This window comes from Setaria viridis, chromosome 1 (genome assembly GCF_005286985.2).
Source record: "Setaria viridis chromosome 1, Setaria_viridis_v4.0, whole genome shotgun sequence".
Classification (NCBI taxonomy): Eukaryota; Viridiplantae; Streptophyta; class Magnoliopsida; order Poales; family Poaceae; genus Setaria; species Setaria viridis.
The window spans coordinates 977582-1120208 of NC_048263.2; the positions used below are offsets into that span (position 1 = coordinate 977582).

The following is a 142627-nucleotide window of genomic DNA, read 5'->3' on the forward strand; positions in this document are numbered from 1 at the left end:
GTTGCCAATGGAATGATTGTAATCCTATTAGTGATATGGACATGGGTGGTATTTATATACTTAAGAACCAAATAATCTTTATTGTAATAGACATAATGTTTTAATGTGTTCATATGCTGAAGGTTACTATGCATGGTTAATATTACATTACAATGGAAATTTTGGTAAATTTGAGGGATCTCACCTAAAATGGGAGACTATATCATTGCGTAACTTGTACAAATGAGGATACTTATTCACCTTGAACCCTCTACTTATCATGACATGCACAAAAAGTTCACGTGTTAGAGTTTATAGTCTACAAGCAAAAAGTATAGGTTATAGGTAGTTCAGGTGTTCATCTGTGGGTGGGTTTATAATCAACAAGCAAGAATGATAGGTTATAGGTAGTTAGAGTTCATAATCTACAAGCCAGTGGGGGGAGATGCGCAAGAAAGACATCCATTTGCAAGCCATTGTGAACTTTTGGGAGATATCCTGTTCACAAGTGTATAGGATATAGGTAGATTTCCCGCTAGATGAGATGCACAAGAAGTACAAAAAAGTAGGACGTGATGTTTGCTAATAGGGTTTATCAAATTCTTTCTGATAACAAATGAAGATTTGTGCTTGGTTCATTAGAAATACATAATCATGGAACATGCAACACCTTACTCGGTAATAATGATGAAACACCAAATGATGGAACAAGAGGGGGTTGGTTTTACCTTAACACCCAACACCTAGACATTTGGGAAAGCATAAGGAAACTCGGAATCACCACGTTAAATTCATTGCAGACTTCAAAGTGTCGGCGCAATTCCAGTATCTGCACCCTTGAGACAATGGTGTTTGAACTAACAAAAAGAATAGGTCCACTAAATCACATCATTACCACATTCTTTGGTAACCAATTCTCACATTCATACCTACAAGTGACAATAGTGAAAGAAAATGATTTATTCCTTTATTATGGGTCTATTTATAGGATTCCTCCGCTCCCAAACTTAGCTCCGCTAGCTCCAGTTCCAAGAAATATGTAGATCTAAGGGCCAACTACAAGAGTTTTGTGAAGCTCCTCAAGAGATGCTCCCATAAACAAAGTTTTATACCTCCTAGCATACCATTGGTTACCCGCATCCACATTTTCACGAGAGAAAAGAAAAAGGAATGACTCATTGGTCCCCTTCCTTCCTCTTGCTTCTCCCACAGTGGACGACAAAGCCACCCCTTGGTCTTCCTCGTCGAGTTGAGCCACAGCTGATCGCGTAAACCAGCAGAACGGACAGGTCTAGTAGCCTGCCACCGATTCCGACTGACCAAGCTGGGGGAGTCTCGCTGCCATTACGAAGGTTTGCCAGAGCATTGAGGAAAAGATGCGCATCAGCCATCAGCCCCTCCGGTTCACCTGCAACCTCCTCAAGTTCACAAATCATAAAAGCATCAAATGGATCCGCACCAGGTCCCAAATATCACCCCCAAGAAACAAAAGTGAAGATTAGAACATGGAGTAATCCAAGCATCAAATGGATCCGCATCAGGTCCCAAATATCACCCCCAAGAAACAAAAGTGAAGATTAGAACATGGAGTAATCCAGAGAAGAAATGGAAAAAATATCCTAAAAATTCAAATCTAGAAGACCACAATGCAGCTGTCTTATCTTCACCAGAAAGTGGGCTGGAACGGCATATGGGGCAGGCAGCTAGGGCCTAAGCGCGCCCAATGCCCTTCGGGGACAACGTGCCCAGGGCCATGGCCTCAGCAGCAAAAAGTCGGTGAACAGGGCCGTGGTCTCAACAGCAAAAAGTCGGTGATAGGCGGATCCTTCAACATAAGGGAACAATAGACATTTTTTATGAAAACATCTCGATCGAGCTAGAGCCACCTCTAAAGTCAGAGAGAATTCTCTACGTGCTATCGGAAGTTAGCAAAATTCGCAAAAATTTGCATTGCCTCTCAAGCCACTAGAAAACACATTTTCTTGTTCCAATTTTTATGGTGATGCTACTTCACATTGTAGTTAGTGGAATGGAGCTAGTTTTGTGAGGTAGAAAATCCTGAACATTCGCTTGTATGTTCTCATTTTCTTTTCTAAAAATCTTTGTTTTCCTTATTTCCCGCACATGTTATAAACGGTTCGAAATATTGTTTTGCTTTAGTTTTGAAATTAGTTCTAAGTGATTTACTTGAAGTTGATAATTTCTCTCCACGACCAACTTGACTGATCTGAACCGTTGGCTCTCAATCGGATGACCCGCTATCCCCTCCTATCCACAATATTATCTCTTCCCTCGTCTTCCTCCCAAAACCCCCCACTCCACTCGGACATCGTCATCCATGCCTCCCCTCCCCGCCGCGGCCATGGCGACCGCGACCGCGACCGCAACGCTGCCCCTGCGCCTCCTCGCCTCCAAGACCCTGACCCTCTCCTCGCTCCCATCCGCACGCCGCTCCCTCTCCGTCTCCGCCGTTGCGCACCGCCGCTGGCAGCTCCGAGCCGCCGCCGACCCCGATGCAGTGGAGGTCGAGTTCGTGGAGCCCGAGGCGGAGGCTGAGGAGGAGGAACCCGCGGTGCCGGAGCCCGTCGAGGCGCAGCTCGCCGCCGCGGGGGCCGGGAAGGACGCCGACATCTTCGCTGTTGTCATGGTGGGTTGGCCCCCTCTCGCGCCTCCAGTGATGCGATTTTTTGACTGAGCTATTGCAAATTGAGTGCCTCCTTGATGCTGCATTATCTGTAATGTTATGAATGGCACTCTACCAAACCCGCCTGCCTACCCTGTTGCTAGGCAAGCATTTTAGGCCGGTATTACACTGCATGGGAAAGTGGTAGGATGTTGGTGTCAGATTGTCAGTACTAAAAACAATGTGCCCTCGCTACTGATCTATTTGAACAGGCCATAGTGTTATCAATTATCATGAAGGTTCTGTCAATCGCAGAGCTTCAGATGATTTACTAGTAGCCTTACATTGACTTTTTAAAAGAAAATTTTAAAATGCTGACATATGCAAGAATATATCTTTCTGTGTTCAAGTGAGCATTTTGGAATTTTTTTTTTGAAGAATCTGTTTTGGCCTACTCTCTTTCTTTGCAGATTGGTTCAAGGCAATACATTGTGATGCCAGGCCGGTATATATACACACAGAGATTGAAAGGTGCCAATGTCAATGATCAGGTTTGGTTATTCTCCTTATCTGCATACTCCAAACTGACAATGTAGGTTAGGAGATGTTGCATCATTTCACTCCTGCAATTTTTGGATAAGGTAGTCATTGGAGAATCGTGTACTTATCTTTAATGCATTTATTGTGGCAGCAATTGCTTGCTAAATATTTCCTTGAGAGCTAGCAAAAACCAGAACCTATACATCCTTCTCGTATGATGTATTGTTGTTCTGGTGAATAGGGTAATTTTTCATGGCATATTTTTACATGTTGGGAGCACAGAAAAACCAGCATTGTTCTTTAGTCTGCAGCCTTCTTTGGCTCATAGATTCTAATAATACAATGCATCTGGGGTACATCCATAGAGAATTCTACCATGATGGTGTCATCAGCTCAGGTTTTATGCTTGTTGCTGATTTGGTTACCTTAGTCAATATGGTGGCAAGAATGAAAAATATAAAGGGTGGATAAGATTATAGGAGGATAATTTAAAATTCATTTTCTCCTTTTTTAAAAAGAAACTAAGGTTATGTAGAAAAGTGGTATGTTCTTAGACCACTAGCAGATTCTGTGTCATATTATTTATTTGATACTGATGCATTGTTTTTTCTTGGATGTGCTAGAACAAACTATGAAATGCTGGAATGGTTGTGCATATTATCAATAGTACATTTTGCAACCAGGCAATGTGGTATTGATGTATTACTAGAAGCAAAAGAATCAATAATCTGTAAAAGTGGAAACGTTTTTATTTTCAGCTGTTGTGTAAAAGTGTAGTTTTCTCTTAGAATGATTTGTATTTGTTGGTGAGATGCTCTTGTCTGTTATAGCAAATACACTACCTATCTTCATATAAATGAACTAATATGTCCTGGCAGCCTGCTCAGTGCTTTGGTACTGGTGTATGTATTAGGCTAATCCCAGTGGGAGTTTCATAGAGGTTTCATGCACATTAAATACGGTGACACATCAGCATATGTGATGACATGGTATGGTAGTTATGAAGTGAGAGAGGGAAGGGGTTTCATCAGGATGAAACTGTGTATACACTGTTTCCAAGACTATGAAACCTATTGAAACTTGCATTGGGGGCTATAGAGTTTCATTTCATCTAACCATATCCAATCACATGCCTCACAATTAAATGTCATGGGCATCCTATGAAATCGTGAAATGAAACTGTGCACTGGGACTCCTTGTTTCATTCATGAGAATACACCTCATGGGATGATGTGGCATCCTTGGAAACAGTGCAATGAAATCTTGCAATGGGACTAGCCTTAGCTTCACCTGATTTACCCCATTAATGACTCTCCAATTCAGTGCCTTCCCCATTTCATCAGAAATTGCACTCCCTAATAGTGCTTGATTTGCAGATCATATTAAACAAGGTGCTACTAGTGTCAACTAGAGACAAAGCTTACATTGGCATGCCAGTGGTGACCAATGCTGCTGTTCATGCAGTGGTCGAAGAACAGGTATGTCTTCTGCATGCTGTTGCATAAATGACGGATACACATTTAGTTAACACTGGTTCCTCCCCATAACTTGATCCACAGGGACGGGATGATAAAGTTATAGTTTACAAGTACAAGAAGAAGAAGAAGTACCAGAGGAAACTTGGTCACAGACAGGTATGCTTCCAGTAACATCCAATTCCTAAGGGGAGGTGGAAATATAATGATAAATACTGGACTGCATTTTGCATTCCAAACTCGAATGAACTGAAGAATTTTGTATTTACAATTTCCTTTTTATTTTGTAGCCAAACACAAGGTTAAGAATCACAGGCATAAGTGGATACGAAGAGTACCCTGCCGACCCGATACTCGACCCAGCTGCAGCTTAAGCTAAATTGTAAGTTATGTAGCTACAAACGGCTGGTAGTACAGTAGCATGCAAATTTTCCTTTTTGTGTCTGCAAGGAACATTTTTCAGCAAAAATTTACTTTGTTTGTGTGTTCCAAATTCTGCCAGTCAGCCAGTGGTTCGATCCCCTGTTTATTCCATCAGATCCCCTGTTCAATTTGAAATCATGTATGCTAGCCAGTTGTATTACACGATCGCTCCGAAAGAAGAGAATGTATGTTTCTTACCATAAGATGGGTATGTTAACTTTTGGTTTGGGCGCCTTGCATGGTTGTTGATTTGCACACAGCACACTGCGCAAAATTGTTACTTTTGTGATATTGTATACATTTCTGCATTCGCTGTCATAATACTTACTGACCGATTGTGACAATACAAGTGCAATTTCAAAGCACTGGGCACAGCTTGTGCAATAATCTTGTCGTTTACAAAGGTAGGCACAGCTTGTTCAATAATCCTGTCCTTAACAAAGGTATCTCTGGCATACAAGCTCAGATTGTTTAGGTGGCTTCTCCAAAAGCCAAAAGCCAACCAAAATAAGGCTTCCAACTTTTCATAAAAATTACCCAGCCAATGGTTATGTTGCGTTCCGGTTCGTTTTCTCTGTTCTTTCCCGTCCCCTCTGTCTTCCCGTCGCGCTAAGACCTCGCGAACTCTTCCCATGGCTGGCGGAGTCCTCCCCTCCTTCAGCTCCAACGCCGGCGAACCCCCTCCCCTGACCGCGGACGCGGCGGTTCGGTCTCTTTTTTTCCCTTCCTGTCACCTCTCGCCTTCCCCAGGCGGAGCCGCCGATGGCGGCGCCTCGCGCGACACGGGTTGGCCCCTCACGGCCACGGGGGCCCCGGCTCCCGGCGCGAATCGGATGCGGGAGCCGCCTGCGCAAGAGCACGGCGCGGCACGGGTCCTTCGCTACGGGGTGAGGTCGGGGGCTGCCGGATCTGGGCGCGGCCGCCCTGGAATCGGCACGGCCGCGACGCGCAGCGAGGTGACGCACAGCGCGCGGCGGCGCGCAGGCTCGGGCGCGGCCTCAGAGCGGAGCCGCGATCGCCGGTCCCGACGCTCGTACGCGGCACCGGCGCAGCGCGGGGGCGGCGAGGCCCGGTCCGGCTCCGGCAGTCGCGCAGGGTGCAGGCCGCTGCGCTGCTGCTGCAGCCTGCAGCTGCTTCGTTGCAGCTGCTGCGTTTGGTCAACGCCAAGACTAGGAGGGTCCGATAGAGGAGTCAAGTGATTGGACGGAACGTAGATGCAGTTAGGATGATGAGCAAAAAAGATTTGGTTAATTTTTTCGTTAGTTCCCATTCGGTGGCCTATAAATCTCTTCTTTGATTCATTTTTCTCTTGTATTTTCTCCTTGTACAGGTGGTGTGCTTTGGTAAAAGGTTTGATGTATACATATGTGAATCTCTAAACAGCACACCTTACGATCATTTTCCATATAACTCTCATGACTTAATGAGCATCACAGGTACTTCTTAGCAAACCTACAGAATCACAACTGATTTAACCAAACGGTTTTTAGCTTTTTCACACCTCACAACGTACAGCTCATAGCTTACAGTGATTTTTTCACAGCTCACAGCTTAACCAAACACACCTTCAGTCTGTTTGCTTCAGCTTATCAGCCAGCTTATCAGTCACCGAACAGTATTTTTCTCGCACAACAAATCAGCCGTTTCAGTTTTTCAGCCGGCTTATAAGTCGAGCCGAACGGACCCCTTGCTTTTGCTGCGTTGGATTGTTTTTATACTTAACTAGGCAGCTCTCAAAACCTTCTGAGTTCTGATAGCATGTTACCTGCCAGCAAGGTATATACTCGTCTAATTTTCAAATGAGGGAACCTCATGGAAACGGTGGATAGAGTGCTTTCTGGTTGTGAAAGAATTAGCAGATCTGGGTGCAAAGCAAAGAAAATTTTTTTGCACACTTGTTATATCCTCCATAAACTTCAGAAACGCCAAACTCTGCAATCCGCTTTTTTTTTTGTTAGTTCGTTAATTACAGTAACGAAGTCTTGGGGAATCCGCACTCTGAAAGAAAACGTTCAATTGAATTATTAAAGAAAAAATCTATTTTACTCTCCTCACCTATTTACTTTGTTCATAAAAGCAACTTCAACGGACTATCTATTTTTGATTCTCCATTTGACTCTCTAACCAAGTTGGCAAAAAGATTCCTCTAAATATTAAGTTGCTCATTTCAATAGACTATCCATTTCTCACCCTCCAAATTCCAATAGCCAGGTTTCTCTTAAAAATATACACTCTCCATCCACTCCAACAGCCTCTCCATTTCACACTACAACAGAATCTCCATTTTGCACTCTTCATTTTTAGTGTGGGACCCACATTTGGCAAGCTTACCCACTTGCCAAGTTTGGAGAGTCTGGATAAGTATTTGGCAAGTCGAATGAGATAGCCATCCGGATAGCAACTCTGTTGGAGCACACTTTTTCAGCAGACTTGTCAAATTTTAGTTTAGAGAGTGGGATAGCCATTCCCTTGGAGATGCATAGGAGGTGTTTGGATCCTTAGGCTAAAGTTTAGCTCGGATCACATCGAATGTTTGGATGCTAATTAGGAGTACTGAACATATGTTAATGACGAAAATAATTGCATAAATGAGGGCTAATTCATGACACGAATCTATTAAGTTTAATTAATCCATGATTAGCACATGTTTACTGTTGCATCACATGTCCTACTCATGGACTAATTAGGCTTAATGGATTAATCTCGCGAATTAGTCCTCATTTATGCAATTATTTTTGTCATTAGCCTATATTTAGTACTCCTAATTAGCATCCAAACACTCGATGTGACCTGAGCTAAGCTTTAGCCAAGGATCCAAACACCCCCTTAATCCCCTAAGCAAAATTTATACTTCCCCTAACTATTTCATTTGGTCCAAATCTACCCCTAATTATATTTCTCTTTTTTTTCTTGAGTTTTACTTTCAAATTTTTCCAGTTGACTTATAGCATGATGCTCTATGTTAGAAAAATACATTAGCAATTTTGCATGATTATTTTTCATACAATTTTGTATATCTAACCTCAATTTCGTATTAAATATTCCTAATCTATGAATATAATCATGAAAAAAAATTAGTATAATTTTTTAACATAAGCCATCATGTTTTGTATCTGCTCACAAAATTTGAACTCAAAATTCAACTCATACACGGAGAAAAAAAATAGAGAAATCTAATTAGGGGGTAGATTGGATCAAATGAAATAGTTCAAGAAGTGAAGTGAGTCTAAATTTTATTCAGAGGTTAAGCAGACAAAGTGGATAGGTGAGTTTCAATTATCAATAAGCAAATGGTGCCCCAAACAGATACGGGAAACTACTAGACGAAATATCTTGATTGCACTCACTAGTAGAGAACTAACTTTCGATCCTCCCCCTTTAGTCCCGGTTTAATTTAGACTCGGGAGAAAGGGGAGTGTGCCACTCTTTACTCCCGGTTGGTATTTGCAACCGCCCTTTTAGTCCCGGTTCAAAAATCAGCCACCCGTGGGGACCTTTTAGTCCCGGTTGAAAAATTCAAGCACCCGTGGGGACCCTTTAGTCCCGGGTGGTAAGACCAACCGGGACTAAAAGGTCACCCTTTAATCCCGGTTGGTGTTAACACCCGAGACTAAAGCAACCGGGATAAAAGGGGGTCTTTTATCCCGGTTGGAAACTCAAACCGGGATAAAAGGGTCCCCATGGGTGGCTAAAAAAAGAATAAAGCCCTCGGACCTAGGATCCCCACGTGTGGCTCGAAAAGGATTTTTTCCCTCGGATCCTTTAATCTCGGTTGGTATTACCAACTGGGATAAAAGGAGGTCTTTTATCCCGGTTGATGTTACCAACCCGGATTAAAGGGTCCTCCACGAGTTAATACAAAAGGATAGCATCTCCTGTATAGATAGATGTGGTCTGTAGGTGGGATGGCAAAGAAGCTACGCGCAAGGCTTGAGGTCGTGGGGTCAAATCCCACGGACCGCGCATATTGACTTGTGGCGTGCGCGTGTGGGGGACCCCTCGAGGTTTTTATTTTTGCAATTTTTTTGGCAAAACCATTAGTCCCGGTTGGTATTACCAACCGGAATAAAAGGGGGCTGCCTCCCGCACCCAGCGTGGCGACCGTTTTATCCCAATTGGTATTACCAACCAGGACTAAAAAGGGGTCTTATATCCCGGTTGAGGGACCTGGGACAAAATACCCCCCCTTTTATCTCGATTGATTAATTCCGAATGATTTTTCGGGAGATATGCACCCTACCAACCGGGACTAATACCGAGTTCTCTACCTGGTTGTGCATCCTATGTTTAAACAAGGTATCCACATCCAGTGGTTGCTTCTATAATCTGTGTTCTATACAATATAATCCGTTGTCCATCTTCAGACAAGTTGGTGCTTGAGAATGCTTTTCCCGGAGACCAAAACGCGGTTAACCACTTCATGCTAGTCAATTTAGGTCTTGTAGGGTATCAGCGAAATTGCTGTGACTGAATCTACCTGCTCTGGTCTGGTCTCGTACTTGACGTGTCATGTGCCGTCAGGCTTGAGTAAATCAAAAGGCTCTGCATAGGTAATTCGCCAACTACCGTCACGGTAGTTTCTTTTTTCCACTAGGACAAAGCTCTGGGTTGAAAGCATGTAGGTCAGCAACACGAACCATTCTTTTAACAAAAAAAAAAAGAAAACTTTTATAGCTAGCTCTACGGAAGTGCAGGGGTGTTTCCTAGCTACAGGTCGTCTTCTCTGAAAATCCTGTGTGATCTCGACAGGGCCTGTTTAGTTGCCCGATTTTGGACAACCAAAATCATTGTACCAGCACTGTAGCATACTGTAGCGTTTCGTTTGTATTTATGAATTATTATTCAAATATTGACTTATTAGGCTTAAAAGATTCGTCTCGCAAAGTACAACCAAATTGTGCAATTAGTTTTTGATTTCGTCTACATTCAGTACTCTATGAATGTATCGTAAGTTTGATGTGATGGGGAATCTTCTTTTTGTATAGTGCTAAAGTTGGGATTTTGAGGTAACTAAACAGGACCAGAGATACAGAAGTCCCATGAGCACTGCTTGTCTCTGATAAATAAGGCCTCTGTCCCTGCAATTTTCACCGGTCATTTATCGTCAGGTCATCGGGGATCCAAATTTCCAAACCCACGCGTGGAAGAAAAAAAGGTTACCCACCTCGGCCAATCTTTTGCGCACGTGCTCGCTCCCAGCTGGTTTACTCGTCGCTACCGCACACATGCCCGAAGGCTGATGCTGCGGCGTGAGTAGATTCCACGTCAGGGCACGAAAACGATGGGCCCCGGCTGGGGGATCACCGGGGCGAGCGGCGTGCATATTCCTCCGCCCCGGAGCCCACCAGGCCACGACCACGACCCGCCCACGGGATCTCCGCTAACTTTCGTCTTCTTTTCGTTTCCTTGCGTGCGTGGGTTTGTTTTTGAAATAACGTGGGTTTGTTGTACTAGGATTATTATGTTACCATCCATTTGTCTATTCTATATATGGTACAAAATTATACCGTTACATATATGTCTATACCATTATTATACCATTAACTTAAAAAGTAGTAAATATTATTTTTAAAAAGGTTTCCTTGTTGTTTCTTTTCGTCTCGTCTAGTACAAAAGCAGAATGATTGAATAAATGGATATGCTAAGGTATATACACACGCGAAAGGACCTCTAGCCTAGTGGTTAGAGCACCTGAGTAGCATCCAGCAGGCACGGATTCGACTCATGTAGGAACGAATTAAACGGATCTGGAACAAAAGGAATTATAAAAAAATATGTACATGCTTTCTCTGCTTACTTTGGTAAAAAAAAAAATGTATACACACGAATGCGTAAAGAAATGGAAAAGGAAGAGGGTAAATCACGTGTAATAAAGATAAAATTTTTATCGTGAATATACCCCTTGAGTTTTTTTATTAGCCATCCAAGAGGTTCACAGCCTCGCATGTTCATTGAATCTAGAGTTAGATAACTCTTCTACTCCGATAATATGCACATATTCTTCTTCCCTAACATCTTATGTCATAATTCAGACGTGCATTCTGAAGTCGGAACTCGGATCCGATCCTCTAACTTCCACCCTATATGACGCTATCATCTGTACACCACCTCACATCGTGACAGTCACCTTAATGCGCACACCCCAACCGGTAAGCACCAAACTTTTTATGGCATATGGACCCCTTGGGTTATTTTTATATCCAAGAGTTTTGCAGCCTCGCAGGTTCATTGAACTTAGACGACCCTTCTATCTACTCCTACGCACTTATTGGTCCTCCCTAACATCTTCTTTCATAATTCAAACATGCATTGTGAGGTCGGAATTCGGATCCTCTAGTTTCCACTCTATATGACACTACCATCTATACACTGCATTGCCGCCTCGCATCGCGATAATCGCCTTAATACGCACATCTCAACCGGTCAGCATCCAACTACCTTAGTCCAACCGGTGAACATCCAACCGCGTTAGTAAGTTCGGATCTGTGCGTTAGAATGCGCACAACACTACACCCGCTACTCCTACTCAAGGTTCGTTTGTTTTTCTTAAGTAAATTTCTAGGTTAATGTTTGCAAGTATTTCAGTTGAGATTTGACTCATTTGTGTTTGATAACTTCTGCATTACTAATAACCAAAAATATTTGGGGAGCTGGTGGGAATTGAGCACAATAAACTCCTCGAATGATCACTACAACCAATTTGTTTTTTCTTGGACTATCTTCCCTGTCCATCCAGAGTTATTAGGCGCATGCAATCGTTGCTTGTTGAAGTAAATCCAAGCTTTGTACTATGTTGTGTTGGATGGATGGCAGTAAGCCACCACAAGGCCACACAAACCACCGTCTAAAGCCTACTTCCTCCATCCTAAATTGTAGGTCGTTTTAATATTTTTAAATTTATATTTTTAACTATACATCTAAATATACCAAAACGATTTACAATTTGAGATTTTGGAAGATGGAGGGAGTACGGTAGAAGAAGCTTGTGGCAGGAGGTTGGAATATGTTTCCAAGACAAGCAAAAAGGCACACATGGCATACGAAGCAGGATCCGCTTGGTATCATTCCCTCCACTACACGTCGGTGAGAACACAGTGATAGCAATGTCCAGGACCAGGTTCATTGAACCTACCGCGGCGCACCACCAAAAGGCAAAAAGTTCGTCTTGGTCCAAGAAGAAAACATCCTCTGTGCTTGCTCCGACGACTCAGGCGGCCTCACCGAAAAGCTCCAAAACCATCGCACATCACATTCACAGAACTAAACAATGCTAATGCGATGTGACATGGATCGGGAGATCCGCAACTAAGACCTATTTGGTTGCTTGAGTCCATGAACTAAAATGGACTAAAGTGGTTATTTGCTTCCATGATCTAAAATGGACTAAAGTCCATAAATGTTGTTGAACAAAAATCCTCTTACCCCTGAGGAGGTACCCCTGTTCTCGTGTGAACAAACAACCACACCTACTCCCCGCGCTCTCCATCCTTCCTACCTTCTTCTCTCCCCGAAGCACCAGAGCACGGGCTCGCCCGCCCCGAGCTTGCCGGCGCCGCCCACCTCCTCGCGTGCTAGATCAATTTCGGCCGCCCAGATCCACTCGAGGCTCTAGTTGCGGGACGGGATGGGGCTCCAGGAGGTGGCGGGGGAGCCTGCTCGCGGCGGGCACGGGCGGCGGGCGGGACAACAGCGGGGTCAGGTGGGAGGGCGGCGGTGGCGACGGAGGGAGCTAGGTAGGAGGGTGGCGGCGGACACGGGTGGCGGGCGTGACGGCGGCGGGGGCCGGACTGGAGGGTGGCGGCGACGGCGGGGGCCGGGCGAGAGGGAGGCCGACGGCGGGTGGAAGGGCGGGGGGGAGGGGGGGAGGAGAGCCGAGTGTGGGAGAGAGGGCAATAAAGGAGCAGCAAGGGAGTCCCCGACACCTTTTAGTCCATTTTAGGTGGGTTTTGTGGACTAGAGAACTAAAGTGTTTTTAGTCCACTTTTAGTCCATGTGTTTGGAACTCTAGTTCATCTAAAATGCTGATTTTAATCCAGATTTTAATTCAAGGCGGGAACCAAACACCCCTAAGCTGAAGTGCTGATTTTAATCCAGATTTTAATTCAAGGTGGGAACAAACACGCCTAAGCTGGATTGGAGCTTAACCTGGAGCCAAAAATTAAACGGGGGGTCGTCCCCGCCGCTAATTTACAACGATAACCTGCGCATCGTAGCCTTGTCATCATCATCATCATCTCTCATGGGAAAAGCTCGGTGCGTGAGCGAACGGTTCGACCGAACCTGGATAGAAAAGACGCAGCGAGAGTGGGCGTCGAAACCTGCAAGGACAGCATCATTTGTCCTTTGATGGCAAAAATAGTACACGTGGCCATGACATGGGTTTAAATAATTTGGAAAAAAATTTGTAAAGTATAAGGACAAATTGTGGGCAAAAACGATGATGATAGGTGCGATGCTGATCTCATCACTTTCCGTTAATTGGGTGATTTCTTTACTTGGTTTTGCCGAGTCGAGACCAAGGGAAACTTCGCTTCTCCGCGATTATTTTAGGATTCCTAGCACACACCATAATGTTCATCTTCGGAATTTCACTGTCGATGTTTAAAAATAAGCAAAAATTCGTGAGGCGCCTCCTCCGGAAAAGAGAGAGAGAGAGAGAGACCCTAGCGATCCTACCGGAAGCGTGATGCGACGCATAGCGTGCCGCAGGAGGCCACGGAGCAAGAGATCAGCGTGGGGTGGAGGCGGACACGTCATCCGGGCCCCACCCCTCCCCTGGCGGGACGAAACAAAACCGGGAAAGCGACCCGGGCGCGGCCGCCGCGACCATCCATCGCTCGCCTCGGCGGGCGGGGCCTACCTTCCACACTCCCAGGGGCGCGCGGGTGCGGGTCGCGTCACCCGTGACAGAGCCGCGCTTCCCCGTCGTCTCGTCCGCGTGGGGTGGACGCCCCCTGACGCGCGGGGCACGGCGGTTGGGGACCCACGCGTCGGTGGATGGGTGCGAGGAGGTGGCGGTGCGGGAGAGAGGCGGGCGAGGACGTGAGGTGCGCCGCCGAGCGCAGGTAGCAGCATGCGCACGGCACAGGCGGCCAGGGATTTGTTTCCTTTAAAATAGGTGGAACGGGCACGGTTTCTTCCGGGCGGCTTCGTTTGTTTTATGATTCGATTTTGCAGCAAGACCCCTACCTGATGAGCGATTTACAGATTGACCATAACATATTTTCTTGTCTTTTATTTTCCAAAAAGCAAGGGTTATAGTTCACGTTTCATTGTATTTTAAATTTCAGCCTCATTTCTTGTTTATATCAGCATTGCCCAATCAAAAGATGTCGTATGGACACTTCCCAACGCTAAGTTATTGCATTCATAGTTAACAAAGTAGCGTACATTAACTTCCGTTGAGGTCGTGGTAGCCAGTCCATGGAAATTGTCTACGTTCTTTTTATTACTTGTGTCTTTTTTGGCACCCAGAAAAATTATTGTTACTTTTATTACTATCAACACTACATGGTTTATGGATAAGAGGATCCGTACATGTGTCGTGGCTCTGCAGAACCTAAAGAAGAGCGAGACACTGAAGGGAAGGGAAGTGGCTAGTTCCATATGAGCGTGCACTGGGAATTTTGGGCCGATGAGCCAAGTTGTCGGGCTAAAAGCCCATGGGGTAGGGATGCTATATAAATCCCTATTGTACTCCTGAATGGACATCGATGAGGATAACAGAAATCTGTTCATGTCCCTTCCCCCTGTTCGTCTGTTTCCCGTCCATGTTCTTCTTCTTCCTCCTCGAATTGCCCCCTGCATTGCGGTCGAGATCCTAGGGAGACGGTAACAACATACCCTTAAAAAAAAGAGGATCCGTACATGCATTGTTTTTCTCAAAGGTCGACCTCAAATGGAAGCACAATCTGTTGCTACGACACCCTTCTCTTGATGTGTTGACACTATCGTGATTTCCTTTTGGTTGCACGGAGCAAGATTGTAAGGTTTGAAAAATGGTCCAAATAACTTGGTAGAAGTGTGACTTGAAGGACATAATCAATTGTGGATTTTGCTATGACGCATGCATGTTGAATTCGCCCAAGAGAGGACTCGGAAAAAAGAGGATATACACAGAGTTTGACTTTAGCATGATTCATAGCAACAGTTCTTTTTTACAATTAGATTACCTTCCCTTTTATTTTCTTATCCTTCGATGTTTGATGTCTAGAAACAGATTATTCACAAGAGAGTGCCATCGAAATTCAAAACTACAACGAGACCATGTGCAATCGAAATTCAAAACTCCAACGAGGCCATGTGCAATCGAAATTAAAAACTACCACGAGGTGTTTTCTGCTAAACCCCGAAGTAACTTGGCATCACGCGCCCCAACCAAGGGTGACGAAACGAAAAGTGACTTTTCCTTTGCAGCCCCCGCACGAATCCCGTAATTGCCCCTCCCCTCCCCTCCCCCGACCGCCAGGACCTCAGCATCTCTCGCCGCTCTGCTCCATTTCTCCCCGTCCCCTGCTGCATCGCATCGCATCACTGCCTCTCGCTTTCCTCTCTCTCGCCCTCCCTCCCTCCTGCGTCCCCGAGGCGCGCGGGCGACGGCGACGACGCGAACCCCGCCGCCGCCTAGGTATCTCCTTCCCGTCCCTCCCCTCCCCTCTCCCTCCCTCGGGGCGCGCGCCGCCTCTCGGCCGGCGTCGTCGTATTTTACCAACGATTTCGTTTTCGTTTTCGTTTTCGTTCCTCCCTGCGAAATTTGCGTCGAAATCTCTCGTTGTTGTCCCGGCGATTTCTTCCGTGCTTGCTTTATGATATTTAATCGCAATCCCTTGTCGCGGGGTGTCCGATGCTCCGTATTTAAGTCCCTGGTGGGCAGCAAGTTAATCCTTCCCAGCTCCGGCGCAGTGTTCCGGAGAGGTGCGTGGTGGAAGGTGGGTATGGCGTTCTAGCCTTGTTGTCTTCGTAGGAGCGCGCCCTTCGTTTGTCGTTCGGTGATTGCAGTTGCTGAATTCGTATGCCTCCGGAGAACTTTGCGAGATGCGTTCAGTTTGTAGCCGCCCAACCCGTGCCTGATGAGGTGCGCTCTTGAAATTGGACGGGTTTTAGTGGAGATGCGTGGAGCTCCGCGTCGCCTCGACGCTATTCTTATATCTGGGGACCGTTCTAGGTTAGATCGTCGGTGGTGTCTGGGCCTACTTGAGACCATGAGAGGAGAGCTGTGGAGCCTGAATCGAGCTGGAGCTTGTGTCCGATTTTGTGGCTTCATATAAGCACTGAAGAGATATGATCATTTGATCAATCTGTTATCTTAGTGAAATCATATTCTGTCATTACCTTGAAGTGGAGTCTGCCTCTGAATTGTGATATCATCTATTGTTTAAAAATTTGTATGGAGAAGGTATAGAATAGATATCTTTTACAATGTTTGTCTTGATAAAAATGATATTAATGAGTAACAGCTGTGAATAATATCTTGCAAGAAGAAGGTATGGTTGGTTTCATTTTGGGCCCTAGTTGGATCACTCATAGTCTAGGTATACGGTATCGCTTATACATTTTCTACAATCGCAATCGTAAATAAAATTTCACGGATTGGTCTAGTTCTTTTTCTTGTTTTTTTTCTTTGGCTTTTCCAAGGGCTGTTTTTTCAGTTTTTTTTACTAGTTTAATGGCGTAAAAGGCTGATTCCTTTGGGTGTTCCTTTCCCGTGAACCTTCTGACTCCTCCCTCGTAGTTTACAATTTTTAGAATATTCTTTCATTTGCTTTTGCTCCTGAAAGGTGTAACGATGGTATCATTTTGACACTATTTAAGATTTATCTTGATACTTTTATCTGGTTAATTGGAACCAAGTTCCATTTTGCTAGTTGGGATTGAGAGAAATCTAGAATATTCTTGCCCTACATTTGTATGGTCCCTGTCTAGCAAAAAATAACACAGTCATATAGACCTGTTGCAGATGTATGCTGGTTCTTTCTTTTTGTGGTGATCAAGACATTCTAATATTCTTGTTCCTGATATAAAGTTGCACACTGTGGCATGTATGATGAGATTTTGGATTCTGCATTCGTTTTTGCAGGCATAGTTGCTGAGCATTTGGGTAGTCAGCTACAACTATATCTGGCCTACTGCTGTTTGATTCTTGTTGGTAAGGCTCATAAGCTTCAAATTCTGCCACCGAATATTTTTATAGCAGAAACTTGGTCCAGTCCTGAGTATATGCTGTGCAATTGGTGTACAGTACCTGAAGGTTCTGTTTCGTTCTGTAATCCTTTGAAAGTAAACTAGCATTGACTCAGCTCCTAGCAATATGGCGTCATATGGAACAATTTAGGATACAGTTAGAATTTGGTTATTTAACTTTGTGGCTTTCTTTATCGTTATATTGCATCTTGAGTTTTTTATTTTCAATTGTTAAACTGTTTCAGCCACACTGGGTTGACACTTACTAAATGCTCCCAACTACTTAGGACATTTGGGATTTTAGTTACTAAATAGCACTGCAAATTTACCTTAGTTAAATCGTAGATACTGTTTTGAAAGAGTCTGGACAAAAGCAAGGGAACAGAGATTGGGAGACTTTTAATTTGTAATCCATCCTCACTTGATGATAAAGACATCAAATCCCTACTTCATGTAGAGGTACTAGGTGGAAAACCCCAAAAGATATTGCAATGCTAGATTGGAACACGGCAGAGTGAAATAACTAGAAATGGGACTAATCATCCCAAACCCTTCTTCTATGTCAGTAGACACTGCTTCTGGTGCTGTGTAATTGCTGCTGCCTAACACTGTTGGACACTCCTGCAGTTGAGAAATACTTAGGTGAAGAGTTTTTTTTTAAGCCTTGGAGGAGATATTAATTTACATATCAGGGCACTTCTGGATGATTTTTAAAAAAACGGTCCTGCTATGATGCCTCAATGCCTTATTGTAGACAGAGAGCTACACAACTCGAACTAAGTTAACATGTTACTACCAAGAATGAGCTAGCCTGTTTCACTTTCTGTATGTTTCTGTTCCGCTATTTGTTATTAAGCCACTGTTGTGCCATTCACTTATGCGTTATGTTAGATGTTACCACACACTGGTGTCTTTCTCCTTTCTGCGCATGATTAAAATTCCTCAATCTTGTTAATGTTGGCTATGTAGTATGACTTCCATCCTGGCTATAAAGAGGCAATAAAAAAACTATGATTGTGTAGTGTATTTTTTACAGTATTTAAATATTATTTTTCTGTCTTCATAATTATTTAACTCATGAGCACTTATCTCACCTGTGTTCTTTTCACTGATTGCAGAACTTTGGTCACTTAGTCGGATGAAAGTGTTTGTTGGATATTCACGGGTCTAAATTGTCGTCGCCTTGTGATTAAGTAGCATCATTTCACATACAACACTGGGAAATGGATCGTAGAGATACTTCAGGGTTTGTTAGTGGAGGATGCTAAGATGTTGAAGCTTGCTAATTACCCTAGATTTTCTAACATCGTAGCTTTGTTGACAATTATTTAACCCGGAAGTGAGGGCAGCTGGTACTTCCTCATAAGTTTGGTCGACTCTAGGAGCAATGGAACCCAGACATGGGCATTCAGCATTCACCATAAGTTTCCCAAATCCAAATGGCTTTGTGAATCAGCGTGCTGCTGTCATTCCAGCAGCCAGTCATCCAGCAGCTGGTTCTAGCCAACCTGATGTGCTAGCTCCTAGAGGCTACAAGAGAAAGTCGACTGAATTGGCTCTAGGTCTGGGTGACTCATCAAGCTCAGATAGCAGCAGGCAGAGCATGGGTACTGGTTGCACTGTTTCTTCTGCCAGGGGAAGTGATGATGGCTCGTGTATGGACTATGATATATTTAAGTTATCTCTTGGCAATGAAGGTACTTCCAAGCTGCATAAACAGGCTTGTGATTCCAGGAGGCCTTTTGAGAAGCCTGGGTTGGATCTTAAGTTATCATTGGCGCCATCTCAATCTGGTGTCACTGATGTAGACCTAATTAGAACCACTGCACTTCAGGAGACTTTTGTGCAGCCACATATTATGGCTTTAGTGCCAACAGTTGATGAAGGATCTACATCTGCTCGACGTCCACATGGAGGCATGGTGCTTTCTTTCCTTAACCAGGCTGACCGATTCTCAGGGGTTTCTTTGAGCCAAGCATTTCCAGTGAGCTCTAATCAGGTTCAAGTTCCAGCTCCTCCAACACCAACAGTGCTCCAACTGCCGAAAAGTCCAGCAGCCTGCTCTTCCGGGTTTGTCCATTCACAGCAGCGCAGCAGTAGCACAAAAGTTTGTTCATACTCAGGATGTGTAAAAGGGGCCAGAGGTTCCTCAGGGCGATGCATCGCTCACGGTGGGGGTAGAAGGTGCCAAAAGGATGGCTGCAACAAAGGAGCGGAGGGCAAGACCATCTTCTGTAAAGCCCATGGAGGGGGGAGGCGCTGTGACTACCTTGGATGCACCAAGAGTGCTGAAGGCCGTACTGATTACTGCATAGCCCATGGCGGTGGTCGGCGTTGCAGTCAAGAAGGATGCAAAAGAGCAGCACGAGGGAAATCTGGCCGCTGTATCAAGCATGGTGGCGGTAAGAGGTGCCAAAAGCCAAACTGTACAAAGAGCGCAGAAGGGCGGTCAGGCATGTGCATTGCTCACGGAGGTGGGCGCCGATGTCAGCATACTGATTGTGGCAAGGGAGCTCAGGGCAGCACTAATTTCTGCAAAGCCCACGGTGGTGGCAAGAGATGCACACACCCTGATTGTTCCAAGGGAGCAGAAGGAAGTACACCATTCTGCAAGAACCATGGAGGTGGCAAACGCTGTTCAGCTGAAGGTTGCACCAAGAGCGTGCATGGTGGGACCCAATTCTGTGTTGCGCATGGAGGTGGGAAGCGCTGCATTGTAGAAGGATGCAGGAAGAGTGCAAGAGGCCGCACCGACCGCTGTGTTGGTCACGGTGGGGGCAAGCGATGCCAGTCCACCGGCTGTGGGAAGAGTGCGCAGGGAAGCACTGACTTCTGTAAAGCGCACGGTGGAGGCAGACGCTGCTTGTGGGGGCAACCAGGTTCAGACCTGGGATCTGGTGGCGCTCCTTGTGACCGCCTTGCAAGAGGCAAAAAGTGCCTGTGTGACCAGCACAACGCCCTGGTGGACGACAACAGCGTCCACGGGGGTGCCTCATTTGGTGTTTTCAGTATGGTAAGCGACGCCCTTTCTCACGGAGCTAGTCCTCCAAGCGCTGGAACAAGCATGCACAGCTTCTTCATGCACCCCGTGGAGGCTCCTCGGCGGGCACCAGCCTCAGCCCATGAGGGCCGGGTGCATGGTGGTAACTTCATGCCCATGCTTGATGGCGGGGTGAGCCTAGGAAAGAAGCCCACCAACAATGTTGATGCTGGCTCTAGTACCTCCGCAGCTCGCAGCTGGAAATCATCAGGTGACATTGAAAAGCCTAGCAGCTCAGCACGGCGCAGCTGGCTGTAATGCCAGAGTTCCTTCTCCGCCAGCCCTCCATCTTGGTTTGCTCCGTTTCGTCTCGAAAGTATCTCCCATGTCCTCTGGTGTGAAATATATGAATGGTGTATTGTCTGGTTTGCTCAGCACGACTATTGTGTGAAATTGTCTGTATGGTGATTGGTCAGGAGTCAGGGCTTCCTTGTTTGTCGTATGTGCGTTGTAACAGTGGTATGGTCGTGTGTGCTCTATAATAGTCGTGTTGTCCATTTCAAAAAAAAATAATAGTCGTGTTGTATGATATAAATAAAGGATGAAGGTTGAATAAATATAAGCTAATTGTGAATTACAGGTACTCTTTTTTGAGGGGTGCTGCGCTTTCTATTATTCCATTTATTTATGAATGGGAATACACTAGCATTCTTGTGGGTGGTGGCCCCTGTGGATTCATGTTCGGCAAGTAGTGTATGAACTGGAGTATTTATGAGAACTCTTATTCTCTGTCTGAACCAAGAAACTTGCGACATGTTACAAGAAGATGAACCAAGAAACCTATGATATATGACAGTTTATTTTTATTTTTGCATCTTCTTTGTGCATTACGGTTTTGCATGCTTGTTCTTGTAAGACATGTTTGGAATTTCGTGCATATCCTGTGTTTTGTTGGAGGCAGCATGTTTCTGAAACCTGGAGTTGAGGCTACAGGAAGATGATCCAAGAATTGAAATTTCAGAATCAAGCCTCTGCTCGCACGCATAGATCTGTCTGAGTCCATCAATCCAGATGGGCATACCGGCTCAATGCAATTGCAGAAACCTGAGTGAATCACTCTATCTGAAAACAGGGATTGGAAGGGTGATCAGCGCGTGTTTGGCTTGCTCTGCTCCGACCAAAAAATGAATAATCGACCTGGCAATCATGCGCTGCTGCTCAACATATCTGGATCCTTGTGGTAGGAAACCAAACATGCAAGCACGCTTCTTCATTTGATTCGTGAACGCGACCGCACTGACATGCCATCTGCAGCCGCCACGGCTGCACTCAACAGCTTGAATGCAGAATGCTTGATTGCTGCAAGAACATTCTGGATGTTCTCTTGGAAAAAGGAGAGGCTCCTGTTGCAGCTTCATACGGAGTATTTCGTAGCAACCAACAGAACGTCATTTGTGAACACGTAATCTCAATGCCACTATGCCAGAACAGGGGAACGAACGAACGAACGAACGAACAATCTCTCTTTCCATACATATGTCGCTGTACACGCGAAGTGCATTACCCCATCTGGGAGATCAGACAAGCAGGAAACAGACACTCCCTGGGGATCAGCCAGGGAGGGCGAAAATTATTTCACGATGATGATGATTCCGCAGGAGATTCGATTGGATCACGGGACGAATCGTGGAGAATGAATCTCCATCCGTGCTTCAGTGATGTGAGGGACGGCGTACGCCAACGGCAGCGATCATCAGTACTGGTCGGGCCAGAGGAAGGCGCCCATGGCGAAGCGGCGCTTGCTGTCGAGGTCGCCGTCGGCGGGGAGGCCGTACTCGCGGAGCAGGCAGTCGACGTGCCACTCCGGCATCGCCTCGTAGTCCGCCTTCTTGTACCGCGGGTAGTGCAGCGGCATCCGGAACCCACCGGCGCCGCCGCCCTGCTGCTGATCGTGGTGGCCGCCGGCGGCGGCCGTCGCTGCGGTGAGCTTGCCGGCTTGGGGCTGCTGCCGCAGGGTCACCACGCTAGGTCCCAGGGAGCCCATGCTTCGCAGCAGAGCTCCTGGCCTGCAGGGTTGGCTCGGCTGCTACGATTGCTAGGGGTTGTTTCCTCCGAATTGGCAGGTGGTTTGTTGCAACGGGTCGTGCGTCAGTGCCGGGGTATTTATAGAGGGTAGGGTTCCGGTGGAAAAGGCGGATCCTACGGTAGGTCTGCCACGATATTTTGTTCTCTCCCTTCCCTTCAAAAAATTACGGCTGCCGCCGATCTCTAGTTTTTTTAATTTTATAGATATTATTATATATATCTAAGTGCATAACAAAAACTATGCACCTAAAATGTCAAAACGACCTGTAAAGAAGTAATTGACAAATAACAAGTGATATTTCACGTTGCATAAACAGTCAGACAATCTGAATATTTTGGTTGCGAAACACGATGTAAAACTCGGATGACTTAGCTTTTGTGTGTAATAATCTTTATATTGTCATGAATCGAACCTTTTTACATTTGATCGGTAATCACGTAGGATAACTCCGTAAGGCTCCGGAGCATATCTTTGAGGTAGATTGTGTACATGTCGTGCACGATAAAGCAAGTTAACCCCAATAATAGGCCTATTACTTGAAGAACACAAACGATTCAGCCTGCTGCTCCGTTCCAATCATTCATCAAGCCCCCATGATTATTAACTGCCTGAAAATCATGCGAACGCAATCGATCAGCGGCGCTAAACAAGCTCACGATCACGAAGAGGCAGCGTGCAAATCACTCGATCGATGCAGAAATTAGAACGCATGTTTGCATCTCCGACCGGTGGCCTCGGTTGCTTGATTGGTGGTCGCTGGCGTGCAGCCTGATTTTCGTAGCCGGTCACTGGCACTTTGCTTCGGCAAACAAGGAAGATTCATTTGACTATAGATGATTGCGAGCCTTCTAGGTGCTGAAAGAATTCCTGCTCTCTATTCAGGAGCCCACACACAAGACCTGCATCCTCGGTTTAAAGCTGACGAGCCCACACAAGAAAATGTCACCAACTAACATTTGTGCAAACTGGAGGCCCAAAGCTGAATGGGCTCCTACTGAAATTTGTTGGCCAGGGATGTCTGGTCTCAAGATTCATTTTCTGTTTGCGCGCCAGAATCGAACAGCAATTCACGGTCACTTGACCTGAAGGTTCCAGGTGCATTGGACAATCCTTGTTTACAATTTCTTCACTCCTATATAGCCATGTGCACGCGCGTCACTCGTCAGACGCAGCTCTGACTGAGATTATCCTCCTTGATGTTCACACGCGCGCAGCTGGGAGCGTGACGAAACCCCAATGTTGGATGTGCATCCTCTCGCGTCTCTGCCTCAAACTTTCCACCGCCAGCATGTGAACCAGAACGCCTCAAGATACAAAATCTTTTGCTGTATCTATATGTAAAGTAACTCAAGCTTCAACCTGCACAAAAGCGTCTTCTAGGATTGTGAACCGAAGAAACTGAGGCCAAGGACAAAAAGTCAGAGGGTAGATAGTTTGAGGCAACAAAGTACAGTAGGTAAGCCCAAATCCGTGCATGCTCCCTTGTTTCCTTTCTGATTGTGCACCCTCTAAACTGTTGCTTCCGCTGCAAAACTTGCCTGCGTTCCTGGTTCTTGCCATGATTTAGTTATCTTTTGTTCAAGGTTCCCTCATCTTTTTCTTTTTCAAGGGAATGAAAAGTTGAAACACTGAATGACCTGGACACCTGGTCCTGGTTCCAAAATGCCGCATACTTTTGTCTGATTATCTCTCAAAGCTGCTGTACCAAAACAGAGCAATGGAAGACAGAGGAATAATATGAAAATGGCTGTGTGGAACATGGGAATACAAACACAGCAAGCATAGTGTGTAGAGTGAAGAAAAAAACTAAAGTTAAAATGATCGAATTTTGTTCTCAATGATGAGTGGGCCAACAAAACAAGCCCACCACTCAATACATCACCCATCGAACTCATGTACTAAATTATTGCTTATCGCTTCTTTCCCCACCACCTGCTTACAGATAAGCCCAACAGAGCATGCAATGAACACTGATCGATCTAAAATATTGAGATAAAAGAGCCTTAAGAAGCACAGAAACCCTAAAGGAAAGCAGATTGAAACCAGCAGCACCAACAATTCTAGTGATGCTAAAGAGCTTGTCCAAACATAAACCACACGGTGTTCATTACTGTGGCCGCACAATTTTGCCTCAACCATGCATGACGACCGCTGCTTGCACATTAATGCCTTTTAGCATTTCAAGCTCTGGAGGTGTGCACTCTTGGACCATCATCCGTAGAGGACGCTCGCAATGCTGCAGCTTACATTGGGAAAATATGTTTCAAATAAACTACAAGAAGTAAATTACTGCTAATGATTATTAACCAAAACGGTAAACAGAGCCAACTTATTGTTCACAGACAATCCAGCACATCTAACAGCCACACTTGATCAATAAGAGACGATGGGCTTAAACTCCAGACAAACCTCACTCTTTTTCAGTATAGATATCAATATCATCAACCACTTTTCTATGTTGCTAAATGACACATATCGTAAGCATTATTCATAGCAGGAATGTACATGGTTTCAGGTAGGCGACAGGTTGACATTTGAACTACAAAAGCTCATGTTGGCTTTCCCACTCAATGAAATAGAAACCATATCAGATTAATAGGTGCGATGCATATCAGATTAACAGATGTAATCGAATCCATACTATACATATCAGATTGGCAGGTTTAATTGCATATCAGGTTGACAGCTGCAATTGCATCTAGATCTAGACTTATCAGATTAGCGCGCAGGTGTAATTTGCAGAGCACAACTGCACAAATAAGCAGAGCTATAACAGGATAAAGATTGTCACATAGACCAGTACCTGGAGTGCAGAAGTTAACGTAGGGAACAGCACAGCAGATGCCGCGGCCCTCATGTACCTTCCTCATCAGTCCAGACTTCATATCAACAGTAAAAAGCCCTTTTTTCACTGCTACGAAAGCTACACAAACACCTTCCGCAAAGCCAACCAAGCAATTATCGAGGGTTGTGGAATTAACGAGAGGGAATAACTTCTTGAGATCAATGATTTTGCATAGTGTCCATCCTGTAACTTCATTGTCCTCATCTCTTGCAACTTCAATGCCCTCCTCCCTCGACCACAGGCATAGTTCATTTGATTCCTCGACTCTTGCGAATCCCAGCCGGCCATCCTCCATAGCTGGTGAGCTCAATTGACGCAAAATTCCTAAATAACATCTTGGTACGCACATAAGGTAGTTCTATGATAGACATTTTCGGCGTGCCCAAATCATACTCAAGGATTTTGTCATATTTCTCTAGCACGAAGTAGAGTGTGTTTCCCACGAGGGCGCTGCGCCCCCAACCCACGCTGTCGTCGGGGTGTTCGGCATAGGTCGGCTTGCTCCATGCACTTGAGAGCTTATTACTAGTTTTTTTTTTTGAAATAAGTACTACATTTCAACAGTTGGGAAAACCTTTTAATCAAGCAATGTTGGGAAAACAATCTTGGCGGCTTGTCTCTAAACCAGACTCGCTATGTAACCGAGTGATCAAAATATTATCCAACTACAGATCATTTCTTAACAACAACCAGAAGGAAGAAAAGGTCCACTACTTGGCGTGCAATTTTTCATGGGAGAGAAGCTCTCGAAATGGGCATCATCAAGAGGATTGGTTTGGTGCATCGGTGAATATTTGGGATGATGATTGGCACCCTTTCTCTCAACCAATGAAACCTCTTATTGTCTTATTGATTAACCTGAAGTGAATCTTACTTACGTCGTCAGTGAGTTGATGCACCATGATGAACACGTTCATGGAATGATGAGATTTGGGACAGCTTTTTGCACTTTGATGATGAATAATTTTTGCATATACGATATACCACTAAGTATTTCTGCATGAGGATGTGGTCGTTGCATGGGCTCATGCGTGAGGATGTGGTGATCAGAGATGAGCATGGTGTTTTTGTGGCGGCTGAAGCACGTTTTTACGAGAATCTTTAGGATGTTCTGATGCCAAGCTGTGGCAGCGAGGGATGGTCTTCGTACGTCAATCGTCATGGGTTTCAACAAGATCATAGTGGAGTCAGATAGCATCAGTCTTATAATAAGTTTGCTAAATTCTTGTGATGGTGAACGGTCGATGCTTGCAACTTGCAGGTATTTGGCATGATGTCTAGGATTTAGATAATGTTTATCTGTTAAGTTTACTTATGCTTGTCAGTTGTCAAGATGCTAATAGAGTAGCACGCATGAATGTGCTAGATGTCCCAGACTTTCTTTTAGAGGCACTCGCGCCAATGACTGTAACCATGTTTCCAGTGAACAAAGCTCCTGACATTGCCCAAAAAAAAGACTGTAACTCTGCATGCCACCTAGCTGGACCTGACACACAATATGTGAATTATACTATCATTTTTTTTTGAAACTGCATGTGCCTATATTTCGTGTCCACGCCACCAGCGGCAACGCGTACACCCGGCCGGGACAAAAGAAAATGACACACCGACGACGTATGACGCGGCCGACGGCCCATTAGCGTGTTATATCCTTGGGCCCTTCCCATCCTCTCGTGTCGGCCTCAAACTTTCCACTACCGGCATGTGTGTGAACCACAAACGCCTGCAGATGCAAAACCTCTTGCGGCATCTGTATGCAGCTCGACTACTCAAAGCTTCCACGCAACCGTGCGTGCTCCATGACTGTGAACAGAAGAAACTGAGGCCAAGGGCAAAACGCCAGAGGGTAGAAGGTTTCACGCAACTAGGAACAGTAGGTAAGTCCAAATCCGTGCCTGCTCTCTTGTTTCCTTGCTGATTTTCTATCATCTAAACTGTTGCTTCCGCTGCAAAACTTGCGCCTGCATTCCTGGTTCTTGCCATGGGGTAGATTCTCTGTTTTTTTTCTTTTATTACAAGGTTCCCTCATCTTTTTCTGAGAGAATAGAGTGGTATAGAATGACTTCGTCCTGGCTGGAGCTGGACTTTGTCCTCCTTCCAAACTGCGGTGGGTGGAAGGGTCTTGGGCTCACATGGCGCATGCCTTGTCATTGTCTCTCCTCCCCCCTTTCACTTTAACCGGCTTCTTGTGGGGTTCTTGGTTCTTTCCACCCGATCCCAAGCCAGGGCCGGCGCCTTGGTAACGCCGCACCACGTCGGGGCCGTCCCAGGCGTAGGACGCGTACCTTGCTGCTATCTTGGCTGAGCACCGGAGGCTGCGGATCGAGGCGTTACCATAGCGGTAGCCACCTCGGAACTGCGTCGATTCTGTTCTTGGCGTGGCTCTGGTCCTCATCCATGGCAAGGAGCAATTTTTGGTATTGACGGTGCAATCCCCTCCCCAGTTTGTAGACGATAGCTGGGCGGGTGCTCATGGATATGGAGACGCGGCCGGCGGCAGAGGGGTCGGCGGAGCCGTTCCTGCCGCTGCGGTGGGAGAGCACGGGGGACCAGTGGTGGTACGCGACGCCCATCGACTGGGCGGCGGCCGGCGGCCACTACGACCTCGTCCGCGAGCTCCTCCGCCTCGACGCCAACCTCCTCGTCAAGCTCACCTCCCTCCGCCGCATCCGCCGCCTCGAGTCCGTCTGGGACGACGACGCGCGCCTCGCGGACGCCGCAAGGAACCGCGCCGCCGTCGCCCGCCGCCTCCTCCTCGACTGCGACCCCAGCGGCGAGGGCGGCCCCAACAACCGCCTCGTCCGGGCCGGGTACGGCGGCTGGCTCCTCTACACGGCCGCCGCGGCCGGGGACGCCGGGTTCGTCCGGGAGCTGCTCGCGGCGCAGCCGCTGCTCGTGTTCGGCGAGGGGGAGTACGGCGTCACCGACATCCTCTACGCCGCGGCGAGGAGCGGGCGCCCCGAGGTGTTCCGGCTCCTGCTCGACGCGGTCCTGTCACCGGCGTCGTGCCCTGGTGAGGAATTCAGGCGCGAGATGATGAACCGCGCCGTGCACGCTGCGGCGAGGGGAGGCAACCTGGAGGTGCTCAGGGAGCTCCTGCGCGGGTGCTCCGACGCCGCGGCATACCGAGACGCGCAGGGATCGACAATCTTGCACGCCGCCGCTGCAAGGGGACAAGTTGAGGTATGTTTTGCAATTTCTCTTCTCAACTTCATTCTTCAGGATTGATGTATGTTGTTATCTACATGTATGTCCCATTGAACTCCAGTTTCATAGAACATGCAATCTGCTGAACATTGTCACCGGATTCTTCAAACTCGTGCAGCTCAGATCGATATAGCTTTGCTTTTACTATTACATCTATATAAAAGGCTAATTTGGTTACCTAGTAAGTAGTAATTACAGTAACTGTTGTCGTTCACTTGAACCTTCTAGTTGATTGATCTCGCGAACACTTTAGCCAGGTTGTCATCTGTCCCCATCGCAGATATCCTTGTTGTTAGCTATGTATAATTGTATATTCCATGGTTTAGTTCCAGAGAGGAAGAAGCATGTTGGTCATTGTCTCCAATTGATTTAGACTTAATACTGCTTCTCCGATCTGTAATCTAAGAATTATTTAATTCTTGTTGTGTTTGACTTTATTCCCCCATTAACTGATCCGGTACACATGCTAGCCAGGATGTTAATCAATCATACAATTTTTTTATTAAACTTGTGGTATGCCTTGATTAGACTAATTATTGTACTTGTTGGCATTGACATTATTTTTTTTTGACACTGGAATGGGATTTCATAAAGATTGCTTGTTGTTTAAGTCCCATGACAAAACACTTGTTAAAGTTTTATTGGCAGCAACTTTAGATTTTATTCATTGCTGATGTGTGATTGAAATTCTTGTTCACATGCCCATTTAGTACACCCTATTGCTTGTATGGAACCTTTTTAAGTGGTTATGTTCATTAATTGAAAGATGATCATTTGATCTGATTCTTAATAATCATGAGAAGAGTTCACGCCATTCCTTCCTTCTTTTGGTCCACGCTTATACCTTGGAATGCATCCTAGATCATTTTTAACAAACAGTTTACAAAGTACTAACCTGAATTTATGACAAAACACTGCAGGTTGTCAACGATCTCATTGCATCTTTTGATATAGCCAACTCTGTAGATGACCAAGGGAATACATCATTGCATATAGCAGCCTTTAGAGGCCATCTGCCAGTGGTCGAGGCTCTCATTACTGCATCGCCATCTCTTATATCAGCAACGAATGAAGCTGGTGACACGTTCCTTCACATGGCACTGACTGGCTTTGGGACTCCTGGATTCCGAAGGCTTGATCGTCAGATGGAGCTTGTAAGGCAATTAGTTGGTGGAGCATTCGTGGATGTCAGCAGCATTATAAATGTGCAAAATGACGATGGAAAGACAGTTCTTCACTTGGCTGTGGTTGGCAATCTGCATTCGAACCTTGTTGAACTCTTGATGAGCATGCCTTCTATTGACCTCAACATCCATGACAATGATGGCATGACTCCTCTGGATTTACTCAGGAAACAGCCTCGAACGGCATCATCAGAAATACTGATCAAACAACTGATTTTAGCAGGTGGAATCACAAATTCAAGGGACCATAAGACCAGGTCAGCTATCGCATCTCAGCTGAAGATGCACTGCATTGTAGGAAGCCCAGGGACATCTTTCAAGATATCAGATGCTGAGATTTTCCTTCACGCTGGAATTGATGTGTCAGGCATCAGTGAAAGGACAACATCATTTTCCTCTAGTGTTGGTAGGGTTGATGCTGAAATCCCAGGACCCAAACTGAAGAGGCTGAATTCTTTCCAAGATGCAGCGAAACATATTAAGGTCCTTCTCAAATGGCCTCGCCGCAAGGGGAAGAAACCAGGTGGAGGCCAAAAGGATCTGGATGATGATGCCTCGTCAGTGGACTCTGTTAAGAGCTGGAGCCATGGAGAGACTCCGACACCTCTGAGGCAAAGGTACTCCAGGATCAGCTCCCTGTTCAACAACAAGCGGACCTATGCAGGCACGAGTTCACCTAGTGAAGCAATGAAGAAGAGTGGAGTGTTACAGCCTGAATCTGTTCCAGCTTCTGCCTCTTGGTCATCATCATCATTGGTTGACAAGATTGAAGCTGTCCATCTGGACAATGACCAGCCATCTCCTTATTTCAGTAGGCTGATCAGGCATACACCTAAGAAATATGCATCTCTGAACAGTAGACTTATGAACCAGCCCTTGCGCCTCGGGGCATAAGGACTAACTGACGATATATGTATATATGTATTACTCACAGCTGATCATCCTACTGAGTTGCATGATGCTGGAGCTAACCAAGCCATCAATCAGGTACTAGTGATTGCATACATTCTTAAATACAAATTCCTTGAGGACAGTTACTATTCTGGATGAGTTTGGCACGTTACTCTAGAATGAATTATACCTTCTCTTATGTGTGCATAAAGATTGGTTATGCTGTTCTCTTAACAATATTATCATGTGGAAGAGATCTATTATACCAATACCACCCCCACATGATAAAACACCTACATAAATTTGGACTTGTTTTATTTCTCGTTGAACCCATTGTGTTGCCATGCAAACTCATTTGCCAAGTTCTATCCTTTGTCTTCAGAGAATCTTGTGGACAGCACATCTCAACAATTTTCATTTTCATTTTCAGGTCAATCATTTTGGTACCTTTGATGGGCTTCCACGCCGTCATGATCCTTCACATGTTGTCACTCACAGGATACAAGCTAGTATGGAATTTGCTGCTAATTTGTGCCGGTGTAATTTTCAAAGGAAGGTAAGCAGATGGGCAGATATTTCGGTGGTTGTCAATTCAGTGGTATGAGCTGTAGCACACTAGCACGGTAGCAATCTAATAAAAAAATGATTACAATTTACAACTTCTCTGATACCAGACAGATGATCGTCAATTTCTAGCTGCCTTGCCACAGCAGGCAGGGGTTAGTGCCTGTGTCGTTTGAGTGTTTTGAGTAATTGAGTTTAGTTGTGTTTGTGTGTAACTATTGCTGAGCTATACTAATGTGAGACGCTCGCAACGTATAGTATGTGCAGTTTTTTTGTCGGACATGAGTTTAATTAACTTGAAGCGTAATAAGAAGTGATTTGGTTTTGTCATACACCGATCAATTTCGAGAGATGGTGCCATGTTCTTCAGTGCTTCATTTATCTTGCACATGAAGCATATGATTTTAGCTCAAACTCAAAACCCTGAAACGCCATGATCCTGAGAAGGGGCTTTTTTTTTTCCCGGTGCACTTGTTCCTAGGGCATCTTGCACGATGGATCAAATCGACAAATCCCCTTTATCAAAAAAAAAATTCGACAAATCCCCATGGGGAAGAAAATGAAAACGCAGCTGTCCCAATCATTTGCTCACATGGTAGCTGCTGCTCTTTCTTGTTACACGCTCCTGTCTTGAAAATGCAGCTTCGCACATCATCCGGCCACATGTAGCAACCTTGGTGGAATTGGAATACGCGCTGGCTCCTTAATTTCAACTCCCCCGCGCATTCTTTATCTGCATTCTTCGAACAAGCAGTCCCTAGGAATGAAGTCCCTGAGTTTCAGGTGCTAGCGCCTCCATGTTCAGGCGTCATGGCATTGTTCCGGTGACAAGCAATGGAGAAGGAGAACTGAAGAGATTAACAAATCCCCGATGCGGCGGCCATGGCGATTGGAACCACAGCGCAGCGAGAGAAAAGCACAGGTGCCGGTGACTGTTGCCTCTGGTTCTCGAAATCGAGTGAATTTCCTCCTCACCTGATTTTTCCTCACCAAACACTACTACATACGTGGCATGAGTTTGTTGGAAATTCGATTGATGCAGGACCAGAAAATACTCAGATTGTATCTAGCCACTCCCGATTCACTCGATTGTATCTTGTGGAAGATAAGTAGAAGTTAAAACTTAAGCCCATTTCAACTTTATCTTTTTCTTCCTCACCTTCTTTCCTAATCCTCCCATTTGATAATGGTTCACTTAAAAAAATATTGGATAAAAAATGTTGCCTAATATTTTTTTAAAAAAAGTTGGACCAACATTTTTTTCAAAAAGTTGAACTAACGTTTCTTCGGAAAAAAAAGTTGAGCCAACATTTATTTGAAAAAAGTTGAGTCAACATTTCTTTAGAAAAAGTTGAGCCAATATTTCTTTAGAAAAAGTTGAATCCAACATTTTTCGAAAAAAAAAGTTGCAACAATATTTTTGAAAAAAAAAGTAGAATTCAATTTTCTTCTCCGGCTCCAACAGCCGACGAGGGTAGCGCGCCGACCGACCGCCGCGGCGGTGGAGCCCGTAAGGGGGGTGGTAGTGGAGGGAGGAGGGGCGGCGGCACAGGCAGGGGAGGGAGGAAAGTGAACTAGGATTTAGATTTGATGTAGCTCTGATAAACCTCGTTACTCGCACGAATATTCAGTGCCTTCCTACTCCGGAAGATAGATAGGTTTTTCGGACTCACAGTTGTTACGAAGTTGGTGGCCCAAACCACAATGGGCTCCACTTACCTGTTCAGGCCTCCTTGCTGCTAATGAGATGCACATGTAAATGCAACGAAGGGGCCCAAATTCTTGCGGATGGATTCAGACACAAACCAGGGGCCCAACTATTACAATCTGACTGAAGAACTGCCACCGTTTGGAGTTTGGACACTGAAACATAGAGATGCATTTTTTGAAGGAAAAAACATAATTTTTCTGTTGTGTGGAACAATGGTGGCTCAAAGATTGCACAAGGAAGAAACTAGTGGTCCATCACATATATCACATTACTATTCCGTCCTCGGTATATTCTATCTTCCTGACCCGATGTTTGCCATTGTCTTCCTACCCAAGTTGTCGCCATGATGCTTGCACTGAATATGAACCGCTCAAATTTGTCGGCAGGGGCTCCCGGATCTCAAGATTCGCTTTCTGTTTCTGTTTGAGCGCAAGCATTACAGTCACTTGCTCCGGTCCTCCCGGGCCCGCACGTGTCTTCCTGCCAGGTGCAGTGAACAAACATTGTTGACAATTTCACTCCTAGTACGTGCTACTGCTCCTACACAACATAGGATTCGGCGATCCTCTTGCGTATTCGCTCTGCATTGTCCTCAGAATGTTTTAGAATTTTGTTCGAATTTGCGCTTAAACAGTAGGGACTGGAATCCCAATCACTCTTTCGAAACAACATTTTTCTTGCGCTGATGAATGATGCAGTTATCTTAATATTGTTACTGACATGCCTGTTTCTTGGGGAACAGAGTAGAGACCTGAGAGAGAGAACAGAGTAGGAGGGTTCAGGAGGCCATGCTACATTTGCAACCAGACAAACTTATCCTGCTAAATCATGCTTCTGTTTGTTTGGACACGCATGTCACGAAGGGACACACCACACCTGACTGAAATGCCCAACAAGCAAGCACTATCCCTTTGTTCGCTCTCATCCAAAATTCCAAATCCCAACAAGCAAGCATTTGCCCATGAAACCACACAGGCGGCGAGGCTGTGAAGACCCCAACAAGGAGCACTTGTTCGTTGAATCGCTGTGTCCCCATTTGCATTGTTCCAAACATTGGTTCACTGACGCTACTGTACATTCTCGAAGACAGGAGAAAAGGAGGTATGAATCTGATGATCCACATTACTGCTGTGGCATAGTGCCATGATCAGCTCCTTTAGGTGCCCGCATGTATGGACTGTTGCGTGTTGTCTCTGTACAGGTACTCTATTCGTCGTAGCTGCCATAGTTGCTTGATATTTTATTTTGAGTGGAGAAGAGGTTAATAGCTGCTACTGATGCACAGTAACATCAAGTTGTCTCATCTAACTGGTTATTTGCAGCGCAAGTCGATGCACATCAATCAATCAAACGGCACCGAGAAGAGGGGGAAATCAAAGCAGATGCTCTACCACTGATTCAGCGAAAGTGAAAGGCACAACAGAAACCATCTTTGCGAGGCATCAAAAGCAAAAAGGATGGTTTTGATGCAAAAGCTTTAAGGCTTAAGAGTTAAGACTCCAAGGCAACCAACCCTACTTGATGCTAGTTCCAGACTTCCAGTAGCATGTTGACAGATTTTGTGTCACCTCACTTCAGTACCAGACGAGATCTGAATTGAATTGCCACTGTCGATCCTGTTCTTGAACCAGCAAGTTTACGGCAGCCGCTGTTCATCTGCAGGCAGCAGCGTCTGCATTGCATTGCCACACATTTATAATTACACGGTGTACTACTCAAAAAGCATCTCACAGGAGAAGGCTTTCTTACTACTACAATAGAAGATGAACAGCAATACCAGTAGCAGTAAATCCCTCAACTTCTAGAGCTGCCACGTTCTCCAGTACCCCTAGCTACCATCCATTGATCCAGGTAGGCTGGGCTGGAGTAGTCTGAAACTTCATCAGCCATCACACATTCACACTGAACAAAGTGTAACGAGAGACACACATGATGGCTGATGCCTGATAGGCACTCATGCATCCATGCACGGAGACCAATGCATGGCACTGTTCAGGGAGAGATTAAGAACTGTTAAGCAACAACATTTTCCACTACACTGTCCTTCAGCTTTGGGCTTTGATAGCTTTTCGTGCATGCAAATGCAAGGGCTTTTGGACTTTAGCTTTACCTCACGTCTGGCCCGCTTTAAAGGCGTTGTTTAGACTGTTTTGGATTCTAAAGCTGACAGGGAGATATAGCCATACACTACTGTGCTCTGCAGTGGCAAGGGGCCTGACTGCTGCTGTGTCTCAGGCTCAGCTGCAGGCTGCAGCCACAGCATGCAACAGTGACCGGGAGCTCCAACCTTTTAGACACTAGCACAAACTAGCAAAAGATTGCAAGAAACCTCTGCCCAGTGGCCATACCTCAATACTCGTACAATACAATATTATTGGCAATAGGTGTAGGGCAATACAAGGGGATCTTGGGTTTTTTTAGATCTCCTAAAATTCCTGTCACATCGAATGTTTAAATACTAATTAGTAATTATAAAACCAATTGCACATATGGAGACTAATTTGCGAGACGAATCTATTAAGTCTAATTAGTTCATGATTTGACAATATGGTACTACAATAAACATGTGCTAATGATGGATTAATTATTCTTAATAGATTCGTCTCGTGAATTAGCCTCCATCCGTGTAATTAGTTTTATAATTAGCTCATATTTAATCCTTCTAATTAACATCCGAATATTCGATGTGATATGAATTTTAATCCGGACTAAAGAACCAAACACCAAGTAGTGTTCAGGTTCCAATTGGAACAGTAGAAACTAGAAATGGTGCGTGTGTAGTGTAGCTTGTGTGGCTGTGTCACCATGTGTGTGTCTTGATTTGCTGGTGTCTCTCGTGGTGGATGGGGGGACACAGGGACAAGGGCATGCAAGGCAAGGTTTGGTTTTGTTTGGATGCATATGCAGGCAAGAGGGATGATGCACTTGCTTTGAGCTAGGCGTTTTCAATCATTTGCCCCCCTCTCTGTCACCTGTCCTAACCAACACAACATTATTGCTGGTAGCAGGGTGAGTTTGTCTGGCCTCCTTGTCTCCATGGAGATGTTTGCTTATGAATAAGCAAAGCATAGTAGAGGCTAGTAGGCTGGTTAGCTGCATTAGCAGCATGAACATTGTCAAAAAAAAAACAGCATGAACATTGGATTATATATGTGACGTGATTTCTTAATGAGGGGTTCTTGACCGCATCCAGCATGAACTGTGATGCTTGTGCTCGAACAGGGGAAGAATCTTGACACCAATAACCTCTAGCCGACAATGGTGGTCGGTTCAGATTCGTTCCAAAGCCCAGAACATCATGGCAAGGACTTGGGTTCGAGAAAAAAAAATTGGCAGACTTGAAATCAGGCAGAGAGAACAATCCAGGACTGACAGAGAACATTATGATGTTGATACCGCACAGTGTGCGCTGGTACTAGCAACTGCTAATCCTGCTTATGCTCTTAAGAAATGCTAATTATGTATATACAAATACACCCATGTAAAGAAGCAGATACTGCTGCTAGTAGTACTGGTATCATTAGAGACCTTTTTCTCTTGTGATCTACGAGAATGTGCAGTGTCAGAGTGAGCCCATTATCCTGCTAGGCTGCTGCGGCACACAAGTACGCAGACGGGCAACACGCGTAAAAGATGGATGCGCATCACCATCAAAGGCTTCGTCCCCCACTTGTGCTCCACCACCCGATCGCTTTGTTGGCTTACCCTCCTTTTCAGGCGGATTGGGCTGTCGACCCGCGCCAGCTTTGGCTGGGCAGGAGCTGCTCCTCCTCCTCCGTACACCATGGTTGGGCTACGAGAGGGATTAGAGCGTAAGTTGAATTGAGCAGAAGTGAAGCCATACTTTTTGCGCTTAGTCTTTTAAAAGAACACGATCTTAAGATTTCAGTCGTTAATGCATTCAATGCTGAACACAACAGAGCAGCAAGGGTGGGGTGTAGACAATCTGGTGTTGACAAGTTCAATGCTGTATTTGTTGACAAAGTTCAAGGGTGGGGTTTAGACAATCTCGAAGAAACCGACACATTCAATGACAAAGTTCCCTCTCACATAATTAAAAGTATCTATGCTTTAACCATTAGGTTAGAGCCATTTCACATATGATTAAAAGTATTTATGCTGTATTTCAAACTTTTGAATTAGTCCGTGGTTCAAAATACACATCATTTAGAACATCATCGATTCATTGACGCAGCCTACAAGTCAAAGCTTTGGCCATTAATTTCTCCAAAAAAAATGGCATTTCAAATACATGTAATTAAATATTCCATTTTATGGTGAACCTAGTGAATAAAATGTATCTTAAATTGCCAGCCTGTACAATCTTTCACGCATTGATATATGGTCAAAGCAAAACAAACCTGACCGACAAAAATCCTAAACCAACATGTATTTTGAACAGGAGCAAAAAGCCATTCTGAAGGTGCCGTTGTGTGGAGTTGCGGTGGACCAATCTAGCAAGCACACTACAAGGGGAGCTCGCTACAGCCGTCCAATCCGATCCAAGGGAGGGATCGGAGGACCATGATGTAAGGCAAGGCGCTTTTTGCATGCATGCAAACCGGCCCCCCTCCTACGCATGCAGCATGTCTCAAAGGAAGCTAGGTGGCGAATCCATCCAGAAACCCTTGGATAGATGCATGGTTGGTTTGATGTGAGCTGACTTCGATGGATGGATACAACGGCATATACGCCGTGACTGTACTGCTGGGTGCTGGCGCAGGTCCCCCGGCTTTGGCCTGGCCTGCCCCTGATCGAAGGCCTGAAACCCTCATGATTCACCCATCCCACCCACCATGCCCTGTCTCCCGGGGGGCACACCCTCGCAAAGCCAAGAACAGAGGGGGGCCATCACCCATTAGCAATCAGACCCTTATCTCGTAGTGTTCCATCCACTGTAACGGCCAAGAACAGAGGGGAATGCTGGTTTCCTTTCCTACACGAGAATAATGGTTTTAGCAAGAAATTCCGAGATGGATAGCATGTGTATATAAAATGTATGATGTAGGATGGGACGAAGCCTATAATGGTGTCAAAAGAATCGTGCACGGCTACGGAGGTTCTTTCAATCATCAGAGCCGGAGCTCTTTTGCTTTTTTGTGCTGGAATGATGGGATCTCATCGATCAACTCATGTATGTCTCCATCTCTGTCTCGCGGATGATGAGATTTCTCGTCTTTTGCTTTTTGTGGTTGTTCGAATGATGCACACATTGCATGGTAAGATGATATTTGCGAAAAACAAAGGTGATCGACAGCGTAAATGTACAGGCTACTACTGCTAGTACGTAGTTTAATAGAAGTAATCAGTAAATCCTGGTAGTACACCGTGACTGAACACAGGGTTGCTTTTTATATCTGCACGCGAAACGGTGGAAGAAAAGGGATGGGGAAGAAGGGTTTCGGACTGACGGCACGAAGCGAGCACATCGTCGTGCGGGCAGGGGCAGGGCAGCCTCTGCTGCGATCTTCCCCGGGCGAGAAGCTGATTTTTGGGTCCGCCCGTCCGTCTCCGTCCTTGGCGTGCGCACCCGGTACAAGCGAAAGTCTGCCATGAGCCATGCATGGGCGACTGATTGATGATCCATCGGCGTCAACCTTCTTCACGTTACGCTACGCACCGCAACAGGATACAGCTACTACGAGGATGTAGCAGGCTGCAGCCAGGCTACCTTGGCTAGAGCTCACGCACGGGCACGGCATGCACTGTGGAGCGCTTGTCTGCACGCGCGCGCAGGCATCTCTGCCTCCTCCCCTGTGCTCTGCTCTGCTCTGCGGGCTAGCGAGCCAGCGGCGGCAGAGTAGCTTGCTCAGCTCCGCGCCCCAACGTGGCGCGGTGTTACGTGCCAGTTTGGATCCAACTTGTACCATCGAGTTTAGGATCCAAACCACTCCTGGGCTACTGCTATCAACTGGCTTTTACAATGCCGGTGGCTTGAAAATGTAAAATCTTACGGCCCTATCTTACAATGCGTTTGTTCATGCTGCTGCTCCTCTGTGCGTGCACTGCTCAGATAGTCAGATGAGCCCTGCCCACACGGAACCTCAACACCGCAGAACGCAGACGCGCGCACAATTTCGTGATGAAGGGACTGTTAGGTTACTTTTGCTTATTTTTAGCACCTATCACGTCGAATGTTTCGATACTAATTAGGAGTATTAAACGTAGATTATTTATAAAATTCATTACATAAGTGGAGGCTAAACGGCGAGACGAATCTATTAAGCCTAATAAGTTCATGATTTGTAATGTGTTACTACAGTAAACATTTACTAGATTAATTAGGCTTAATAGATTCATCTCGCCGTTTAGCCTCCATCTGTGTAATGGATTTTGTAGATAGTCTCCTAATTAGTATATAAACACTTGATATGACACGTGCTAAAAATAAGCAAAGGAACAAACGTACCGGAACGCTCCCCGTCTGAACCTGACGCCATCATCATGTTTGGATTAGGCTTTGGGTTGTTTGGTTCCGTTTGCTTATTTTTAGCACGTGTCATATCGAATGTTTAGATACTAATTAGGAGTATTAAACATAGACTATTTACAAAACCTATTACATAAGTGGAGGCTAAACGGCGAGACGAATCTATTAAGCCTAATTAAGCCTAATCAATCCATCATTAGAAAATATTTACTGTAGCAACATATTGTCAAATTATGAACTAATTATGCTTAATAGATTCGTCTCACCGTTTAGCCTCCGCTTATGTAGTGGATTTTGTAAATAGTCTACGTTTAATACTTCTAATTAGTATCTAAACATCGATGTGATGAGTGCTTAAAAATAAGCAGCGTAAACCAAACCACAACCAAACCACGCCTTTACCATCGATGGTTTTGGAATAGCGAAATCTTTCTGCAAATTGCAAAAGTTGGTACACAAAATTTAACTCTCATTACCGATTTTTTACACAAAAGTTGGTAAAATTACTTTGCAAGTATCTAGCCTCGACGCAAAACTAGATGTTTTTGTTTTTTTTAAAAAAAATCTTGTGGATGTGTTTGTTTGACTCGGGGACCATTGACCTAGCTGACCTAGAGCGCGAAGAGGCGGGGTGGGGAGGAGGGGCCAGCCATTTGCCAAGGCCCAAGGTTGGCATGCCCGGCCCTGGCAAGCTTTTCCCCCTGGCAGACTGCGAGCAGAGGCAGCGCAGAGCGGGCACAGTGCCCTGCGGCTGCTACTACAGTCTACAGCAGCGTCGTCGTCATCCTACTCCCTTCCTTCCGGGAGGAATGCACTCTAACATTCTTCGGACAAAACAATAAGTAAGTAAAATGATACATGTACCTCTATTCCAACAATATTTTAAATGGAAGGTAGCACCAACCACTCTAAGAAATTAAATTAAATTAAATTTTTATAGGTATTTAGCTAGCACTAACTCACAACCTAAATTGCTACGTGCCTCTATCGTTACTATTTGCATTCTTTTTGAACAACTTTTTAAATTACTTTTTTTTTCCTGGACGCAGGGAGTACTAAGTAGTCGTAGGTAGGGTAGGGTAGCAACAGCTGCTCATTAAACTCCCGTGTCCCGTCCCCCGCAGATCCATGTGCCGCCCTTGCCTTGCCTGCCGTGGTGTGGTGTCCACACCAACCCAAGCAGAGGCGATCAGGCGAGGAGAGCAGAGGAAAGAAAGCGAGGGATTCATCATCGTGAGGCTGCTGCTCCTGAGCTCCTCAGCTCCTGGCCGCATGGCGATGGACGAGATCTGCATAGGATTCGTGCTGTGACGTGATGACGGACAAGGGGAAGAAAAGTGATGGCGGTAGGCGTAGCCGACTAGCCGTATCGATCTACCGGATTCGGACGCGGGCTGTCCTCCGGTGTACGGAGTGCCTCAGTACCTGTACGAAGATGGAGCTGCTGGCGCTGGCTCTCTCTCTTTTTTTTCCTTTTGGAAAAGACCTATCTACTAGTATGAGGCATTGAGGCGGTAGTCCGGCGACCTGTGGGTCTTCTTCCCAGTCCCCCGCCGGTCATCGCCTTCTTTTCGGCTTTGGTTGGATGCCCACTCATCAAAGGCAAAGCCCGAAAGACGTCAAAGGCAAGAACGAGCCTCCTCTTCCATTTTATCCCTTTTGTTTCTCCTTTTCTTTCTCTCTCTTTCTTTGACGGTTTGACCTCCCTCTTTTGTTTCTTCTATCCCTCTTTCCAGCAATTTGCTGGGAGACGGCTGCATGTTGCTGCAGAATCCAATCCCCCAACGTTCGGGCCACAACACTCGCTGTCCCGCTCGCATATCCAGTCCAAGAACAGTGCAGTGCGGTGCGTCCATGATGGCAAAACTGGTGGCACCATTTTTGCTGGATCGGCCATGCGTGTTGAGTTCGATCGTGTTCTCCAGCCGGCAGAGAGCAGAGCACCGACGGTCGACCCCGACGCCCAGCTCGCCCGTGCAACTTGGAACGTGGGGTGCCGTCTCATCTGTGACTGACTGTGCTGCATGGGGGGCGGATAGCTAGAGTGGATGGACCTCACGTCCTCACCTCACACACTCGGGTTGGAGAGCTATCTGATTCTCCGAATCAAAATTTGTCAAGTGAGTACGAAAATCGTGGTCCAACATGGTTGTTAATTGGTTCTCCATCGTATCCGACTTGCCAAACTTCCACTTACACTTGCTAAACTTGGCAAGCTAACTTGCCTTGCCAAAATATGGGTCCCACGCGCAGTAAATTGCTAGAATGGAGAGTGCAAAATAGAGAGGTCGTTGTAGTACAAATAGAGATGCTGTTGGAGTGGATGAAGAGTGCGGATTTTTAGGGTGTGATTGGATGCCTACAGCCCCTCCATCCAGGTCCCGAGGATGCAAGGTCTGCATGTTTAGATGCCTGCATCAGGGTTGGGCCAGACCCCCGAGGTGCAAAAGCGGCCTCCTAGCAAAGCTCCCGCCATGCAGAGAGATTGGGCGTTTCTCCAGAGCCTGACTCATGCGATGCGCGCAGAAGCACGTGGTCTGCATGTCATAGATGTGGGAGATGCAGATAACCAATCATTTGCTCTTTGTAACCTACACGTGTGGATTCATACAACCAAACAAAGAGCTCCTGCATGCCCTTAGCTTGGCCACCGAGAGCTTGGTTCCTAGGAACGGGCTGGCTAGGAGCTGTAGGCATCCAATCACACCTTTAGAGAGGACAGTGGCTGTTGGAATTTGTAGAATGAGAAATAGATAATCTGTTAGAATCAACAAGAAATCATTTTGTCAACCTGGATAGAGACTCAAATAAAGAGTCGTCCGTTGGAGATGCTATTCACCCGGGACCCGACCGTACGTCGTCGTCCGTGCATATGAGATCATGCTGCAAGCCTGCAAGGCACTGCTGGCCGAGGACAATTCGCTACAAATCTTGTATCGTGATCTGGATCCAAGGAGAGGACCAGATCGGAGGGGCAGGCTGCAGACACACACCGTGGTGCATGTCGTCCCAGACGGAGGGGATCGGATCATCATGGTGTACTCGCGTTCGCGACTGCCATCTTTGCCCCCAAGGCCCCAAGTACTCCCGGCATCATTCAACGACATGCAGATTGCAGCGCACCCGTAGCACGTACCTCTGCATCATCGCCTCCGCTAGTGCTTTTAAGTTTGGTGTTCCTGCTCTAATTCCCGGATAAGTGGCAGCGTTAGTATTTTGGGATCACCTTTTCAAGTTAACCATCTTTAAACTCTGGTTGCATAGTACCTTTTTCTCTCTGGTATTTTAAAATGGTCCGAACGGAATTATCAAGAAATACTACTTTTGACATGTTATATAAAATGCTTTGTAACAAAAACACTAGTCAAAATTGTGTTCTAAAACCACAGAACGTTAGTTATTGCTGACCAGAGGAATATAAGGAATCAAACATGCTTTGTTATCTAGTAGGTGCCTGTCTTTTATATAATTAACAACGATGGAGCAACTCTTTTCTTTTTCCAACTTAAATTACTATTGCATCCTTTCTCTTTTTATGAAGTGTGGTTTGACCCGATTCGGTATTCAAAATCACTTTTTTTTTACCGTTAATATTCCACCGGTTATCGTACAACTGCAGCACGGCAAGACCACACAACTAGGCCGACGGTAAATGGCAGTGGGCGGCATGGAGAGAGCCGACCATAATTGGCGCTGCATTTTTTTGCACAAAGCTGATGATTGTTCGTCGGATTAGAGTGGAGTGTTGATGGATTATTCCGTCCAGGCGCATGTGCTGCCGTGGAGCCACAATCTCAGGCGCCATTCTTGTGCACGTTCCCGCCCGGCCGGGCGCGGCGCCTCCGTCTCTCGTAACTCCAAAGCCATCCAAGTTGGGGGCACGATCACGCCCATAATTACGACCAACAGGTCGTTGCGGTTGCACGTACAGTGTGCGTACTCCTGCAAGAAAGCCATTGTAATGTTGCTTTCGCCCCTCTTATTATCTTTATATACTAAAGTAGTGCTATGGCGCATCCTAAACATGTACTGCTCCATTCCTAAATATACGCTCCATTCATTTCAAAAAAAACATATAATTATTCTAGAAATTTAAGATAGATTAATAAGGAAGTCAAATGATCCTGCATTCGTGCTTGCCCCTATGCACATACCAATTTGGGTAGAATAATTCATTTTTAGGAGAAGTATTTGCTTTTTAGGATGGAGAGAGCGTACATTTTTCTAAAGGGAAATTCCATTTCACAAGAGAGTATCTTGCACGGCCCATCAAAGATTGTATTTGATACAATGCCAATGTCCTAGTGCACGTATATTTATGATGGGAGGGAGCTTTGTTACCATAGGCATCAATATCTTTTGAATGAGCAGCTGAGTCGGTGAAGGCGTGAAGCTGATGCAGTAATACATTTGTGTGTGCTTACAGTTGCTTTATTATTGCACATGCTTACACAGACGCTCACAGCCTGTTCGCTTCAGCTTATCAGCCGGCTTATCAGCTACCGAACAGTGTTTTTCTCTCATAACAAATCAACCGTTTCAGCTTTTCAGCCGGCTTATAAGTCCAGCCGAGCAGACCCTCAGTTGGCTCATGTTTGTTGTTCCATGAATTCGTCATTGTAAAATTTTGCAGTTCCTTATTTGCCATTCCAAGAGGTCGTAAATTTGAAAAAATATATATGAAGTGAATTATGTAAAATAGGAGGAGGGAATTGTGATTATCCCCCCGATTGATTCTTGTCGAGGCTTCGTAAATTTTGCCCGCCAAAACAGGGGATTAGCTGGAGCCGGCGCTGCCATCCGTGCTGCGACGCCAAGACTTTTTTTCTCGTGTGTGTACCGGCGCGGCGTGCAGCTCGTCGTCAATAAATGCACGTCTTAATTCTGCCGAACCACCAGCGCAACCAACCTCGGCACATGGGTGGGTAGGGATACCTGTGGTCAGACGAACGAGACGATGAAGCCAAAATTTTGCTTCACGTTCTCTGTACAAGATCTAGCCCATGGATGCAAATGTTTGTCTCACTAGAAATGATGACCGCCTTTTTCTTAACCAAATCCGTCGTTCGTCTGATTTAAAGTTTTCATTGTACGTCTTTTTTTCCTACTAAAAATTTAAAGTTTAACTAAAGACGTGTAAATCATTTCCATGATGAAATACGGCGAGCCCAGTTTTTAGCAAGGTTTAGTAGCACAACTTCATTGGTAACATTAATGATATTCTGGATCTCAGTGTTATGCCAACCCTGCTGCTTGGGTACAAACGAGAACTTTCCGTCTAAGAGAAATGTCTCGGGAAAACCAGGATTACCAAGCTAAGTGTATAATATTTCTAACCGGCAGCTATCACGATATAAATTAGTCGCATATTTAGTTAATTCATTTAATGAAAGTGCCGTTCGATTTATTATTACAAGTTCTATGTAGTTACATGATACCACGGACGTATGGTTATTGTTCATGTATTTACATTTCTGTTACACAAGATGCATATGGTAGTCTTTGAAAATAGAATGTGTTTTTTTTTTGCGAGTGAAAGTAGCATGTTTTGCTCCAACAGTAATAGTCATACAACAGAAATCGCTGCTAATTCAAAAAAAATTAAATATCTGGATTTGCTGACAAATTTATTTTTCCATTTCTTTTGACCATCACCATTTTTACTTTTTAGTAGATTTATTCATTATCAAAACTGTTTTTAAAGACATCATAGACTTATGTATTTATTTGCTTTCTTTGCACACGTGAAGAATCACGCTCAAACTTTATAAACAGTAAAAAAAAAAACCCCAAAGAACAATAAACGGCCGAGTCCAAGATCCCACTTTGCTGTGCAGGTTGGGTGACGCCGTGACGCCGGGAGGTAAGGTTTGTTTCCAGCAGCAAGATGCTGGTATCGTCAACAATCTACGCCAGCAGGTACAGTACAGTGTCTGAGCAAAGCGACAGGTGAGGTACCGTGCGGTTGAGCAGAGCTCCACTGCACTTTCCTTAAAACAAACATTTCACCGTACCCCCGCTCTTTAACCCCCAACCCCCTCTCCCTCCTCTGCGGCTCTCACCTCACCTCACCTCAGCGCGCAGCAACCACACAACAGGTAGAAAAGAGAGAGACGAAAGGCGGCAGCGAAAGTATGAGAGACCCGAGGCGCCGAGCCAAAGGAAAGGAGGGAGCTTTGGCCTTTGCTGGGCTGGCTGACCGGTGACCGCCTGAGCCGGGCATTTGGCCGGACAAGCTGCTACTACTGCTAAAGCCGGCCGACCCACCCCGTCCCCGCGCGGGAGAGAGAAGGAAAGGAGAAAAAGCGGCGCCTCGTCACGGTCGCCACCCTCCTCCTCGTCCTCGGCCTCTTCTTTTCTTCCCCCGCCGTCCCTCCCCTTCCTCTGCATTCCCCCTGCGCGCGCACCTGGCCGTCCCGTCCTCGGTGTCCCTGTTCCGCGCGGCACCGATTTCCCTCACCTCTCGGGTTTCCTTTTTTCCTTCCCGGCCTTGACGGGCGTTCTTGCCGCATTGCTCCTCTGCTCCCTCCGAGCTCCTGCTCCTTCGCGGCTGGTACGCGCTCGCTCTCCCGGGTCCCGGTGGTTGGTTTCCGTTGCCGTTGCCCGGCGTGGCGTGCCACCCTTCCCTTTAATGAGGCGCTGGTGGTTGCGGCCGTGACCGACTCACCTCCCGGGAAGGCGGAAGCAGCCGAGGAGGGGCGCCGCGCCGTGCTGCGCAGGAGCCGGCGGCGCGCCGGCATTGCGCATGGACGGCGGGGAGGAGCAGAGCTCCGCCTCGGCGGCGGAGCACCGGCCGCCGCCGCCACCGCAGCAGCAGCAGCAGCAGCAGATACGGGTGGTGCGCTGCCCCAAGTGCGACAAGCTCCTGCCGGAGCTGCCCAACTACTCTGTCTACGTCTGCGGCGGCTGCGGCGCGACGCTCCAAGGTACTACTACTACTCCCCACCATCTCCTCCTACCTTTGAGTTCTTTTACCCCTGCAATGCAATAATCACTCTGTTCACTTCGCATTGGGTTGGGCATCGCTGTGCTCTTTTTTCCCCCATGTTCTTTACCCATTCCTTCCGAGTTCATTCGCTTACAAACGGGTCCGCATCTTTCCCGACCAATCGTTGAATCATCAACCGCAACGAGGGCATTCTTCTCCCGTCGATTTTCGGACAAACACGTTCATGATTAGTTTTCGAAATGGGTTCGTGGGGACTGCTGCTGCGGCTGCTGCGGGTTGGACGGCTTCCTGGGACGCGGATACGACCAGCTCATTTCGTCCGCTTCTGAGTTCCAAAAGATTCCATTTTCTTTTTCTTGTTTTCTTTAGCTTCCAGGCAGTTCGGCTATCCCTTTTATTTTGCTTCCCGTCTTTTTGTGAAATGCTCTTCCTTCAGGCTTCCTTGTTGTATTCGCAACTTCCTGCAGAATCTTTTTTTGTTTTTGAAAAAAAAAACTTCCTGCATATTTTTGTGAACAAAAACTTCCTACAGATTTGACATGATCAAATGTACACGGAATGAGGTTCTGTTCTTTGTATTTCATTTTCCAGTAATTTTGCGATAGGCCTTATTTGTCACATACTGCCGTAAGAGTTTCAGTGCACAAATCCGTGGAACTCGTGGGCAATTTCTTGTTTCTGCTCAGATTACATGGGCTTATCTTGTGGGACATTCCCCTTGATTCAAGTTGCTGTTGGTTAATTTTTGGTGAGTTGAACAAGAAGGGTAGTTTGTTTTTGAATTCAGTGCATGTTAAATGAAAGGAATCTTTCTTGACCTTACGTAACATGTTGGTTGTATGTTTCCACCCAGAACATACTAGCCTTTTGTGGTTCCCAAATCGGGAAGGCTGCAGCCTGATGAATTTCAGTCTTCACTATGATTGTCTTCATATTTCTTTCTTGAACGTCTCTACTACATATTTCTTGCAACACAGAAAATGGCTGGCTTGCACCAGTGCTGCTGGAAGGTCAAATTCTTGTTTGAAGTAATGAAGTATCTCGATGCATTTTAAAATATGAAAAATAATTGGACCCAACTATTTAAGCTAGCTCACTTGCAGTTCTGTGTTGTCTATTTGATTACCCTCTGTACCATTTGCCTTTAGTTTAGTGATGCTTACTTGTTAGCTGTAACACAAATTTGACCCTAGGATGCTGTGCTGTTGGACAAAATATAGTCACGACGAGTTGGCATAATTTGCGCATTTTCATGGATCTTAACTAGCTATTTTTTTTAAAAAAACTTTATTAATCTTCTGTTATCATCATGGTTAGCTAATCTTTTTTTCTTATGTTTTTTTAGCCGCATTAAAATCACATTTGTCCCCTGAACCATTTTGCAGCAAAGAACTCAGCATCTGATACTTCTTCAGAGAAGTCTGATGGTGAACATGTGAAGTATCTCGAAGTGCTCGAAAGTTTACCAGAAAAGAACAGAGATGCTACATCTGAAGCTAGTTGTGCTGTCCGAGAAGCAGACGCCAATAAAGTTGAAGCTAGGCCAGAGAGATTTGTACCCAACAGAATGGCAGCTGTACACAGCCAATCTAGATTCAGTTTCAATGATAGCCAAGCTACTTGCGCACCCAGCAGCGCCCTGAAGCTTGAATCTGCGCTTAGAGATGTAAGTAGGGAAGTTCGGGAGGCAAAATACCGGCGCATTCGTCATGAGGAGAAAGGAGAAGCAAAGCAGCCAGCAAGGGCAAGAGACAACTCTCCAAGGTCCGTGGTTAACAGCATTCCTCCTCCTAATGCTTACCCCGGAGAAGGTCCATCCGAGTATCCTATGAAACCTGGATTTAGGCATGCCAATGGTGAGCTTGCTGACAGTAGGAATTCAGATGGTGCTAGCAGAGTTAGTGGCCTTGAGAAAGACCGTTCTGAGCTTTTGCGGATTCTTGATGAGCTGAGGGACCAGGTACAGAGATCATGTGAGATTGCTGACAAACCCAATGGGAGTGCTTCGACAAGTAGAGTGGTGGATCCTGCAAGCTCTTACAATCCTAATGAGCGTCTGAGTCGACTGCGGTATGGTTCACCTCAGTTGCAACGGAATGGCTCGCAGCGCTCACCATCCTTGAATGGGCACACACCTGGTGTACCTCCTGCTTATCCTTCAATGACTGCACAGCAAGATCTTCATGGATACGGGGAACCTGTCGCACACATAGGGGCTCCTAGCTACCCTGTTGGTCCATATCCATGGAGAAACTTTGATAATTATTTCCATGGACAGTATGATCCTGACCCTCTGATCTCTTATCACCATGACGGCTTCTACCATCAGCCTGCTTGCTCTTGCTTACATTGTTACCACCGTGAATTCCTACCTGTTCATGGGGCTCCACTTGGTTTCAACCATTGCAGGGCACCATACCTTATGAACAATCCTAGCTTGTACCCTGTAGAAGGTCCAGTGATGTTTGGTGCACAGAACTACAATTCAAGAGGTATGAATGGTCTGATGCGACGCAATCACATGAGGGCCACCCTGAGTAAAAAGCCCGCACAGACTTGTGAACCAATTGTCAATGGTGCCCCTTTTACCATATGCTACAATTGCTACGAAGTGTTGCAGCTTCCCAAGAAGTCTCTCTCGCTGGGAAAAGATGAGTATAAGTTGCGTTGTGGATCATGCTCACATGCAATTGTGGTCAGACTTGATGGAAGCAGACTGGATGTTTCAGCACCTACACCAGTTTCACACTTATCGCCTGGGAGTAAAAATTGCCCCAACAATGGCCAAGGAAGTAATGGACATACTGCCGATGAGAGACTGCTTCCGTCTTATAGTTTTTCTGTAGGCAGCCATTGCTCTCAGGAAAAAGATCTACCCTCAAATTCAAGTGAAGCAGATAAAATGCGAAGCATATCATCTTCTGCCAGCATTTCTGAAGATGATGAAAGCCCAGCAAGATCAAATTCACAGAAGAACTCTGGTTCTAGGGACATTCCTCCTGATGCTGAAGTGGCTACCCGTGTTCCAAGTTTACCTCTTCGCGATCATTTTGTATATTCTCCATCAGAGAGAGTGGTTGACGGGTCAGGCAAAGGAAGCAGAAGTACCCGATCTGAACACGAAAAGGGTGTGTTAACTGAAAGTTTCAAGCCAAGCACAGTGAAAGACGTACCTGTAGCAAGCGTGCTAGACCTGTCAGATGATGAGTACGATGATCCCGAGTACAGTCAAGATCCAGGTGATGGGGGTCAATATGTTGACCACCCGAGGGCCACAAAATCGGGTGATTCTTTTTTCTCCAGCCTGATAAAGAAGAGCTTTAAAATTAATGGTGGCATGGGCAATGGCAGAGCAAAGGTTTTCATTAATGGCTATCCCATCTCTGATCGTGCTGTCAGGAAGGCTGAGAAGATAGCTGGGCCAATTTATCCTGGCGAATACTGGTATGATTGCACCTTCTATATGGCAATTGACTTCTAGATTTCTTTACTGACATTTTAGTTATTTTCAAGAATAATATAAAGTTTTGCAGCAATGGTACTTAAAATCATTCTGATACCCTACAGGTATGACTACCGTGCTGGATTCTGGGGTGTTATGGGACAGTCCTGCCTTGGCATGATACCTGTAAGAAAGTTTATACTTGAGTTGGCGCATTTTTGTTACCCCAGTCATAGCTTGACCAAAGCTTTTAACTGGATCTCTTTGTTGCAGCCATATATTCCGGAATTTAACTATCCTATGCCCAAGAATTGTGCTGGAGGAAATACAGATGTGTTCATCAACGGCCGAGAACTTCACCAGAAGGACTTGGATTTACTCGTGGGTCGTGGGCTCCCAGATTCTCCTGACAGATCCTACAGAGTTGAGATTTCTGGCAAAGTATCTGACGAAGTATCTGGTGAAGAGCTGTATTGCCTTGGCAAACTCGCACCAACGTAAGTACAACAGCTCAAAATCTTGCAGTTCTCCTATTCAGGAGTTTTCCTTCTCGCGAGCAATGTTCTTTTACAACAGCATCTGCCGTTACCATACCCAATTTGGTTCTTTGAGAAAGGCACTTCTTTCTTAGATCAATTAGGATACAAAAAGCAAGTGTAGCTTAATAAAAACTAGTGTTTGAATTCTTGGATACTGCTACCTGTTTTAACTAAATTTCATAGACATGATAGTATGATACTCAGCGAGGTTTGAGTACTTGGTTCCAGATTTTGTCAAACACAACCTGAACATTTTAACCTAACATTCGTTCTGGAAAACAGGGTCGAGAAGATGAAGCGCGGGTTCGGGATGCGAGTCCCCAGGGTCATTCAGTGAGGCTGAAGAGGGGCTTAAAATCCGGAGGATCTGCTTTTGTGCGCCGCGGCGGCGTCTTGCGCTATAGTAGATTGTTATGTCCCACCTTCTAACCCTGCACTGAATCGTTACATCTGTAGAAGGCCTTTTGATTGAGTGTGTCATGGTGTGATGATGTAATTTTGCTGGCTCGAGCTAGTTGTTGCCTGTGGATTGTTCAAGCTTTACAAATGCAAGTTTCAGTCAGGATTGTGCAGCTATCTGTACCTATCAATCTGCTTGCTGCTCCTTTAAGCTCTCTGTGTGTGGACTCTCTGCGCAGGAACTTTTGACGTTCCTCGCTGTAGTCTGACTTCCGTCCCTCGTTTGCAAAACCGGCAGCTGAGGGATGATAGTTAGGGGATGTCAAAAGGACCTTTTTCCAATGCTGAATGATCACGGGACCAAGCCCAGTTAGTCGTCCAGGCCGCGGCCGATGAGGCCCATGTGTGCAATCAAGCCCAATGTACTTATTTCTACGGCCCATTCACACATGTCGCAAGCTCGCAACGTCGGAAATTCAAACATGGAATGGAAAGCAATCACAGATCCACAGCCAACGCGCCTTCCTGGCAGCTTCCCTCCGCTCCCGGGCCCCACCCGTCAGCGACTCTCCGGGTTAGCCGTTGCATGCGCCCCCACGCGATGACGTCACCTCCCGTTCAAATTTCAAAATTTCCGACCGTTACCCCCTTCCCCCGTCTCCCTCCTATAAAGTCAAGTCAAACCAATGGAGTCAGAATATCAGATCACCGACAAGGCCATCTGCACCACCGTCTCCTCCGGCTCTCCTTCCCCCTTCGCCCTCTCCTCCGGCTCGAGATCCCCCACCCATGGCGACCGCCGCGGCAGGGAGCAAGAGGGGCGGCGGCCGGGGCCGCAAGGCGCTCGTGGCCGTGCTCGACAACGACGCCAACATCTCCGCCGGCAAGGCCGCCAAGGCCGGGGACCTCTCGGCCTCCTCCGCGCCGAAGGCGAAGCGGGCGCCCGCCAGGAGCGGCAAGGCCGCCAAGGCCGCGGCGGCTGCGGCCTCCGTAGTGGACGACGTGGCGGAGCTCCAGGGGATGCTGGAGCGGCTGCGGCTGGAGAAGGAGAAAGCGGAGGAGATGGTGAGGGAGCGGGACGAGGTCATCCGGAAGAAGGAGGAGGAGATCGAGACCAAGGAGAAGGAGCAGGAGCGCCTCCAGGCCGAGCTCAGGAAGGTGCAGCGCGCCAAGGAGTTCAAGCCCACCGTGGTACGTTCTCAGATCCCACTGCTTCGATTCAGATCTCTTCATGGCGTCTTTTGATTCAGATTTGTCTAACTCATCTGAATTGATTTGTCATACAGAGCTTTCCTCTCGTCAAGTCGCTGCTTGAGAAGGAGCAGGACGCAGGCGACAAGGGCAAGAGGAAGAAGGGGAAGGGCAAGGCCGTCCCGGAGAGGAAGAAGCCCTGCACGGCGTACGTGCTCTGGTTGAAGGACCAGTGGGCCGAGGTGAGGATTAACTGCCGCAAATCCGCCAGATTCTTCCCCTGTTTTTTTGCTTGCCCGCCAGGTGTTTGACGAATTGCCTTGCCCATCGCGTTTCCAGATCAAGAAGGAGAACCCTGAGGCCGACTTCAAGGAGGTGACCAACACGCTGGGCGCCAAGTGGAAGGCGCTGGGCGCCGAGGAGAAGCAGCCCTACGAGGAGCGGTACCGGCAGGAGAAGGAGGCCTACCTCCAGGTGGTCGGCCAGGAGAAGCGCGAGGCTGAGGCCATGAAGCTGCTTGAGGAGCAGCAGATGCAGTGGACCGCCAAGGAGCTGCTGGAGCAGTACCTCAAGTTCAGGCAGGAGGCCGAGGAGGGCGACGGCAAGAAGGGGAAGAGGAAGAACAGCAAGAAGGTCAAGGACCCCGCCAAGCCCAAGCAGCCCATGTCGGCCTACTTCGTGTACACGCAGGAGAGGCGCGCCGCACTGGTCGCTGAGAAGAAGAACGTTCCTGAGGTGATTGATTGTTTCAGACTTTCTTGTCGATTGAGTGTTTTGGTTGTTCTGACGTGAAATTCTTGTCGCGCAGATTGGCAAGATCACTGGGGAGGAGTGGAAGAACATGACAGAAGCCCAGAAGGCTCCCTACGAGGAAGTTGCGAAGAAGCAGAAGGAGGAGTACCACAAGCAGATGGGGGTTTACAAGAAGAAGAAGATCGAGGTGTGCAAACTGTAAACAGCCTGTAGTTCAAATATGTTTTCTTCTTGTGCTGAACGAGAGGTATCTAATGTGGAGCTTGTGGACTGTATCAGGAAGCTGCGAGCCTGGAGAAAGAAGAGGAGGAGCAGAAGAAAATCATGAAGCAAGAGGCTCTCCAGCTGCTTAAGAAAAAGGAGAAGGCAGACAACATCATCAAGGTACATTGAAGCTCCATTGCCTCTGGATGCATGTCACAGAAGAATATTTGGGACAATATTTTGATTTATGGAACAATGACATGTTTATTCCGATCTAATAACCGCTGGATTTTGAACAGAAAACCAAAGAAAAGCGCCAGAAGAAGAAGCAGGAGAATGTAGATCCCAGCAGGCCCAAGAAGCCTGCCTCTTCCTTCCTCCTCTTCAGGTTGAACACAGAGCCGCATTGCAATACATGATTAGATGCTGTAAAATGATTTCGCGGTGTGCTGAATTTCTGTAATTTTCAGCAAGGAAGCGAGGAAGCAGCTACTCGAGGAGCGCCCGGGCATCAACAACTCGACCCTGAATGCACTTATCTCGGTGAAGTGGAAGGAGCTGAGCGGTGAGGAGCGGCAGGCGTGGAATGATAAGGCCGCACCTGCCATGGCGGCATACAAGAAGGAGATGGAGGAGTACACCAAGGCTCACAGCTCGTCCGCTTGACAGGATAACAGATTCATGTGCACGTTGTGGTGCAGTTCAACTGTTGGATTGGGTTGAACATTTTCAAATAAGGATTCTCATCTCTGAATCCTGGTGTGATAGATGACTTGGTGTGAATTGTTAACTTCGGATCAGTTTAGTTGGCGTAGTTGTATTAGATGTAGCTTGCTTCATTCTTGAACAAATTGGTTTGGTCAAATTTTGTGGCAGTTTTCCACAAGTTAAGAAGTTTCAGTGAGTTTCACAAGAGTCGATTACTCGATTCGGAGTTCTGATTCTTGGAATTTACCGAGTTGAATTTGATACCCCTGTCTGCTCGTACATCTCGGAATTTCATTTCTAACATCAACAATATTTTTAGCAACTCTATCTGTTCGAAAAACACTCTGTTTGGCATGAAATTTTTAATTACAAAGTCATCACGGCCAAGTAACGAAGATTACAGTTTACTTGCATGACTGAAAAGCTTGAAAGGGTGTTTGTGATCAATGTTTGGCGGTAGATTATCTTTTTATGTGAAAGCTGAGAATTGCAATAAAAATACAATGATTTTGGTCCAAAATTCAGCAATTTCTGTTGTTCATGAAAGCTCTCTTCATCTCCCCCGTTGAATCTGAACAAAAGGCCTGTGTATTTTGGTCGTTTTGGCCCTTCTGTTTTGTAATAATGGTTAGTATATATGGTAAAACAGAGCAGTGTATCAACCAGAGTTCCCCAGTATTGTTTAGCTAAACAATGCATATGCAGTTAAGTCCCTATTTTCCACCATGTTCAAGATCATGAAGTCGTGAATCAAAAAATGGTGTTGTTACATGCCAAAAGGCAATCGGTACAAAACTGAAATCATCGTCTAATTGAGAAATTGGGTCCTTCCTAGGCTGTACCATGATGGCTGATACGCAAAGAAACAAATTCAGGGGCAATGGACGATCCAAAGAAGCGGCAATGGACCATCCAAAGAAGCAAATAACGGAACCAGGATCAGACATACATAATAAACATACCTATTTGAACCAAGATTTCAGGATCTCTAATCAAATGTGTTTTTAAGGCCAATTAGAGTAATGGAGGAAATACATGGCTCATCCTTTATTCCTGTGTAGCTAAATTCTACGTGCTTATCAAAATTCAGAATACAGTAAAAGTTTCAGATTGTGACAAAGAGTTAAAACTAAAACCTTTGTAATTCTCGATATGAAGAACTCTGATTTCTAAATCATACATTTTGCAAGTGTGGCAGAACCTATCAAACATATTAATAAGGTCTTTTTTCTCTTTTTTGTATAATAGCAGGAACTGTGATGAGTGGAGTGGTCAACTGTGATGACTGATGAGTCTGAAACTGGACATGAAACCCGCCTTGTGAATAGAAAGAAAGTAGGGATTTCTTTCCTCGTTTTATCTTGGTACACATGGAGGCTTTTTGTCAGTAGGTCGCAGCCAACACTGATGTCTACAGTAGAAGTGTAGAACACTGTCGGCATGTTATAAATAGCAGAGGAGGTATTTGTTAATATGCCTAAATTAGAAACAACTACAGGGTCCAAGGAAGTGCTACTTTGCTGACAATGTCCATAAGTGGAGAAGCAGTAATCAGATTTACAATATTTGGAACCATTGGCAACTCTGCATTGGGTTTGATAAAGATGCTAGCTTAGCTTGGCTGTCCGTTTCAGGAAATCAGGTTATCTTGCTGTCTGTTTCACCAAATCTGGTTATTTATTTTTCTGTTAAATGTAGAGATATCACTAACATTCATATTTCATTCTTCTTGTTACAGTTTATGTCATAAGGAAGCACAATCAACAGATGTAAATTGCCTTCTTTTTTGAAGATCTATATTGTCTTTTGTCACGAATTTGTTTTATGGAAAGGAAAATTGAAATAGCTCTGAGAAACATTCGATCAAAAAGGTTGTTTATGTGCAAGTTATCACCTGTCATAAACAAAGTACATTTGCTTGAGAAATGATAATTACTGATATGTAACTTTTGTAGAGAAGGATAGTTTCAGCTATTTTTCATTGGCCCACTCCTGAGAAGGAGGACACTGAATTCAAATGAATAAATAGATATAAATACAAAAATAAAACCCATCCTTTGGAATCTAAATAAAACACAGAAATCTACATACGAATTTAAGTATGCTTTATGAACTGAAAACTACCAACTATCTCAATATCCCAATGTTTTCTAAATAACTTGGGAGCTCAGGATCTGCATAGTGTTATCAACAAATCAAGGTGGCGTCATTTTTTGTCTTCCATTTTGAATTGATAAAAGATCCAATTCCATCTCAAGAAAAAGATAAACCAATTACGTAGTTATTCATTGTGGTGAATAATCTGCATTTTTTTTTGTAAACTGTTGCCCTAACATACTGCTCTAAACATATACCTGACGGATGCTATGCCAAACGGTAGCATATATCAAAGCCTACAAACCAATATTTTGTCCTATTTCAAATTTCCAAATTTTAAATGATCTCAACGTAATGCAATCCTCATAGAAGCATTTCCTAAGAGGCATTTCAACAAACAGTTGGAGGTTAGCGTACAATGAAGAAAGCCAATGTAAGTATGTAACCAAGACACATGCCTGATGCCTCTTTCTATTGCTTCAGCAGAGATTTCCATCCATCGGACGACTACTTGTCAATCTAATTCTTGCAAAACTTTTAGGCGGATATACCGGCAAATAAAAACTTTTAGGCAAATAAATTTAAGATGCACTTACATCTTGCGATGTCTTGTAGCTTTGCAGGTGAAATCTTTTTTGTTACATTCCATAAGCAAACACCACAGCCAGAGGAAATCGTAGCTGCATCGAACAGATTGACGGTAGCGCGTGCTGAATCCCGTCCCGTGAGCGCAGCCGCTCAGACCCAGACGCCGGAACGTTGCGCCACGGCCGCGGAGAGCTCGTCGAGCCGCGCCTCGAGCACCAGTAGGGGCTGAATTCTATTCCCGATGACGAGCGCCACGCGCGCGCCCCATCCCTCCTGGCCGCGCATGCCGCCAGGCGCCTCGCGAGTCGCGACCCTGGCCGCCGCCCTACCGTTCCTCACCGCGCACTGGCCCTTGGCTGTGTACACTCTCACCGAGGCACCATCGACAATTCGAGGCGCGCGAAGCCGAGTAAATTTGAACAACCAGCGGTAGGCACTACCATAAGCCGCTCGAGAACGGTGAAGATGGCAATAATACGAGGCTGAGCGTTGCCTGTTCGGGGCCGAGGCCATCATCGGCAGGGCTTGCGTGAGCCACAGGCCACCATAAGCTGCTCTGGCTCGACGCAGCCTCCTCGCGACGCACCACAACGTGAGCCGCGGCCTTGCGTGAGTCGGATTCGCGCGGCACGCGGTTGAAGAAGCTCCTGCGCTGCGGCCGGCCGCCTTGCACAGAGCCTCCTTCGCGCGCCGCCGCGCCTTAAGCTCCTCCTCTGAGACTCCCGCTTCTGCCAGCGGCCGACGAACGTCGGTACGAAGTCCCACGCAGGCTGACGGAGCAGCGGGTAGAGCGGCGTGGAGGAGTCGAGTCCCTCACCGCACGCCGCCGGGGGTCACTGAGCGCAAGGAGGAGGCACGCCGAGCGTCGCTTCACGCGGAGCCAGGGGAGAGAGCGCGCCGTCCAGAACACTCCAGACCACCCGATGCTGGCCCTGGCCCTTGTAAATCTAACGGTAGAGAAACCACAGGAGAACAAGACATGCCACGTGGATGTATCTGTATCCATGTAATTTGGACGGCCGCGCTATACATCTTGTGAAACGAAATTATTACGAACGCTTTACACCCAGTTGAACAAGATCACTGTGATAAACTTTGAACTTTAACTGTTGAGCAATTGAACAGGAAAGTCAATGAAAAGTTTCCGTGACAACTTGCACACATGAAGGCCTGCTTTGCCAGTAAAAGCAAATTCAGAGGTGGATCAATTGGTTTCTGCCCTCAACCACACGCAAAGAGAAAAACCGAAAGGGTACAATAACAGTGGCCACTAGTGTTGTCAAACTAGGAGACAGCAACTTGTACTGCCCAAAAATGAATGCGGGATAAACATTAAACACACACATCGGTAGTGATGTCAAATTACAAGACAGCAACTTCTACTGCCCAAAAATGGCAACCTTGAATCTATGATGGCAAGTAATCTTTCTCTCTGCTTTAATTTTTTGGTCGATAGGTGTTCCTGCGGCCTCGCAACCCAAACTTTCTTATGGTTATGAAAATTCATGTTTCCAGTGTACAACAAATTTCGACAAGCGGCGGAAAAACAAGACCGACTTGAGATTCGCAATATACACAACGAACTATAGATTTGGGTCCTCTTTGTCACTGTACATTAGCCATTAGGCGCCGAGATACTATCTGCGCCTTTGATTTGGAGCCGTCCGATAAGCTTTGAGATGGTTGGGGACGTTAAGGCCGGTAGTTCTGAGTGTGTCTCGCTCTCGCCGACGGCAAGCGCTCTTGGCCCCTCTAAAGCCCATCGTTGGATCATGATCGAACGGCCGGGGGGCCCTGATAGGGGCGCCCTTTACCCCGACACGAGGAGGACCTGTGCGCGTGGGCGCTAGAGGAGGACCTCGACGTGGACGACGGTGGCGGCGTCGGGCGGGCCGACGACGAAGCGCTCGGACTGGGCCTTGCGGAGCACGGCGGGGCCGGGGGCGACGTCGGGTGTGCCCTCCTCGGAGCTGTCGTCCTCCTCCGGGATGGAGGACAACACGCCGGCCCACGACGACCCCGCGCCGCCGTAGCTGTAGTAGTAGCAGTACTCCTCGCCGCTGCCGCCGCCGCCCATCCGGTATCCGTAGAACTCCTCCGCCGCCGACGACGGCCTGAGCCGGAGCACCTTGATGAAGAGCTTGTGCAGCAGCTTCGGGAGCCCCGCGCGCTGCTTCTTGATCCGGCCACCGTCGGCCGCCGCCAGCGCCGGTGGCACCGCCGGGAACCACGGCATCCTGCCGGCGGCGGGACTTGGCGTGGTTGCTTGGCGGATCTGGTGGAGCGTAGCAGGCTTTGTGATCATCGATCGAGCTCGTGAATCTTTTGGCTTTCACTTGGCGCTCTTCTGTTTAGGCCGTGTTTTTATACTCCTGTATGTGTTAGCTGCAATAATCAGGATAAGGCAGAGCAGCTGCAGGGGGGATGAAGCTTTACAGAGTGGAGGGCTTGCTCGACCTCGCCGTGTGTGGTGGAGAGGCCGGCGACGACGACAGGTTAGTGAGGACGGCCGGGTACTGCCACGCTTGTCACGGACTCCGCAGCGGGAGGCGTCTGATGGCCGCGGGGTTAGCTTAATCGCATGGCGCCCAAGGCCGGAGCCAGATGATCTGATCGAGCCGTAGCTTTAGACTTGCAGAGCATCGGCTGGGCCGACTGCCGCCATGGATTACATATGCAGTGACATAATCGGAAATTATGAGGCCCTTCGTTTTCGTTGCTCGTGGACGCCATGCATGACGGATCATAACTTCATAAGTACTTCGACAGCGATTCTAGTTCTCCCTTCTCTCGGTTTGCTCGTGCATGCTCTCTGTGCCTTTTGCTGTCCGCGGCAACATCCGTGTTCGTTGTTCAAGCCAGGCTTGTTGCTCATTTGCTCGGTGAACTCTGTTTTCTTTTAAGGCGCTGTTTGTTTCGTCGGAATTGAATCTCATTCTAGGAATCTGGATTCAATAGGAATTAAATTACATAGAATCAGATTTATTTTAATTTTCTTGTTTGGATGTACAAAGAAACTAATTCTTAGAATTAGATTCCAAATATTGTTTGGTTGATTAGAAATTCAAATGGAACAACATGCTACCAACATAACTCTCTCTCTAACACATGGAGTTGTTTCAGTAGCCACCTCTTCCTCATCTTCTCCGGAAGCGCCAACAAAAATTTATACTTGCGTGTATCAAATAGGTCCAATAAAAAGTGTCTTCATCCAATCATTCTACCTCATTCAGTGTGTTTAGAATTTATTTTGATGTTGGGCCTTTAGGGGCTTCCTCCTTGAGTGCTTCAGCGAACTTGTCCATTTTTTCAGCTATCATAGAGGTAAAAGAGTCACCTGACCGTTGCCTCTTTAAACTTCCTGAAGTTGCCGATGATGTAGGCTCTTTGTTACTAAGATCTTCCTTACTCATGTCTTTTGAGCTCTCAGCTGCAGTCTTTGTCGCTTCACCGGTAGCATGGTCTTTGCCAAACACCAAGCTAATTGAGTCCCAGTACAAGACAGTCTTGTGCCTATACACAGTAGCTTCTTTATTTTTCTATAGAAAACAAATGTTGTACTTGGTTAGAAAACAAGTGTAGAGTAATTTCTTTAGAAAACAAGTGTAGAGCAATTTCTTTTACATGTAGAAAACGCTGGCACTATGTATGCAGCTGTTACATGCATACAATTATTCTTCCTAGTTCCTACCATTATTCTTTGTGTTAGTTAGGTACTTTGTTCCTACGTGGTTAACATATGTATATCCATCCTGCAGATGTGCTATTAGTATCAATAAGCTACTTTCAGTCGACATAACCAGCTAGTTATCCAGGCATCAGGAGGGTAACTAGTACGTGATCAAGAATAAGGTGTAAATGCAATACTTGAACAATAAATAAACTTGATTGTCATGATTTAACCAGATAACAAGCCACTGCACTTAGCTGAATCCATAAAAGTGCAATTCTATGCAATGTAAGCAAATAACAAAATTGCATGAGAGAATAGTGGTATGAGAGAACACAACTTACAACTGCATATAACAATAATAAATACGATTGATACTTACCGCCACATATTCTTCCCATACAGAATCACTGTCAACAGATATTTTATTTTTGTTCCAATCTCAACCAAATCCACTTGATTCCAGCATACCATTGATGATAGTGTAGTGTTTGTCAAAGGTCTTGTTCCTCGCCATGATGTTGTCTTTTGTGATATCCACATTACACTTTTCTCGGATATTCTTGATAGCAGCTATATAGGCACGAGACTTCCACCAATTTTGGCATCTGTCACCCTCCCTTGTTATAGTACTCCATAAATGTGTCAAGAGGAGCCTTGTCCATGTCGTCATTCCAAGAAATGTAACCCCTGCCCGAGCCTGACTTCTTGCCCTTCTCCATATCCTACAGGAAAAAAGTTCACAAAGATTATTAGTAAAATATTAAGGAGCAACACAAAATATCATAAATTTGAGCATGCATTGATGATAGAATTTATCAGACATTGACCACATCTCGCTTGGTAATCAACAAACATTTGGTTAGCTTTGGTATCCCTAAAATTGCTCCATTCATTTGATGATTGAACATTGGTAATCATACCCACTTCACTTTGAACTTCATGAGGTTCAACAGATATTACTTGATCAACTTGGTGTATAAGTAAGTCATCCATACCTCTCTGTCTACAATTACAAAGTTGTGCAATATGCAGCAAGCATTAATGATCCTAATCTGCATGAATTTAGTAGAAATGAGTTACATGCTAGGGTCATTCAGAGGTGAATTTCAAGCTAGGTTACTAACTACGGAATACCTAATTTTGTAAGTCAAAATATGAGTTGCTTCTTAGTATAGCCCACCTCATCTTCAATAGCCCAAATGTTCTCTCTATCACATTTCTAGCAGTTGAATGACGTAAATTGAATAGTTCTTTGGCAGTGGATGGGTTATGCCCTTGAGCAGCCCACTCATTCAAGTGGTAGCGAGTGGATCGATATGGAGCAAGAAAGCTTGGTCCATTGGTGTATCCAGCATCTACTAGATAGTATTTTCCACTTGGAATAACAAATGCATCATCCCGAGACATTGCATCACGTAGCACACGTGAATCTGAAGCCGATCCTTCCCATCCCGCTAAGACATAAACAAATTTCATGTGATGATCACAAACCCCCAAAACATTGGTGGTAATCTGTTGCTTCCTATTCCTATACCTCCCTTGATCAGCCAAAGGCACAAAAACATCAATGTGTGTACCATCTAATGCTCTAAGGCAATCTTCAAACCACTTCCACTCGGAATCCTCAGGTTGTACAACTGATGGATCAGGAAGCTTGATAAATTCATGGCATAATGATAGAATACCTCTCAGAACCTCATTGAAGTGACGGCATATTGGCTCAAGTGACCATCCATATGAGCTACGAATCATCCTCATCTTAGTGCCATGACCCACTACAAGCAAAAAGATTGCTACCTTTTCTTCTACCGACACATTCTTGTTATCACACATACCACATCTCTCATGTAAGATGACACATAGGTCATAAAATGATCTCTTAGTTAGACGCAAACTATCATAGCAATAGACATTTGATCCTTGGTACATATTTCTTAGCATTTGTTTGCATGTAGCTACATCTCTCTCAGCCACTTCATCCGGATCAACGATATGTCTAGGTCTCTTACGCTGATACCAGTACAAAATCATGCGCATGACAGCAGAAACAAATAAAACAGCCACTCCTTTTCTCTTCTTCGTACGCTTCTCTCTCATTTGCTCCATGCTTGTATTAACCAAGTCTATGTTGTTATCAAGCATCTAAAGCACATATGCAAAAAGGAATGTTTTAATTTATCATAAAAAAGGTTCATAATTAAAGCACATATGCAAGTGATCAGAATAACACAAAATATTATTTTATTGCATAGGATTATACAATGGAGTTGGAAGCAGAAGTTCAGAAAAACCTATAGAGGTAGTTCAGAAATTGGTAGTTTCACGCTTTCAGCATGTCCATTTTTCTGGCACCTATAGAGGTTTGTCAGTGTATAAACAGGCTTGACATCCTGAATCACTTCGTGTAGTTATAGACTTATGACACTGCATTGATGGGTTACACTAAAAAATGGTGATGCAATCACATAGTATGCCACATGAAAAACCTCAAATGGTTCTAAAAATGGTGCCCTCAATATTGTCATAACAAGAACAATTATGTTGTCTCTTCCAAAAATTAGTTCAGCATTCAAATTCATAGGCTGCAAAATTAGTGCTGCATTCAAATTCATAGACAAAGTTCCTCTGTTTCTAGTACATAGAAGCTGGTACTGTTTTTTGAATTTTCTGACTGCTTGTAGACTTGCAGAATGTGAAGAAGCCAAGGCGTAATCATCACGCAAGTTATTATTGATCATCACACATTCACACAGTAGCACATCATACCTTATAATGAAAATGTTATTGAACAAGCGTAACCTATTAAACATGGTTTTCTAACTTTGATCAGATGTTAACAAGCAACAATAGATTGCTTCGAGAAGACTAACTACAGCTACCTATTATACATAATCTACCTACTGAAAGCATAAGATTACAATGAATACTCATCGCCAATTGGAGCTACAAATAATGGAGCAAGTGATTACAACAAATTACGCTAAGAACCAGATCCACAACAAATTACCAGATCAAGAACCCTAAGAATGAAGTGCAACAACCAGATCAAGACACAAATAGTAAGAACGAAGTGCAATCAGGGAGGAGAAGAGATGTTGCACGAACCCTAGAGGGCAGCGAGGTAGATGGGGGCGCCGGAGGAGGACGGGGCGGCGGAGGAGGTAGATGTCGCCTTCTTCGTGGAGGAGGGGGCGGCGAAGGAGAAAGAGGGGACGATGGAGGAGGGGGCGGTGGAGGAGGGGGCGTGTCGTCGTGATGGAGGCAAGTCGGGAGAGGAGGCGGCACGACGTCGGGGAGGGGAGGCGAGTCGGGAGGGGAGATAGCTGCGGATGGAATCGATTTCTTATTTTTAGCTCCGGAATGTGTCACAGGCAAGGAAATTGGCCCGTGGAAATCACTGGAAGGACGATTTCCAATTCCATGTGCAGCCAAACACGTCGGCCCAGGAAAAGAATTCCAATTCAGCCCATTTCCATGCAGCCAAACAGGTCCTAAGGAAAAACATGGGAGAAGGACTCATAATGACAGGGTACCACAACAATTTGTACTTGGGGAACAAATGTATGACACTATGACGAAAAGAAAACTACACATGTATGACACTATGAAGATAAAACCGTCACTTGGGGAATTGACAATCAGCACAATACAAATCACAGAGAAGTATTTAGTGCTTTGCACATTCCATAGTTTTGCCTATACTTCCATATATGGATGGAATCCTGATTGGCAAACTTGTTCACTTTACAAATTTCATAGATGTAGTATATGTTGTAAAACATCCTGGTATCAAAATCTGTACAATGTTCGCATCATTGGAATCACATCATCATAACTTCCCCATTTTTTTTTTGCAAAATAAATGCTTTGACATGTTAAGCACCTATGAATTACCTGAGATTTTCTTGAAGTTCACAATCATGCAGACTCGAAAACAACCAGAAAACAAAGAAGATGCAAAATAAGTTAAAATAAAAAGATGTGAGAGAATAAGGGGAAAAAGAGCAAACCTGGGGTCCCTATCTATATTCTGGAAGGTGTATAAGAGCTATAACTATAAAGCCCAATTAAGCCCATTAGCTACAACTATTGTCTGACGCTAACTAGCTAATCATTCCATTCTTTTGGACCCTTAGGTAAACCAGCGTGGGGATGAAAGAAAATGTTGGATGAGAATTGTTGAATCAACATTTTTCTGGAAAAGATGAACCAACATTTTTCCGAAAAAAGTTGAACCAACATTTTTGAAAGAAAGTTGAACCAACATTTTTTTCGCAAAAAGTTCACCCAACATTTTTGGAAGCTTTCTTCTCCGACGCCGGGGCCGGGCTGCACGGCAGCGCTGGGGCGGCGGCGCATGGGGGAGGCGTGTTGGGGCACGCCAGTGTCAGGGCCGGGCTATAGGGGGGACAGCGCTGGCGGCGGGGCTGGGCTGCAAGGGGCGGCACATGGGGCACGTGCGGCACCGGCCGTAGGGGCAGCAGTAGCAGGGGGGTGGGGGCGACTGTCGGCGGTGAGGGTGGAGGAGGCAGGGGCAGCGGCGGGAGTGGAGGAGGCAGGGGTAGGGTGATGTGTGTTAGGTGTCGGGGATAGATCCTAGTAGGAAGAAGACGAACTCCTAGTAGGATTCCCCTTTAATCCTACTAGAATTCATACTATGTAATCCTACTAGGACTCCTCCTTGTAACCGACTAGTAATCCTTCCCTTGAGTATATAAAGGAGGGTAGGGGTAGCTAGTTCGAAAGCTCAGAACCATCATCATAGCCAACAATCAGGCTATACAACACCCAAGCACAAGGCACAATATACAACACCCCAAACAAGACGTAGGGTATTATGCTACTCTGGCAGCCCGAACCTGTATAAATCCGTGTCTTGTGTCCTCGCTTTTACCTTCGAGTTCCAGGTCCGACGATCCCCCATTAACCAATCTACTACCTCGGGATACCCCTCGGTAGGTTGCAGGGTATAAAACACCTACATTAGAGTTGTGGGGATCCAACGGTGTGAGTTGTTTTGCATGAATCTCAAACACTGGAAGGTGAGGGAGAAAAAAATCTTCCGGAGGATGGTTTGGATTTCCGGCAAACTTGATAAAGAAAAACTAGATGATTGGGGGCCATTTTCCTTTTCGTATTTTTTTATTTTTATTTTAGTATTTTGCAAAAATATATGTGCTAACAAAAAAATTACAAATCTACACTATACCACCATTTGAAACAGCGGAAGGTGCACTGTAGCAACCTATCGCCAGTTGAACCGGCAAAATATCTTCCCTGGGCAGCACATTTTCAAAACATCATAATTAATTCATATGAACTTGGATGTAGATAAATTTATATGAAAATTGTAGCTCTAGACGAGGTTTACAGCTTTGTAGTTTAACATTTTTCATTTGGATCCATCTTGGTGCTCAAATAATGATAAAAGTTTCAGATCTGATCTGAAACTTGTATTGATTATTTGAGCAAAAAGATGGCACCAATTGAAAAAAGTTTGAACTACAAAATTGCAAACCTTATCGAAAGCTACAATTTTTATATAAAACTTATCTCGGATAAGTTCATATAAATTAGTTATGATTTTTGAATGTGTGCTGCCCAGTTTTAGATCTAAAATTTGAATTTTAGGTCCGAAACTTGTATCGTTTATTTGAGCACCAAGATAATACTAAATAAAAAAGTTTGAACTATAAAGTTGTAGATCTCATCGAGATCTACAATTTTCATATAAGGTTTATCTCTATCCGAATTCATATGAATTAGTTATGATTTCAACCGGCGGTAAGTTTGCTATAGTGTACCTTCCGCCGTTTCATTTGGCTATAGCTGTTTCAAACGGCGGTATAGGTATAGATTTGTAAATTTTTTTTGTTAGAATATATATTTTTGCAAAAACTAAAATAAAAAATATAAAAATAAAAAAATTGTTCCTTTTCTGTGAATAGTAGGCTAATGGCCCGTGTTCGATTTTGGGCTTCTCCTATAATTTGGACCTACGCATGCATAATCGCAGGTAGGGAGGGAGGAGCTTCCTTTATATTTTTGGGCCTACAGCCTGCAGATGTATTCAGCCCACTTATCAGAAGCTCCACACTCCACTCCCTCCATTCCAACGTGCTTTGCTCAAGTTGAGGAACTTTTGATGTACAACTTTTGATCTCACAACTACTATAACGATTTTTTTAATCTTCAGTCTTTATGCATATTTATAAAAAATACAGTTAGTTAGGTAAATTAGGTGACGGTAAATTATAAAAAAAAATATGACTTGGCAAGCATGGTGAGAAGGTGAACATTATACATGAGAGACAACCCGTCTTTTTGGGCACATTGGGTTCTCTCGCTGGCTCGCCTTGCCTCGCTGGCACGGGCAACGAGAAGCTCGCCCACCCGAGTGAGCCGATTTGGCCCTCCCACGGGAGCGAGCCAAATCTCGCCAGCACAGGCACCGAGGTAGCTGGGCAAGGGAACCAGACGTCGATAAGAACTGTGTCGGCCATGCATCTATGGGCCTACCGAGATGCCGATAAGAACTGTGTTAGCCATACATTTATGAACCCACCGGGAGGCTTTGACAGTCTACATACGGGGTTGTACATCAAGATGTGTCAGACATGGAGACTATGGTGCAAGACGGTGTGGTGTACATGGCGGACAAGGACTAATCGAGGATTAGGAAAGTACTCGTAGCAATTAGAGTTGAACTCTCTGGTCGAATCTGACTAGTACTCTTGTACAACAACCGACCTATAATGTTGCCCCTGGCAATATAAGGCGAGGCAGGGACCCCTCCAAACAATCATCAATCAATACAATCCAACCAACACACATGACGTAGGGTATTACGTGACATAAGCAACCCGAACCTGTCTAAATCGTGTGTTCGAGTTCACCTTTGAGTTCCTGGTCTTCGGCGAGCCCCACGCACAAAACACTACCTTGGGTACCCCTCGGTAGGTTGCCGGATATAAACACCAACAGCTGATGCGCCAGGTAAGGGATCTTGTTAAAGATCCACTGGAGAACTCGATGGCTCTAGTCATCATCAAGCCTATCGTCGCATTCGAAGAAGGTGCGATGTTCATCTTCGGCTCCTGGATCTGCATCACAGACGGTGCTGGAAACTTCCACCGCCACATCACACCGGTCTTGAGGAGAAGTACTACGACATCAACCTCCATCGCTAAGCTATGGAGTATTTCGTTGAAAAATTCAATGAAATTTTTGACCTCTTTCGAGGTCCTAGGGACGAGTCCAAGTACAACTCGACGTCTCCCACCAGTCGGACTGGCTCCCACGAGCTGGCGTCTGAGCCATCATGTGAATCGGTCTACGATACAACTCGATTCCCGTTCGGACTCTGAAACACAGGTGCTGTCTTCCAAACCACCCTGTCTAGATCCCTATCCAACTCGGATTCGATCGAGGACCTCGACTACTACTCGGATCTAGACAAGGAGATTCCTTTGTTAGGTCCATAGCAGGGCCTGGTAATCACATCTACTCCACAAGGCAGATTCGTATACTTACCCGGCATGAAACCATCTGCTCTCACCAAGGACGACGAGTCATGCCTTGTCACGTACCTCGACAACCTTTCGTACCAGGAGGGAACACCTTTGTCTCCTATCTATGAAGAAGATGGCCCTATAGAGATCATCACGTCAAGCTCGGCTAGTTTTTCCCCAGAACGGGAACTACTCACCATAATCACTTCTCAAGGGGCCAACAACGGCGAAGAGCAACCAGAAAGAAATCCACAATGTGAGCACCATCCAGATGACGTGTCGGCGGATGAACTCTCTGCCAATGTCCAAGGAGAAGAGACGGAAAGTCAAAGGATACGCCGGCAAGCAAGAAACGCAAAGCGAGCATATCGACGCCGCCTCCTTGCAAACGACCTACCCATCATGAACTTGGATCACGCGTTCGAAGCAGTTTCAACACGTCAACATAACACTCCTCTCGCCACCATCGCGTTCATCGATCTACTCACCCGAGCGATGGCACAAGACAAGTACACCAGGCAACTGGCTCTACTGGCGGAGCATGCATACAATCTACTCAATCGGGAGAATCCGATCAGCTCGGTTCGACGCACCTCCTCCCACTGTGGCAGCAGCAGCAGACATCCAAGTCACCTCGAAGCTGCTAAAAATGAGGTTCTTAGAATTGTGCAACCTAGGGCAAGTCATCACAGGGCAGAAGGTAGTCGGACGGGACCCTCGGGAGGCCGCAGCCACCATGGGCCCTGCCAAGAGCCTGAGCAACATTGCGACCTCCGTGAGCAGCTCAACCAGAATCGCGACGTTCGCATCATCATCCAAGGACGTTGCCGTGAACGCGATCAAGAAGTCGACTACTCGATAGAAGACACTGATGGGTTCCCCACCTTTTCAAGACGAGTACGCAAGACAGAACTATCTGACAACTTTAAACTTCCGGGTATCAACAAGTATGATGGCAAGCAGGACCCAGTCCAATGGCTGAGGTGCTACTCGCTAGTGGTCCAAGCGGTGGGAGGAAGCGATGATACCAAATTCATTTGCTTCCCCATTTGTATAGAGGCAGGGCCACTCACTTGGCTCAAGTCTCTAGAAAGGAACTCCATCGACATGTTGAGTCAACTGAAGGCGGCGTTCACAAACAACTTCGTGGAGGCGATGCAACGTCTTGGCAATAGGATCGAATTGTCACAAATCAAACAACAACAAGGCGAAACCCTGCGTATTTATCTATGCTATTTCTTCGATAAGAAGGTTACTGTCGTGAATATCACGGAGAAGGACGCCATAGAGTGCTTCCAGAATAGTCTCTACGACTGCCGGATGTTCCAAAACTTTGGCAGAAGACGCCCGAAAGATATCAAGTTTCTTAAGACCATGATACAAGCCTGGGCAGACGAAGAAGACAAGGAGATCGAACGCTTTGAATCTAGTCGTAACATAGGCTAGAACAACAACAACAACCAAAGCAACGGCTAAAGTAACGGCAAGAATCACACAATCACTCCAATGACAACTGAGGCAACTACTCAGGTGGTCAAAACCGCAAGAGGAAGCCACACAATACTGTCGTGGCAATGTCCCAGTCCTCCAAGAAGAACAGTGGAAATCAAGAGAGGACTCCGTTCAAGGAGCTCCTGAAAAAGCAGTGCCCATGGCACCCAAACTCAAAACACTCTGCGATGGACTGCATAATCCTTCGTAGACTCATGAAAGACCTACCGAAATCTTCTGGAGCTAAAGACAAAGGAAAGACCAAAGAAGATGAAGATGAGGACAACAATGGAAAATTCCAGAACCCGTCCAACACCGTCAACGTCATATTCGGCGGCACTCCGGGTACTGCTACCAAGCGGTTCTAGAAATTAACCCTCCGGGAAATCATGTCCATTGAGCCAGCGACTCCTACGTTCCTTAAGTGGTTCGAGGTGCCACTCACCTTTTCAAGAATGGATCAATGGATTAGTTTCTCCGACCTAGGATGCTACCCTCTCATCCTGGATCCAGTTGTCGCATGCTCTCGCCTCACAAAAGTACTCATTGACGGCGGTAGTGGCCTCAACGTGCTCTTCGCTAAGACTTTGAGGAAGATTGGTCTCGACGTAACAGATATGCTCACCCCGACGAACTCTCCATTCTACGGGATTGTACCGGGTAATGCGACTATACCCCCTGGTCAGGTGGTTTTGCCAGGTACTTTTGCGATCAAGGATCATTAGTGGACCAAGTACATCTAGTTTGAGGTGGCTGACTTCGAGACCTCGTATCACGCCATCCTTGGAAGACCAGCACTGGCCAAGTTCATGGCCATCCTGCATTACGTGTACCTAGTACTCAAAATGCTGGGACCTAAGGGAGTACTCTCCCTGTGCGAAGACTCAAAGAGATCATACGACTGCGACACAGAAGCTGTGGAACTGGCAGCGACTACTTAGGTGCCAAACTCCATAATGCAAGTCTTTACTGCCTTCAAGAAATTGTCCCCGATGGAACTCGAAATCCCAGAGAAGAAGTCGGGGGCAACCAAAGTCAAGCCGGCAAGAGAGGTTGATATAAAACCTATCAACCTCGAGACCGGTGACAGCTCCAAGACAACCTTGATTGGCTCAGGGCTGGATCCAAAATAGGAAGACGCGCTCGTTAGCTTCCTCCGGGCCAACCGAGATATTTTCGCATGGAAGCCATCTGATATGCCGGGGGTGCCCAGGGATTTGATCGAGTACTCACTAAACGTGGATCCAAAAAAGCCATGCCCAACCCACTAGAAGAAACCTTCGCAAGCCTGCGAGGATACCGATGGAAGCTGAACCCAACAAAGTGCATGTTTGGTGTACCCTCTGAAAAACTACTCGGATTCATCATCAGTCATCGAGGAATCAAGACTAATCCCTGGAAGATCATTGCCATCACCAACTTGCACACCCTATTGTGCATCAAGGACGTCCAGAAGCTGACTAGATGCATGGCGACCCTCAACAGATTTATCTCAAGACTTGGAGGATGGGGACTACCCCTCTTCAAACTACTCAAGCGGTAGGACAAGTTCCAGTGCACCGAGGAGGCGGAACAAGCCCTTCAATAGTTGAAGGATTTCCTATCAAAGCCACCGGTCCTCACGGTGCCTACTCCCAATGAAGACTTGCTGCTCTACATTGCCGCAACTACTAATGTAGCACAACGATCGTGGTCAAAAGACCAGAACCAGGCCATGTACACTAGGTACAGAGGCCCATCTACTTTGTCGGCGAGGTGCTGTTGGACTCCAAAACTAGGTACCTGCCCATACAAAAGCTGCAATATGCAATACTACTCACCTCGTGGAAGCTACGACATTACTTCCAGGAACACAACATCTCCGTCATCACAGACTTCCTGTTGGGAAACATACTCCACAACAGAGATGCAACAGGAAGAATCTCCAATTGGGTAGTAGAACTCAGAGCTTTGTCCCTGGAATTCAAGCCAAGGACGGCCATTAAGTCATAAGCACTAGTTGACTTCATGGCAGAGTGGCGGGAAAATCAAGTACCCGCACCGGCAGAACGACCTGAGCATTGGGTCATGTACTTCAATGGATCACTCAAGTTCAAGGGCGCCTGTGCAGGAGTACTCTTAATCTCTCCCAAGGGCGAACAACTCAAGTACATCTTGTAGATCATCTAGGAGGTCTCCAACAACGAAGCAGAATACGAAGATCTACTTCATGGGCTCCGTCTGACAGTCTCGCTGGGAATCAAATGGTTGTTGGTCTATGGCGACTCACTAGTAGTCATCAACCAAGTCAACGACGAGTGGGATCACCACTTTGACAACATGGATGCGTATTACCTTGAAGTACGCAAGCTGGAGAATAAGTTCTCTAGTCTGGAGTTCCACCACGTGGCTCGAGACAACAACGTAGCCGCAGACATCTTATCCAAGCTTGGATGTACTCCAGCTTCATCCATGAACTACACAAGCCATCCATACAGATGCCGGCACCATCTAAAACAACCGATCGCGGCAATGATGCGCTAGACTGGGAGGTTATGATGATCGACGTAGATTGGAGAACCCACTTCATCCACTACATCAAAAAGCACAAGTTGCCTCCTGACAACATAGAAGCAAAGCAAGTCTCATGGTGCGCCAAGAACTACGTTCTAGTTGGGGATAAGCTCTATAGACAAGGCACATCATCAGGAGTACTCTTGAAGTGCGTCTCATGTGAAGATGGCAAGGACATACTAGAGGAGATTCACAAAGGCATCTGCGGCAACCATGCATCATCTAGAACGATCATGGGAAAAGATTTCAGAGTAGGCTTCTATTGGCCTACAGCTCTCAAGGATGTTGAAGAACTAGTCCGCCGGTGCCAAGGTTGTCAATTCTTCGCCAAGCAGCAACACGTCCCCGTCTACAAGCTGATCACCATACCGCCCTCCTGGCCTTTCGCACGCTGGGGACTAGACATGATTGGTCCTCTACCTACGGTGCCTGGAGGCTTCAACCGAGTACTTATGGTGATTGACAAGTTTACCAAGTGGATCAAGGTGAAACCAGTAACCTGTCCTAAGGTAGATAGAGTACTTGACTTCCTCGACGAGATCGTCCATCGCTACGGCTTCCCCAATTGCATCATCACAGACCTGGGCTTGAATTTCAACAATCACTAAATCTGAGAGTACTACGAGAACAGTGGGATTGACATTCGGTACGTCTCTGTTGCTCATCCGCGGGCCAACGGTCAGGTTGAGCGCGCCAACAGGATGGTACTGGAAGCTCTCAAGAAGCGACTACACGATGTTGGCAATACCAAAGGAGGCAAGTGGCTCAAGGAGCTACCAAATGTCCTCTGGGGATTTGCACACAGCCGTGCAAGTCTACGGGGCACTCGTCCTACTTCCTGGTCTATGGATCAGAAGCTGTCCTATCCGCCGACATCATGTTAAAATTTCTAGTAGTCGAGTAATACGAGGAAGGTGCGGCTAAAGAAACAAGGTGTCTAGACTTAGTCAGCCTCGAAGAAGCTCGCTATGCAGTACTCGTCCAGTCAGCAAGATACCTTGAAGGAATTTGCTACTATCATGATCGCAACGTCAAAGAGTGTTTGTTCAACACAGGCGACATGGTCCTCAAGCGTATTCAATACACCAAGGGGCTGCACAAGCTAAACTCGCCTTGAGAGGGTCCTTACATCATATCCAAGGTCACTGGACCTAGGTCGTATAGGCTCCAAACTCTCACTAGTGAAGAAGTCAACAACTCGTGGAACATTGAACATTTGTGTCGATTCTACCCATAGTCTACATACTCGTGTAAACTGGCCATCGGCCACAGTTGTATAGTTACAATTTAATAAAGCAGAGTTATTTTTTTGCCGCAAAAGACTAGTTCTTGCCTACTTGCAACTTATATTCACAAGTCTGCACACATGTCTTCCGGGTTATTTAACTCATTAGATAGCAGCAACTTGCACAGAAGCAAGCCTGCACACACAAATCTCGAGCTAATCAGCTCCTTGGACAAATCTGTCCATCGACGGCCTTCGCAAAAAGAAGTCGTCAAAACAACTTGGGAGTTATCTACACTACCCGAGTCCTTATCTAGATAAGTTTGTCTAGTCGCAGCTTGTAATAACAAGTTTGCAAGTTCCAGGTCTCCAGAGCACAACACCCAAACAATCCAGAGAGGTTGCCAAGGTAGGCTCCAGATCATGAAGTTCTGAAGAGTCTCCTTGCCTGACGAGTTTGACTTCGCAGATACACGAGTATTGGAGCTCCGCAAAAAGGAGTTACATCCTAAAGGTACTCTACATAGTGTATTTGAAGAGGCTCATAGGAGCAACCTTGTGCGTGGACACTCACGACTACCATACGAGTAAACATCAAGGTAGCTTGCGAGATGCACTAAACCAAAAGAATTCAAACAAGTTGACAAGCAAACAAAAAATGTGAGAAGACTCCAAATAATTTTCATTAACATAACTTTTTTATATTACAGACAACTTTTTTTTAGATCACTCAAGGTCTATTTGACTGGCTACTTCTTGAGCAATAGGAGCCCTCTCCTCCAAATACTACTGGAACTGCTCATCAGAGCAATCCTCGGCAATGCCTTCTGCCACAGGAGCCAAGTTGGCTTGTGAGTAGAATGACTTCACCATTGCCAGCAGCTGCTTGGAGATGGACTTCACAGTCTTGTTCATGTAGCCGATGACCTTCTCAGGTACATCCCTGAGTAACTCTGCCAAGGAACGGGGCTCCACGCCTTCCTCCGAAGGCTCCACCATGTTAGCAATGGGCTGAGCGGCTTCTGTTAGCTCTTTGAGAGCAAGATCCTTTGCCTCCAACTCAGCCTACTGCACTCAAAGTTTCTCCATTAGATCCACAAGCTGGACCACCTCGTCCTTGCGCAGCTGCTTCTTCTTATCAAACTTGTGCTCCAAGGTTTCGTATTTCTTGGTCAACTTGTCGTACTCATCCATGACTTGATAGTACACATTCTGCCTATCCATGGCACGACCCTGGAGATCGTTATTCTCCTTGGTAAGCTCTGCAAGCACAAAGGTATAGAACAAGTCAGTATTACCAAGGCCAAACAAGTACTTGAAGACAAAGGAGGATGATAGCCTACCTTCATTCCGGTTTCTCATCCCTTTGTTGAGCTTCTGTAGATGGTCCTTCTCCTCCGCGGCATCCTGCATGGTATTCTGGTGCCTAGCGGCTTGGCCGTCGTACTTCCTCAACAGCCGGGAGGAGTATTGCCGCTCTTTGGCTAGTTTTTGCTCTAGTGCCTCGTCTCATTGGATGGTGTCTCCAATTACTTCAAGAATTCTCAATTTCTCGCGGGAGCGCTGGATCAGTGTCTACAACACACAAGCAAAGTACTCATGTAACCAATTTCAAGATGAAGATCAAGAACAAAAGCAAAGCTTACCTGCGTATACTCGCCTACTTGGTGATACATGTCCATCAGCGTGGCCTTAAACTCCACGGTGATCAGGGGGTTAGCTATCAGTGCGATCTTCTCTGGGTTCACCACGGGAGGGACCAGCGTGTCATCATGCTCCTCGACATCCGGCGCACTGAGAGGGACCATCGCCTGACTAGTCGATGGACCAGTCTATGACGGCATGGAGGTAGTCGCCCCACGACTAGTTGATGGCCCTGCCTCGGACGGCGGGACAATGGCCAACACTTGTAGCACCCAGCAGCCTTGACATCAACTTCTGGCTCGGGGGCTACACGTGCAGCCTCGACTTCATCGGTGGCTACCACCTCTACCTCGGCCTCGGGCTCCACCTCAGCCTCTAGCTCCGGCTCAGTATCATGGCTGCCAACTCCGTCACCATCATGGAAGTAATTTTCGCAACGAGTTCGGCCTCTGGCAGCTCGAGGGCTGGCACTGCAGATATGTCAAGTGACAACAACATGTCGTGCATAAGAGCTGCGACAAGAGATACCGCACCTGGGGCAACCTCGGGCGCTGGTTGATCTTCCGGTGGTGGAACAACGGGCTCCAAGGTGAGTTCGGGGATTGAGCTGCTACTGCCATCAACACCAGACTCCAGGATGACTTCCTAGGCTGAGCGGCTACTGCCATCAGCACCAGACTTCGTACTCGGACCCTCAGCTTCCACGCTAGTAGATCTCCTACAACAAAGACAAGCGTTGCAACACATTACTCGGTGATACTACTCGACGACATCAAGTTGATATTGGTACACGGATACTTACTGGGTGGACCTCCTTATCTTGATGGAGGGCTCAGTTCCCAGACACGGCGCCTTAACGGTAGGTGACGGCTTCTTTGGCGTGGCCCGTTGGATCACAGTCGGATCCTCGCCAGCCTTAGCCGCCGTCTCCTCTCGTTGGGTACTTGGCGTCGGGATTTCCTCTATAGTCGGTAGCCTCCACCACCGTAGGACTAGAGTAGTCAGTTCTTCCACCTCTGTCTCCTCCTCGACTACTTGCACATCAGCAATGTCAAAGTCAGATTCTAGTGCTAGAAGCAAAACAACGTATGGGTACTCAATCCTCAGGATCTTGTTACCTGAGGTAGGACTTCATCGGCTGATGATTTCTTCGCCACCCGTTTGGCAGTGGCAGTACGCGCCTTCTTCGGGTGTGGCACCACTTCAACTTCCGGAATGTCCTTTGCTGTGCGTTTGGACGTCCCAGACGATGACCCCGCCTTGTCGGAAAGACGGGGTTGCACAACAAATTTTTTAGCAGACTCTAAGTCAGAGCTACTGAAGGAGGACCAATCTGGTGAGTCCTCCCTCTCCTTCTCCTTTTCCTCCTCCTCCTCAAGTGCCTTCTGTATAGCCACAAGGGACTGCATACGAGGGGTGACATCAGCTCCAGGCGGAGGAGGGTTGGAGACATACAAGTTTAGTTCATCCTGCAAAACAGAAGACTAGTCAGTAACATTGATAAACACCAACACTTGTACTCGTGTGTTGTGGGCAATGGGTACTTACAGGATTTGGCGGGTTCGCGGTGCAGTGCTCTCGTAGGATCACCGAGAAACCCTTGACACGCTTGAAGAAACGCTTCATACATGCCATCACTTCGTTAGGGGACAGCTCCTCCGACGTCATCCTTGACGGGTCATCGGGACCCGAGTAGTCGTACCCTGCTGTGCAACGCAACTGCAGGGGCTGGACACGCTTCCTCATGAAGCTGAAGGCTATAATGACGCTGGTCAGGCCATCCTTCTTGAGCTGGGCGATCTTCTTAATCAAGTCCAGCAGCTAAAAGCCGTCGGAACTACTCAGCTCGTCTAGCCTGTGGTTGTTCCACATTGGATAGTGGCCGGTGACCTTGGGAAGACGGGACTCGTGATTTTCACTGTAGAACCACTGTTGCTTCCATCCATAATGGGAGTCTATAAGCTCGTACTCGATGTATTGGCTCTTGAACTGCTCCCGTAGCTGGATCCCTGTCCCTCTGACTACTAATGTGTGGTCCATCCAGGGCTGGGGCTTCACTCTGAAGAACTTCCTAAACAGTTGGAAGTAGGGCTGAATGCCCAGGAAAGCCTCGTAGACATGCACAAAGATGGCAACATGCAAGATACAATTGGGGTTGAGGTGGACAAGTTTGAGATTGTAGTACCTCAGCAACCCTCGGAAGAACTCGGACGATGGCAGAGCCAACCCGTGCTCGATGAAGTGTGTGAAGATCACTGTCTCATCTAGGTTGCTCTCAAAAGGTCACGGATTTCCGGCTGTTTCCCTCCAATCCATGAACTCCTTCTCCTAGAGTAGATTCGCACGCACTAGGACCTGGATGTCCGCCTCCTTCAAGGTGGATGGCTTCCAGGCGCTAGTTTGATTCGGCAACACCGTCTGGTTGGTCTTCCTGTACTTAGGCGGTGGCAGCAGGACGTCCTTCTCTTTCTTACAGGCCTTGCGTTTCTTCGACTCCGTTGCCTTGCTTGAGGATGCTTTCTTGGGCACCATTGGTCTGATGGTCTTCTGGCACATCAGCTGGATGGATACACATTGGGAGGTGGCGGCGCTAGGGCAATAGTGAGAATATGAATGGCTCGGGCGCACTAGCTCGGGTAAACGGAAGGGATAAGATTCCTTTGATATTTATAATTGCGTCATAGGTAACCGAGCGGTGAGAATTACGGGGAATATTCCATTTTTTAAGCCATCATTTATCGCAGGAACGGTTACTAATTTTTTCAGAAGAGATAAGATTTCTGAAGGCGAACGGTCACATTGGACCAGTGGTTGACCCTTATACCCAAACTAATTGTGTTACGGCTCGGGGGCTGTGTGCCATGTGCCCGTTGGATAAAAAGTTTTTTCTCGGGTTTTCAGGGGAAACAGATGTGAGATTACAAGATTGACCCTGAGCCTGATTCTTCAATTCAACCTAAGGCTCGGGGACTACTCCATATGGAGTGCAATTTTCATCGTACTTCCATATAAAGATCAAGTTTGAAGATTCAAGATTCAAGTTAAATGAGGCTTGAGCACCTTCTAGCCGCATGGCAGTACTCGAGCACATACGAAGACTCAATCCGATCAAGCACTCACAAGGAGCACCACAAGGTAGTCGGCGACGTCTACAGAAGTACTCAGGGCTGCTGCATTTGACTAAAAATTACTTGGGGGCTTGTCAGCCATACATCTATGGACCTACCGGGAGGCTTGGACAGTTCTACATACGGGGTTGTACACCAAGACGTGTCAGACATGGAGACTACGATGCAGGACGGCGTGGTATACATGGCGGACAAGGACTAGTCGAGGATTAGGAAACTACTCGTAGAAATTATAGTAGGACTCTCTAATCAAATCTGAGTAGTACTCTTGTACCACAACCGACCTGTAACCCTGCCCCCAACAATATAAGGCGAGGCAGTGACTCCCTCCAAACAATCATCAATCAATACAATCTAACCAACATGTAGGATATAGGGTATTATTGTGTGTTCGAGTTCACCTTCGAGTTCCTAGTCTTTAACGAGCTCCACGTATAAAACACTACCTCAAGTACCTCCTTGATAGGTTACTGGGTCTAAACATCGACAAACTATACTACCTCGCTCGGCAAGGCGACACAATAGCCGGCGAGAGAACCAAACGTGCCCTTTGTCTCTGACCCGAATACACCTCAAATTCTACACCGGCCCCTTGCTTGACTAGTTGACTACCAGCGTTGAAGGAGTAGAAGAGAATCAACGAACTCCTGTTCAGTAGTCTTGGTAACCTTGGACAGACTACGTATTAATATATTATTACTAGTTAATTAGAGGCTCCATTTGGAGCATCCACTTTAATTCTCACCATGCGAGCTAGAAAAATAGATAAATGATGGTAGAAATTCTCACAAAATTTAGAAACCCATCCATCGAAATGGTAACAACAACCATTGGATTAATAATATTTTCTAAAAAATTACACACCTCTATCTAAAGTGACCGTCAAAACCTATATCTAGATTACCCACCTTTATCATTATAAAAAAAGAGTAATCTGCTACTTCTTTACCTACTTATCCATCTATGCCCCTATGAAAAAAAAATCTTGGAAGAATGCTCCTAATTAAATCCAAAAAAAAAATTCACGGTGAGGGTCAGCTCTGTAACCATGGACAGGAGAAGTTATGCATGTTCCAAAACCTCCATCATTTTTGTGCGCATTGCTATTGGAGACTAGTTCTTCTCACAACTACTCCCTCCGTTCCAAATTATAGGTCGTTTTGATTTTTCTAGGTGCATACCTTAATATAGTATATGTCTAGATGCATACAAATATCTATGAACCTATAAAAAAGCCAAAACGACTTATAATTTGAAACGGAGGGAGTAGAAGTTTAGTAATCCCGTACTCACGAGAACGTTAGGTACTCATGAATAGATTTTGCACAAAAAGCAAAATTATAGTAACGATTATAGTGACCACTGATTTACTGAATTCATGAACAAGGAAAAGAAATGAGCAAAGAGATAAACTACTCGATGCATTCACAAATCAAACCAACGCTCTTTTATGCTCCGCTAGCTATCCCATTACCTAGTGGTCCGAAATTTGAAGACATAGAAGCGCGCATGGGATTGTGAGCCACAGTAACGGATCGATGGACAGGGCCAGAGACACGAAGCCATGCATGCTGTACGTGAAAAAAAAAGAGGAACCTGAAGATCTCTGAAAGCAACCAACCAACCATGCAGGCAGAGCTCGATCTCGCAGAACCCCAATTACTTCGCTGCATGCCCGGCCGGCCGGCGAATTGAATTGGAGTGGTGTCACTGCCGCCAGTGCCAGTCCCACGCGACGCCGGCCGGCCGGCCGACAGTGAAGGGCATGCACAATCTACATGCCTTTGAGCTGTGTACTGCTCTCGTACGAACTGAACCACAACTATTCGCTTAGAATTAATGCACAAGCTCCCAACACGGCTATGGAGTAGCACGAACCCAAGTGCACTCGACCATCATTTCACCTCATTTAACCTAGGTACCTGCAGCACATAGAACTTTCAATTCTTCATAGATCTCTGCCTGCCTGCAATAACTGCCCCTGCACAATTCGCAAAAGAGAATCGTTGGAACACTGGCAAGGACGCAAGGTCACTCCCAATTAGGGGGGAAGAGTTTGATCAGGATGAAATTAGGTATACACTCTTTTCTGGAAAATGTCACATACCAATGCTGGGGAAAAAATTCCATTTCACCCGATGATTCCCTAATCCCCGTGCATCGCTCGCGGTAAATGCTATGGCCAGGATATGGAATAACAAAATGGAACAACTAAAACATTCTAATGATGTGTAATACTCTTGGAAGCAACGGAATGGAACTCTTCTGTTGGGATTGGTTTTATGATAACCAAGGGCGGACCTACGTTAACGTGAGTGAGGGCACATTTGAGTTGTTCTCACTCAAATTTTTATGACTCTAGGGTAATTTTAGTTGTTCTCAAGGAGTGCCCCCACTCAAAATTCTGCCTAGGTCCGGCCCTTGATAACTATTTCCCCCCACAATTTCAAATGTACATATTTACCTTTATTATTTCTTATTTTGATCTAATTCTATTTTTGAGATGGTTGAAAATCGTGTTTACTTGTTCCGGAATCCTTCATCTATGATTTGTGAAATCCTAGGGTTTAGAAATTACTTCAGGAATTCCTATTCTTTTTTGGTTCAAAAGAGTAGCAACACTTTGTTTTTTTTCTTATTTTCTTTGATAAAGCATTCCACTCTTCTAAGGAAATCAAATATAAACTATTGATTCAGATAGACTTTAAATTGAAAAAGTTTTTCCAATCTTCCAAAGTTGGGATTTTTATTTATTTATTTTAGCCTTTTGATTTTTATGTTAAGGATACACTTACAATGTTGGTCTAATTTATTAGTTTTAACTGACCCTTGATTGTTTCATTGTTGGCCTCCTCTACTATTTCTTAAATGTTTTCATTATAAGATTTCAATATAATTTTACTCCATTTATTAAAGCTTTGTCTTTTATTAAAATTTCATCCTTGGAAGTGCTATTCTATTGATACCTTCGAGTATTAGTCATCAATAATCAACACTCTCAATGATTGATCCCAACGGTTTTCCTTTGTAAGTGGCCAACAGGTTTATTTTATTTTTGATGACACATCTTAACACCATTAGAAATGAGCTTGTTGCCTTTTAAATGTTATTGCTATTTGTCTATAACAACCAGGAAAGATAGAACAAAATTCTAGGATTTATGCTAACCACTTAAGGAAAATGCGAAAGAGTACCAAAACTGTCGGCCATGAAAACATTCACAAAATACATCTAAACAAGTACAAAAATTGTGCAAAATCTAGCTATAGTGTTTTCAAAAGTTGAATCATCACAGTCAAATAATGAGAAAAATATATACTGATGCATGCATGGCTAATGTTTAAATTCATTTGTTGATTGAGAACAACCAAAAACAACAGAGCACTCTTTTGTGACTCCAGAAAGTAGGAGTAAATATTCCAGTGCAGCCGGGAGACTGTCATGCGCGTGCAGTGGCTGTCTCCGATCGATGGAGATCTCCTGAACCTCGCCTGGCTGGAGGACCCTCAAAAGTAAAGAGGTGATCTGGCTCTCTCCATGCATATATGCTTGCATGTCATACCTCTTCCGTGGTGCCATTCAATGCGTTCATGACCTCCGCCGTGATCGCCTGGCTCTTGCTTTCTCCCAGGCCATCCCTTAACTGGTTTCAGTGAAGCTTCGGCAGCTTGCAAGCTATCTACTAGAGCACAGTAGTAAGTGTGCATGTATTGTACGTACGTGCCAGTCTGTGGGGGAGGGAGCGTACGCAGCATATACTATGTCCCATGCATTTATCAGGAGCGCACTCATCATTTTGTCTTTCTAGATCGAAACCAAAGCTGCAGGGCACGTACAACGGTCACTGCTGGGAATGCGCCATCGATACCGGTTGGAACCCCCCTTCAGTTTTGCAACCGGTATTGGTAGTTCAGTACTAAAGGGTTGAAATAACCAGTACTAAAGGGGTCCCTTTAGTACCAGTTGGGGAGACCAACTGGTATTTAGTACTGGTTGGTCTCCCAACTGGTACTAATTTATTATTTTTTGTTTCTTTTATATTTCTTTATTCTATATTCGTATTTCGTATTTGTATAAAGTTGTATTTATCTTTAATATTACATTTGAGAGACTATTATATATATATATACATATTGTGCATATACATATATATATATAGTAGATCAATGGGTTTGCACAATTAGAACTAATTTATTGTTAAGAATTTTATATACGTACGTTAATTCGTGGTCGGTCATACGCTTCGGACCTACAAAGCCATGGATGAACTCACATACGTAGTATCCGTATAAATTATTCCCCGGCTCCTATCTCAAACACTATATATATATGGAAAAAAGTTATGAAATATTTGTTGTGTTCAAGAAAGTGTCACGAGATATGAAAATTCAACACATACCAGGAATTCAGTCTTCCAATAAAGTTTCTCCTTGAATTCACCCACATGATTTCGATGGAATCGAGCCCATGCTTTGTTCAGAACGTCTATGAGGTCTTTGTATTGATCTTTTGGTTTCCTCAAAGAGTCCAAGACATATACGAAGCTCATATCAGGCACGATAACAAGGAGTATCCAGTGGAAGCTCCACAGTCAAAGCTAGTTAGTCTTATGTTTAACTGCTAGTTCGAAAAAGAAAGAGTTGGAAAAAATGCTCACTTGAAGTTGTATGGTAGTAGTATGTACTTCTTATAATGTTGCTTGTCGAGGAACTTATATATATTCTTCAATGTCCTATTTGGTTTATCTCTTAGAGTTGACTCGTTTACAACATCGGGGTCCATGAAGCCTACGTCATAGTATCCTTTCCTCTAACAAGTTTGAATCTCCATTCTGCATGATACAAAATTGAATAGGAGTTAAGACATCGCATAATGACTAGAGTGGGGATTTTGAAGTTAGAGCAAATTAAAGACTTACAGAACCCAGAAACTGATGAATGACTTGTCAAGTTTGTCTTAATTGCAAAGGTAATATAATTCCTCCAGCGCCACATTTATAATGTCTTCCCCACGGAAATAATGTTGATCTCCAATCCAAACTTCGAGCACGAAAAAACCATTGGTTGAAGCCTCCATGTACCATTGGTGCAACTTGTACATCTTTGTTGGAAGACGGTCCACCAACTGCGGCCACACAAGCGGTTTACCATACTCATATTTCCATTTAGCAGCCCCAGGGTGCTTTGGGACGTGATCCTCCCCTCCAAGTTGAGCTGGGGTGAGATTTGTATCTTTGGCAAATTGTAGAAGGTTTTGATCAAACTTCGAAAGCACCTTGAGCGGGGCAATCGATTGGTTGGATTGGGTTTCAAGTTATGGAATATTTCACCCACTTTTCTTCCTCTTCTGAAAAGTATTTGTTATTTGTCTGTCGTAGTCAGATAGCGGTAGTTTCTCTGGCTGTTTCCTTCACTCCACCTCCATGCTTTTGATGAAAGCCCGAAGTTTACCCTTATCAAGTAGTGGATCTTTCTTCGGCTTCTCCCATGTGAAGAAAGCTTTAACCTCAGCATCCACTACTGCGCGGAGTTCCTCATCTGTCATATCACATGGGTACTTGGGCTCTGGTTCCTTCTCCTTCAGCTTTTTCTGCTTCTTCGTAGCCACAGTAGGCGGAACTAAAGGCATCTTTCACTGTGTAGCCATGCTCATAGCAGGGGGAGGTGGACTCATGCTAGGATCCCTATTTGGTAGTGGACTCATGCTAGGATCCCTGTCTGGTAGTGGAGAGAGTGCCCTGGTAGATGGCGTAGGTGATATTGCCCTTGACCCTTGAGGAGATGATCCCAAGGTCGGGGGATTCGGTTACGTAATCCTTATGTAGGGCTTGGGTCATAGAATCCAACCATGGATGGCTTTTCCTAAATTCTTTTCCCCATCACCTCTAGGTATCTCCAGTTCCAGGTCATCCCAACCATCAACCACTCAGTCCACCTCAACTTTGGTGTAACTGCGAGCAGGAATCTCCACTCCATGAAGTGTTTTTCATTGGAGTAACAAGCTCACAAGAGGCTCTCCTAGTGATGTCGTCCATGGGGTGGTGTTAGTTGTCCTCAAGTATGTTATAAAATCCTCCAGCTGGGGCTTCCGTGGAAGCGACACTGCTTCGACGCTGAGAGGGGCTTCTGTCGACATGTGCCCCTGATGTTGCAGCTGCTTGTTCACTAGCTTGTTTGCTAAGAGCTAGAGCCACACACTGGTCGATTGCTTCCTCCATTCTTGCCTCTGTCAAAGCTACATGTTCTTGCAACTCTTGCAGCTGTCGTGTGTGTTCGGCCTTACTTCTTTGGCGACTTTTGTATGAATCAATGTGCTCACGAAAGGCAAACTTACATGGAATTACTCCTTTGCCTTGGCAACCTCCAGGGTGTTCGGGATTACCAAGTGCCATAGTCAGCTCCTCCTTCTCTCGATCAGGTACGAGAGATCCATCAGCCGTTGCCTTTATTAAGTCAAAAAGCCTTGTAGCTGCTTCTCTTAATTCTTGGCCGAACACAAATGATCTATCTTCGGGATTGAGCATGCCGCCATGGGCACAATACCAATTCTTTGCTCGCTCTGGCCATTAGAGAGTCTGCGGTACTATTCCCCTGGCAATTATGTCATCTTCCATGCTTTGCCATTTCATGATCCCCTTCTTGTAGCCTCCTAGCCTAAGTTGATGAAAGTATTTCTTATTTTAAGCATTGTTGGTGTTAGTCTGAGTTGTCTTAGTGCTCTTTTCCGTCTGCTTGAACTATACAAATGAATCCCAGTGATCTCTTAACTTCGGGTGCTTCGTGAAATCAGGTGTAAGCCCCTTCTTTATGTACTCTTTGTTCAGGTTTTTTCTTGTATGTCTGAAAAGCAATTGAACCCTTCTTGAAGCCCCATTCTTTTAATTTGTCTTCATCTACACCTTTGAACGCTGATTCTATATCGTTTCCTTCTCTCAGTTAGGTACCGTGCTTATGATGACCGTGGTTGTGGAAGCGACGTTGTCATTGATTGCAGGGCTTTTTCAATTCTGAAAGCTTATTGGGATGTTATCTCTAACAAGAAACCCAATTTGATTCATCAATTTAGTCTTAGTATTGGAAGGAGCAATTGGTTCACCATCTTCAACAATTTCCGTGATGATGATACGGCCCTCTAACTTCTTCTTCTTGCCTCGTTTCCGTTTAGGCCTGCTGCTCGATCCAGATGGCTGAAAAAGGAAAGAACTATTAATTTCCAGTAATCTTGATAAGTAGAGAATTCAAATCATGTTTACATATAATAATTGATATGCCTCACCTTGTTGCCCATCATTGGCTTCCTTGGCAATTGGTTGCTCCTCGTTGCCTTCCTCGGCAATTGGTTGCTCCTCATTGCCATCACCAGACATGTTGAGGTAGTTTTCAGTCTGGCTGTGATCGACGTCTTCGTTTGGTTGTTCGTTCATGCCACCTTCAGCAATCAACTGCATTAGGTATTCCTCGGCCATTCGGGCCTGCTCGTCTTTTGATCATACCATTGTAACTAGTATAATATAAAAGGAATTATTCCATGAAATAAAAGGATTTAATCTAAGAATGACTAGAACTTATACAATTTTGAAACATAAATGACTAAAAAGAAGGACAACACTTATACAATAATTGTCTACAGTGAATTGCTAGAAAATGACAAAAAAAAAGAATGAGACACTTATACAATAATTGTCTTCAAAAATATTTACAGTGAATTGAACATTTCTATAATTGATTGAACTATTTGATGAATTTTGTAACAGTAAATGACAACATTGCCTTGCGAAGAATATAAAAAGAATTATTCTAAGAAATAGTAGGCATCAACAATAAAAAGAATGACTAAAAAAGAATTAAACACTTAGACAATTTGTAACAATAATAAATGACTAAAAAAGAATGATACACTAATATAATTTGTTACAGTAAAAAGAATGACTATTATAATAAGAATGACTATAACTTATACATATAATTACAAAAAATACTAAAAAATGAATGACTAATATTTATACATTTTGTAACGATAATTGACTACAGAATATTGAATATTGTACATTTTGAACTATTTGATGAATTTTGTAATAGTAAATGACAACATCATAAAATTTCTTGGTAATTTATAAAAGTATCAAAGTAATTTTCACTTAGTTCTAGACATTTTTAACAATTAACAGAATTTGTAACATGGCATGTTGTACAACTTACAATTAATATGCTTTTCCAATAATTTTTCAATAATTTTTCAATAATTTTTAGCTAATTCAAGAATTTTTCTATATTCTCTAGCTAATTCAATATTTTTCCTACAATTTCTAGCTCATTCAAATGCTGCAGAAATAAAAGAAGAATTAACATGATTTCCTACAATTAACATTATTTCCTACAATTTTCTACAATTTGATGACGTAATTTCTAAATTAACATGATGTAATTTCCACTTATTTTTATACATTTCTAAGAATTAACATGATGTAATTTTCACTTAAGTGATGTCAGCACCAACCGCGGGCTTACGTCAGCAGCAAGAAGAGCCCGTGGCTGGCGCGTGCGTCGTTTCTGGATGGGGGTGCGGCGGCGATGGGGCCAGGCGTGCGGGGGTGGGGGGTGGGGGGCGGCGACGGGCCAAGGATGGCGGGGGCGGTGGCGACCGAGGCGGCGACGGGGCGGCAACCGGGGGTAGCAACGGGGATGGTGGTGGAGGGGCTGGGGGTGGTGATGGGGGTGACGAGGGGGTGTCAGTGACGAGGGCGCGACGAGGCGGGACGACGACGGGGAGTGTAACAGCGGTGGATGAGGCGAGGAGGCTGCGGCGACGGATCGGGCGAGGAGGCGACGTGCAGTCGAAATGCGCTAAGTGATGTGGGAGAAGAAGGGGCGCTGGACTTTAACACCCCCTAGTACCAGGCAAGAAGCCTACCTGGTACTGAAGGCCCTTTAGTACCGGGTGGGGGAAACAAAATGCACCCCTTTAGTACCGGGTGTTGCCCCCACCCGGTACTAAAGGGGTTGCATACCACTATTTCAGTTTCCCGCTAAACATCTTTTTATTTTTATTTATTTTACAATTGCTATTGTGTTAATTTATTGCGTAGTAAATCAAATAACATTCATAAAAATTGGAAAAACAATTTGGTAGCTTCATGTTGATTAGATATACACTATAAAAATATTAGATGCAGTCAAATATCAAACATGGTAAAGTTATTAATTTTAACTTAGTAATAGGTTATAATGGTCATAATACTTATGTTAACTTTAAAATTCGAAAAAATAGATATTTTGACCATGCAAAAATTTAGAAGAATAGTGCCTGCAGTGTTATTAACAGGTTTACCATGACTTAATCATGTACTTGTTTAATTGTACGTAACTTTATTGTTTAATATTGAATGGTGCTACAAAAAATCGAAATATTTAATATTTTAACCATGCAAAAATCAGGTCTTGTTTAATAAGGTGAGATTTTTGCAAATAATATTGTTAATAAACCCAACGGATACATGACATATCATTACAATGTTTTATTACATTAATCCTTTGTTGATAACCAAAAACACAATATAATGGTTCTAATACATTACGCAACATCATCTAATGGAACTTTAATAACCTTTTTTTGACGAACATCCCTTGGTTGTGATCGCGGCGTAAGTTTGGAGCGTCCTCTTTGGCTAACAGGATGCTTGGGTCAACCTCGACTGAAAATGGAGGAAGATCATCGAACTGATCATAATCTTCTGAAATATCAGTTTTGTCCTCAACTCCAATGATTTTTCTTTTCCCTGGAAGAACTATGTGGTGCTTTGGCTGGTCATCCGACTTATTAGCACACTTCCTTGTTGGTTTGCTTGACATGTACTTCACGTAGAAAACTTGAGTCACATCATTAGCTAGGACGAATGGTTCGTCTCTGTATCCAATCTTGTTGAGGTCCATTATTGTCATCTCATTGTTATCTGTCATTACACCTCCTCCAGTAAGTTTCACCTATTGGCACCGAAACAAAGGAATTTTTAAAGGTCCATAGTCGAGTTCCCATATCTCCTCAATGACACCATAGTATATGTCTTTTTTTTTCCATTGTTGTCTATTGCATCTATACGAACACCACTATTTTGGTTTGTGCTCTTTTGATCTTGGGCTCTGGAGTAAAATGTGTACCTATTTATCTTGTATCCTTGGAATGTCGATATTGAGATAGATGGACCCTAGCCAACCATGCTAGTTGTTCTTCAATCGTGTCATCACCCATCAGCTGTCACCGCAACCAAGAGGCGAAAGTGTCAATGTGATGACATGTAATCCAAACCTCATTCTTCCCTTGGTTTGAGGACCAGAGAATAGCCCTATGCTCCTCCATATATGGAGTGACCAGGGATAATTGTTGCAAGACCGTAAAGTGTGCTTTACGAAATGTATCCTCATCGATATCCATCTGAGCTTTCCTCCCTAGTGTGTCATTTTCCTTTAGTCTCCCCTCATGGCATGATAGAGGGACTCCAATCGAACTCAGGTTGTCAATAAAGTCAACACAAAACTCAGTGACCTCCTTTGTTCCATATCACTTTGCGATGCTTCCTTCCGGACGGGCACGATTACGAACATACTTGTTTAGAACTGTCATAAACCTCTCGAAAGGGAACATATTGTGTAGAAATACAGGACCGAGAATAAAAATCTCTTCAACAAGGTGGACTAGAAGGTGGGTCATGATATTAAAGAAGGAAGGTGGAAAGACCATATCAAAGCTGATAAGGCATTGCACCACATCATTCTGCAGTTTTAGTAGATTGTTTGGATGGATTGCCTTCTAAGAAATCATGTTGAGGAATGCACATAGCTTCACGATTGCTATTCTCACATTCCCTAGTAGAATACCCCTCACTGTAATAGGCAGCAGTTGTGTCATCAGGATGTGGCTATCAGGGGCCTTTAGATTTATGAATTTCTTCTGTTTAAAATTTATTATTGCATGTATATTCGAGGAGTAGCCCGATGGGACCTTGATACTATTCAAGCACTCAAACATGCTTTTCTTCTCTTCCTTGCTAAGAGTGCAACTGGCATGATGCAAGTAATGTCCATCATCTCTCTTTTACGGATGTAGGCCATCTCATTATTTCATACATTTAAGTTCCCGACATGCTTCAATTGTATCCTTTGCCTTTCCATATGTACCCAGGAAGCCAATAACGTTCACGCAAAGATTTTTCATCAGGTGCATCACATCAATTGCATTACGGACCTGAAGGACTTCCCAATAAGGTAGCTCTCAAAATATAGACTTCTTCTTCCACATGGATGCATGTCCATCCTCGTCGTTCGGAACAGGTTGGCTGCGAGAGCCCTTGCCAAAGAGTACCCTTACATCCTTTATCATAGAAAATACACGTTTACCGTTATGGTGAACGGGCTTAATACGTTTTTCTTCCTCACCTTCAAAATGCTTCCCTTTCTTTCTTAACGGGTGCTTAGCAGGAAGAAACCGACGATGGCCCGTATACACGACCTTCCTACAATGTTTCAAATACATGCTACAAGTATCATCTAAACAGTACGTGCAGGTTCAAAATCCCTTGTTTGACTGTCCGGACAAATTACCAAGCGCCAGCCAATTATTGATGGTTACGAACAACAATGCTCATAGATTAAAAGTCTCTTTTTTAATTATCCTCATCCCACACATGTACACCTTCTTCCTTCTATAACAGTAGAAGTTCATCAACCAACGATCTTAGGTAAACATCACTGTCATTGCCAGGTTATTTTGGGCCTTGGATAATTACCAGCATCATAATAAACTTCCGCTTCAAGCACATCTAGGGCGGAAGGTTGAACATACATAAGGTCACAGGCCAAGTGTTATGACCACAACTGAACTGACCGAATGGATCGAATCCATCTATACTTAAACCAAACCGTATGTTCCTTGCATCCTTTTCAAACTCGATAAATTCTCTATCAACTGTTCTCCATTGGGACACATCAGTGAGGTGTTAGATCATTTCATCGGGCTTACGTTCTTCTTTGTGCCAATGCATCAACTTTGCATGTGCCTTGTTTCTGAACAAACGCTTCAACCGTGGTATTACAAGGAAATACCACATTACCTTCATAAGAACTTTCTTCTTGATGGCCTGCCCCTCAACACCACCGGGGTCATCTCGCCTGATCTTATAACGCAACGTTTCAAACACAGGACAAGCCTCCAATTTCTCGTATTCCTCACCGCGATAGAGGATACAGTCAGTAGTACATGCATGTATCTTTTGTACCTCCAAACCTAGAGGGCAAACAACCTTTTTTGCTTCGTACATTGAGGACACCAATTTGTTCCCCTTGGGAAGTATGTTCATTATGATTGTCATTAACCTATCAAAATCCTTGTCAGAAACTCCATTTTTTGCATTCCATTACAACATTTCCAATGTGGTACCCAAATTTTTGTGCCCCTATTTGTAATCTGGGTACAACAATTTCTTATGATCATCTAACATACGCTCGAACTTTTTTGACTCTTTTACATTCTTGTAGTCTTCTTTTGCATCTCGCAACACCTGACCTAGATCATCGATATAACCTTCTGCCTCGCCCATCTCTTCTTTAGCCTCGCCCATTGGAACAAAGGTACCCCCTTGAATCCAATCAGGAATGTTGTCATCTTCTTCTTCTTCTTCATCATCATCCATCATAACTCCTCTTTCCCCGTGCTTGGTCCAAACAAAATAGTTAGGTATAAATCTAGAACTGTATATGTAGGCGTGAATAGTCTTTCTGGATGAGTAATCCTTCTCATTTTTGCAATTTCTGCATGGACAACAGATGAAACTAGATGGTTGTTTGTTGGATTCTGCCTGATTGAGAAAACCACACAAGCTATTAATGTACTCCATGGAACGTTTATCTGCATTGTACATCCATTGCCGATCCATCTACAAAATATTACTGAACCAAAGATATTCTGATCATCCATACAATTATAAATGAAACATAACAAACATGAAACAAATACCATTAAACTGAAATGTTGCTGAAAGTTTAAATAGAAATACAAAAATTTAAATTCAGACCCAAACAACATGATACACTATGACAAACTCAAATGTTGACGTCACATATCACAGGCTGGCTCTGGTATAACGATGGTAGTGACTTTCTACAATACGTGAAAGGAACGCGTTGTAAAAGATAGCTGGGGGATAGAGCTTTGTGGGGGAAGTGTTGGAGGGCTAAGAGCTCGGAGATGCAAAAGCTTGTGACTTGGAGCCGGTTACTCGGGTGGTGTGTATTTGTGGAATTTGCCAATGGTGTGAAAGGAATAGCCTTGAATGTAGGCCGGATCGGAGAGGAGTACTGGACTAGTAGTTGAAACATACAATACAAATGAAAAATTTGTCCATTGTAGCTTATTCTAAAAATGACTAATTACGTACCTCTATTTCGTCTTATTATCTCTATGATTTGCCATAATTTATTTAGCTCATATTTAAAAAATACTAAATTATGAAATTATTTCTCTAACCTCATATCAATATCTTTGACTAATACGAAATATAGCATCCAAAAAATTGTAGCTTATTCTAAAAATCACAAATATAAGCTCTAAATAACACATTCATATAAATGAATTTTTTTTCCATTGTACCTTATTCTAAAAATCACAAATTATTCTAGCTCTAAAGCATAAAACTTAGTATACTAACCATGGGAGGATGAAGTTTCTAACCTTTAGAATACTTGAATGAGTGAAATCCCCAAGAAATGGTCTTCAATCTGGCAGCACCTCCCCTGTGGCGCCATGGATAGGGTGAAGCTCGAGCTGTGGTGAATGGCTCAGGCAGGAGGAAGAAAGAAGTGGATATATAGGAAGAAATTTAGTACTGGTTGGGGGCACCAACCGGTACTAAAGGGTGCATGTTAGTATCGGTTGGTGTCCTTACCCGGTACTAAAGGTCCGGTGGCACATTAGTACCGGTTGGTATTCTCATCCGGTACTAAAGGCTCGGTGGCACATTAGTACCGGGTGGGAGAACCAACCGGTACTAATGTGGACCCTTTAGTACCGTTTGGTGCCTCCAACCGGTACTAAGGGGCTCACGGGACCACCGTGTGGCACTAGCCTTTAGGCTCGGTACTAATGCTCATATTAGTATCGGGCCAAAATGCAACCGGTACTAAACCTCAGGATGAATGCTCAGTTGTCCAGTAGTGAGTTTAGACAGCTGCTGTCTACGAACAATGCCATGTCACATGGAGACAGTAAAATAGACAAGTCATACAATGGTCTGTCTATTGAGCTGCTGTCGGTAAGGTATTTAATTTATCAATGGACACATAAAACCATGGTGATTAAGTATAAATTTTATCTTTGTATACTATTTTGTTGCTTGTTTGAGGAAAAATGGGGTATATCGTTGAAGAGAATAAAATCCTACCTTAAGACTATAGCATAACTTTTGATGCGCATGTCAAAAGAGTACCTCTAGTTTCTCTTGTAGTCTTGCTCCCCTCTCTCCCGAGACAAAAGGCAACCAACCAAATACTCCATCCGCCATGTCCCCTGCATAATCTGACCACATAAATTGGTTGCTGTTCACCCCCTCTACCAAATCCATTCACTCGATGGAACCCTTTTTGCTCAAATCAAGAGATCAAAGATGGGGGCAGTGAGAGGGAGGCACAACGCGGTGGCTGGCGAGCAGCAACATTGCGTAGAGGAAACGATGATGCTCTGACTGGAGGGACTGGCGGGCTGCAGAGTGCAAACTAGAGCATCAATGAGCTGCTCTGTTCGTGATTCTTTTTTATAGATCTTTTGCTTTGCATTTTTCTTTTTCTTTAATCTTTGTTGCATTGCAAGAGTGCAGCGGCGGCCGCTTCAATCGGAGGCTGATGCTCCATGAACCATGGGCGGCGGCGGAGCATACACGGGCCCGGCAAGCGTCGCGGCGCGAGCAGCTCGGCAGCCTGGCTCACGGCGCGGGCGCCCTCTCTGATTCTCCGCGTGCGGCGTAGCGGATCGACTGGCGCCGGCGTCTGGAGAAGACGATTCCTACAACGCGCGCCGATCCGTCGGTTAGTTCTGGGAGCACGGGCCACGGCCGTCTGTCTCGTGAGACGACGGCTCGTCTCTCTCTCCAATAACTATGGTACACGTCGGGTCGGATGATTTTGCTCCCGTGGCACTACAGAGACGGCATCGGCTACTGGTTGTACTGCCCTCAAGAGATCTGCCTACTTTCATGAATTAGCTCGGTAGACCCATATGTCGTACTCTGTCATTATACGATGGAATCAGGGAACGGGAGATAGAGATAATGCCCTTCGTTTATTTTTATAAGACGTACACGCATATCAAGATTCAAATTCTATTATCTTTGACCAATATTTAACCAATAATTTTTTTATTTTTATGACGTAAACTTGAATTGGTTGGATTTGTAATCAAATGTACTCTGCAATGATTATAAGTTTATAACTATAAATAATATAATATAAGATAGTTTAATGGTCAAAGTGTAATTTGGGAGACTGTGTCATGCTATATCATGCCTTATAAAAATAAGCGGAGGGAGTTTTCAGTTGGTCATCCATCTAGGAGAGTTGGGATTAACTAGCTATCATGCACGATTAACACCCAGTACCCTGAATATAGGGCCTGTTTGGATACACCCTCCTAATCTTTAGGGGTCCACTTTTAGAACACTTTTAGGACTTGTGCATCCAAACATGGGTCCTAAAAGTGCACTCCTAAACTTTAGGAGGGCCATTTTTATTAGGAGGGTCAAGGGGTACTAATGGATCCTATTTCTCCTGAAAGTGGTCCCCAAGTCCTCCTTTACCCCTATTGCCCTCGCATGCATTAATGACGTGAACAGTGCAGTGTAATTTAGAGGAGTAATTGGGAGGTAAAAATGACATTTTCCCTCTAAGGTCATAAAGATTAGTAGTCCATCCAAACAGCCCTGTACTAAACTTTAGGACTAGCAATTTGAGGATCCTAAACTTTAGTATACTACTAAACTTTAGGAGTTTGTATCCAAAAAGGGCCATAATGGTATGGAATTGAAGAAGCGTGGTAATTAATGTAGCAGAGGTAGATCATATCTATCTCGATCTGGAGCTTAACTATATCAACACCCAGTTTCAGTTTTAGCTTGGGAGTAAATCAATTCACGATCGCGACGCTGAAACGAAGAGGGATGGGTGCTCAGTGTGCTGTAATTTCGTGTCAAACAATGACAATTATTGATGCGAAAGCCCTAGCTAGTTCGTGCTCATGTTGCAACCAGTAGCAACATGCCCAACGGTTGAGCTTCGCCAGTTGGGCTTGGAGAGGAAGGTGGGTACACCTTATAGGATTTGAAAAAGTTCTTCAAACTATACTTTGAATATTAGTTTCTCTTATGATATATTATTAATTGCTATGAAACCAATATTATGTCCGATTAGAAGAGATATGTGAGAAATTAAATAAGCCTATTTGGACATCTTCGTAAAACTAAATAAATATGCCCATATTTAACTAATTATTTGCCCAAATTTTGAAATTTGACCTTTCCGATCGAATCGTAATACCTCCTCTACCTTGAAACAGAGGGAGAACCTACCTGGGTGAGAGAGGAAATATATAATGCAACACTTTTTTGAGTGTCATCCAATATAATTGACATTTATTGTACTATATTACCCCTTCCGTCCTAAATTATTTCCATTATAAATTACTGTTCGTTTTGATTTTTCAAGATACATATTTTTAATATGCACATAGATCTATACTATGTCTAGATATATAGTAAAAATTATGTATCTAGAAAATCAAAACGAATAGTAATTTGGGTTGGAGGGAGTAATAACTACTAAACATCTGTCTGGTTTTTGGGTGGCTTTTCCAATTGCTATTTTTATTTAGCTTTGAGAAGCTAATTTTCTGTAGCTTTGGCTGTTTACATGCTAGTTTTTTAATTGATTTTGATGTGGACCAAATAACTCTGTAATCCGCTTAATGGCAACCTCAAGAATTAAGAAGATGCATTTGGATCATGGGAATTGATTCCTAGAATCAGGCTGTTAGTTTTAGCTTGCTTTTGGAGATAAACTCTGGAATCAAAAGCTGGAGTGCATTAGTTTGAGCTGCTAGCTAGTCAGCCACCAAAGCAGTGACCATCGAGTGTGTAAACCCCGTGAACTGAAGATAACGGTGAATTCTGGCTGTAGCATGCACCCGCTCCGCGCTCACTTAAGCTTGCCCCCCACCTCACTGACATGTAGCTCCATATGCTCACCGGGCCCGTCCTGTCTTAAAACTGCTCTTAAAAAGACATGGCGCGAGGGACAGGCACATTAATGTTACAAGGGTTGTCTTGCGTGTGCATGAAAGTTGCTGGATGTAGAAGTATGCTGTGTAGTTTAGGGAATCTGTACGCATACACTGCCATACCGGTAGTATCCAGGAACCCGTGTGTATGTATATATACACTGTCTTTATTAGAATTGAATGGATGTGTGGAATGTTCTACAAGGGCATTTACTTGTGAAGTTTTGCACCACCAGCATACACACACGCATCTTCTTTAACTGCATATATATACTAGCTTGAATTGATGAATCTAGTAGTTGTTTTGGATCCTCTATTTAACCGCACGCAGGCACCTAGAAACAAACAGCACCAGCATTGATGTTTACACCTGCATGTATGTTCAATTTAAAACTGGCCGTGATTGATGTGACATCCTTGGAACACTCCGAATATATAATTAGGCACCATTACCATGGGAGGGATAAACATCTCTTCACGAGTTTAAGAATTATTTTAAATTGTAAACAGGTGTACTGCAAGAAATGCATGCATGCATGGTATCATCTTATATGACATGTTAAGTTATATTTGCGCTAGCTTGATCATGTTTAGCATTGCGGTGCATGTCACACTCTACCACTACACAGTTGCCATGTTACATTAAACATGCATGCATGCGCCTGCTTACCACGCACATATGTGACATTTAATTTACTGTATTTGATAACACTTGTGCAAACTAGGGTTCTAAATACAATACTTCTCTTAGGACTCCTATGTGCCACAAGCTATTGGAATTGATGAGTGTCATGTGCATTGAGTTTCTACATAAATTGAAATGCGAAAAATCTAAAAGGGAGGTGATTAAATGCACTATACAGAATGGCAGAAATCCTCATACATGCCAGCTCCTAACTCTCATCCGTGCTTGTTATCCAACCATACGGCAGAACACTGCTTAAAAAAAGGATTTTTAAGCGCCCCCATTTTTTTAGGACCGGAATGCACCTAAACGGTTTCCGCACTACTGGAGCAAATCGTCCATCCCTCGAAATCCATTTCCAGGGGGCGGCCCATGAGCTCAGCTGCCTCTACAAATCCTGTACAAAACCCCCCTTCTTCCTTCCTCGTCCTCCAGACAGCACAGTTCAAAACGCCTAATAATGTTGGAAGGCACTCTACTTTTATACCAATTTGCTGAAAGACATTTCCTCAATTAAAATAGTATTATTAGGCTGAAGAGGAGAGAGAAAGACATTGTATGGACCCACTTGTCAGATTAATCTTCCTCCCTCTACCTCTCTTGTTTCTTCATCCTCCTCCCCTTTCTCCGCCTGAGCATGGCGAATGTCTTTCTCCCTGTTCTTGCGGCGAAGCACAAGCCGTGCAAGCTCATGTGTGGCAGCGGTGCGGAGAAGGATTAGCTTGGGAGAGGAGCATCACCATGTAGAGGGTGCACGCACGCGTTGAGGTATAACTATGAAAAGTAGGGAGTAGCTGAGCTCCAAGCCACAAGATTGTTGTGGCACACGAAGAACAAGGACAAGACCTTCTCCATGATTAATCCCTTCTGCTCATGCACTCGTGTTGGTGCATAAAGCACGACTGACTGTGTCGAACGCACTTGTGGTGGTGGTGGTGGGAACGGCACACGCAAGGTGCTTGACATTATGATTAGGACAGCGCTTCGACTTTCAGCATGTTCAGGTGACCTTTCCTTGGCGTATCTCCATATTCGCTTCCATTGTTTCACCGCCCTTGGCACCACCTTAAGGATTTTTGCAAGGAGAGGGAAAAGGACGATTAAGAGTGGGAGAGGAACATTTGGATAGAAGCGGATAGACTCCATGCAGGTTGAACTCAGGACCTCAGACAATATCAGACTCAGTCTTTTATCTTATGGATTAGAGATTGGACCATTCTTGTATTCAGTAATGTCATGCACTCTCCATTTTTTTATAAAACTTGAGCTGGCAAATTATAAGTCTAGTGCGATAGAAGACAAAGATTAGGATTATCTAGCAAGGTATGTCCATGTGATACTAACTTCGCTTTGGTGCTGGATTTTGTTGTACATGGTAAGGAGCGAGGTTGTTGCTACCTAGGGGGCATAGGACCTATGTAGCATGCAACATTATTCATTGTTACTAATAACTTCATATGTAACTAAAGGAGATCAAGCACATGACTTTGTTTTGCTATATAGGTAACGAGCAACATTCAACGCCCATTACTAGTAACATCATAGATCATAGGTAACAAACTTCATTCTATGTTTGTTATCGATAACATCGCTTAGGGTACTAGTACCTGTGAGCTGGTTAGTTATGATGATCAAATGTAACTATAAATCTGTATGCTACCTTGGACAAGCCATTAGTAACCCATCTATGATAACAGACATGATGCCCGTTACCAAAGGGGATCTATGTCTATTACCAAATACTATATTTTCACATCGTGCATAGCATCTTCTGCTTAACCCTTTTAAACGATGTGAGGATGAAATCATAAGAGTGGTGCTATATGTATGCGGGCTTGCTACTCAAAAGGTTGGGCATGCGCAATGCGTCTTTTGAAGGAAGGATGTGGTATTAGAGAGCAAACCCTCAAGATTGTACATACAAGTCAATGTGTGGCCATATGGTGCATGGCACGTGTGGGCTTATATGGAGTTTACGGTATGGCATATGGCGCTGGCATTGGACGCGCCAAGTGGGGAAGTCACTGAACATTTTCCCAAATGTGGGTTAGTTGGTCCGACAAGGACATCAGATCCTTTAAGGTGGAGGGTGGGGGTGTTTGTATATGACATCTAGTCTAATTTGGATATGGTCCAGTAGTGGTTCATGAGTGTTGCGTGCGCATTTTTAGTCCCACCTTGCTAGTTGAGCAAGAGTGGAACCAACTTATAAGGTTCTGTCCTCCAACCATAGCATTTCTGGGTTTACCATTGTACACAGTGAGGATGAAAGTATAAGTGAGGTGCCATGCTAAAAAAAGGTATAAGTGGGGGTGTGATGTCTATGCGGGCTCGCCCCTCGGAGGAGCTGGCTGTGTGGCTTTGGAGGGTTTAATATATATAAATGAGCCCTTTAGGAAGAAAACCCTTTGTTGTTCTTGTGAGATATTTTGCGCTCGCCTTTTATGGTGGTGTTCTTTCCCTGAGGTGCTGGAAAGCTATTTTCAAGGAGGGCTGCAAAGCCCTTCCTTAGTAAATTTCCATTAATAGTATCACCACCCCCTTTTTTCTTTGGGGTTAGGGCCATGTAAATTTTATCCTTAAAATTTATAAAACTTCAGTAAGGGCCTCCCTATTGTTACACTTGAAAAGTGGAATTGTGGTGTGGAGTGTTTTTTTTATATGAACCAGCTAAAGATCAAGCAGAGTCTTAATAGAGGAGCAATTTGAGCATCAAATCCATCCGGGGCCTGTTTGGTAGAGCTCCTATAGCAGCTTCTTTGCTGAATCCAAGAAGAGCTCTTCCAAACAGTTTTCTAAAAAGAAGTGCTTCTTTGCTGATTCTGTGAAGTGATTATGTTAAATGAACTAAGGGGCTGGGAGCTGGAAAAAACTAGCTTCTCCTGATTCACTTCTCGCACATAAATCCTTTGTCCATAAAGTTAATCATAGAGAATGATAGAGAATCACTTTCAGCTACAAGAATCACTTCTCTCTAAGAATTAGCTCTCACTGTCAGGTGAGGCTCTACCAAACAGGTCCCTAATATAGTTGTAGGATTTTACATTTGTTACTAACTAGAATTATTTAGTGTTATGATTTCAGTTGAAACCGCTTACCCCTCTCCTCTAGTTTGATCGAACAGTGACCCATGTATCTAAATATCCGATGTGATCCGAACTAAAAATTAGTTCATGGATCCAAACATCTCATAGATGCTTCTTAAATGCTAGGCTAGCTTGAGTAACGACGCTATGTATGTTTTTTAAAAAAGACGAGTAACAACACTAAGTAGATTAGAATGAGCCCTTAGGGAGCTAGCAACTATAGATACTATACGTCGAACATTGACCCACGTAGGGAAAACGTCTCTTTTATGCCAGTCCTACCTATCCGCTTGATCATCACTAAACCAGAGAGAGAGAGAGAGAGACTGCCTGACAGGCTTGTGCAGTAACGTATATGGCCCGGTCATGCAGCAGTGATACCTGCATGTAGGTACCCACAAACACTGAGAGAAAGAGAGAGACAGGTACATGCATATGCATAATTGTTGGTCAGCAAGGCATGGCAAGCGCTGCAGCCAGCCCCCAGCAGGAACTGCAATTCTGTTTCGTGGCCACCGGCGGAAATACAGGAGGCTTCTTGTCGTCTAACTGTTGTTCGCTTCTTCCCCTGACGGATCTTTCTTCTTTCCCTCCGATCCGGCCCTGCACCAGGCCAGTCTGCCGCCACTGCTGCGACGTCCTAGCTCGCGTACTACGCCACATTGACGGCGACGCATCCAACGGACCCTGCCGCGGCCTAGCTTGATCTCTTCATGCCAGGACCAGCAGGGAGCTTCCCATGGGCTACAGCCTCTAGGGCTACACAGCTATTAGCTGCAGGGAGAGTGGAAGGGGTAGTAGGTGCCAGTTGAATGTGCTTGAATGCGTGCATGGCCGATCGAGTAAATGCATGTGAATGCCGCCGTCGCCGAGCTGCAGGAAGAGGGGGGGAGATATAAAAGTAGATGAATGAGGGCCTGTTGATTCAGTGGCATTTGCATTTGCATACAGAGACAGGAGTACAGGGTCATCTCGATCACCACTTAATAGGGGCCTGCCTGCACCTAGATAGCCTCCTCTTGTATTTATTATGTGTTACTTAACTGTGCCATGACTTCTCCGTGTCTTGCATCATTCAATTCAATATAAAGAAGAGAAAGAGAAAGAGGGATAGGTGGATGTTATAGTTCTGCAGGCTGCTCCTGGTGGCTACTAAAGGATGGACACAAAGGAGTTGCCGCAGTAGCAACAATAATACCTGACTTTACTGATAAGAGATTACTTGATTTAAAGATAAAAAATCAGTAGTGTTGATGTAATCTATGCTTAAGTCCATCAAATAAAAAATACGCTTTAGAGAAATAAACGTATATGTAGGAAAAACTTTTTGAACAAATAAACACTATTGCATCACTTTGTTAATTATGCATTCAAGATCATACTACATATATCTTGAAATTTAATAAAATTGTGTTGTTGTATTCTCTTCTCTCTGTTTTTTTCTGCGAAATTTTGTACTGTGAGTTAAATTATGCACTATCGCGGTAATATAAAAAATTGACAAAAATCAATGATGTGTCTCAAATAAAAGACTTTGAGAATGATTTCAGACGGGTTAATGAAGCATAACAGAATATAGATAAACCTTAAAATTCACATCTATGCGCACGCACTTCTATGCGTCGGGCTAGCAGCTATATATGGATCCGACACCCAGCTGGTTAATTATTGATTACTATTATTATCATGTGCTCCCTCCGTTCTAAAATGTAGGTCGTTTTGACTTTTATAGATACATAGACTTTATTATGTATATAGACATAATCATATACTTATCTTAAAAAACTAAAAAACGACCTACATTCTAGAACGGGAGTACCGTGCTGCGTCTGAATGAACAGCATACATATAAACTAGCCATGGTACGAATGTGCTACAGTGTTGCAATGGTAGATAAAGCGTGTTTAATCATGTGCGCAGATGTTTGCAACTAGCTAGGGCACAGGCGCGATCGTCTTTGTGTCCGATCCGGCCCCAACGCCCTCCTGCGCTGCGCTGCCTGCTGTGTGCATCGTCTGCACATGCATTTGCATGCATCTAATCGAGCTTCCTTGTCCGCTTGCATATGTTTGTTTCTGCACTGACACATATACTCCATACCCATGCACCTGCACCCTTCTACCTTCTACGTTCTAACTCACACTTCTCCTATTGGGATTGGCAGTCTCATATTATACATCTTTTATGCAGATATAGCTTGCTTAATACTCTCCTTTCGTTTTCTGATCATATACTTTGACCACTAAAATACATGAACGTGTTACTATTTATCGCAAGAAATAATCATGGAAAATACTTACAACCCTAATTTCAATGACTTCAAATAAAAAATGCTTAGAAAAAAAATTAATTCTCAAATATGTTTATTGACCACTAAAATATGCTTAGAAAAAAATGCTTACAACCCTAAAAAATGCTTAAAAAATGCATGTAATTTCTTGTTATAGAAATAGTCCTAAATGTATTGCATTAATTGGAATCTAATTGAGAATAATGCACCCTAAGAGGGATTCGGCACCTCCTTTAGCAATTAAAATGAGGCTTTTGTCTCTTCCTTTTGTCAAGTATATGCAGTTTGTTATTGCGTTGGCTACAATGTGGCAACGTCCAGGAGAAAATCCAAGGCAAACTTTAGCTATTTAGTGTACTCATCACGTAAAGGTCACTTCCTAAACACATCACTGCTTATTTTTGCATTGATTAGCAACTTCTAGCAGGCACGTACAGGTACGTGGACCAAATAAATAGAACTTATTTCGTACAAGACATACACAAGGAGACATACAAGAACCTGGAGCTATGTGCATTTTATTAGTTATTATGTGGAAAAGACATACACAAACGGACATGTCCCATGGAGCTGGATAACCACTTTATGGCCTCTGAATTACATGAGACACACACAAGGAGACATGGAAGAGCAACCCAGATTGGTACTTTCAAGCATGCATATTTCTTGGCGCTATGTTGTTAGCCAATTGCGGTTTATTGTATTAGCAGCTTTACCTGTAGGCAAATCGAATAGTACCAAATTAATATGCAAATATGAATGACATCAATGAAGGATCTTACTCTTACCAGCCTCTTTTATGGGTGGGCAAAAGGAATGTTCATCACAGGAGAGGCGCACTTGTAGAGTACTAAGTATCTTTTGAATCAAATCAAAAGGAAAACTCTCACATCATCCTATTTTGTTTTGTTTTTTAAAAATTGTTAAGATATGCCAATTTAGAAATAAACACACTGATTCAGATACTTGAATGCAGTGGACACGGGACCTCAGCCGCTGCTATAGCCTTGCTATTGCGATGAGTGGATGTCTGGGGTGACATGTTAATATACACAGTACTACCACTTGCTGCAGTGATGAACTAAGTTTTATGCCCATTTATTATGTCCCAGCTATTTAAGGTGCCTACCGGATCGATTGTTTCCACTAACATCTTTATGTGTAAGCACGCTCCCTTGCCTGGCCCATTCATCTTCATTTCATGTATGCGGTCCTGTATTAAGACTTGTTGCATTCTGGATCATATGGAAAATTAAAAATTCTTGTTGGTGCTGGTGCCACAAAGTAGCAGTCAAGATGCAAATGAAATCTGAACCAAGATGCCCGCCAAACAAATTTCACTTATATGCATGGTGCTTTAAGGAATCCTTGGAGATTGAAATAGCATATATGCTAGTGCTCCACATGATTAACAATCTCAAATATATCATTTTCAAATTTCGACGTGGGTTCGAGATTGCTTGATCCTGATTGAAAGCCTATACGTGATATATACAAGTACTCAGTATAATTTGAGGAATCATGCAAACGTACCACATGAGCTAGTAATACGCGCGAGCTGTCGTCCTTGGCATGCATTGATTCCATTAAACTCTCTGTTATCGACGTACATACTCATATCAGGAGGCAGTCCTTGCTGCAAGAATACTCGTGGAGCGTCATTTGGCCATTTAAGTTGATAGGTAAGTAAAATGCAAGTTACTGTTGAGTGCATATAGGAGTGTCTGTTTATGTGTGCAGGGTAAAAGACACTCTCTGTCTGGGGAGTTAATTTTCATGCAGGTTTTCATGAGCCGTTGAGCAAAAGTTGTACATTTTAGAATTTAGAGTAGTGTACAATACTTGGGTTACTACATTTTAATTGGGAGTACAGCTATGGAGCATGCATGTACGGTTTGCTAAAAATAACTTTTCAGTATCAAAATTATATATTTCTTGCTGGAATATAGACTTAGGCCATGTTTGGATAAAGGGCTAAAGTTTAGCACTAGCCCATCCAAACAGGATGGCTAGTGGGTGGGCTAAACTTTAGCCAAGCCCCAAAATGGTGAAAAAGCATTAGCTAGGAAAGAGGAGCTAATGCTCGGTGCTAATGGGAACTAGTACATTGAAAAGTGCCAAAATACCTCTAACTTTATGGTAGGAAAGAGAAAAGTAAGGGCAAAAGTGACACTTTATAGTCTTTAGCTCTATCCATTAGACATGCCTCCAAACATGTGTGAGCTAAAGTTTAGCTAGCTAAAGTTTAATTAGACTAGCTAAAGTTTAGCTCTAACCCATTCAAACATAGCCTTATTCCCCCAGCCATATATAGAATTAGATATAACATGGTTTAATTTTCGAACCAGTTTTTAAGCACTGATTTCTCCTTTTTTTTTACCAAAAACATAAGATCAAGACCCTATGACTATGAGTATAAGAAGAATATATGGGTAATTTACAAACCCCTAAAAATGGAGGAATTAGAATATATATTAAGAAAGATTACTCCGTGGGGAGATAATTTTTTTTGTGATTGTGCATGAGTAATTAAGTGGAAGAAATTTATAAAAATGCAGTTTCGAGAGAACCACCGAGGCGCAGAGTTACAAGACCAAGAGTACAAAAAATAAGAAAGAAACCCACCCCACCACACCACGGCTACAAAAAACAAATAGGACCCTGGCAAGCGAACTGTAGTGCATCATGACGAGCCGCTAAGATAGAAGCAGGCCAATGAAGTTAGGGTATGGAGGCATGAGATGTCATGTAGGCAAATATGGTGACATAGCATAGGAATTATGAAGAGAGAAAAAGAGAAAAAGGGGAAATGAGTTTCATCATGATGAAATTTGGTTTACACGGTTTCCAACAATGAAACTCTTCCACACCTTCCATCGAGAATTAAAGTTTCATTTCATTTGATCATGTGTCCAATTAAAAGCTTCCACGTCATGCATGAATTAAATATAGTGGCTGCCTACAAATTAAAATGAAACTTGCAGTGAGGGGCTGTTTCATCTGAGTTTTCATTTCACTTTGGATGATGTGTCAGTTTTGGAAACAAAACAGTGAAATAAAACTTGCCATCGAAGAATTACCTACCAGTGCTGGGCATTAATGTTAGGTGGCCGACGGGGAGTGCAAGGTGTATTATTTCTATTTCCATCCTTATTATTTTCTCTCTACCTCTCCGCATCAGTTGTACTAATCTGCTTTAAGTAGTTAGGATATGAAGTGAGATGGAGAACTTTGTCTATGGACTATGATAAGAGTTGTTCCCCCTCTCTATGGAAGCTTTTGGTACTGGGTGATTGCATGATTGAATCTACTACTTCACACTACAGAAGCGACACACTTCCGTACGGATTTGCTTAGAGTCAGCTATAGGCCTACAGCCTACAAGCCCGGCCGGCCAGCGGCGGTCTCCATGCGAGTAGCCTCTTTTTGCGTGAAGCTGGTCTACCTTCTAGGAGTATCCCCCATGAACCATGGGAGCTAGTCAGCTACAGATGGAAGCCTTTCCCTCCGACATGAGAGAGATTCTTCACGGGCAACGGGAGAGATCCAGAGTCTAAAGAATCTTCACAGGCAACGAGATACTGTACACAATGTTCAGTACACACAAAGGCAGAGATCGACGTACGCCGGCCGCGCGCATTCACAAGGTTGATCCTCGCCGAGACCGATGCATCCTGGGTATCGATGCAGGCCCTGCTCCCATGGGTACAGCCCGCTCGATAATTACGCTGGCTAGCTAGCTGGCTGCTGGCACTTCGGGATCGACATCGCCGGCCGGTGGCGCGCATTGAATGCCGCGTTGCTCCGGCTGGCCGGCAGCCGCGCCGCCGGCCGGCCGTGTGATGTGTCCCATTCATACGGCCGGGGCCCACCGCCACAATCAATCTACAGGTACTACGCTCAGAGCCTGTCTTTGTATGCTACGCATGCATGGCGGCCGACGACGTGATGGCAATGAAAAGAGAGCTCGGTGGATTTAATTGGGAGCCAGTACTGGATTGATTTGATGTGTTGCTAGTGCCGCATGGTCGGATGTAGGATCTGCTAGGCACCAAGGTGCTGCACATACTCATATGTATACACATATACATACGTATACGTATGTAGATACCGGCTGCAGGTAACCTAGCTAAAAAAACAAATACAGATACATACTGCAATGTCGTCCTGTACACGATAGCGGACGACCTCCAACCGATTGTCATGGAAGCACACAAGATCACAAAAGCCATAGCTCTAAGACCCGATAATTTTTTAACGTGTGCCTCGTCGGTTTGTTAGTTTTTTCTGCAATTTTTGTCTTTCTTCTTTTCTCCTAATAAAAATTCTGCCGTCCGTTCAAATTTTTTTTAACAAGCTTTGGCCTTGCAAAATATATTTATGAGATAGTGACTAACGAAGCTCCTCCTAGTAAACAATAGCTACGTGGCATCAAAGCACCATGACTGTCTTCCGCGATCAAACCACCATAGCGCAGTCAGGCTTCGTTCTGCCGTGTACTCGTGTTATAACGGTACGGTGGTGCACTCGTGTTTAGAAGCTGCAGGGGATACAAAGTACAACGCAAATTTTATCTGTATAACCACCAATTATAACATAACTCTAGCAGTAACCTAATTGTACACATGTTCAGACACGAGACTGACAACGCAATATCTTTTCTGTTTGCTTTTGCTATGAGATTCATGCATTATGAGGAAAGTAAACACCTAACAACTGCTTTTCAACCGCGCACATCTAAAAGTAGACGTGACTGGAGGAGATAACACACGCAATGTGTAGCATATGTGGGGAAAACCACCCTCAGCATTGCTCTAGTGTACCCTTAGGAGCCCTTACTCAAAAAGGGGAAAAAATTACTTTTGGCAAGGCCCTCCAACATATACTTTGCCATAGAAGTTAGATATCCAATGATTTTGGTGTCCTTTTGGTCTTTATGCATGATGGAACTGGATTTATATTGCTACGCGGGAGGGAGCAACGATTTTCATGGGAATTATTAGTTTCACAAACCTTTGAATTACTTGGTAGTTCCATTTTCACTAGTTTGTTTACCTAACATACGCGCACTGGTTAGTTGTTGTGTTGGCGTTCTTCAGACGGCTTTTTGTGTCATCGACTTAGTGAAGCTACTTTATTACTAGTTCTAGTTCTAGCAGGAAGACTTTGTTGTTGTAGCTTGAGAAATGATGTTTTTGAACTAACATAAAAACTTCATAGAAATGAAATGTCATCCCGAACAATGGACAGTTGTAACTAAACTGGATTTACCTCTAACAAATTTAACTAAGACAGCGATCACAGTTGTAAGTTGTTGAATTTTCACACACTGATCCAACATGCCTCCATGTCCATCACCACATTAAACCCTTCAGACATCTCTAGGCCCTAGCTAGGGTTGTGGCCGCCATATCTCTGAAACAGACTCCCCATCTAGAGCCCTCTCTCCCCCTACATTTATGGCTCTTCGTCCCCTCACATGACTATACAAAGATCCCCAACAACGGTCTACTCTTGTCTCTCTCTCTCTCCTCTCACTTTTCCGAGCCACACTGCTTAAAAGGAGCAAAAGATTCCTCTCACTTTTCCCACACATTCTCTCCGATACCATTCCCCTCTCTATGATCAGATTCAGAGGCTATATCTAGGCACGCGATCGAGGCAAGTACGTGCAGAGGCAGCTTTCGCGCCGGCTTACTTTTGCCGTGCAACTGCACTTTGCTTGCCGAGAGGTGTCATCAATGGCGGACGGCCTGTGCGAGCTCATGGTCGACGGCCACCGCGACCTCCGGCACCTGTCGGGCGCCGAAGACCTCTTCAGCATCCTCGAGACGTGGGAGGAGTGCATGAACGGCGGCGGCGGTGGAGGTGGCGGCGGTTCTTCTGAGGCGATGCCAGCATATAGCCAGAGCTCCACCGGCGGTTCTGATTCCGGGGCCGTGGCGGGGGCTAGGCCGGCGGCGAACAGCCGGCGGCGCTCGCGCGATGAGGAGAGAGGCGTTGGCCGTGGCGCTCCGGTGCCGAAGAAGCAGAAGGTTTCGGCGGCGGCGGCCATAACGGCGCAGGATGCGGCCGCCGATGAGGGGGCGGCGAAGATGTCGCACATCGCGGTGGAGCGCAACCGGAGGAAGCAGATGAACGAGCACCTCGCTGTGCTTCGTTCGCTGATGCCATGCTTCTACGTCAAGAGGGTAAGACTTTTAGGTTTTCCACTCTTGATGATATGCTAAGTACACCAGAAAATTTCCACACATTCATGATCATGATTATTTGTCTTAGGTTTTTCACTCTTCTGAACAAGCATGGACAATGATCCAAAAATAATACACCATCATCTTTCATTTCAAAATGAGAAGCTGGCTTGGGTACGGTATTAGCTATGGAGTTTCGTTGCTTTGGGCCTATCATTCTGGGCCAGAGCTTGCTTTACGAGCATGTACCCTACCTAGAAAGCTTTCAGTGCTCCATTTTGGATTTGTGGGGATAGCAGCCACAATAATTAAGTACTGCACCTGCACATGTTTGCATTGAGCCGTCTTGTAGAATCTGCCTACAAGCACACACTCAAGTAAGTGGCTAGCAATGATTGTGTACACTATAGTAAGTGTCCATGCACACTGGAAGTGTGTCTCCATGCAAGGACGACGATGGTCGATGGCCAGCTCTTGACTTATTACCTGTAGTGTCTCCCTCCTTTTGTTCTCGTGTGTGATACGATGACGATGAAACAGTTCCAAGTTTGCTGCATCCTTGTACAAGTTTGGTGTGGCATGCATGTACTAGGGCATAGGACTACTAACATTTATTGCACCACATTGTGAAACGACGGTGTTGATGCATGATGCTGCGTTCAGCAAGCTAGCAACTAGGTTAATAAGCTATAATACATTTATGTACTCTTGTAAACACATTGATAAGAATATAGGAAGGATCCATATGGTGTGTGCAACAAAAGAGAGATCAAAATGAAGAGATGAGAGAGACAAAACTTAGAGAGATCAAGCATTGTTATTAACTTGCATTAGCACACATTACTAATTGATGAACTGCAGGGAGACCAAGCGTCCATCATAGGAGGCGTGGTTGACTACATCAAGGAGCTTCAGCAGGTGCTGCGTTCGCTGGAGGCCAAGAAGCACCGCAAGGCCTACGCGGAGCAGGTGCTCAGCCCGCGGACCACCGTGTCGGCGGCCAGCCCGCGGCCGCTCGTCAAGCCCACGCCGCCGCTGAGCCCGCGTGTGGCGGTGCCGATAAGCCCACGGACGCCGACGCCCGGCAGCCCGTACAAGCCACCGCCCGCAGGCGGGGCTGCCGCCGGAAGCAGGGTCCCGCACCCGGCGGCCTACAAGATGCCGTCGCCGGCGATGACGCCCGCGACGTCGTCGTCGTCGTCGTCCTACTCGCACGACCAGCAGCACTACCCGGCGACGTCGCAGCCGTACCTGCCGACCCTGGACAGCCTCGTGACCGAGCTCGCCGCGCAGGCCGCCGGCGCCGGCAGGCCCGCGGCGGCCGGGCTCGCCCTCCCCGACGTGAGGGTGGAGTTTGCGGGCCCCAACCTGGTGCTGAAGACGGTGTCGCACCGCGCGCCGGGGCAGGCGCTCAAGATCATCGCCGCTCTCGAGAGCCTCTCGCTCGAGATCCTCCACGTTAGCGTCAGCACCGTCGACGACACCATGGTGCACTCCTTCACCATCAAGGTGATCTACAAACCTTCTTGTGTTTTTCCACACAACTTTCTTTCTTATACATGGCTAATCCGAACTAACAATAATACATTATTAATGCTAAATTCAAACTATAAGATCACTTGAATATACAGAAAGTAACATATATATATAGCGTAAAAAGATGGACATAATGATAGTGCAGCAATATATTCTCGAGGCACACTGAATTGAGGATGGACCAGGCATTCAATAGGGTGTGCTCATTTCATGTGAGACCTATTTTTGTAGCGTACCATTCGAACTGATCCCCTGGAGGTAATCATGCAAAAAGCATCTCATCATTTCGTCGAGACAGCCATTGTTCAAGCCCTGGCCTGGATGGCATGCCATCTTTGGCTCAAAACTCTTCCCAAACAATTTGAAAAATACAGGATCCAGCCCATCGGTTTCATAAATGCCCTAGTGTATAGGCTAGGCTATACCTGGACATGTCTACTGTAGAGTTGGAATACACACAGTTCTGTGAGTGGTGTGCAGTGCATGCAGACATAGTGAACAGGATTTTTGGAGTATTGATTAGGTTCAGGAAATGTGCTGTGTCCCTGATCGAGAGGAGTGTGCGTTACATGATAAACTAGCACAGCATGACTTTTATCCTGAAACGGTGAACAGTATCTAGGTCAGATCCCTGGTGCATACTATGCATAATGACAACGTGATGGGCAGTTTGCAGCGAAGCAGAAAGGCGCAGTTAGTCTTACATACTTTGCCGAGTTTCAGGAAATTGAATACAAGTTGTATTCTCACAAATACCACGTATATAACCTTGCAATACATCTACGTATTATTTAGGAGAAATTTTTGAGTGCTTGAAAAAAAAATGAGAACCGTCCATCTGGCGAAATCGAACGATGGAAACAAAGGAAGTACCGTGAAGTACCTACGTAGAAGTACCAATTTGGTGGGACCACTTATCAAAAAATAGTAAGAAATTACTATGATGTCCTTTTAATTATGTGTAAATATACTTTAAGAGAAATTCCTTATAAGTGTTATCTACACGTTGTTAATACATTGCGGTTATATTGAATTGTGCGTCCATGGATTTTTTTTTTTTGAAAAAAAAGGATCTGACCAAGCATTCTTTCTTATTGTGTGTACAGATTGGGATCGAGTGTGAGCTTAGCGCGGAGGAGCTTGTGCACGAAATTCAGCAGACGCTCTTGTGATGTGTGATTGGCTACAGAGAGTGATCGATCGAGCAACTTGGATAATGCGTGGCTGTCCATGCAGGCAGCTCAACAGTTAACACAGGAGCACAGCTATCTCCGTGCTACTGTGGTGTGGCTGAGCAAGCTGTAGGCTCTAGTCAGTAGTTATAGATCAGGGCTTATTTCGATCTGTAGCTGTGTGTAGCGCGTACCTTAGAGATGGTTATTGTCTTGATTTCTACCGCTGAATAACGGATCCCTTTAATTTTGATCTTGATCGACCGGTGTATGTACATCGTTCTCTCCTAGTTTATTTGGTTCTTGTGTTTTTGTATTTGCATGATGTCTATTTTAGTTCATGCATGCACGACACGAGCCTAAAGTAGTGCTACGTGTGACTTTGTAGTTCCAAACAAGTTGCTACATCTCTTCACAGCAGGTGTAGGGTTTTTGAGAAATATTTATGATATGAGCTAGTAGTAGATCGACTAGTAGAGAGATGAAACCTCCTATATATGGCAACCCGTCATTTCCTCCTAATATCGTTCTAGTTGAACAACAACTTCTTTTCCAAATCTCTTATCCATGTAGCGAATATTGTGATTTTGATGATAGAGTGATAATATATAATAAACAAGACTAACATGTTTATCAAGTATATATGTTAGTAGGTCTTATGGATGCACGAAGAGCTATTGAAGCAGGGATTAACAATATTAGGTTAAATTGGTACACGTCCCAAGAAAATTGTACACACAGGAAGGTCTGACAATGAGCAAGTTCAATATGTAGGAGAATGGAAGGAGTTGCATACACAAAGAAATAAGACGCTATAAGACCCTCTTCTGCAAATATAATCTCCATAATTACTTGTATCAGTCCCAAGATTAGCAGCTGATACAAATATTAATTCATAATAAAGCATCAAAACCATAAATGAAACATATAAATAAAGAAACTAAATGGTGTATCTCATGTTTACTTTGGTTTGCTGTGGAATGCAGCATAGTTACCCAGCCTACAGTCAACTTGATGATATGCTGAACCTATACTTTGTCTTCACATCCTGGATGCCTCTACGGCTTTATCTTTACAGCAAAAGTAAGGCTGAGTAGTGAGTACACTTATGTTTGGGGTTTTAAATAAATTCTAATAAGTAGCAAGGAAAGTGTCTTTAAGGTCTTAAACCTAAGCCTAATGCAGTGTCTTTAAGGTCTTAAACCTAAGCCTAATGCATCTCACTCATGCAAGTGATTAAATCCGTTTGCATTTTGAAAAGACTATGTGCAAACACATTATTTTGATGTAATAAAATTTATGGTCCTGGACAGATAATGTTACGCCCCCTTGCCATTATGAAAGTTTTATACTCAGACACAACGTCTAGCTCATTTACAAAACCTATCGCTTTTCAAAAGAGGTTCAAAACTAATCAAAGAGGGTTTGGACAAAGTGGGCTCATGACCAAGAGCCGCAGCTATTCAAATAGTTTCATATACCCAGTGCAGGGGTGTTGAACTTTATTACCCATATGACCTACCAGCCCATACTTTGTGTGCGAGGCGTTACTAGCCTACAAGGTCCATAACTACCGGCTACTATACGAGGAAGCATTACCTATGTCCACCCATGGATGAAGCCAGGGCTAGTAGCGGTTGGCTTACTCCATCAGGGAGTATCATCATTTCATCAATCGGGAGCATCTTATTTCCATCATAATTCATAATTGGATCCAATTTCAAGCCTTGTCATATTTGTTTACACAAGTGCTGACCGGACATAATAAGCACTATGTCTCGGTATGCTCTGCCTGTTTGCTCACGTAGCCCCTTGGGAAGGATTGTTTGGTTCAGCTACTTGGGTGTGAATCAAGGTCTCACCATTTTCTCGCACACTCACGGGTCATACCCTTTTGGCTTCGTGTGGTTGTATGGTAAAACTTGAAAAATGTCCACAGTGATTCAGTATTTATGCCTTTGAGGTGGGTCTCCATGGACGAGACCTCAACGAGCTTGCCCTTGTCCTCACCTTTGATCAAAAAAAATTCCAGGGTTCTCTTTACTAAGGTTTTCAAAGTTTACTCACACCTTTTCAAAAGAACAACTACGCCCCTTTTCGAGATTGTAAAAAAGTGGTATTAGATAGTAAAAAAAATGGCTTATATGCTGAATATTCTATAAAGAACTGACTATGTGCAGTCGCAGAGGCCAGAATAAATTTCTTTTTCTAACAATAAGATCGTAAAAACTTGGATGCTCTCTCCAAAGAGGGTCTAATAGTTGTATCCACGCATAAATAGCGGGCGACATGACTTGCCCTAGCATATCTAAATCAAGGAGGGGCTCCAACCATTTACATAGGGTTGGCAATCCATCTAGGATTTTTGATATTTCAATATCTAAAAGGACCATTAAGTCATTAAAGAAATAACTGTACTAAAGTCATGTTTAAATAATTTGGAAAAATGCAATATCATAACATATCAAATTAAGTTGGCAATATTATTAATATCACACTACACGGAAATATAATATGATCAAGGAGTTGGGGCTTGCCTTCATCATTGTCTGTCATTAGGGCTTGCCTTCATCATGATCCACATTACTTGCGATGGATCTTCTTGAGATTTGAGCCTTTAGTTTTTCATTGTCTTCTTGTTGTTGGTATGATTAACTAGCAAACAAGTAAACACACAAATATAAACAAATAGTTCCTACTTAAAAAGAAAAGAAAGGCTAGAAGGGTTTGGAGGGGTTCTGAGTTCAATGTAATGGATTCCAGGAATCGAAGGATTTCTAGGGTTGGAAATGGAACCTTCCAGCCAACAACCTAGGTATTGGATGGACTTGAATTTGTTTGGGAAAATGAGATAGATTTGGAAAGGATAAAATGATTTATGAGATTTTTAATAATTTCTAGGAATTTATGGGACCAAACAAATAAAACACGATTTTTAGATACTTGAGAAGTAATTTCTTAATATTTGAAAGCTAGAAATATTTTTATTGGTTTTTAAATGGTCATCTGAGTATTTTAATATGTTTGGGTGACTATGTGGTACTTTTAGAGATTTTCTTTATTTATTTCATATTGCCATGATGACTTCTGGGCTTGAATAGGTTTTTACAATTTTGTAGTATTTTGGGGAATTTTTAGATAAAGAATTGGCCTGAAACAGGAATTGATGTTTGAATCCTATGTGCATGTAGCTACTAGGGTGGAGTTTGTGCGACTGTTGGGTGGGACATGGCTAGAGGGGTCGGGTATGGTTGCAATGTTGTTGACTAGGTGTGGGCTCGACAAAATAGAAAGTATCATGGTACGTCGTCCTTCCTTGAAATGGAACTTGAATGCTGGAGCAAGAAGACGCATTCAAGTCGATCTATTACGACCAGCGCTACACTTTACAACCCTTCGCCCTCCTTTATCACTTTATGCGAAGCATATTTGAGGGTATTACAGTAACATTATACCACTTTTGCCACTCTTTATAACTCACCACTTTACAACTAGGATCGTGTGGGCTAGCGTCTCGAAGACATCGTCACCACTTCATTGATTGCCGAAACCGCGAATGTCCTCCCGGGTCCCTGTTGCCGGCCAACGACTTCGCTGCCACCGCTCCGCCCTGGCTCGTGCGCCCGTCTTGAGCTCGAAGTCCTTTCATTGCCTCGACCGGGCATTGAGATCGCAAGGTCATCACTTCGCACCAGCTCTTTGTTCCTGCAAGTGTTGGAACACGACACTTCTCCATGAATCCATTATGTTAGCCAATTGCAAAACATCGAAATGAGGGAGAGAGGGTAAGACACGGAGTCCTTTTCCCCAAAAACTGTGCCACCAGTGTACAGATTGCTTCCAGGATCTGACCATGATCTTACCTGATCTCATCGCCTTCCTTCGTCTCAATCTCTTTCCTCTTCTCCACCCACTTGCTTCCCAAGTCAACTGAATTGCTATATTCGCTAAACTCACCGTGTTCGAATTCACCTTCATCACCGGAGGAATGTTCAAATGTTTCATCCTTCTTTCCATCATCCTCACATCCGGTGAAGAGATTTTTGGCAGACCAATCAAGACAGCCACCGATCGATTTCCCAAAACAACCGCCTCACAACATCTCTTCTCATACATCCTTGACTCATTGATTTGCAGAAATTCAGACTCATAACTCCACTCGCAAATTGGATCGTCATTCAGAGCGTTCGAGCAATGGTGAGATGACGATGTGCATACCTAAGATCGGTGATAGGGTAGCTTCCGCCCGCTAGGGGCAATGGTGAGCCAACGTTGGTGAGGCGGCGCGGGGGGATTTGCCTCCCTCCACGCAGCCAATCGTCTGGCCTCGTCCTCCGTCGTCCCCACCTCGCTGCAGCCCAGCAGCGCGCCCTGCGGCTCCTCACCCCGAGTGCGTCCTCGGCGGGGGATTGGAGCCTCAATGATCGGGGTCCATCTCTCCTAGTTTTCGCCGGGCTTAGTGGGTCAATACCGGTGATCGTTGGAGTTTCTCTCTCTCTCTCGCTCTCTGTTTCTCTCTCTATCGCTCATCGTCGCAGTGTTTGCTAGAGGATGAACAGTGAATCCATTGGCTAGTTCAAGGCTCTCTGTTTCTCTCTCTATCACTCATCATCGCAGTGTTTGCTAGAGGATGAACAGTGAATCCATTGGCTAGTTCAAGACAAAGCTCTGCATGCAAGAAGATCCGAGGAGAAGAAGAATGCACACGTTAGAGTAGTTCCTGAATATTATGTCGAGAAGTAGTGGCTCGGTGAAGCTCAAGAATACATTCGGAACATTCAGAGTTCACAAGTTGCAAAAGATGGGACCTCCACGCAGCTAGTTCAAGAAGTATACATACCTGAATAACCTGATTGTCCGATGAGTGCAAATGTAGTAACGCCAGGTAAGAACCAGCAGGCAGCAGCACACGACCATAAGTCTGTTTTCTCTACTTGTACAAGGCCGGAATCTAGTTCCTTTATATAAAAAAATAACTATGTTTTCTCTACTACTAGTTACGGTCATGTCTAGCTTGACCATGGGCACAAGAGTCAACCGGGTGTTGGCAATGGATGATTATCACATATACGGAGTGTTGAGGAGCAACCTGGTAGTTCAGTCAAGTGGTTTAGCCATTAATCTTGGTATAAGTGCTTAAGCTGTGATTTAATTCGTGGATAAGCTTATGTTATGTTTAATTCATGAACGTATGCTTATATGCTTAAGTTATTGTTGCTGTTGTTGTACAACAAGGTTAGTACTCTGATATATGCAATTGCCAATGATGTACACCAAAGGTTCTACTTTTTTCAAAGTTTCACCCTCTTGATCACTACAATTTTTAACAGAGGTATTAAACTTCTGATTATCCATCCACGACAAAAAATACACATTTACAGGTCAAACATATCAAGCTCTATAGGCTTGAACTCTCCATCGGAAGGCTAGTAATTCGACATTTACAAGTACCAAAATAAGAAGACAAGAAAATCAGAGCACTACATCGATGACCACTTGACATTAACATCATATATTTACTGCTCCAAAAAACAATGCCACAGTGGCCAATAAATACACAGACAGTATCATAGTACAACATACACCTTTGGTGAGACGCCGGCTCCGTATGAACAGCTCAATTTTTCTTTAATATCCTCTAGACCCGGTTTCTTGTACTCATGCCTAATTAAGGTGGTGATGGCGAAGGTGAGGATGGCGGCTTGAGATCCGGATACTGCACGCGGATGAAAGAATGATGAGCGTGGCCTGATGAATCAAGTGCTTTTTTACAAATGGCAATGGAGTTTTAGATGTGTACTTACATTAGGGTATGGTGACAGAGGTCTGGGGCGGGCAGGAGGTGCCGAGTTGACCGACGCCGGGGCTTCAGTGGCGGTGCTCTCAACCTTCACCTCGGCTTCAGCCTCCGCAGAGGGTGCTGAAGGGGGTGTTGGTGGTTTGAGATCTGGGTACTGCACAGAATGTCAAGCAGAAAATGATGAGCATGGCATGAGTTTTCAGGCTCACTTGTGCAAAATGCAATCAGGTATCAGGTTTACACTCACATTTGTATAAGGTGAAAGAGGTGTGGGCGTTGCAGGAGCCGATTCCGTGGTGGCTTCTGCTGCTGGTGCGGCAGCTGGAGTCCCTGTTTCTAGTGCTGGTTGGCTCTTAGGTTCACCAGGTAAAGGTAGTAGAGCCTGCCCGATTTCCTGTAGATGAAGATGAAATTTTCTGAACTGCAAACACTTACTATGATATATTCAAAAGGCATTTTCCATGGAAAACAATGTAGGTTGGCCCAGGTTCAGAATAAAGCCATTTCAAAAATAAATATTCTGCTAGAATTTCACCACGAACAGCTCAAATGCTGCAAGAATATTGCCAGCAATTTTGTTGAAATTTCACAGGAAATGGCTATGACGTCGTCTAGGAGAACTGAACATTTTAGTTCAAGGAACACATGGTAAGGTAAAACGTTATTTGGAGTAATGTTGAATACAATATAAACAATATTTTAGTTGCACCATGCACATTTTACTCTCCAGACCATAGGAATACATAATATTTAGCCGGATAATATCTTAAAATAAAAATTGAAATCTAAATAGGTTTTATTAGATTTGTAGGAAAACCTCAAAGTACTGACAAAGTGATCATCTTTCATTGTTCTTTCTGTGGAAAATCATGGATTTCCCTTCAAACAAAGCACCGTGGATTTTCTCTTCAAACAAAACCAGTGAGATAAAGGTTTCTACACATAAAATAAGTCTTACCAAGCTCAAATCATTCTAAACTCTAGTCGAGAAAGACACATATACGTTCCAGGTAGAACTGCACATGCAGCCACTGAATTGTTCAGTGTAACCAAGAGACAATGCATTTTAAGTCTAGCAACATGCAAGCAAGGTCTCTAACCCAGATAAGAACTTCAAATTAGGAAGACATTAGACCATCAGAGTAAATAATCCAGAAAATAAGATAGGAGCCAATCTCTATATTGGACGATTCTGAAAAAAAATGGTTTTGATTAAGTATTTAACAGGGAATAATCAAGAAGATGGCTAGCTACCTTTATTTCATCAACAAGATCCTTCGGAGCAACCTTCTTGTTAAAGAACTCATCAATCTGTTTAAGGGTCTTTTGTCGATCCTGTGAGCAGCATAAATAGATGTAAGATTCCATCACTGAAAAAAAGGTCTTCTATCCTAAAGAATGAAGCTCCTGTTGACAACCCTGAAGCCCATTATGAGAAGAGGAATGAATTATGCACCTCGGCATACAAGAGCTTGGTTGCCACTAGCTGAACAATAGCAGCCGAACCCAAAAACTGTAGCAAAGTCTCAATCTGCAGGACGGATCATACACAATGTGTAAGAAAACAAAAGCTATGCCTGAAGAAAGAAACACTCCAAGTGTTACTACCTCTGTGTAGGCAAGTACTCCCAAACCAGTAGCTGCAGCAAAACCAATTGTCAGAGGTAAGCCATCTGAACCATCCTGTACATTTAATTAGCAGATTCAGCATTCACCAGCCACAGAAATAAAAGTTACCAAAACCAATGCATTGAAACCTTATAATTTGTGCAACATAGATTTCAAACAAAGAACCAAAAGAAAAAGGTCAAGATGATAACTCACCCCAAATAGCTCGCCCAAGTCCAAACTGAATCCCTTTGCAGGCTCCTTCCAGGGAAGATTACTGCTCTGCAGTGGGACACTAGCAAATGGTGACACTTTGTCGAGTGAATAAAGAAGTTATTCGGCAGAGAACATGAGCCACTTAAAGCATCAATACCTTCCATCCCCGACTTCCTTCTGCACCATCCTTCACTGCGAAAGCAGCTTTGTAACCATTGGTTGTGACAAGTTCAGCAACTAGTTCGGAGTTCCCATCAAATCTGACTTCCACAATGTTTTTCATGTAAATGTTCAGAAGAAGAAAAAATTGTGTGCATTGTAGTCCTGACGGAATAATGACAAGCTAACAAGTATTTGCAATTTTAATGTGAAAACACAAGCATGTAACTCACAAGTCCAGCCTTTAAGTACAATCCAATAAGTCAGTGTGTTCAGGAGCTATCTAGAATACTGCATTAACGCAGTAGACAAGAAATGCTAGGTTATCTAGATGTAAGGCATCATTTCTGGTATGCTCTCATAACTTTCTTATGCTCTTCTCTATATGCAAAATCTTAATAATTTGTCAATATATTACAGAATCTTAATAATTTGTCAATATATTACAGAATTATTGTGTTTGACACGGTTCAGAAGCATCAACCATGTGCTGTGGCAATCCAATTTTCCATAAGCAAAGAGCATGTATAAATGAGACATATGCACATCCTGATCGATAATCAAGAGGATTTTTAATGACAATCTTTGATCCCCCAAACAGATCAAATTTTCAAGTTAAATTAACTTTTGAAATATTGACACGCCAGAATGCCTGTGCTTACTTTGCAAAATTGGTTCTTTAAATTCTGATTGAAAATTTGATAGACGTGTCTGCACTGAGGACTTAAACAATACAGCAATTTGTTAACTTGCTCTTTTCTACGAAATGCAGCAAAATTGGTTTCTTAAATTATGATACGGACTCCAACCATGGACTAATCGGAAGTAAGGACACCGAACAATCATTGCAGTCATTAACCAAGATTTTAAGTCCTCACTTGTCAATGATGATCAACGTGGTGTTCTCCGGGTCCTTGAACCGCAGCGCCAGCTTCTTCAAGAATCCGTTCTTGTCCTCCCCGTTGTACGGCACGGCGGCCGCCTTCTTCTTGGCCTCCCTGAGGTCCGGCGCGCCGGCCTCCCGCGCGTCCTTGAGCGCCCTGATGTCGACGAGCTGCACGCCGGGCTCCTCGAGCAGCCGCTGGTACGCCGTCCTCGCGGACACGACGGCGTAGGACTTGGACCCCCCGCCGCCGCCCCCCAGCAGCTGCCCGAGGAGCAGCGGCAGCGCAACGGCAGCTACGCTCGCGGCAATGACGATAGGGTTCTCGGTGACGAAGTCGACGAGCCCGTCGAGGCCGAGGTCCGGGAGCGTGAGCGCGAACTCGCCCCCGTCCCCGCCGGAGTCGGACGAGAGGCGCAGCGCCTCCTCGTAGGAGAGTGGCACGGCGAGCGCGGCGCCGGCGTGGGAGAGGACGAGCGCGCCGGAGAGGCGAGCGAGGCCACCGCGGAGGCCGCTGGTGGCCCTCGGCTGCTGCTGCTGCCTCCGCGGGCGCGCGGGAGGACTCAGTGGCGTTGGCGCTGCTGAGGAAAGAATGACGGCCATGGCATAACGGTGTTGGCAGCGGCGGCCTCCTCCGGCGGGTCGGCGGCGGGGGGCGGAGGCCCGGGGTTTACGAGACGGGGGTCACTCCAGGCGGCGAGGCAGTGGCGCGGGGGAGGTGAACCGCAGCACCGGCGGATGAGGAGGTGGTCAGTTGGGTGTCTGCAGCCAATGGGGGAGCGCCACGTGGATAAAGAGATCAGAGATGGCGGCCGTGCGAGTGAGAGGCTGGGAATTTCTGGTGGCTGAGACGAGCTCTCAATTCTCATCTGTCGCTTTTTGGACTACTGGAGAGTGCAGTACGGTGTAAGCGATGCTCGTACTGGCGGCTTGTCCTTCGCAGTACATTCCCTCCGGCGACGGCGCTCGCCGGCGGCTGCCGGAAAGGGTGTAACCTCGCCGTTGTAATCTCCATTCAGCCTAGAAACATTTGTCATCCTGGACATGTGAACTGTTCTGAAAGTACAACCATAATTCGGTTAAAATATCTGATTTCCATATGCAAAAGAAACGGTTAAAATGTATGATTAACAATTTCTTTCTTTTTTTTGGAAAATGCTTCATGTACGGATGGTTGATGTTGGTAGCCTCACAATGCTTTCTGCGGTACGTGAACGCGTATAGACCGATCGTACGTATGGCAAGGTTGTACATTTTGTTTAGCAAGAAAAGTGATGTGATGTATCATGTTCACGTATGCTTCGGAAGAAGCATGTGTCTGTTCTATTTTGGTAACTGTTTGAGCTAGACGTCGAAGGGTCTGTTCGGCTGGACTTATAAGCCGGCTGGAAAGATAAAACGACTGATTTGTTATGAGAGAAAAATATTATTCGGTGGCTGATAAGCTGAAACGAACAGGCTCGAAATATTTTGATGGTGATAGGTGCAGCCTAGCCATCACCAGACGGTCCACACCCATGCATCTTCGGTAGGACGGAACAGTGGCAACACTAAACCTGTGTGTACGTTCGTAGTATATTTTCCTCTTTTATTTTGATTCGATTGAGGGTACAAAGAATAATGCATTTTGGATATGTGATTTTTAACTTTTCAAAAATTGATTTGATCAATATGATCACTACAACAAATTTTGTAATCTATGATGGACTTTTTGTGATGAATCCAGAGAACGTCATTAAATTTAGCCCATCCAAGCTCAAATTTGAACTCGATTTTTATGACGAACCTCGGTAACCATCATAGATTGAAAATAAAAATCGTTATGAATTTGATAACATACTCAACCACAAATTTGAAAAAAAAACAAATACATCTCTTACTTTAAATCGGACTTTGTAGGCCCCTGATGAGAACACTGTGTTTTCTAATACTAATCATAAGTATTTCTTTCCCCCTGTTAGGTTGCATCACTAGCAAGGAGCTTAGAACTGTGATGCACTCCCTTGGCCAGAACCCCACCGAAGCAAAGCTGCAGGACATGATCAACGATGTTGAGCTTGGTCAAAGTTGACCAACAAGCTAGTGACATGTGGCATGCTAGCTTTTGCTGAACCAAACTTTTTGCATGAACCTAGCTTTTGTTTTTGGTGATGCTGGATTGCCAGTGTGATGTGACCCTGGATGTAAACATGTTATGTTGTTGGATGGAAAGTTGAGACTTTGAATTTGCTGTGGTCCAGGATGTTATTGAACCTGATGTGATGATGTACCAGCATGATAAATTAGAAAGTGAGTTCTTATTTAATTTCTTGTCAACAAAATTACAATGCTATTTATATGGGCTTTATTTTCTGTTTTGGGCTGGAATGGTTATTGTGAAAATGGGCTTTATTTCTCATTTTGGGCTGGAATGAATATTCTGAAAAATGGGCTGAGTTCGCTGAATTCAATGGGCTAGTGTGCTAAGAAAAAATTGGCCCAAATTAGCGGGCCCCTTTTGATTTCGGCCCATTTGAGAAATGGGCTTCGATGGTGATGTCAGCTGCCACATCTCGTCATCAGCCGCATCATCATCCATGTCAGAAGCCATGTCATCGTACACGTCAGCAATAGCCGCATGTCATCATCCATGTTAGCATCCACATCACTTTTGCAATACAATCTATGACAATTTATATGACGTTAATTTTCATCACAAACATTAGGTCTGGGTTGGGCTGCGCGAGCTCAAAGCCAATATATGACGATAGTTAAGAAACGTCACGGATTTGCGTTGCCGTGACGTAAAAACATCACAGGGGTTAATCTATGACGCTCAATACATGACATTATGAATAAACATCATAAATGTCATTTTGTGACGGTTTTTTGTGATCTTTGACGAAATTGTTCTGTCTTAGATAAAGAGATTTCTTGTAGCCTGAGTGCTATAGAGAAAAAACACACAGGAATGAATATGAAAAAGTCATAGGAAGATATGAGAGTGTAAGTAGAAAAATAGACACGATAGGAAAAACATATGAAACTAGTGGAAACAGATGTTGGGCGTGCTAGAATTTGTACCACATAAAAAATCCAAAATAAATTATAACTTATAAGAACACTTTAGGGCCTAATGGTATATTAGTTCACATCATTTTTTTTATTTTAGTCATGTTACACGATCAAACTTTTTATTTTAAACATCTTTTTCCCTTTTCATATTTTTATGGAATTCTTTTAACCATGTTGCACATGGAGCTTAGATTATCTGTTCTAACAAAGTTGACAGAATAATAGAGAAATAAGGATCTTTTCACCGCTCACATAAAGCGTGCTCCTGCGTGGAGGTGAGCTCGTCAATAGCAAGAAAGCCTCGGACAAAGTGTGCTCCAATATAGGGGCATGTGTCCCCACCCCACTACACTACTTGGATTCACCGGAGTCGGATAAAGCGAGAAGTTTAGATGATATTGTGGATAGACTGGAGAGAAAGCTATGGATCGAGAATGTTCATGGAGGTGCCTTGGTTGCGCGTATATAGGTTGTGTACTACACTTGTGTGATACATGTGACATGCCATTCTTTAGTAGGATGTATTGTCGGGCTAGGTCTCTATCATGCATCCACTCTGGCTATGGCCTACCTGACTAGAAAGCAGGTTCGCCCTGCATAGGAATTTTCAATTTAATTTCTTTTGTATTTAAGGATTCCTTCCTTCCATCTGAAGGGATATTTGGGAAATGTTTTTATTTTTTATTGAATTATATTTTAAAATATATTCCACTCCTCCTTAATACTTACTCTCTCCATTCCAAATTGTAAGTTATTTTAATTTTTCTAGGTACATAATTTTTAGACATAACACATATCTTTTTTTACAGAGGGAGTATTCCATATTAGACATGATGCATTAATTTCTTGAGATATGCAACCATTATTTAACATTCTCCAAACAGATCCTATTTACACCTCCAAAGATTTACATGAGCTAATTTCTTGAGATAAGCTGGCGTTACTTTTTCCTTGATAAAAATAACTCCTACTATACTACCAATTTTAAGAAACTATTAATTATGTACTCCAGATTAGATATGCATGCAATAAATTCTTAAGATATGCAACCATTAGATCTCAAAAAAAAAAAGATATGCAACCAGAGCGGCATCTTTTGCTCTCTGCATTCTCCTCCTCACAGTGTGCTCAAGTTCGTTGATTTCTCGGTTCAGCATAGTGTGCAACTCATATATACTCACTTTTGCATACTGACATCAACTATGTTTCTACCACTCTTATCTGTGTAGGGGCAGCAGAGGCTGGAGGCCTCTCAGAGTACCCGGTTGATGCAAGTGCGACACCAATATTGCGGTAGAAACTTCATCGCCAGCCAGGGCACCTGCGATGATACCAAGTGTTGGGGACTCTGCCAAGATACATATTTTAGGTATCCAAAGGTCATTCATGTAGGTGGCGCTTGCGAAACTCCAACATGTTGCCTTTGTGAGGTAGACTGTGAGTGAAATTCCTCGCAGAAAGATTTTGAGTGAAATTAATTAGTCAGCCCATATGGTGATGATTGTGGGATGTGTAACCATGTTTTTCTATGGAAGAAATCAAATATAGACATGTTTGATCGTGGTTGATTTTGATTTTTGATATTTTATGAGTTGATTATTCGTATATTGTTTTGCAAAAGAAGAGATTGCTCTTTACATTAAATAAGGGGTTATTTGTAGGCTAGCCCTTACTTAAAAGTTATTTTTACATTCTATTCCTTGACAAAATGAAATAGCTGTTGTATATTTTGATACTTTTTCTTGTATAAAATGTTTATTCTACTAGAACTAAATTTATTATTTTTAGGTTGAAATTGATTTCAGTTTGAAACTTTTGTATTTAAAATTTGCACAAAAGAGTTTTTTTTAATAAAGGCACAAAGAGTTAGACATCGAAAAGCAGCAGCAGCTAGCCAGCAGCGAAGGGGAGGTGGCCTCAGTGTCTCGCAGACGCTCGTCGTGTCGTCCTGCTGTACACCTATCTCGAAGAATCTGGTCCAACTATCACAGTATTTTACTCGGCGAGACGACCATGACGAACCAACGTGTCTCTTCACCTGGCGCTGCATGCATGCTGACACGTATACGCCATGGCCGCCCCCCGAGCCAGCTTAGCACTGCCAGCCAACGACCTGCAGGCCGGCCGCCTTCTTCTCCCTTTCTATTCTCGCCGTCCTCGCTACTCCGCCTACCTAGCGATACTATCTCCACTCCACTGCAGCAGTGCAGCTAGCTTGCTAGTACGCGAACACACTCCTTCCGGGCGCGGCCATGGTGAAGCTGGCGACGGCGCGCGAGTGCCGCGCGTACAGCCTCGGCGCCGGCGGCGGGTCCGGCACGGCGTTGCGCAACCGGTGGGAGTACATCAACGCCGGGGTGTACGTGTTCTCGGCGGTGCTCCTGGTGGGCGGGTTCCTGGGGCAGCTCCTCGCCACGACGTGGGGCGGGTCCAGCCGGCCTGCACTCGTGGTGGCCGCGGTCGGGCTCGCCGGCGTGCTGGCCGCCAACGTCCACGACCTCCTGGCGCACGTCGCCGGTGTCGACTACCGGCTCGGGATGGTGGCCGGGCTCGATGCCCAGCTCGCGCTCGTCGAGATCGCCGTCCCCGCCGTACAGATCGCCGGCACCACGCTCATGCTCATCGCCGTCGTCGTCTTCGAGATTCAGGTTCGATTTGATTAGTTTCAATCACAATTTGTTGCTCGAATGGCAATAATCCTGTTTATTCACTGATTAAAGACGTACTTGGGTTTCGATTACAAGTTTTAGTTCACTGATCAGCTAGTATTCGATTTGCTTATCATCATGTACAGATGGAGAGAGGTTACCGGCACGGCCTGGCAAGGCACGGCCTGAACCTGCTGATCGCCGGGCCGGCGCTCTGGTGCCTGGGCTCCGTGCACAACATCTGCCAGGTGTACGAGCGTGCCAGCGGCCACGTCCAGCTCCTGCAGAAGAGCGTCCAGATCCCGCTCCTCCTGGGAAGCACGCTCTTCCTCATCGCCGGCATTGTCAACCGCCACGACCGCCGCAGCCGCACTGCCGCCTTCTCGCTACTGGTAATGATTGAACATCGTGTCTTCTCTTCTTTCACTTGTAGCAAGTAGCAGCCGAAATGCCAGATCGAGAGCTCGACTTGCAAAGCAGAGCTGACACTCTGCTCTGGGTGTATGGACGATGCAGGGGAGGAGCTGGGCGTGGTTCTGCCTGTTCGGGAGCCTCCTGTTCCTCGCCGGCGGCGTGCTGAACCTGCTCAAGGTGTTCAAGACGCAGCAGATGGGCGGCCGGGGCATGGAGAAGCTCCGCGGCGGCGCGCAGGAGCGGCTGGCCATGGAGAGGGAGGGCAAGGTGCCGCTCATCCTGGAGCACGGCGGCCGGAGGGGGACCCGGGACCCGGCCGTCGTGCCGCCGCCGCCGCAGCAGCAGCCGCCGCACGGGTCCTACAAGGACGCGCTCGTCAGCAGCGCAAGCTAGGAATATGAACAGAAAATGGCACGTAAATTTTCTGGATTTACGACGTTGGTTGAACTGTACCTTCCAATTGCGATCGTCAATAAGCCTACTGTAAGTCTGTAACTGCTGTGGTTGTGTATGCATGCGAATAAAACTGGCATGTACATCTGACATGTACCGACTTACCCGAGTTACTGAAGAACTGTATTTTCTACCCTCGCATCACCAGACCTGAAGAACACTTTAACGATTCAGTTAGCTCCTGTTATTTCGTTCATTCTGCTGCATCATTTTTTTTCCTGTTTTCGATGTTTGGATGGTAGGACTGGGGACCGGCATTTCACTTGGAAGTTGCAACTGAGTCTTTGCTGCCGGCATGGCTGCGGCTGCGGCTGCAAGCCAGCAGCAACCACAGCTGCTCCATTTTCTAGCAGCAGCCGCAGCCGCAGCCGAAGCACTTGCCTAGCATCACTGAAACTGGCCTTACAAGCTTTACAAGGTTTCTTAGCACCATTGTACCAAAGGCACTTGCCTAGCATCACTGAAACTGGCGACTATAGGACACTACCATCACTTGTAACTACTGTATATCACAAAACACTGCCAATTTCTAGATAACCACTATGGCAGCGCTTGCACTAATATAAAAAGCGCGGGTTTAGTCCAGGTTCTACATTTCAAAAAGCATCTACATGTCGGTACAAATGGGAGCGGTGGGGAGAATTTCGGTACAAATGGGAGCGGTGGGGAGAAGCGCGGCCAGGAGAAGCTGCAAAAAAGCGTCTACATTTTGGTACAAATGGAAGTGGCGGGGAGAAGCTACATTTCAAAAAGCATCTACAGGTGGGCAGGTGGGGAGAAGCGCGGCCAAGAGAAGCTGAAAAAAAGCGTTCACATTTTGGTATAAATGGGAGCGGTGGGGAGAAGCTACATTTCAAAAAGCATCTACATTTTGGTACAAATGGGAGCGGTGGGAAGAAGCGCGGCCAGGAGAAGCTGAAAAAAACATCCCATAAGCAGAATTTAAACGGTTCCAAACAGTACCATATCGACTCACCGTGATCAGAGAACCTCAGTTCTGTTGAACGGGGCCATATCGACTCATCGTGATAAGAGAACCTCAACAGAACTGGTTCTTTCTAACACCATGGTGGTACCACTACTCATAAATCCCAAAGAAAGATTTTTAATTCATCCAAAAATATTAATTTAGATGATTGTTAATAAGATAAGCCGTATAGAACTAATCATAATTTCTAAAGAAATAATTTAAGTCATCCAAGAACATTAATAAGATGATCGGTAAAAAGATACTCCATTTGAAATTATAACGCATATTTTTTTTCCATTTCCTTAGGACAAGCATTTGCCTACGATTAGGGTATTGACAAATAACTTTTGTGAAAAAAGTAATGATACTAGATTCACATTATAATTTTATATAAATAAAACATTAATGGAGTAATTCTCAGTCAAAACCTTGTCATAACAAAACGAAAAAACCTAATCAACATCGGAGAGAGTACAAAATATTTTATAATACTAGCAATAAACCCCAAAGCAAAAGAATGCACACCAATACTAGTATATACCAACGCAAAGAGTCCATTTAGCTACTCCTTGAATGAATCATATACCAAGACGCTTGTTTATGCAAGCACATTAATAAGGATTGTAAATCTAAACAGAAGGCTGTATATACAGGGCGCAAATCAAAAACTAAGATTTTTCATTGATGCAAGCACATTAGAATCAGTTTAAAGACGGCAATATATGCCATAAATCCCAAAGCAAGATTGTTATTCATTTAAGAAGCCCGATAAAATGATTGGCAAATAGATATGCAAGGATACACTCTATAGCATTAGCCATATCCAAAGAAAGATTTTAAAATCAAGACAAACCATCACTACCCCAAATTTGTAGTAAACCAAGACTTGTATTTATCTGTAGCACATTAAAACTGATGTAAAATCAATATATCCTTAAGTATAGCACGTTAAAACTGATGTAGTTAAATCGATATATCCGCAGTGCCTGCCGGCCACTGGAGGCGGCTATAAAAAAATAGAAGCCTCCGCCACCCAACACCAACCATCTCATCAGAAGAACAGCCTCTCGTCACCTTCAAGCTTCTCGTGCTAGAATCGTTGTGACATATACAAGGAAAAAATCAATGGCACGTGGAAGCAGCAGCAGCAGCAGCAGCGTCATGCTTGTGCTGCTGCTCGTCGTGATCTGCACGGCGCCATCGGTCGTCCGCGGCGGTGGCCAGAAGTAGGTCGTCGGCGATAACATGGGCTGGAGGTTTGGCGTCACGGGCTGGGTGAAGGACAAGCCCATCCACACCGGCGATGTGCTAGGTGCGCGGCTGACGGGCCGAGCTCTGAATTAAGCCCACTACTCCTCAAATAATTAGTGGAGAAGGCGATTCCATCGATCTAATTGATCTGGTACTGTTGATTTTCTTACCGAGGCAGTGTTCAGGTACGATTCATGTCACAACCGATTTTTGACAAAATCGAATACATCGCATATGTGTGTCAGGATCTGTTCTCACATATATGTTGACTTCATAAGTCAATACATCAAAGACAGTGTTCAAAACGTAAACAGAACAGAAGATAACTTATTACATCCGAGAGGTAGACACGAAGGTCTTTAATCGTTCACCGATAACTTTACACGCACACACACAGCGAAGCTTCTCATAGGCTTGACTGGTGAACGCCCGCCTAGAACTCCTCGAAATCGTCGAAGAACTCCACGCCGTCACAAGCTTCTGAACAGCGTTTGGGCAAAGGTGAGTACACGTATGGTTGGTACTCAACAAGTGGGGGAAACATGCATGGCTCACAAGAAGAGGCTCAAAAGCTTTAAGCGGTTAGCATTTTTAGTTGGTCACATTTTATTAGCAAGTACCTATATACTAGTTGTAAGTTTATACCAACCCAATTAAGCATAAAGCATCAACATTATCCAAAACCAAGGAACCACGATTTATTCTCATCTTTAAGTTCAATTATCATGTGAGGGTCCACGCCGCTCTTAACCGTGAGCACGGCTGATATATCAGTTTACACTCTGTAGAGGTTGTACATCTTTACCCACAAGTCGCGTAAAAGTTCAGAGAACTTTGGACCCAACCATGCTGTGCTGATCAGGCACAATACCACACTTCCGAGGTGTGACTGCATAGGGACGCTAGGTGGTCGTTACAAAGATAACATAGTAAGTGGTAACCCGCTAAGGTTTTCGGATCGGTAATAGGATACAACAGCCCCCTAGTTGGTACAGTGTCTTAGCTAAACCCACTTCCCTAGAAAGCGGGTGCTATATCCCATCTGCCGCCACCCCTCTTGCCCTTTCGGTAAGATTACCCCAGACTAGAGTCTCTAATTAATTAGCCAAGACTAGAGCTATGATAGTACTTGTGGTTGTACTGTTCTTGGGTGGTTCTCCATGTTCCGATTAAATCAAGTGATCTTGTATTAATATAGGTATAGCATAAATAAGGTCATGATTAATATTCTCAAAATTATTATTACCACCCCAAAATTAATAACTAAGCAATTCTACCCAACATGATTAAACAGGTGTTCAAGGATCAGGATTAAAAACTAGGTAAGTCCTTAATAGGCATTCCCGTCAAATTATGCACATATAGGAAATTAATAAAGTGATTAATCATGAATATGAAGGGGGAGATAACCACTTTCCTTCCTCGGCAAACTGAGGGAACTCTTCCTCAAACGGCGGCTGCTCCTGAGACTCCTCGAACAGCACTTCGTCTACACGATCACACAAGCAAAACAAGCAATAAATAAAATAGTACACCAAACATGACAAAAGACTGAAAACAAACTCCTAAAACTAACGTTCATGCAGAGATGGTCGCGTGAGCGCGGGAATCGCTGAAATCGGAGTTAAAACCATGAAGACATGGAGTAAACAAGTTTCAGGGGCTAAAACAGAATTAACTATATACTTCAGGGGCTAGCAAGGAATTTTCACAAGACTCAGAGAATAGTGTTATAGAATTACTGAAAAGAACAGGGTTAGCTATGTAAAAGTGCATGGCTCGGTTAGAATAAGGAAAACAAAGAATTGTAGGGAGTTATTTGCAAGATTTACTAGACACACGGAAAAGGATGAAAATTATAGAATTGGCCAGGGGCTAGAATAGAAAGAGGCCTTATCCTTTCTTATTCCTCGCGCAAACCTGCGCAGGGAAGGACGCGGCGCCTAGACGGCAGGTCACCGGCGCTTGGCGCGGCGGGGAGGAAGACCGGCTAGCGCAAGCAGGCAGGGAGAAAGAGAGGAGGGAGTTTGGGCTGGCGGCCTGCTGGGTTGGATTGGAGAGGAAAAGGAGATTTTATTTTATTTTTAAACTTGCAAACACCACTCAAACAAAAACCAAAACAAAAGATAAAACCCTATCAAGCACTTGTTGCCTCTAAAATTAAACTCAAGTGCTCTTTCATTTATTAAAGACCGTAATTTAATTAAAGTAATTTATTTAGTCCTTAGAAAAGAAAGACTAAACACACTTGTTGCTTACATTATTTTCATGATGGAATTTTGGGTGTTACAAATCCTACCCCCCTTAAAGAGAATCTCGTCCTCGAGATTCGGAGAGATTGGAAAACAACTGAGCAAATTCTTCGATAAGCTCATCTTCTCTTTCCTAAGTAGCTTCATCTTCCGAGTGATGACTCCATTGTACCTTGCACATTTTGATTACTTTGCTCCGAGTGACTCTCTGAGATGTTTCCAGTATTTTGATAGGATACTCTGAATAAGTTAAATCATCCTTCACATTGAGTTCTTCTAGTGGTAATTATTCCTCAGGTACTCTGAGACACTTCTTCAACTGAGATATGAGAAACACATCATGAACATCTGATAATCGAGCAGGTAAGTCTAATTGATATGCCACTTCTCCTTTTCTTTCCAAAATTTAAAATGGACCAATGTAATGAGGTGATAGCTTCCCTTTAACCTTGAATCGACGAAGACCTCTAATAGGTGATACCTTGAGATACACGTAATCTCCAACTTCAAATGTCAACTCCCTTCTCCGAGTATCAGCATAACTCTTCTGTCTTGACTGTGCAGTCTTAAGATTATTTTGAATTATCTGAACTTGTCTTTCAGTTTCTTTAAGAATTTTTGGTCCAAAGACTTGACTTTCTCCCATCTGACTCTAGTACAACGGTGTTCTACACTTTCTTCCGTATAACGCTTCAAACGGGGCCATCTTAAGACTTGCTTGATGTTGTTATAAGAGAATTCTGCGTATGGCAAACTCTTATCCCAACTACCTCCATACTTTAAAGCACAAGCTCTTAACATATCTTCTAATATTTGATTGATTCTTTCAGTCTGACCATCTGTTTGCGGATGATACACAGAACTGAAACTAAGCTTCGTATCCATTGATTCGTGTAGCTTCTGCCAAAAACGTGATGTGAATTGAGTACCTCGATCAGATACTATCTTCTTCGGTACACCATGTAGACATACAATCCTTGACATATACAGCTCTACTAACTTGGCTCCTGTATAGGTTGTTTTAACCAGAATGAAGTGTGCAACCTTAGTTAATCTGTCCACAACAACCCATATAGAATCATAACCATCACGAGTGCGAGGTAACCCAATAATGAAATCCATTCCGATCTCTTCCCATTTCCATTCAGGTACTTTTAGTGGCTGAAATAAACCGGCTGGTCTTTGGTGCTCTGATTTTACTCTCTGACATACATCACACAAAGCAACGTGGGTTGCTACATCCCTTTTTAAATCATACCACCAATATTTATCCTTCAAATCCTGATACATCTTAGTACTACCAGGGTGAATAGAATAAGTCGAATTATGTGCTTCCTTCAATATGCGTTCACGAAGATGGTCGATCTCCGGTACACATATCCTTTTCCTAAACCAAATAGTTCCTTGATCATCTTCAGTGAAGTCTGGGGCCTTTCCTAAACCAATTTGGGTCTTGATTTCCTTGATGTTAGCATCTATCAATTTCCCTTTTCTTATCTCTTGTTCCAGTGTAGGATCAATTTCCATGGTCATAGCTTCAGTATGGGCAACGATTCCTAAGTTGAGTCGCTTCATTTCCCAACATAACTCTTGAGATATCAACCGTGCTATAGTCACATTAGCTTGACCTTTTCGACTTAAAGCGTCTGCTACGACATTTGCCTTGCTGGGATGATACTGGATATCCAAGTCATAGTCCTTGATCAACTCTAACCATCTGCGCTACCTTAAATTAAGATCTCTCTGAGTGAAGATGTACTTTAGGATTTTGTGGTCGGTGAAGATCTAACACTTGTTCCCGATCATGTAATGTCTCCAAATCTTTAATGCATGCACAACGACAGCTAATTCCAAGTCATGAGTCAGATAATTTTGTTCATGCTTTCTCAACTGTCTAGAGGCATAAGCTACTACTCTACCTTCTTGCATTAGTACACATCCAAGACCTAGACGTGAAGCGTCACAATAAACATCGAAGCCTTTGTGTATATCAAGCATTATCAGTACAGGGGCAGTAGTCAACTTCTTCTTCAGCTCTTCAAAACTCGCTTGACTCTTGTCATCCCATTTAAACTCTTTTCCCTTTTCCAATAATGAGGTGAGAGGTTTGACAATCTTTGAGAAACCTTCAATAAACCTGTGGTAATAACCTACTAATCCAAGAAAACTTCTAATTTCGGACACATTCTTGGGCGGATTCCAATTTAGCACATCTTGAACTTTGCTTGGGTCTACTGTGATTCCTCTGTCGGTGATAACATGTCCAAGGAAGGAAACTTCTTTCAACCAAAACTCACACTTACTCAACTTGGCATATAGCTGATTCTCCCGAAGCTTCTGTTACACTAATCTTAAGTGCTCTATATGCTTTTCTTCATTTCGAGAAAACACCAAGATATCATCGATGAAGACTACCACAAACTTGTCTAAGTACTCCATAAACACCTTGTTCATCAAATACATGAAGTATGCTAGGGTATTTGTCAATCCAAAAGACATCACGGTGTATTCATATAAACCATATCTGGATGTAAATGTTGTTTTGGGAATGTCTTCTGCTTGGATCTTTAACTGATGATAACCTGATCGCATATCGATTTTGGAAAAAACTTTTCCACCTCTCTTCTGATCAAACAGATCTTCAATCCTAGGGAGTGGATATTTATTCTTAATAGTCACATCATTAAGAGCTCTATAATCCACATTCTTCTGGTGCCATCCTCTTTATCAACAAAAAGTACAGGTGCTCCCCAAGGTGAAGAACTAGGATGGATAAATCCTTTACTTAATAATTCTTCTATTTGTTTCTTTAACTCAACCAAATCCTTAACATCCATTCTATAAGGTCTTTTAGATATAGGTGAAGTGTCGGGTAAAAGATCAATAGAGAACTCGATATCACGGTCAGGTGGCATACCTGGTAAATCCTTAGGAAAGATGTCGGGGTATTTGCATGCAACCTTGATATCCTCCAAAGTTTTCCCTTTTATCTGATTCACTATACCCTTTTCTTCAGACGAGGCAGTAGCCACAAACTCAATTCTGTCCCCTTGAGGGTTGGTTAAAAGCACTGACTTCTTAGCACATAGGATAATTCCATCACATAGTTCTAACCAGTTCATTCCAAGAATCACATCAATACCATTAGAGTCTAGGACCACTAGGTGAGTTACGAAATCTACCCCCATGATTTTCAGATTGACTTGTGGGTATATTCGACTTGTTCTCATCTCACCACCTGGTGAGCTAACTAGCAAAGTTTTCTTCATAGGTTGCATAGGTATGTTATGCTTTGCCACAAATCGATCGGTTATAAATGAATGTGATGCTCCAGAATCAAATAAAACTGATGCAGAATTGACAAGGAACATACCAAATACAACATCTGGAGCTTCCTTGACTATTTCTGCTGTCACGTGGTTCAACCTACCATGCATGAAGTTCTGATGGCCCTTGTTGCCCTGAGAATTCGGATTTCCATTGCGTGCTTGAGACTGTTGCTGACCAGGATTCTAACCATTGTTCTTCAACGGGGTCTGCATGTTACGCTTGGGATAGGTGTTGGCGTAATGTCCCACTTCACCACACTTGAAACAACCATTGGGTCGAACTGGGGTAACTAGATTGTTACGGATTGGTGCTCCTGCAGCATTGTTTGCTCAGTTTTGCTGAGGGTTTGAGGTGTGTTGTGCCTGTTGGTTGAAACGTTGAGGTTGCTGAGGGAAACGTTAAAACTGTTGATTCTGCTGATAGCTTCCACCTTGTCCTCCTGAACAAAGCTGTGATCCTTGTGACGAGTTGAAGCGAGGGCAGGTGTTGCTGCTGGATTGCCCTTGCGATTGTAACTTTTGCTTTTGTTCGCCGAGCTCCTTATGCTTGTTCTCCAAGCCGATGGCTTTGTCTAGTAGTGTCTAAAAATTGGGGAAAGTGTGACTTTGCAGTTGATAGTTAAGTGGCCCTATCAGTCCATCTAAGAAACGTTCTTGTCGCTTCTTGTCGGTGTCCACCTCATTAGGCGCGTAACGAGACAATTGTGTGAACTTGTCCCGGTACTCGCTAACTGTCTTGTTGCCTTGAGTCAAAGCCAGAAACTCTTTCTGCTTGAGCTTCATTACACTAGCTTGAATGCGGTGTGTGTGAAAGTTGTTCTTGAACTCTTCCCAAGTAATGGCGTTGGCGTTGGCGTGGGCAGTGGTGTAGGCATCCTACCAATCGGCTGCGGCTCCTTCCAAGCATCGTGCAGCGTACAAGACCTTCTCATGGTCATTGCACAATGTAATATCTAGCTTCTTACTGATGACCTTCAACCAGTCATCAGCATCCAAAAGATCCACTGAGTGGGAGTAAGTAGGAGGGTGGTGGCTCATGAATTCCCTGTGCTTGTCACGCGGTGCCTGAGGTGCTTGTGGTGGTTGCTTGTTTTGCTGGGCTCCAGATTCTGGACAGTAGCAGTGAGGTTCTGCAACAGTTGCATCTGAGCAGCCAAAAAATGTTCCATTGTTGAACTTGGTGGCGGAGGTGGTGCTTGATTCTGCTGATTAATTATGTGATCACGCCTCTGACTTGGAATATCTTGTCCTCCTCTTGACCTAGTGTTTACCATCTGAGTGTTAGAAGAATGAATCTCGGATAAGAATGATGTTTTGATAAGGTAGATATAAGAGCAAAGAACCAAGATTGAGACCCAACAGACTATTAACTTTATTTTGTTTAATGATGCATTTGTGGCCATCACTCCACAAAACATTCCAGACAATACAAAGATCCAAATCAAACATGTTTTCAAACAGCAAACATTATTACACCGTACGTCCTCGCAGGAATAGTTCTATCGAAAAGACTCCGGAAGGCAACCTAAAAAGGAAACCTAGTCTAAAAGACCGGTGACAGAGCCAGACGTGCCATAGCGAAGCCTCTTGCGGGGTGGTGAAACGGTGGGGCAGTGCAACTCGGCTGCCTCCTCAAGCGGCTCCTGTCCTACAAGCTGTGCCTCAAGCTGTGCAATCCTAGCATGAGCATCCTGTAGCTCCTCGTGGGTCCTGGCAAGCTCTGCGGTAGCTCCGTCGAGGTCAGTGTTGAGAGCAGCGGTGACTCGAGCAAGGATGTTGATACGGTCTTCTCCGGCTTCTCCCAACTGTACAGCTATGTCCTCTGTGCCACTGAGTTGACGAGGAATGTGACGGTAGACGGTGGTGCTCAACTCCTGGCGGTTGGTGAAGCAGAAGGCCGACAGAGCTCTCCTAGCAGCACTACTGACAGAAGCGGTGCAAGTGGCATGGGGCATAGTGGAGTCGTGCGCCGAGCGAGTCCTCAAGCCTCTGGAAGTTGCCAACCGTTCCCTGATGTGGACCTGAGTGGCGTAGTAGTCGTCCATGGTGGAGTAGGAGACACGGTGAGTGATGTAGAGGGGCTTCACGGTGTTTCCCAAAGTCTGCAGTACTTCCCAGAGCAGTGTGGGAAAGTATCCAGGCTCATCCTCCGAAGTCTTGTAGTCACAAGCTGGTGTCACATTCTGCTGTCCACCATTCTGATTCCCATCTTCATCTCCACTATTGTTACCATGGCTGTTGTCGTGGTCATTGTTGCTGTTGTTGTCATTGTTGCTGTTGTAGTCGTCGTCATCGTCGTTGTCCTCATACTCATCATCGCTATCATCCCTGGAGTCGTCCGGGTCTCCACCATCGGCAGCAGGTGCTGGAGCAAGATCAGCTGGTGCTAAAGTGTCCAATGCAGGAGTAGCTGGTGCGGGAGTGTCTGAAGCTAGGATAGTTGGTGATGCTGTTGGGATCACTAGATTCCCATCCGAGTCGACCTCCATGATACTGCCATCTTCCATCTCGATGTAGTAGTAAACCTCCTCCGGATCCTCTTCAACCTCCTCCACAGGCTGAACTGGAGTAGCTGGTTGAGCAGGGGCAAGGTGATCCTGGTATCCTCCAGTGCTTTTGCGAGCGATCAACCTGGTCCTGGCCATCTGACAAAGGAAGAACAGATAGTCAGAACAAAACAAAAAAGAGACAAGCTTTTAGAACAAGAATAAATTAGATTTTTATGAGGAAAATAAGATATTTTTTAGCAGACATGGCTTGCTAAGAAAATGAGTCCTTATTCTCGACCATTTCTGACTAGGCTTGCATCCTACAGTCAACACATCTCTGATACCACTTCTGCTACACTCGATTTTTGGACAAAACCGAATTTATCGCATATGTGTGCCAGGATCCGTTCTCACATATATGTTGACTTCATAAGTGAATACATCAAAGACAGTGTTCAAAACGCAAACATAATAGAAGATAACTTATTACATCCGAGAGGTAGACACAAAGGTTTTCAATCATTCACCGATAACTTAACATGCACACACACACAGCGAAGCTTCTCCATAGGCTTGACTGGTGAACACCCGCCTAGAACTCCTCGAAGTCGTTGAAGAACTCCACGTCATCACAAGCTTCTGAACAGTGTTTGGTCAAGGGTGAGTACACTTATGGTTGGTACTTAGGAAGTGGGGGAAACATGCATGGCTCACAAGGAGAGGCTCAAATGTTTTAAGCGGTTAGCATTTTTAGTTGGTCGCATTTTATTAACACGCATCTTTTTACTAGGTGTAAGTTTATACCAACCCAATTAAGCATAAAGCATCAACATTATCCAAAACAAAGGAACCACGATTTATTCTCATCTTTAAGTTCAATTATCATGTGAGGGTCCAGGCTGCTCTTAATTGTGAGCACGGCTGATATATCAGTTTACACTCTGGAGAGGTTGTACATCTATACCCACAAGTCGCGTAAAAGTTCAAAGAACTTTGGACCCAACCATGCTGTGCTGATTAGGCACAATACCACACTTCCGAGGTGTGATTGCATAGGGACGCTACAAGGCCTTTACAAAGATAACATAGTAAGTGGTAACCCGCTAAGGTTTCCGCATCGGTAGTAGGATAGAACAGCCCCCTAGTGGGTACAATGTCTTAGCTAAGCCCACTCCCCAAGAGAGCGGGTGCTATATCCCATCTGCTGCTGCCCCTCTTGCCCTTTCGATAAGATTACCCAGACTAGAGTCTCTAATTAACTAGCCAAGACCAGAGCCATGATAGTCCTTGTGGTTGTACTATTTTCCTGGGTGGTTCTCCATGTTCCGATTAAATCAAGTGATCTTGTATTAACGCAGATATAGCATAAATAAGGTCATGATTAATATTCTCAAAATTATTAATACCATCCCAAAATTAAGCAACTAAGCAATTCTACCCAACATGATTAAACATGTGTTCAAGGATCAGGATTAAAAACTAGGTAAGTCCTTAATAAGCAGGAAATTAATAAAGTGATTAATCATGATATTATTGGTACGAAAAAGAATATGCAAGGGGAGATAACCACTTGCCTTAGCAAACTGAGGGAACTCTTCTTCAAACGACGGCTGCTCCTGAGACTCCTCGAATGGCACTTCGTCTACACGATCACACAAGCAAAACAAGCAATAAATAAAACAGTACACCAAACATGACAAAAGACTAGAAACAAACTCCTAAAACTAACGTTCATGCAGAGACAGGTTGTGTGAGCGCCAGAATCGCTGAAATCGAAGTTAAAACGATGAAGATATGGAGTAAACAAGTTTCAGGGGCTAAAACAGAATTAACTATATACTTCAAGGGCTAGCAAGGAAATTTCACAAGACTCAGAGAACAGTGTTATAGAATTACGGAAAAGAACAAGGTTAGCTATGTAAAAGTGCATGGTTCGGTTAGAATAAAGAAAATAAAGAATTGCAGGGAGTTATTTGCAAGATTTACTAGACACATGGAAAAGGATGAAAATAACAGAATTGGCCAGGGGCTAGAACAGAAAGCGGCCTTATCCTTTCTTCTTCCTCGCGCAAACCTACGCAGGGAAGGGGGAGGCGCCTAGACGGCAGCTCGCCGGCGCTTGGCGCGGTGGGGAGGAAGACCGGCTGGTGCAAGCAGGCAGGGAGATAGAGAGGAGGGAGTTTGGGCCGACGGCCTGCTGGGTTAGATTGGAGAGGAAAAGGAGATTTTATTTTATTTTTAAACTTGCAAATACCACTCAAACAAAACCAAAATGAAAGATAAAATCCTATCAAGCACTTGTTGCCTCTAAAATTAAATTCAAGTGCTCTTTCATTTATTAAATACCGTAATTTAATTAAAATAATTTATTTAGTCCTTAGAAAAGAAAGACTAAACACACTTGTTGCTTACATTATTTTCATGATGGATTTGGGTGTTACAATTCAACGGCGCATGATGTGGTGGAGAGGTGGACGAAGCCGCGTACAACACGTGCCAGATGCCCATCGGCGGCGGCACACCGCACAGCTCCGGCAACGACCGTATCCAGGCCTGCCCCAGCAAGAGCTCTTCTTCGTGTGCAGCCTGCGGGGCCACTGCGCAAATGGCATGAAGATCACCATAGCAGCCTAACGAGATGATGGCATTGGCATCAATTCTCGAGTGGAAAAAATAGAAGTCATTGGCAATGATGACGTGTCCATCTAGTGTGTGCTGTGTTTAATTTGTGACATGTCATAGTGTCATAAGAATATCATAACGTAATGTCCGCTGTTAGGCCAATCTCAATGGGTCATGAGAGTTTTATGGACATTAATTATATGACACTTCAACAATTTTACTGATTTGGCAAACTTATTATGAGAAGAGAGAAATGGAGAGTTTTATCCCCATAATTGCTAGATTCATGTGCATCACGTGTCATTTTTAGAAGGTTTGGAGCGAGAAACTCATCACTTTGATAACTGAGTGACAATGACAACATAATTATTAGGACTAACAGTTTATCAAGCATGTACTTCATAGGCTTCTTATGTCCTAAAGGATGGAACCCAAATCATGACAAGATCCAAAACATTCATATCAAGTGATCCAAACCATAGTAAAACAACGACCTTCAAATTATTCTATGTTATCCAAGTCATAGGATTCAAATCATAATCAAAATCCACATGATGGTTAAAGAACATGCACTAGATGTATTCACTGGAATATCTGATGGTGGTATCCGACGAAGGCATTGGACAAAGTTTGGCTAGGGAATCAAACCCAAGTCTACCGGAATATCCTACGGCCATTGGAGGAAACATTGGATAAAAGAACAGTGCCACTACAAAAGAAGTTAATGCAGCGGATGATCATCCGATGGGGTGGAAATTGAAGGTGTTGGGCAAATAGACTTGGTCATAGTTTGGAGCAAAGAATGGAGTATAGCACCGGAAGATTCGATGGTACCAATATGCAGGCGTTGGAGCAATCACCAGATGGATGAGCACAAGATTATTCAGCACCAAATGATCAGATGGGCCAAGAAAGGTGGCATCAGAGTTTTCGTCGCATGATCATGGAGGGAGCACGTAAGCGCGGATTGAAGAAAACAATAGACCCACTGGAATATCCAAGAGACCATCGGATAAAGGCGTCGGAGCTTTGGGAAGTAAGTGGTCCGACGTCTATGTGCGAAAAATAGGGCACCGTAGTATCCGATACAACCCATATGTGACCATCGGATATTCCGATGACTCACTAGCTTTTGCTAGCCATTGGAGCAATGGATCCTTTAAGTTTGTTGGGCTATTTATTAACCTCTACTTGTTTATTTAGAGTTGTTATATAGTGAGTGGAAGATCCATCAACAGCATATTCATGTCAACAAAATTGCTAAAGTGATCATTCAAGGCAATTAGCACAAGCTTAGAGAGTGATTAGTGCTAGATTAGGCTCAAAGTGAGAGAAAGCAAAGTATTGCTACCTTGTGGCTGGTTTAAGGAGTGAACCACCATCATAAGCTTGATGGGCCGGACCTTGCGACCTTGGTGGCTCGACGGAAAGTCTTCAATCCTCCAGCTTGGTGTGAAGCAACGACGACGTCCATATGTAGGGGACAAGATACCCCTTTCTTCGTGGAGGAGCTTCATAGTTGCAGATGGCGCCAAGGTGACCGGAAGAAAGGGAGTGGTGAGCATTACATTTGTGGCAAGCTTCTCATCTAGCTTGGTGAGAGCCTTTGTGACAAGTCTCAAAGATATCTTCGAGCCAATAATCACCGTATTGAGTTGGCATACTTTCTAACCCATACCTTTACATTTTTGCATGCCATCCTTGCTATATGAGTGCCTTTACTTTCTTACAGTAATTCTAGTTAGGATTGGCCCTAAATTGCAAAATTCTTTGTAAGTGGAAAATTTCACACTAGATCAACCTTAAAATGCGCATCTAGATAGCATAACCTAGTTTATATTCATGCAAATAGTGGAAGCCGTTGCCTTAATGTTTTAAATTTCTTAATTCACCCATCCCCTATACGAGCACTCATTTCTTACCATATGTGCATTTTTGACTTATCATGCTTATTATAATCCCTAGCTACTGAAATCATTTTTGCATCATAATGTAGCCCATTGGAACGACTAACAAATCAGTGCATTAATAAAGCTGAAAAAACATTATTACTGTATATATTGTACATCAGCTCATATTTACCACTCGTGGAGCAAGGTTTGTTAGAATTTTAGGACACGCATGAACTTCTAGTAATATTGATGATTTTGGTGGCCAACATGTGGTTCAATTGTATTCTCAAACCAGACAACGCCTATATCTTTTGATAAAATCTTTACAAATTACAAACAATATGTTTTGATGTGTTTACATCGAAAATCAAAGTTGAAAACCACATAGGTAGCTAGATTAATTTGTCTTGTAAAGCATTCCCATAATATGATAAAAAAAAGTGAATTTACTTACAACACTTTAATAAAAAAAATAATGACCAAAGCTATATACTCGATCCAAAGACCATGCCATTAATTAAGTAGGAGTATAGTAGAAGTGCTTTATAACTGGAGGGAGCAGGTGCTTAGATCAAAGTAAAGCTCGCACGGAAGCACGTGAGAGATGGGGCCACATAATGCACGTTAGGCACAGGCTATATAACCCAGTAGTTAGGCCTTGCTTAATAATTGACCTAGCCAAATCTTTTTGCCAACACAAACATCGATTGATCCTCGCATTTGATTATCTTTCGGGTTAGGAAGACCGGTATTGACGTCACTGCGTAGGCAATTCAACCACCTGCAGTGTAATTTTGGACGAGTAAAATGTAAGCGCTTCAGGTAGAGGTTGATGGATCAAGCTGAACACAGGCTAAAAACATACTACAATGTATGGAAATATAGTGATGTGTTAGTGGGGGTGAAAATATACCCTGCAGCTTTGTTTGATCGAGAATGGCAGAATGCCTCCGCTGTGTATTGGAGCGATCGGTTAAACCAAAATTATGCGATCTCGAGGTCAGCACATATTTTAGCGGTCAAGTAGAAAACATATTTTGCCGACAAGTGTCTCATTATCGACGGGTACGTTACTTGCTATTAAAAATAGATGATTAGTATCTGAGTTAGAGGCTTAAAATTAGATGGATATATGCTCAGTCACAAATAGCCAAACTAATTAACTGAGTTCCTCTACTTGTTGGCAATAGAAAAACATCACCGACAGTCCAATTCTCTGACTCGCATCGAACGGCGAATGAAGTCGATGAAGTATGCTTGTCATGGAACTGTGCAAGTGCAAGAAGGCAGTATAATATTAATTGTGACGGTCAGCTACTCAGCTTTGTGCTATCTCTTTCGCTTGCTTTCGCAATTAGCCTTGATCCAAGCTGTAAACTAAATCAAGCCCGGCCGTAGCATATGGATGCAAGAACAAAAGAAAGCGATAGGCGTTAGGCGTTGATTCTTGATTGCTTAGTTAGCCTAAGCCGAATCTCTTGTTGCCAGCGCACGTAGTAGACACGAGCCTCGATCCTCGCATTTGAAAGATCCATCGGCGCTGACGTCACTGCATACGCAAATTCATTCAACTACCGGGCAGTGTAAAATTTTCAGTCGGTAGATGATGGATACATCAAGCTGGAACACTGGCTAAACATATATACAAATATGTAAGTGTTGTTATCCATAATGACGATCGATTTAACCGGCTGAAAATGACGCCGCTGCGAACCCTTTGATTGTCTGCTGCTTGGAGAATGGTAGTAGAATATTAATGCTACTGCCTACTGCAGCTGATGTATGTGCATATAGTGACGGATTATATTAGCATATAGCATTTGAATATAGTAAGTCAGCACACCGGCCGGCCCGGCTCAACGGTGCCTTCGTTTCGAAGCAAGGTAATATTTTATGGTAATATTTTTCATTATGAGTCTACTGTTTCTGATTATTATGCTTTGTGCTGCAGATCTCTATATGAAATTTTAAATATGAATGGAGAAATCTAAAAAGATTTGATTTAGGATCTGATAAATTAATTGGACTTATACTTGTGGCAAGATGAAGTTTGTGGTAGAACAATATTAGAAATTACATTTTTGCGTTGTGTTCAAACATTTCAAAATGATTTGAAAAGTATCAAAATGTTACATTACTTTTATTATGTATCACAAATAACAAAGTTTAGTTGCCAAACATGTATTTCGGAGAGGTTTATGTAAAAAATGTCCTTTTATTTGTGAATGAAGAAAGTAATATATTACACTTTCTTTTACCAACGTGAAGGGTGACAGAGATCACCAGAGATGAGGGACTGTGGGAAAGGGTATAAAAGATTCCTCAATATATTTAATTTGACCCCCAGATTTATCATGTAATATTTGGGTGTACCGGTGTACCACGATTATATTTTCATGCAATCCTCTTCCCTTAGAAAAAAGAGTTTTGGCCACCAACTTTTTTTCTGACGGAAAGGAAACTGTGGGAGTTTTGCCGCTGGCAATCCAGTTCGTAGGAGTAGAACAATAAGCGGCCATTTCCAATTCTACCCTCCAATAACCGGCTTGACTTTTCCACTCGGCACCACGCCACCACCACCGTCCACCGCCCAGCGCCACCACCACTTTGACTTCCCTACTAACCGGGACCCACAGACGCGCATGTGGGTCCCGCACTGCGCCTGTTACAAATACCGCCACCCGGGCCTTCCGTTCCGTCGCAGTCACAGACTCACAGGCCGTCCGGCTCACCGCGTTCCCCTCCCGAGCACGCCACCATGGCCCGCCCGTCAGCCACCGCTGCGCTCCTACTCCTCCTCCTCTCCCTCCTCGCCGTCGTCGCGCACTGCCGCCCCATCGAAGCGCAGTCCGCCACCGACGACGCCGAACCAGTCGCCGCCGTCGCGGCCGGCGACGACGACGAGAATGGCCCGCCCAACCCCATACTCCCCGCCGAGGCAGGCGCCGCCGCCGAGGTGGCCCTCCCGGCGGAGGAGCAGCAGCACCACGGGTTCCTCCGCCTGCCGTCCCACCGGCTCCGCCACCACCGCCCCTGCCGCCACGGCCCCTTCTTCCACCGCCACCACCTCTGGTGGGCGCTCCACCACGGCGCCTTAGGGGACG

General features: G+C 44.5%; 11 protein-coding genes and 2 pseudogenes across 12 annotated transcripts in view; 8 read left to right on the forward strand and 5 right to left on the reverse strand.

Moving 5' to 3' along the window:
- The first annotated feature begins 2280 nt into the window (after positions 1-2280).
- Positions 2281-5243, forward strand: LOC117867003 (large ribosomal subunit protein bL21c). Its single transcript, XM_034751317.2, has 5 exons — positions 2281-2626; positions 3073-3153; positions 4519-4620; positions 4702-4776; positions 4908-5243. The coding sequence occupies exons 1-5, from the start codon at positions 2318-2320 to the stop codon at positions 4989-4991; spliced, it is 651 nt and encodes a 216-aa protein (XP_034607208.1). The 5' UTR covers positions 2281-2317; the 3' UTR covers positions 4992-5243.
- Positions 5244-15509: 10266 nt separating this feature from the next.
- Positions 15510-20837, forward strand: LOC117849560 (uncharacterized). The gene is made up of 3 exons (XM_034731145.2): positions 15510-15667; positions 17117-17185; positions 18339-20837. The coding sequence occupies exon 3, from the start codon at positions 18608-18610 to the stop codon at positions 20516-20518; it is 1911 nt and encodes a 636-aa protein (XP_034587036.1). The 5' UTR covers positions 15510-15667; positions 17117-17185; positions 18339-18607; the 3' UTR covers positions 20519-20837.
- An 868-nt stretch (positions 20838-21705) lies between these two features.
- Positions 21706-22327, reverse strand: LOC117849566 (uncharacterized). The gene has a single exon (XM_034731155.2). It carries the CDS (start codon positions 22242-22244, stop codon positions 21954-21956), a length of 291 nt encoding a protein of 96 aa, XP_034587046.1. The 5' UTR covers positions 22245-22327; the 3' UTR covers positions 21706-21953.
- A 4500-nt stretch (positions 22328-26827) lies between these two features.
- Positions 26828-31309, forward strand: LOC117857649 (uncharacterized). 2 transcript variants are annotated; one of them, XM_034740438.1, is made up of 4 exons: positions 26828-27008; positions 27576-28314; positions 29259-30509; positions 30844-31309. In XM_034740438.1, exons 2-3 carry the CDS (start codon positions 27604-27606, stop codon positions 30414-30416), a joined length of 1869 nt encoding a protein of 622 aa, XP_034596329.1. In that variant the 5' UTR covers positions 26828-27008; positions 27576-27603; the 3' UTR covers positions 30417-30509; positions 30844-31309. The 2 variants fall into 2 exon arrangements, with proteins under 2 accessions (XP_034596329.1, XP_034596337.1); XM_034740446.1 differs by having other exon boundaries at positions 26828-28314.
- A 13867-nt stretch (positions 31310-45176) lies between these two features.
- Positions 45177-50624, forward strand: LOC117847017 (uncharacterized). The gene is made up of 5 exons (XM_034728153.2): positions 45177-46044; positions 47453-49511; positions 49635-49695; positions 49783-50006; positions 50331-50624. The coding sequence occupies exons 1-5, from the start codon at positions 45864-45866 to the stop codon at positions 50383-50385; spliced, it is 2580 nt and encodes an 859-aa protein (XP_034584044.1). The 5' UTR covers positions 45177-45863; the 3' UTR covers positions 50386-50624.
- A 516-nt stretch (positions 50625-51140) lies between these two features.
- On the forward strand, positions 51141-53508 carry LOC117847031 (high mobility group B protein 6). Its single transcript, XM_034728172.2, has 7 exons — positions 51141-51638; positions 51734-51880; positions 51978-52373; positions 52447-52578; positions 52671-52775; positions 52895-52983; positions 53066-53508. Exons 1-7 carry the CDS (start codon positions 51237-51239, stop codon positions 53259-53261), a joined length of 1467 nt encoding a protein of 488 aa, XP_034584063.1. The 5' UTR covers positions 51141-51236; the 3' UTR covers positions 53262-53508.
- A 3756-nt stretch (positions 53509-57264) lies between these two features.
- Positions 57265-58760, reverse strand: LOC117861902 (uncharacterized). Its single transcript, XM_034745425.2, has 2 exons — positions 58446-58760; positions 57265-58360 (listed from the first exon to the last, which is right to left on the reverse strand). Exon 2 carries the CDS (start codon positions 58291-58293, stop codon positions 57835-57837), a length of 459 nt encoding a protein of 152 aa, XP_034601316.1. The 5' UTR covers positions 58294-58360; positions 58446-58760; the 3' UTR covers positions 57265-57834.
- A 309-nt stretch (positions 58761-59069) lies between these two features.
- On the reverse strand, positions 59070-73440 carry LOC117846984 (uncharacterized; annotated as a pseudogene).
- Positions 73441-86797: 13357 nt separating this feature from the next.
- LOC140221285 (uncharacterized) lies at positions 86798-90123 on the reverse strand (annotated as a pseudogene).
- Positions 90124-106000: 15877 nt separating this feature from the next.
- LOC117843544 (transcription factor SPEECHLESS) lies at positions 106001-109758 on the forward strand. The gene is made up of 3 exons (XM_034724175.2): positions 106001-106775; positions 107637-108284; positions 109418-109758. The coding sequence occupies exons 1-3, from the start codon at positions 106326-106328 to the stop codon at positions 109481-109483; spliced, it is 1164 nt and encodes a 387-aa protein (XP_034580066.1). The 5' UTR covers positions 106001-106325; the 3' UTR covers positions 109484-109758.
- Positions 109759-114857: 5099 nt separating this feature from the next.
- Positions 114858-118893, reverse strand: LOC117863673 (protein THYLAKOID RHODANESE-LIKE, chloroplastic). Its single transcript, XM_034747484.2, has 9 exons — positions 118145-118893; positions 117265-117367; positions 117108-117173; positions 116892-116966; positions 116740-116814; positions 116538-116618; positions 115531-115677; positions 115288-115437; positions 114858-115199 (listed from the first exon to the last, which is right to left on the reverse strand). Exons 1-9 carry the CDS (start codon positions 118750-118752, stop codon positions 115152-115154), a joined length of 1353 nt encoding a protein of 450 aa, XP_034603375.1. The 5' UTR covers positions 118753-118893; the 3' UTR covers positions 114858-115151.
- Positions 118894-123122: 4229 nt separating this feature from the next.
- Positions 123123-124810, forward strand: LOC117837033 (uncharacterized). Its single transcript, XM_034716589.2, has 3 exons — positions 123123-123851; positions 123998-124243; positions 124368-124810. Exons 1-3 carry the CDS (start codon positions 123456-123458, stop codon positions 124656-124658), a joined length of 933 nt encoding a protein of 310 aa, XP_034572480.1. The 5' UTR covers positions 123123-123455; the 3' UTR covers positions 124659-124810.
- Positions 124811-142214: 17404 nt separating this feature from the next.
- Positions 142215-142627, forward strand: part of LOC117862659 (uncharacterized) — a 1293-nt gene continuing 880 nt past the window's right edge. Inside the window, exon 1 of the mRNA XM_034746192.2 lies at positions 142215-142627. This exon is cut by the window's right edge and continues 880 nt beyond it. Within this exon, the coding sequence (XP_034602083.1) occupies positions 142282-142627 (346 nt within the window). The 5' untranslated portion in view covers positions 142215-142281.

Bases quoted from the DNA above. Each gene is read 5' to 3' on its own strand.
- LOC117867003 (XM_034751317.2), top strand. From the start codon at position 2,318: ATGCCTCCCCTCCCCGCCGCGGCCATGGCGACCGCGACCGCGACCGCA. The intron at 4,621-4,701 runs GTATGTCTTCTG...CTTGATCCACAG, and splicing joins ATGCAGTGGTCGAAGAACAG to GGACGGGATGATAAAGTTAT. The intron at 4,777-4,907 runs GTATGCTTCCAG...TTTATTTTGTAG, and splicing joins GGAAACTTGGTCACAGACAG to CCAAACACAAGGTTAAGAAT.
- LOC117849560 (XM_034731145.2), top strand. From the start codon at position 18,608: ATGGAACCCAGACATGGGCATTCAGCATTCACCATAAGTTTCCCAAAT.
- LOC117849566 (XM_034731155.2), bottom strand. From the start codon at position 22,244: ATGGGCTCCCTGGGACCTAGCGTGGTGACCCTGCGGCAGCAGCCCCAA.
- LOC117857649 (XM_034740446.1), top strand. From the start codon at position 27,604: ATGGATATGGAGACGCGGCCGGCGGCAGAGGGGTCGGCGGAGCCGTTC. The intron at 28,315-29,258 runs GTATGTTTTGCA...AAAACACTGCAG, and splicing joins CTGCAAGGGGACAAGTTGAG to GTTGTCAACGATCTCATTGC.
- LOC117847017 (XM_034728153.2), top strand. From the start codon at position 45,864: ATGGACGGCGGGGAGGAGCAGAGCTCCGCCTCGGCGGCGGAGCACCGG. The intron at 49,512-49,634 runs GTATGATTGCAC...GATACCCTACAG, and splicing joins ATTTATCCTGGCGAATACTG to GTATGACTACCGTGCTGGAT. The intron at 50,007-50,330 runs GTAAGTACAACA...TCTGGAAAACAG, and splicing joins CTTGGCAAACTCGCACCAAC to GGTCGAGAAGATGAAGCGCG.
- LOC117847031 (XM_034728172.2), top strand. From the start codon at position 51,237: ATGGCGACCGCCGCGGCAGGGAGCAAGAGGGGCGGCGGCCGGGGCCGC. The intron at 51,881-51,977 runs GTGAGGATTAAC...TCGCGTTTCCAG, and splicing joins TGAAGGACCAGTGGGCCGAG to ATCAAGAAGGAGAACCCTGA. The intron at 52,776-52,894 runs GTACATTGAAGC...GATTTTGAACAG, and splicing joins AGGCAGACAACATCATCAAG to AAAACCAAAGAAAAGCGCCA.
- LOC117861902 (XM_034745425.2), bottom strand. From the start codon at position 58,293: ATGATCACAAAGCCTGCTACGCTCCACCAGATCCGCCAAGCAACCACG.
- LOC117843544 (XM_034724175.2), top strand. From the start codon at position 106,326: ATGGCGGACGGCCTGTGCGAGCTCATGGTCGACGGCCACCGCGACCTC. The intron at 106,776-107,636 runs GTAAGACTTTTA...GATGAACTGCAG, and splicing joins CATGCTTCTACGTCAAGAGG to GGAGACCAAGCGTCCATCAT. The intron at 108,285-109,417 runs GTGATCTACAAA...TTGTGTGTACAG, and splicing joins TGCACTCCTTCACCATCAAG to ATTGGGATCGAGTGTGAGCT.
- LOC117863673 (XM_034747484.2), bottom strand. From the start codon at position 118,752: ATGGCCGTCATTCTTTCCTCAGCAGCGCCAACGCCACTGAGTCCTCCC. The intron at 116,967-117,107 runs GTGAGTTATCAT...TTAAATGTACAG, and splicing joins ACTTGGGCGAGCTATTTGGG to GATGGTTCAGATGGCTTACC. The intron at 115,200-115,287 runs GTAAGTACACAT...ATCCGCGTGCAG, and splicing joins CTCTGTCACCATACCCTAAT to TATCCGGATCTCAAGCCGCC.
- LOC117837033 (XM_034716589.2), top strand. From the start codon at position 123,456: ATGGTGAAGCTGGCGACGGCGCGCGAGTGCCGCGCGTACAGCCTCGGC. The intron at 123,852-123,997 runs GTTCGATTTGAT...CATCATGTACAG, and splicing joins TCGTCGTCTTCGAGATTCAG to ATGGAGAGAGGTTACCGGCA. The intron at 124,244-124,367 runs GTAATGATTGAA...TGGACGATGCAG, and splicing joins CTGCCGCCTTCTCGCTACTG to GGGAGGAGCTGGGCGTGGTT.